The sequence below is a fragment of the Excalfactoria chinensis genome, chromosome 11 (genome assembly GCF_039878825.1).
Source record: "Excalfactoria chinensis isolate bCotChi1 chromosome 11, bCotChi1.hap2, whole genome shotgun sequence".
Lineage (NCBI taxonomy): Eukaryota > Metazoa > Chordata > Aves > Galliformes > Phasianidae > Excalfactoria > Excalfactoria chinensis.
This window is the reverse complement of record NC_092835.1, coordinates 5,750,213-5,894,391: the sequence shown is the minus strand read 5'-3', so window position 1 is coordinate 5,894,391 and position 144,179 is coordinate 5,750,213. Positions and strand designations below refer to the sequence as shown.

General features: G+C 38.2%; 2 protein-coding genes across 2 annotated transcripts; one reads left to right on the top strand and one right to left on the bottom strand.

Annotated features, from left to right (window-relative positions):
- Window positions 1–47,815: 47,815 nt before the first annotated feature.
- On the bottom strand, window positions 47,816–112,406 carry ADAMTS18 (ADAM metallopeptidase with thrombospondin type 1 motif 18). Its single transcript, XM_072346554.1, has 23 exons — window positions 112,305–112,406; window positions 112,059–112,143; window positions 109,908–110,224; window positions 86,323–86,605; window positions 83,963–84,162; window positions 83,129–83,212; window positions 82,108–82,267; window positions 81,551–81,656; window positions 78,672–78,809; window positions 77,249–77,402; window positions 76,707–76,802; window positions 76,133–76,281; window positions 71,126–71,298; window positions 69,614–69,744; window positions 69,321–69,444; window positions 67,854–68,098; window positions 59,853–59,991; window positions 58,684–58,810; window positions 54,401–54,605; window positions 52,135–52,326; window positions 51,557–51,769; window positions 50,498–50,645; window positions 47,816–47,931 (listed from the first exon to the last, which is right to left on the bottom strand). Exons 1-23 carry the CDS (start codon window positions 112,404–112,406, stop codon window positions 47,816–47,818), a joined length of 3,687 nt encoding a protein of 1,228 aa, XP_072202655.1.
- A 24,714-nt stretch (window positions 112,407–137,120) lies between these two features.
- Window positions 137,121–138,728, top strand: LOC140257500 (uncharacterized). The gene has a single exon (XM_072346840.1). It carries the CDS (start codon window positions 137,241–137,243, stop codon window positions 138,726–138,728), a length of 1,488 nt encoding a protein of 495 aa, XP_072202941.1. The 5' UTR covers window positions 137,121–137,240.
- The last annotated feature ends 5,451 nt before the right edge of the window (window positions 138,729–144,179 follow it).

Sequence of the window (144,179 nt, the reverse complement as noted above, 5' to 3'; positions counted from 1 at the left end):
AGAAAAATTTCATACAAGTGGTTTTCATTCAACACTTTTGACAGGATGTCTCATGAGATGCTCTTGTAAAAACTAAGCTGTCAAAGCATAAGAAGGAAGGTCCTCTTCTGTATTTAAAAAATGGTTAAAAGACAAGGGTAAGAATAAATAGAGAAGCTTTCCATTGAAGGGGGGTTACTAGCAGGCCTTGAGCTTCTGTTTGTACTAATCTACATGATCATAGATCCTGGAGAGGAGGTTCATGTTTAGTGGCAATAGGGAAATAACCAGAATATTCAGGTCAAAACTGAAAAGCTTGGGAGATGCAGATCATGGAAGTTCATAAAATCATGCATAATGCAAGGGAAAAGTTTTGCAGATTACTGTTTTGCAAGATTGGAAAACAGGAAAATAACTGGGTGATTATTTCAACAGAAAGAGGAAGTCCTTTTTCACAAGCTGTATAATTCATTTCTGGGACTCATTGCTGCATGGTTTTTAGAAATATAAAATTAGATGTAAATTAAGGGCAAACTTATTAATGGCCATTGAAAATACACTGAGTAAAAGTGACATCATCCGGCTTTGTTACAGAGACTGAACTGTTGAGCACAGAGAGGACACCATTTTGCTGCACAGTCTTGTTTTTTGTACTCTCTCCATATTCATCCTGAATGCAAGTGGACTAGGTGGACTTTACATTTAATCCAGTACAAAAGCTTTTAATGTCTGTGGAGGTGTGCAGCAGAGAATAACTTTTCATTGTTTTTTCTTGATTTGGATTTTTTCAATGTATCACACATCAGCCAGGTCTGTCAGTGTATGCTGATTAACTCCTGGTGAGCTAGGGAAGCAAATCAAACCTTTCTATTCACAAACGTGTACATATCTGCAGAAGAGACAAGCAGTCACAGATACGGATATCAATTTCATGGTAGTGCCCTTTATTCCACTTTCTGAGCTAATTATTATGATCTCATAGAATTGACAAAGAAAGATTGGATTTTAAAGAGCCACAAAACTAGTGCCCTAAAATCAATCACATGTGGAAAATAAAAAGTGCAGAATGGACTATTTCCTGATGTGTCTTCATCTCTGTCGATGAAAAAAAGATTGAGGCATTAGTGACTGAAAGTGTGCTGTTCTGTACATGATGTTTACCCCTTAGATCTTACATTTCTGTGGCAATATATGATCCTGTGATCTTATTTTTAAATGGTTTTCTGGAAATTGTATTTAGGGAGAATTAACTTTGATGATCATCCTCTGAGTTAGGGATTACAGTAAAGGGATTTTTTCTGTGGTTCAAAGATGATGCTGTATTTGCCACTGCAGTGATCTTGTTTTTGTCTACCTTCTGCAGTACTAGCCAACATTTACAGGTGAAGCAAACACATCCACTAACCCTGAGACCTTGAAATGTAAAGGCATTTGGGAGAGTTCCAGGGGCTAGGAGCAATGAAGCCAAATGCTCAAAAAATGGCTTAGGAATAGGAGATACTGGAAAAGGAAAGGACTCTGCCAACCTTGCTAATGACTAGATATTTAGCCTGAACTTAGAGATTTTCTGGTTAGGGTGTTATTGGTTTTTTTTTGTGTTTGTGTTTGGTTGGTTGGTTGGTTTTGGTTTTGTTTGACTGTGGATTTGTTGGTTTGTTGTTTTTTTTTTTGTTTTGTTTGTGTCTGATTTTATCAGTAATTTCCACGTATGGATTCCTGAATGTGCAGCTAATGTTATTGGCTTTGCCACACTCCTTTCTGACAGCCTTCTGTAGTAACATTTCCAACGTCCTTTGCAGAAGCAGGTTGTTTGGGGCAAAATCAGAAAGGTGTCTGCTGGAGGGCTGGTCGGAGAACTGCCCATATAATAACAACCTGGGCTGCAGATTCAATGCAGACGGTGTGGGCTGGCAGTAGCAAGGCTGCTCCCTGTTGTGTGGTTTGAAGCACGCACTACAGAAACAGGCTTGAAGGAGAGCAGGAGGCAAGGACAGCCCCCCACATCCTGTCCCATTCTCTAGGTGTATTTTCCTCCTTTCTTTTGTTACACAAAGTTTACCTCATTTTCTTCAGTTTAATTAAATCCTTTTCTTTGTGTAGCTGTCAAATTCTGTCTTTGTAGCTTCAAGAGAATGAAAATCACTGGCTAAAAAACCCTTTGTAGCTTCCAGTTGTAAATAGATCAGCTGATTGTGTTTGATTCCTCTCAGGTCTTGTGTTTGTTGCTGCCTTATGTAAGGTTGGCCACTGTGTGTTGAGGAGGTTCACACACTAAAATCCTAATTTCCCTTCTGATTATGATTGAACAAATATTAAGCATATCAGTGCTTCAAACAGAGCATTATCAGCCAAGCTCGGCCTGTTTTCATCAATCAGTTTAGCCACCTACTGCTTTGCAATTTCATCCTAATTCTGTGGAAAGGAGCTGTCATTGTTTGAAATCAAGTGACCCTCACTGTTGGTGAAGGTCATGTGGGGGCTGGTGCAGCAAAATGCATGTTAATGTCCGTTACAGTAGTGTTTGGGGGGGGTTTACTTGCCTCAAACCAGGAAACTGAACAAAATATTATACCATGAATAGTTCACAGAAAACAAAGGGGAGAAGAGATGACAAGATGAAATGGCAAGTCCGAAATCACTGGGCAATGACATTTCCAGGTTTCCTGACGTTCTGCCCTGAACCACCTGCTTCCCTATTCCTGCCAGTGATGTTATTAATGGTATTACGAGTGTGATTATTGTAATTATTTTTAGTCTGTGCTGCTGTGTGTGTGACGATATTTCATTTAGGGAAAAAAAAAAAAAAAAAAAAAAAAGTGAATTATTTAAACAGATATTTAATTGGGACTTATGGTGACATAGAAACTCTAACAATTATCTACAGTATGTGTGGATACATGCAGCCTTCAGCAGAAGAGAATGGGCCTATCCCCAAATTATTCCATCTGGCAGAGTCAGTACCTGCTGTAGTTCACACATGAATAGCATCAATTTGCATGTAAATAGAGGCCTACATGCTTCCGTGGAGCTAAAAGCTGTATTTCAACATTTCACAGTGGAATTAGGCAGTGGGCACATCACTACATGATGGTTCAACCTTGTAGTGACGTGCCAGCTAAAATCATTTTAAATGCTCTTCTCCATATTTCCCGGTAGGATTATTTATTGAAGTAGTGTGTAAGAGCTCAGAAGAATCCTCTATTGAAATGCTGCCAGCTCCCGGCTACGATTCTGACATTGATGTTGTCAACCGAGATTAAGCATTGGTCTTAATGAATGCTGACAGTCATGTTTCTTAGGTATGGTCCTCTACTTCCTTTCAGCAAAGAACCAAAATAGAAAGGCCAGACATGAAGAGAAAGATTTAGTAGCCGGGATGTTTACCTGCTACTTGTGTGGTTTTTACATTTCTGCTTCTTTCTCTGAGAGATGCAGCACTAGGAATTAATGTTTTCATATCAAGATTTAACAGCAAATGATCCTGTGAGTTTCAGATAAATGAAATGCATGGGCTGTGTTACTCCAGCAATGTTTACAGAGAAGCTGAGAAATTCTAAACTGAGTATGCAGAATGAAACCAGATCATCTTCCATTTTGTTGAATCACTATTTTCTTTTAGAGACTGGTTAATAACTGTTTCTTTCTTGCCCACATAAAGCCCTTATATTTATATTTTGACCCTTTTCTAATGTACAGAACTGTGCCAGCCCCAACATGATTTTGTTTGGCTCTTTTCAAGAGCATGTACTATTCTTGAATCCTAGTGATATTGAGGAATACAGGTGCTTACCTGAGATTCCATTTCAGTACCTGAACACTCATGTGTTTTCAAAGTCATCTGCTTTATTTAAATCTTTTTTTTGGAACATCCATAGTCTAGAAAGCTCCTTTGTCTATAATTGCTTTACTTTGTCATTGTACAAATGCTGCTGTGCTGCATAAGGAAGGTGACACTGTTAAATTCAATAACATCTCCTTCATGTGAAAATCCCCGTGAGCAAAACCTCGTGACCAACTTCTCTAGTTATTGAATATGAAAAAAAAGGCACGCGGGTAGTGACAGAGACTGTTCTTATGGATGCAGAGGGCTATAACTTATCCCAAGGGGAACTGTTTCTGTGCCAGAGGGGGCAGGCAGGGCCATTGCCCCAAATGCCAGCAATGAGGCAGTCATATCCTCCTAAGACAACAGGGCAGACAAAGAAGATAGCAGTCAGGAGCACATCTATTCGGCTTGACTGGCAGGTTGGGACTGAATGTGCAGAGGGATCAGTCTGCAAAAACTCATGCAGTGTTTCCACCTTTTCCTGCACTGAAAAACTTGAAGCACATGTGAGGCACCAAGGATGTGTTTCTTTTTGACGTTGAAGTGCCAGGTGTCAAATTTGAGCTATCTCTGTTTTTCCAGTGAATGCAAGAGACTCTATTTACTGGTGTTCTTCAGCCTCATGCCTCTCTTAGTGCACACACAGCTAAGAGAATGTCAGGTTGTTCCCTGAAAAAAAGTCTCTCTTAGGTGATGGAAAGTGTTGTTTTTTCAATTTCTTTCTTTCAATGTCTTTTCCCATCATTTTATGGCCAAACACATTAAGATTTTACAAATCCGATCTTTCTCATCTGACAGAGAGGCTTAGGGCACTTCATAAATCTATTGTTATATATTTTTTTTAAATATTTTTTAATGCAACCTTTTAAACACATTTTTAGATCACTACCTCTTCACAGGTAGGGTGTATATTTCTATACAGAAAATAAATCTCATCACCAAATGTAAGAAATAGGGAACAGAGGTCACGTCTTTGTGCTGAGTGTCCTACCATCTTCCATAGCTCTGAAGGCAAGATTTCCAGGACTGACCCTAACAAGCCAAAGCGGCATCAGCTTTTACCACTAGAGCATGCCCACCCTGCATAGAGAAGATTACATCTCTTGCAAAGTTAGCAGTATTTTTGGTAGCTTGAATATCAAAAGCAGCCTACTTGTACAATGGCTGCAACTGCAGTGCATGCGTTTGATGGCCACAGGCTGTAGTTGTTCCTGTCTTGCTGTTAGGTCCAGGTAAGTAGATTAAGATCACACAGAGCTTTATCTGAATAGTGTAACCAAGTATATAATTGACAGGTCTGGCACTGACCCTTCTTGGCATACCTTCAGAAATCAAGGATTTGAAAAGTACAGTAGCATGCTGGCAATTTGCTTGATAGTTTTCCAGCTCCCACTCTATTCTACTCCAAAGACCTCTTTAGTCTAAGGGAGTCTCAGCAGCACAGTCATGGCTCATTTCTAGCTAGATTGCACCAGTGGCACAGTGTACAGCGGGCTCTAACAGAACTGAGCCTCTTTACTGATGCAGTACAGTAGCCTTGGAGTCTTGTTATCTTCCACTGAAATTTAATCAGAATCTCAGTGTTTCTAGTCAACTTCTAGTGCCCAACAGTCAAAAGAAATAGAAAGAAGCAGCTTTAACTGCTGCTTTTTCTTGCTTTTAGATAGGGTGACTTCAGTAGTGTTGACTATTAGGAACCACTCAATTTCCTGTCAGTGGGAGAATAACCCCTTTTGAAAATTCCACTGTAATATTATGACCATACAATGAAACTGAACCTACGTGAAACAATGAAACAATTTATAAGAGTAAATGCAGTAGCAATGTGTTAGGACAAATATGACAGGGGAAAAAGATACTAAGAATTGTTTGGGAACAGCATAATTTTAGAAACTTCCTTTTCTAGGTCTCTTCAGAAATATTAAGCTTCATGTTTAGACATTCTTTCTAGTTATTTTGATCATTTTATTACTTTGATCCCACATCTACTCATATTCTGGTGGCCACAGAAACATAAACGCATAAACTTCCCTTGAATTTAAGAGGGAAGACTAGAACCCGCAGGGTGCTGCAGGCTGCGGAAAAGGGTAATGGTTTGTCTAAACTAAGTAGGCATAGTTTCAGCTTTGTATCTAACTTCACTGAAGCCTTAATGAATCATAGCTGAGATAACCGCCTACTTTCCACCATTATTGAATATAAATGCTGCTGATTGGTTCAGGTTCTGGCTTGAGGGATATACTGAGTCATGTGTAACTGCCTGTCCTTACTGATATCTTCACTGACTACAAACCCATGCCCCACAGCTACCAATTTTCACTTTCCTCTGCTAGTCTCATTGTGGCACTCCATAAAGGCATAAACACACTGGCAAAACCCAAAAATCTCCTGCCCTCCTAACCATTACTTCTCTAAGGAGATGAAAAAGGTGTTGTGTGTAGCCAAACAGATATTTATATCTGTCTGTATACCTTACCTGGAGTCTGTCAGAAATGAACCAGTAGAGCATATCAGGTTAAGAGTGGAGGGGGGCTGTCTTAAGCGCTGCTACCAAGGGGCAGTTATCTCTTGTACTAGTCCTGGTACACAAGTACATACTTGTGACTGGTATAGAATGCCATACATCTTTGGGGGCACCTTGAGAAACAAATACCCCACCTGCAAAGCTGCTACTGTTCCTGTTTACTGTCACTGCCAATTGCTTTCAGAAAATAAATAGATCAATAGAATATCCTTATCGACACTTATCTTACGAGAATGCTATCAGGTTTTCATATTAACAAGGCACCTTCAGATGCAGGACGATTATTGACAGCTCCTTAATATATATCTTGGAGGCAAGCTCCTGGTCCTTACTTTGCTTTGTTTAAATATACCATACTATTGCTGAGCCAGGCTATTTTCACAAAGAAATGAGTTGTATCTTTATAGCAAGTGCTGTTAAAGAGGATTATAAATAGACTTTAGACTACAGACTATAGCTTTGCTTTACAGTTGAAAAAAATATCAATCACCTGGCTGAGACTTAATCCTAACATCTCACCTTCCTAACAGATTTTAAAGGTCACAGATGTACAGAAATGTTCAGCTTAATCTTAAATGCATTGACTTGTCTGGCAGAAGCATTTTAGGATCTTTTCCTTTTTATTTTCTGCCAGCTATTTAAAATGTGAAAGAAGTGTCACTTATAACTAAAGAGTGGATCTTTAAGAGAAGGCAGAGAGTATCAGAGATCAGACTTGAATCTCAGAAAGGTCTCTGCAGCTCTGCTCTGCTTTTCAGTCAATCTGATTCGTAATGTTTGCAGATTGCACTAGTTCACCCCTACTCCCCCAAACGGGTTATCAGCAATCAGCTACATGCTGGGGACAGAGAACAACCTCAAATGAGCTCTAGCCTAAAAATAGCCATTTTCAAATTAAAATCTTGAATCAGAAGGGAGAATGGGTTGCAGCTGGGACATCTTTTATTTGCTTATGTCACCAATGGCAAACATCTACTAGAAAAACAAAAATCTCTCCCCCACCCTGGAGTTGTTGGGATTCAGCTTATTGAACACATTTTATTTTGCAGTGATATAGCAGAAATACACATTAAGCTGCAAGATGATTTCAGATGCCTGCCAGTGAAATAAATATAGGACCATTTTCAGTTTATATTTATCCAGACACTTAACTGCAGTTCATGTTCAAATTTACTCACAAAACCTAGGTAAAGAATATACCCATTCTAGCACCAGACGTTGATTCAGTTCTCCTCTGTAGGGATGTAGCTCTCCCTGCTGATAGGAAGGCCAAGGATAACATTCCTAAGTTCGATGTAGTGTTTTCAAAATGTTTCCACTGCGGCACACAAGATAAATCTGAGATCTTTTCATGTTCCTTCTCTTGTTCTTTTTGTCTTTTTCACTCCTCCTTCCAACCTTTAGTTCACTTTTTTAATTCCATCAAGTATCTCAACAATTTGTGAAAAGACCCAAAAGGGAACTACTTCACCTTTTGTAGATAGTGGTCCTCCTATTGACAGATTTCTTTCAGTAGTCATGAGGGAAGAAATATGTATCTCATAGAGTGAAGGTAGAATTCCTGGCAAGAGTTAAGGCCAGGGGTATATAGAAGTGCTACATCACAGCAACATAAGTTTATTTTCACATCATAGCAGGATTAAGTTCTAGCATTATGAAATGGAATGGAAGATGGTTTATTAGGCTTCATGCCTGGACTCATAAGCATTATAGGTTGGAAAGAAGCTGAATGCCTTCCTGAAAGGTGTGCTATAATTTAGCCACAACTTACGGGATCTAAAGGCTGCTTACATGGAAGGAAACAATAATTCTTTTGATAGCAGTATTTACTGTATGAAGCTCATAGTCATAGCTCCTTCTCTTTGATTTAAAATCCTGGCACTTCAGCTTGTGTTCTTCAGACTTTGGTGAGGTTGCATTAGTTTTCTTACCTGTAAGACTTGCTCAAATAAGACTTTAGGAAATGATATCTTGTGCTGCATTTATTTTAAAGACTCTGTAACTCTGCATGTAGCAAAGATTTATCTCACTGTCTTTATCCAGAATTTGCTCCCCCTACCCTATGTTATTTTAATGGTAACAGCATGTAATCGGTTGGAGTCTAAATGAAAATATTCAAAGCCAAAATATATCCCATTTAAAACCAAGTTATGGATTGTAAAGTAACAGCAGACAGATTTGTGGTGGTATTGGTCTGTCTATTTATCTAGGACTGTGGTAGAGTTCTCAAAATGCTGTTCAAAAGTAAGTCTTGTTCAGTATCAGAGGTGGGGTATCACCAGTGAAGTTATTTTTTACACATTATTATCCAAACACAACATCAATTAAACAATTGGGATGCAAAAAATGGTGAAATAATCATGTGGACATTGTCACGGATGGTCCATCTGCCTAACTGGAGAATTAACTCAAAACAAGCAGTAGTCTGGGGGTTGGATTAGTAGTTTGGGTTGGGTTTGGATTTGTGTTTTTATTGAGAAAATCCAGCTCCCTTGAAAGATAAAGCCAGACTGAGAGAGACACTCACTGAGCAAAACGGTGGCTGCTAAACAAAGAGCTCCCTGACTTAAAAAGATCTATATAAGAAATAGGAGATCAGCCCTGACATTGAGTAGATGCAGCCACGGAAGTCAGTAAGGAGACAAGGGCAATTAGTGCTGTTTCTACCATGCTTTACCAGAGGAGTATATACAGTACATACATAAACAAGTAGTTGCTTAGATCCCCTCATTTTCTGTAGTGGCCTCCTGGCTCTGCTAGTTCCTGGTACGCTTGTGGAATAAAAACGGATATAGCCTTGAGCTGCCATCAGTTGACATTACATTTGTAGAACTGGCATTTGCTTTGCAAAACAAAAACAACACTGCAATGCCCTTAGTTTCAAAATTACCCTTATAATCCTTCTAGCGTGCCTGGGTTGAACATGGAAGAAAAGCTCCTTTTCAGACTTATATTAAGTCTGTCTTATATTATTGTGTATTGATTTCCATAGCTGCTAATCTAGTAAGTGATAGGTCTATGCATTGGTTCAGGAAGGACTGATTCTGTCAATGAAAGGAGAAAAATACTTGGATTGAAGCTTAGTCTTCTGGTCATGGTGCAAGCTGTGTGGTTATTGTTTGCTGGTTATATAACATATAATTAACCAACCGTTCTGCAATAAGACATGATACTTTCTGCAAGAACAAAGCCTTTAAACCTTAGAGGAGAATCTAAGAACAAATAAAAACAACTTTTTTCTTGTAAATTTTAGCTGTGTTGTATAACCCTGACTGCACTGAAGTGCATAATTTAATACCCCTTTTCTCTGTTTTTCTTCTCAGCTGGAGTGGTAACTTTAACACAAACCCCTTTCTGTGAAATGCCCTGCCCCTAGAAGGGAGCAAGGTGAAAGATAAGGATGGTGTTTAAGGAATACATGTGTAACGGTGAATTTTTCTCCTTATCTGACAAGTTGGGCTTGCATATTTAGTGATTAGTAATGGACCACTCGTGGTGATCAACATTTCTAAAGCCTTCTTTTGAAGCCAATTTTAAACTCAAAAGTACCCAAGTTTTCAGTTCCATTCCTGGCCCAGAAACGTTTTGAGTAGTCCTTTAATAAACTTCTCAGATTCTTTAGACTCTGTTCCCCATTTGGAGATAATAGCACATCCAACAACAATAAGCTAGATGACTGCCTGAAACTTAGCTATGAGGGTCTTCAACAGATACAAGGCATGTGCTAACTGATTCACTTAACACAGCCAAATTCTAGACCCATGGCAGTGGATCTTAAGGCAGATTTTAACATTTTTGGTCTAATCCTAAGCATTTCACTTCTTTCCAATGAGTGTTGATAAAGGTGATATGGGAAGAAGAGAGGAGGTCGAAACTGGACAAGTCTCTGCAGGAGGTGAGAGGAGAGAGCCCTTTGCTGTGTAGTCCTGCATAGTTCTGGCTGCAAACTCGGAGTGCTAGAGGCCTGCAGCTCCTGCCAAGGGTAATGCATTGCAGTGGAGGAGAAGGAGAAATGGCTGGAAGATGTAGCTCCATTATTACACACATTAATATAGAAATGATGGTGGTGCCGAAGCAGATCCTTATGTAGGCTCTGACAGGAGTCAGCCTAAGATGCTGTATTTATTACAAGGGAAGGAATTCCTGTGCTTCAAGGAGCAGGTGCTCTGTTGATAACACTGTTTACTGAGTGCCATCTGAGTGTGCAGGACAGGTTTTCTAAATGTGAAAAGAGTGTGAAAAATGCTTAATAAACCAACCAGCTGAGTGGAAAGAACTACAAAATGTAAGACAGATTAGTTAACACTAACCTGTGCATTAGCTAGTGGAGTGATGCATGATTCTGTTAAAGTGATACAGATAATGGACATCTCTGTTGTAGCAAAGTGGCTTTTTGCAAATCCTGACGCAGCTGGAGTCAATATCAGAAGTCCTGCGGCCTGCAATAATTCTTGGATCATGCCTGAAAGACTAATGCTATCGAATCTCCTTTAACTTTGCATTACAATAGTGTCGTATTCTGTAGAGGAAGAGAATGATCTCATTTGCGCACTTAGAGAAATCACTAAAGTTAATTGGCCCATTAAACAATTAATTCAATAAGTGGGTGTTACACAATAGCATTCAGGTTATATAAGGTAAATTGTCTAATGCATAAACAGTGGTCCAAAATAAGTGTTCGTATACAAGGACTCCAAAAGAATGAGAAATGGCATTAAAAGTATACAGGTTTAGAGAGACCTCTAGTGTTCCTTAACAGAAGGAAATGTATTCTACAGTGCTGTTCTTCAAATAATCAGAAGTACTCAAGATACAAATCATCCATTCTATTAAATCTGATTTACCAATTCTATGGTCCTTTTAATGCAGTGTATAAAAAACATTATACATTTGCTAGTATATAAACATTAGCCTGAACTCATATTTCTGCAATACTGTATAAACAGAACAGATGATCTCAGGCTGTTTTATCAGAGCAATCCAAACTGAGTGTAGGGTGAGAGAGATTCAGTCAGATTTTTTCAGTAAGTTCTTCCATGCAGGATCTTAACAAGAATTATTAAGGCTTGTTTCTTTTAGCAAACCATCAGACCTTTTCTCTCACTAGATGTGGAGGTTTATTCAGTTCAAGTAATTGCAGTATTCTAATGATTATAACAAATGTTTCTCAAAGCATTTTATTTTTGAATAGTAAACCTGCATACTTTTGAGATAGCTAAAAGGCATGATCTTCATGCTGCCTTGAAATGGGGATGATTTTCTGTGTGCAATTTATCTCTGGGTATTATCTTCATAATAACTTGCATATGTTCCTATTATAATAGCCTGGGTGGAAGCTGTTAGGACCACCTTGCTCTGATGGACAATAATGAAATTCTTTGTGGTAATTTTCAGACTTACTCCTACAATGATCTTGTGTAAATTAAAGGTCTGATTTTAAGCAATCAGGTATGTACAAATTAGGTGTGTACAAATAGGGTCATTTTTGTGTATAGGAGCAAGTATTATTAAGATAATTGGCATGTTCATTCATGTTCAGAAGGCACAAGGGAAATCTACATGAGTCTTGAAAAGATACAATGACCTCCTAGCAAATTGCTTATCTTGTGTTTTCCTTATTACACTAAGCTGATGGGAAGAGAGGAGAGCAGGTCCAGCTGAAGGATGGGGACCCCTTAAGATAGCTTGCCTGCAGGCCCTGTGACAAATGTGCTCTGCAGGGCACTGCAGGGATGCTTTGAAACACAGAGCAGTATCTCCTGCTTAGAGCAGTGCATCAGCAGCAGTGCCCTGCTTGGTGTGTCTCCTTTGCTCCAGAGTTTCATCTGTGGATCTTCCCATGCAAAGAACTCTTCCATGTTTCTCTGGGCACTCAGTTGCTGAGAGCAGCTGGCTGTAAGAGATTAGGCCAGCTTCCCTACCTGTACAAACTGTATCTTGATAGCTTCATATTGCTGAGAGTGATAAGAAAATATATAACAAACCCCTTGTAAAATGGATAGAGGTGGAGAAGATGAAGAGTGTCTTAAAAGCAAACAGCTCTCCAGGATCCCTGTTAAGGCTGGGTGTTTGTTATCAGCTTCAGCAGTCTCTGCTAAAATTCACTTACTCCCACAGCTGAAGTTTCAGATTGATTACTCAAAACACCTTCAGGTCAACAGAGCATCTCTGTTGGTCATGTGCTGCAGTCTTCGGCAAATGCTTTGTTGGCCATCTGGGTTGATTATCCTCATGTTAGAATAGAGTCAGTTAATTCAATCTGAAGGTGAAAAATCCTCTTGTGCTCTAACTCTTTCCTGCCGTGACTACCCTAAGGATTTGTTTCTTATCCTTCAGAGATAACTACATTTAAATAAATCACTGAACAGGAATAAAACTTGCTTATGATGTAGTTCCAGGGGATTTTCTTAACCTACTAATGACTGAGTGCAAGTGTGTAGTAACTGAGAGAATAAGAGCTGTTCCACAGGGAGAGAATGCCATCCTTATCTTTCCAGTAGACAATAGGTGTGTCTTAAAAAATGAAGGTGATTTTGTTCATGTTTGTCCAACGTTGATGCTGCTAAACAAGGGATTGGTCATTGTCAAAGTTCAAAAACAATTGAAAACAAAGACAAAACAGGGAGATAAATTGATCTGTCCAAAATTAAGCTTAGTCCAGGTTGTTTATATTTCTAGGAATGATATTGTGTATTGGTTTGTTGTTTTAATCTTTCCTATTAAGAGTTATGGCTTTTGGTCTTTTTATCTACAGTCTGTAAGGAAGTGTTCAGAAGTGGGTGGTGGTATATGCACAAGAAGGCATGTGGCATTTCCAGCCAGGTGTATGTCATATGCCTCGGTGCCTCAAATAGCCTGCTGTATTTCCTATGGTCTTAAATATACTGGTTTTAGTACATAAGCAATCAATTGTGAGAGCTTAGAAATGTTTCAGAGAAGAACATGTTGAGGGCCTTTTCCCTCAGTCAAATGCTTCTGGTGGGTTAATAACTCCATCTACAGTTCATCACTGAAATAGTTTCAGAAGATCTGGAGCTATGAGCCTGAACTAGGTCCCTAATATGATAAAAGCCAGGTTTTACTTGCATTTTAAACAATGGACTAAGTAGAGAGACTATGTTAGTGTAATGGTAGAAGTGCAAAATTTGTTTTGTTGGAACTGCTTTTTTCCATGGCATGAAGTAGACATATAGTTGAGGCTGTTATCTAATTTCTTGTTTGGTGTTTGAGACTTCAGAACCTATGGGCAAATATCAAGGGAAAAGGTTCCTCCAAGTGGGGTAGTAGCTCCCCAATATCACACTCAGAATGGGCAGACCTCATCCCAAAGTCCACAGCAACTCTGGAGGGAAAACATAGAATGGGATGCAGACAGATACACAACTGCTTTTCCCATGCTTTCAGCTGGCTAGACAAGACAGTTTCTCTCTGGCCAGGTTTCCACTGGCTGTTGCCTGTCCTGGCCACAGGGCTCCCAGACCTGCCTGAGGCAGCCAGCTCAGGACGTGCAGGAGGGATTTGTCTGAACCCAATGTGCTGATACAATTCCAGCACTGTGATCTCGTAAAAGATAAAAAACAGTTTCTAGTAAAGGTCACAGAGATTCCTATCTTACATATAAACCAATTTTCACAGATTGTTCTTCTACATTTATCAGTGTTACTCTTGGCAGTAGGCCTAGGTGGCATTAAACAAACAAAAGTCTTTGCACATGAACCTGACAGGTAGTCTAAATTGAGTGTTCTCATGTAAGTGTGCTTACTTGTTTGTGACCTGCTTTGCCAAGTCCGAAATAGTTACATATCAAAAATTACTTAAGTATGTTAGTGTAAAATACCTAGGCAAACCTAATGGAAATGGAACTCCAAAAATAAGTTCAACTACTAAAAAACAATTGATATACCTGAGGTTATAAATTTTGCAGGCATCAGTTTCAGCATGTATGCCCACATGCGTGCAGATCTCTTAAATGAGCTATTTTTTCGGAGAGGTTTAATCTTTTTAGGTTTCCCTGCCTTCCTTGAGAGCTGTGGGAACTCTGTGCTCCTGAGATCATTATTATACTGCAATCTAAGTTGGCATTCTGGTGTATTAATTACTAAAGGGTCCTATGTAATTCTTTTCTTAGATTTATCAGTTAAATCAGCAATAAATACATTAACAAATTTATGTGGTAGCTGAGTTATGTAAAAAAAAAATTAAAAAAAAAATAAAAAATAAATCATTGTTAACAGCTTAAGGACAATAGAAATATGAAAACGGTTTTCTAAGCCCAAAAGAGAAATAGGAAATAGAAGTAGAAAATAGTGGTACTGATGTATTTCTTGATTGTTGTAGTTTTTAGCATGTCACTGATATGGATATTCCTTCTGCCACAGTAGATGTTGCTATAAACTAAATTGTAGACATGAAGGTGAGACCACTGCAAAAACTAGCAGCCAGTGTTTTTAATCTTTGCAGCAAGTGAATTCCCACTGGTGCACCATATTCTTCCTGTGTGGCTGTCATTCAACACTTTGCTGGCAACTCTGGCAAAATCTTACAACAAAATAACTGAACAAAAACGGTCTTTGAACTGTGCATTTAAGAAAATAACAATTTATTTTGCAGTTCTAAATGATAGTGATGGCTGAACTTTTTTTCCTGCATCAATTATTTCCTTGTTTTTTGCTCTTGAAATCTTTGGAAATTATGTTCTAGTGACATCTGTTAACACTGTTGAACTTAACATGTAATTAGTAAGGGGAAAAAAAAAGGAAAATAGAAAACAAAAGCCCATGCCAATCTAAATGTACTTGAAAGGTGCCAGATTGATGACTCTGGAGAATTGAGTCCTCTGTTTATCCTCTGAATTAGCAGAGGAAAATCAATGGCAGCATAAACTTGCTCATGTCGCTCTGAAATGTCTTGTGTTCACTCAGCTGTGAGAGTAGCCCAGGCTTCATATCGCCTGAAGTCTTTAGGATCCCAGTAGGAATCATATGAAGGATGTTGTCCTGTGGTGGAAGAACTATACTGAGAATGCTAAACTTCTATCAGATAAACTTCTGACCATCCATCCAAGGTCAAGCTTTGTAGCTCCAGCATAGATTACAAATGGTGATTTTGAATTAAAAGCTTTGTAGTCCATTCCCATTCTTTTAGCTATCTGATCCCCTGGTGTGTTTTATTTAATGCATAAGGTTCCACTGACATGACAGAGCCACAGGCATTACAATCTATCATGTCAAGACTTCGTACATTAGCAGTTCTTGTTAGCACACATTGGCACAATACACTGTAATAGTTCTGAATTATACTAATGATCCATGGATAATGGGTCACAAGGAGATTTTTGAACCGTACCTTTAAACCAATGCCACAGAGCTTTTAGGATGTGTCAAAGAGCATGGAGGCTTGGCACTATAACATGCTTTAATGCATCTTCAGAGCACCTTATCTTGTATGCTTTGCTTTAATTGAGATTAAATGGCTTTGAAGGACCTAACGCAATGTCAAGGACGATGCAATATCTCATATTCTCAGTGAAAGGTTTCAAATGTATTTCCTTAAAGCTGAGACAAATATTCCATACAAACACATTATACCAAACTGATGTTAAAGGTCTGATTCAAACTTAGAGGAGCCAATACAATTAGAATTAAAAGCATGGCATACTATTCCTGAGGCTGTGACTAGGATGGGGATGAGAGAATTGCATGGAATTTTGGGTTATGCCAAAGCAACAACTAACAAAATATTAATGGAAGCAACAATCTGGAAAGGAGACTAGTTTCATTTTTTTAGGCACATAGATTCTGCTGAATGTAACATCTAATTTGGGCCAGGGAAGACGGATGAGAATATTCTACTGGAGATGTATATTCTGAATACTTTGCATGATATCAGGGCAGGGACAGAGCTATCATGGAAGTTGAGTGCAGTTTATACTCGAGTCTTTAATACTCTCCTATAACTGTGATTTAAAAAAAAAAAAAAAAAAGAGAGAGATTCAGCCCCCATCCTCTTTTTTTCTAACTTCAGTTTCTTATGTAGTGATTTACTTAGTTGCAAACTTGTCCTCTCTGGCTTGTTTCGATAATGATAAAAAGGTGCTGCAGTATCTCAGAAGGAGGTGTTGTATTCCAGTAATGGTAAGTGTGGAGTTTCATGACCCTCCTGAGCTTACATTTGAGGACTCTCTAGAAAAACTGCCATCGTATCACAAGAATGTGAGGTGTAATACAGCCTTTTTTTTTGAATTATTCATCAGAAGAAGGGGAGAAAAAACAACAAAGTCGTAGGATTTCTCTTTTTATTTATACTTTTACTACTCTTCATATTTTTTAAGTGAAGGGAATACAATTCTCCCATCTTTTCCACAACCACAACTAAAAAAGAAAAGAAAATATGTATGCTTGAAAAGTTGGGATTTCTGGGAATACATTTCCCTCTTTTAACTTGCATTTTAACATAAGGTAAAACATTTTTTTGACAAGGTAAGTAGAGTAAACAAAGATCAGTGAGAAAGCAGAAATTATTGAAGTACTGGAAAAACTGCTGCAGGCTACTTTTTCACACATTGCTGCTCAAGTCAGGATTATGCTATGACAGTTCTAACTCTCCTGCTGACATCCTTATAGACTCTATTACATTATTTACTTCTTGTAAAATAACATTCTATTACAGCTCCTTCATGTCCTGCTGCTATCTAAGTTCAAGGGAAAGAAATTCTGCTCAACCATAATTCTTTGCTTCCAGCTCGTTAATATGGCTCTGAGGAGATCATTATTAAAAAGACTGATATGTGGCTTCTATTTCATGCCTCATTTTCTGCTGCAGTAACAACTGTATTTCTACAGTGTTGGTCCACACTTAAATCAACAATAATGCTGCATAAGATGCACTGGCCTGAGTCTTGGAGTATGAGATGAAGCATGCCCCACCCTGAGCTGAAGATGCAATGTCATTTTTATGTCAGTAAGGGGTAACGCTTTCAGACATTTCTCTTGCTCTTTCATTGCAAGGAAAAGTGAAGCCAGTCATGCAAGCAGATGTGATTTCAAAGGAAAAAGAATTGGCTCTCAGTAGACTTGCCGGGAACATCTGTGGATAAAGCAGGGTTAACAGCAGATAGGTTGCTTAAACACTCTGAAAACTGGCTTAGATCTCTGTCAATGTCAGGAGATAATCAAACACATATCACTGAGTCCCACATCACGAGGCTGTTGAAACTTGTTTCCTGCGAAGGCATACTTATTAGGGCCCAGAAAATTAATTTGCCTACTGTATTTGAATTCTCATGCCTTTCATCGTTGTAAGGCCAGTTAGCAGTTAGGTGTAGCACTGGCAAAATATTCCCACAGTATGGTAGAATGCTCCCAAAGCTCCAGCCTTTGAAAAGCGGTACTTTCATGACTGCCTGAAATCACCCCAGCAAGTCAATCATCAGCCCTGCTGCTTGCAGTGCAAATCTTGAAAGCAGAACTCAACACTTGAAGAACTGGCATCAAACCAAACAGCAGCGACCACATGCTTAGAGGTGGTCAGAGGACAGGGAACCCCTGGCATTACACACGCTGTTCTGAGCAGAGCGATTCAGCTGCTTTCAAAACCCGTTTGGATCATCCCTAATGAAATTTAAGTTGTGTTTTATCACTACTAATACAGACAACATAATAATTATCTAGTTAGCCAGTCATTGGGAATAGATACTTGAGTTTCCCAGTAAAAAGTGAATCATATATACTTTTTCTCAAGGTAAATAGTGAAGCAGCTAGGAAAGCAGCATTGAGCATAGCAGCATTTTGCCATGTACATGGTGGGTCTTGATAAGAGAGTGCTATTGGTCTCTGATGTTTGGCAGGGGTTAGATAGGAAGGTTGGGTGAAGTTTACCTCTTAGTCTGCACCAAAACTCCAAAGCCTGTCTCTGGTGTTTTCAGTTTGCTGCACAGCTTGAAGTTGTGGCAGTGAAATTGGGGATAAAGTTCTGTACATGACTTCGCGATATTACAAGATGGCAACTGCTAGCTCTGTCTGTAAAGGATGTAGCTAATTACATATCCCACTCATCATGAGAAGATTCTCTGATGATCTTTCACAGAGGGAGTGTGAGGGATGAACTGCAGGGTGGTTGCAGATTCTACTAGAGTAATCAAACAGGATAGGTACTTGCCGGCACTTGCCATTTCTTTCAGATATCAGGCTATTGATCAATCTGAAATAAATATTTTTATTCCTGGTATTCTGATTTTGGTGGCATCTGGGATAGATTCCCATTATCCTATTCACAACTTTCTTGGCAGGTTTCACTGTGGTGTCCCTGCATGGGTCACACAGATGCAAGCATAGCCCAGATTACTGACAAAGAAAGGCAGGTTACTTGTTAGTGCTGCAGATTTCACCTCCATCAGGTATGAAAAGTGATCCTCCTCTTCATCTTATTACTTTTCCAATCCCCTCCCACCCTAGTCTGACCTGCGCCTTCTGTAGAAGTGATGATTCTTCTCTGGGAAATATATTTTTGATGAATTTCAGTAAAAATACCAGGAGTATCTGACCAGCTGTTAAAGTAATTTAGTTCAAGTGCCTGTGGAATGTTTATAAGATCTAACATCATAGTTCAGCTTGCACTAGCAATCCAGTCTGTGAACCAGGGAGTCATTATACAATATCTGTTTGGGTTTGAGTTTTTTATATCTCCAATTACTGTTATCAAAATATGTTAAATGAACTGTGTTCTAGGAAAGCAGATGATTTCACTGTAGACTAGCTAATATCTGATTAAAAATGAAGCTACCTTCTATTTATTGCAAAGGCAAGCACATTCATCAGCATGCCTAATTAAAATTTAACAATTAATAAGCAGTGGCAAACCCCATACGAAGGTCAGTAGCAACCTAAGAAAACTTATCAAAAATGCAGGGGGATTTAGAGTTTTTAAAAAGTTCATTCTGTCCTTAATTAACAGATCTAATTACAGCTCTGCCATAGCAAAATGCAAAATGATCTCTTTAAAAGACAAGAAGTCAAAGGTTTAATAGCGGAGATAACCTTCCTCTTCAGTACATACTGACCCGAGTTTAGAAGAGAATTTTACGTAGCAGGCATCAACACTGTTGATGGGATGGCTTTGATAGAAATTAAATCTAAGCAATACATAGAAACCCCAAAACAACAAAGGGATTGAGAGGGAATAAAAACTCTCTGGTGTTCTGGGATTTGAACTAACACCAAGTCAAGACTTTGGATAATCTCCCTTCTTAGCGAGTTGTCAATGTATTTATTCTGTGACCTTTGATGGTTAATTTTGAATAACACTTTCTGTTCTATAGACTGCATGTGTTTAATTATCACCTCATTCAACCACAATGGTCGTGCAAAAATGAAGGATAATCTAGTACAGTGGAGATAAATACAATAGAGTAAATCACCTAAAATTCCTGAAGTTAACAGTCAGCATTTAGGAGATGAAGGGCAATATTCCAAGTTTCACTGAAGGCTTTGCTTATACATTACTTCTTCAAGAAGACTAAGAAAAAAATCAGTGTAATGTTCAGTTTTGGTGGAAGAGCCTGGAAATGAATAGAACAGGGTTCATCAGTAAGTGGATAAAATCTTCCTGCCTGATTTACGTGGGCAAGGGTCATTACATGTGGCTAATATAAAGTGCCCTAGAGAAAACTTAGACTGCTTAAAATTAATGATATATAGCTGAAATGAATTGTTGCTATTCATCGTTATGTTTGGATTAACTGAAACAACACCAGCATCAGAGGCAAGGCCTCCTCAGGGAAACCTGACCAATGTAAATATCTTCATTGTCCCCTTTTGTACCCTGCCAATGAATAAGTGAATGTAGGCCTATGGAACATAGATAACCTAATGGAGAAACAAATGAATGTCAGTAATTATTTTGGAGAAGCTCAAAACATAGGAGCCATATTTGTCTTATACTGGACACAAACTACCTCATAACAGTTATTTCAACCAAGAGGCTTATTACATGCTACACAAAAAACCAGAGTCTGTTCTGAGCAGTCCCCGTGAATGGTCTGATAGCTCTACAGTTACGCTATCATGACCTGAATTAATTTCATAGGGCATGATAATTTTCTTTGGGCTGTAGGAATTAAAAGATGAAGCCCACTTAGACTGATGAGCATTTAAGACTGATCTTTTATTCCTTTTCTTATGAAGAATGTAATCTGCTGCTTTTAAATTGCCTGGCTTGAACCAGCCAACCATTCATAATATGCCATACTAATGTAGCTACATGCTAGTTTGGTGCTATATATTTGAAAACAGAAACAGTGAGGCTTTGAAATCTAACAAGCATTTCATTTATTCAGAATAACAAGATTAACTTGTGCCCATGGCATGATCCCCATCTCACCTTTAAGGAGATCACAGTGATCAGTCAAATAAGAGTTTATCAGCTGTTCGGCCCTCCTCTACATCTTACCTCAGTAGAGGAGACAAAAATGAGTCCTGCTACATTAATTATCACATTCCTTTCTTTGGTAACACTCAATTAAATATATGAAGTTAGTATAGTTATTTGAGTTCTGCTGGTAGAAAGTGAAACACAAGAGGAAGGCACTGTTGCTGTTATTATTATTGAATTAGCAGGAAGTACAGTGCTATAAAAACTCTTCTATGCAGGCATGCACTTTCGAAGACCAATAAAAGTTCATTTCATTGGCAGCTCTGGGGCAGCACTGAGATAGCTCTCCAAAACTGCCCCACCAGTTAATGGTTTGTGAACAGGTTATATTCCCACATGTATAACATATTCATTACTTTCCCAAATACATTAACCTATCCACCCCCAATGACTGCGTAACAGACTTAGCCTTATTTGTCAATCTTCGATGTCAACTAGAGTCCTTCTAGCTTCATGATGGTCCATTGTTAATCCTGGGGGTCGTTCACTTCCTCCAACATTCCTTTTGTCCCAAAGATTGCTGTGGAATGCAAGAATAATCAAGAAGTATCACAAACAGATAAGGAAGGCAAAGGGGAACATCTTGATGCTGTCTGTCACATTTTAGTCATTGGGTTGTTTCTTTTGCCTTGTTAAAAGAGCCTTGCATCATGTCTCCCCATCTACAATACTGCATCACAATATCTAAAGACTACTTTGATGTTGCAAGCAAGCATTAACAGAATATTGTTGTGTAGTTATTTCTTCAAAGCTCTAGACTAATAGGATAAAATACTAGATTCTTATTTTCTTCAAATTCACAGAAGTTGTTCAGAAAAGTTCTCTAACCTTCAAGAAAGTTTTGAGGCAAGATCAGCAGATTAACGTGCTTTCCTCAAACCAGGTTATGATTCAGGGAAATCAAATCTCAGAGTGATTTGTGTCCCTCTTTTGCTATGGTTATAACTTTATAGAATCTTCGGATGTGCACTAGTTGTTCTTTACATTCAAGGGCTGTTAGAAAAGGATTTATATCTGAAGCTTAATGTGTGGATGTACTGCAGGTTGCCCAGTTTCCTAATACATCACAAGGCTAATTGTATTCAAGTATAAAGCTGAAGTGAGACGTTTCCCACAGAGGTCTTCCACTAAAGTCAAGGGGACTTCAGATCAGCAACAAAACGCCTGAAGATTTACTTCATAGTCCACAGCAGCTGCAGCCATCACAGTTATAAGCACTAGACTCCATAAAGAAATCTTTCAGGGCAAACACAGCATAGAAGCGCCCAGTATAGCTCTGTGTTAAGCATTTTATCAGCACAAGAGGAGAGTTCACTCACCCCAACAAAAGACAAAAGCAATGTGGAAATAAGCTCTGGCAATTAACTTCCTGTTCTTCTGAGCAGAACAGCAGGGCTAACTGATACTAATGAAACTGCCAGCACTGATCTCTGAGCAGAGGAATGGAACATAGTGCATAAGGTATCTTCATCTGTTGGCTCTGGGGCACAGCTGCCTTTGGGCTATAGAGTAGATGCACTCTAGAGTTACTATTAAGCCAGTCACAGTACTTTGTGTTAGGAAGATGGAACCTTTATTCATAATGTGAACTAGAGACAAAATAAGTATTTCTCATAGTCAGAACACAGAAGTGATTTAATTTGGGGTTTATTTATTTCATAATTTTTTGCATAAACAACATAGACTGGCAGGTAAGCTGCAGGAGAATGTGAGAAAACTGAGTTCAGAAAATCTAGTTACTGCTTGCAACTGCCTGAACAGAATTTTGTTCCTGTATTCCTTCTCTCCTTTGGGAGAAAAGTGAAGCTAGATATAGTGTCCCCTTCACACTCATTAGATCTGCTCCCTGTATGTGTTCTTCCTTTAAGATGAAGAAAAAACATCTCCAAGGTTGTCTTTTTCTTGTTCATCCTGTACAATCAGAGCTGTTGGGAAGGATTTTGGATGATTTTTTTGTCTTAAATTAACAATAGTTTTAACTAAGGTGCCACATCAGAAGAGCAGTAATGGAATGCATAGGCTAAGAACACAGCTGTGACTTTCAGGTTTTGCAAGGCTGTCAGCTAGAGAAAATATATCTTTACCTGTGAAGTGGGGAAATTTATTCCATAAGACTTGGAGAGAAAATAAATTTGGAACTTCACAATAATACTTATTCAGAGTCACTTCTCAGTGTATAACCACTTAACATTCTCACAATAGTAGGAATCTCATAAGCATCTCAATGCACCTTAAATTCTTGCCTCCATCAAGAGTCAGCAGCCAAGTTTATAAAAAGATCTGGCATCTTTTATTTTGCTGGAGAGATTCTTTTAATCAGTTCACAGTTTCCTGGTATATGGTCTAATTTTATGTAGCAAGAAAAAGATGAGCATATCTGCACTGACTTTGTAAGTTCAGAGATATTTTGCTTTGAAATTTACAAATAGATAGGATCCGTGACCAGAATTACAAATGTAGATAGGCATAACACATTTAGAATTGCATTTCTTTCCTTCTGAATTGTTTCTCCACACCTTGTCATTGCTTGTATAACATATCAACAAACCCAGGACAGACACAGTAACATAAATGCCATTATGCCATATTCACAGTAGAATGCAGGCTCTGGTTTTGTATTTACAAATATATATGCCAAGATTATTCGTATTTTAGAAGAAAACTGTACATGAGATAATACAGGAGAATAACAAGAAAAGTTCAGTCTTAGATGCTTTCCTACTGCTACACCTGGAGAACCTCCACTACATTCTATGGAGTTTGAATATGAATGTCTGTTCTTTGTGTTTCTAAGGTTAGAACACACGTGTGATGATTTCTTTATGTTTGGATTTTACTAATAGGAAGCAAGAGAGGAGCCAAGATGTAGATCTGTGTGTCTTACAGTAAAGACTGGGTTCAGCTGCTCCAAATTAATTTGCTTCCAGGTGGTACATGAGTGGCAATGAGTGCTTAAGCTCATTTAGGACCAGGACCTCACTCTACTTGCAAAACAAGCTTGGCACTAATTAGCTCTTTAAATCACTGCCAGGTGGGCATACAAAATGAACAAACGTTTATCTTCAGTGTAGTCATTTCCATATTATAGTGAAATGTTTCTGAGGATAGAAGGCATCTTAAGTATGTTGTACTTTGACTCTACCTACTCTGTAACTAAGCAGAGAACTTGTAACCCTGGCATTGCTCCTGGATTTCACAGTATTTGCTTTCAATTTCAACCAGCTAGGTGGTAAAATAGTTGGAAATAGTTGCAAGTATCAGAATTCACACTATGAGAAGACATTTAAATATTCAGAAATTCTTTCCCAAAGCAACAGTTGAAAATCACTGTAAGAATTTCCGTGCTCATCTTTGTGTTTGTCTCAAGAAGAAAAACAAATCCACAAAACCTTAAAAAATGGAATCTGTCTTTGACTTTATTTCCATGCCTAAATTTGATATACGTGTGTCTGAAAATCTAGCTTTTGTTAGTTAGCATCTGAATGTGTTTGCAAATTTAATGATATTGCGTTGTGGTGTCCAGCTTTTTTTAGTGGGATAGGAGAGCTTAATTATACAAATAACAAGCTTCTACAGATTGAAGCTGTACTCTGCTAATGCTGATGATGCTTTTCTGCTACAGTCCACTTTGGGTATCTGTAAGTTTTGGCAAATCTGAGTTGATGTTGTCTTAGATATGGAAGAGAAGACCACAGCTGTATGCGCTAGCTGTAATTCCCAAAGGACCTGAGATGTGCTATCTATTGATAACTATGTAATTCTCTTGGTCTAGTATGAAAGGCTCTGTTAATTGCTGCTCTGGTTTTATGATGGAAAACCTTTAGGTAAAAACACTGTTGAAGACATTTTTTTAGGAATTTGGAAGCATCATATTGTGAATTGAAGAGAGATATCCTCTTGTTCTTAAGTTTTAAGTTTTGACTGTTAATTATGCTTGTCTTTGTTACAAGCTTTAATTGTAGGCCTTGAAACTGTAGTTGACTTCACATATTCTTGGCTTGCTGACTTTGCTCTACCCTCTTAACAGAATAAATGATCTCATGTAATAACAGACCTGACAGATCTTCATAATTGATCATTATACTTCACAGATGAAGGGCATAGGAAGCAAATAGAAGAAAGTCGCGTAACTATTGTGAAATGCAAGTATTGATTATTTTAATAGCAGTACTGCTTGTCTCTGTAAGTGCCCACTTCAGCAATAAGAAATTATGGGGAAAAATAGAAGTGGGAAGTAAAAATTAGAATCAAGTTGTGGGGGGGTGAAGTATTACAGATAACTCAGTGAGAGCCTGCTAAGGCTTTTGCCTAAAGGTTCAGCCTTATGCAAAGACTTAACTGTATCAATAGATTATTTTTGAACTTTTGAAGGCTAAACAAGTGTAACCAAGGTAGGGGTAATACATCAGCTCTGCTGGCACTGAATACAAGCTAGTGGTGTTCAGGATCCCTTTAAATGATTGGAATGATTTACAGATGAGTGATTGGTGTAGATTGAGAGGTACTGTGGGTAATGGACAGAATGATGGGGGGGCTGCTTGTAGCTCTTACAGCAAGCTTGCAATCTAGCAAATTGTGCTTTCAGAGCCCAATGTCCTTGATAAACTAGAAATGGCAGGACTTATTAAAGTGCAGTCCAATCATTGTTATACCCTGATACCGGATGAGATAGGTGTCAAGTTCTGTTACTGCTGAAGTTTTCACAGCATCTGAACGATCTCATTTGAGGTGTGTGAGGAGACACACTGGCATAATATGTGCACACCTATTCCCAAACCTGCAAAACCACTGCAGGAACCCTTTAACCTACTCTTTCATCTTCTCTTATACATCAGTGTTGTCTCACAATCTGCTCCCACTGAGCACGCTGCAGTTGTCTAACGAATTTCACATTCAGATGGTTGACTCGCATTACACTCCACAGGGTCATATGAATGTTCTGAAACTGACAGCTGTGATTACAAGTTAGTTGGGAAAGAAGAGGACCCCTGGGCACAAATCTCTGATGTACCTGAAAATTTTTTTGGCAGCAGTGACTAAATCTATCCCAAGCCTACAAGGTCAATTTGCAGCTCAGTTACTATCCATATTTGTCTGCCTCACACATGAAAATTTTGTTATGACAGTGATAGGATCTCTAGGAAATACCTCAAGTAGTTTCTGTGAATAGCCTGTAATGCTTGTTCGCTTAAAACAATCTTCCAGAATATTTCATTCCCCTGATGATGATCTCTTCTATTATTGTTTAAAAAAAAAAAAAAAGAAAGAAAGTTCTTGGAGTAATACAATTCACCTTGGTTTCAAGTTTCAGTGGCCTATAGCTTGGTAAACCTTGGTCTCACCTCTGTCACAGAGTGCAAGCGTTGTTCTACTAAACAATGGAGAGAATTGCTTGTCTGATAGAAGGGACAAGAGTACAGTGTGATCTCATTAAGTTACCTGAATTTTATATGTTAGGTATGACATCTTACATCACCTAGGCACTTAGGATTTTCTCTCCATTCCTTATTTTTCCTGTTTCTGTTTGCTACCCCTTTTCTCCTTAATGCTTCCAGTTTCTGATGATTTTTCAGTCGGCATTTGTACTGAAATCTCATATATTTAATCACAGCGGCAGTGTGACAAAAATGCCTACAGCTACAAAAGGGAGGAATTGTTCGTGCATGTCTTGAAAATTTTAGAAGTAATAGTATTTTTTGGACCAAACGGAAGGGGCAAAAAGCTTGGCTGCTAAAACTGGTTTTAAAGCATATAGCATAAAGTGATACTTGAAAAGTTTTGAGCTTCATCTCTTGCCTGAGATCCACATGTTTCAGTCTGTAGACTCCCAAGCAGTGTATGGCATGTGTGATATAGGTACATGCCAGACATGGAGGAAGGTTTTTACTATGAATTTGTAATTTACTAAATAAAATGGTTGAGTCTTCTCAACTCCCGGGGCAGTTCACCTTTGAGCTGTTAAATACTACTAAAAATAAGAGATTCATTGCTCTGAAGTAGCTGTTTAATATTGAGGCAGTGCAACTGGTATTTTTCTCTGACCTTCTTCAAGAAGAAAATCATGTAAGGAATGTTTCACAGTGGCTGGGAGAAATGGTGGTATTTTTCTGGTAGGCTGTAATATGGGCACTGAATGATGCTGGGAGGAATAGCTTCCTCTAGGACAGCCTTACATGTGTTCTGTGAGTTGAAATATATCTAGGTAGTGTGAGAGTTCAAGAACTTCAGCATTCAAACACTGTCACTGCAATTAATTGCACCAAAGGCCTAATATACCATATGCTGAAGCCAACAGGAGTATTTTCATCAGCTGGAATGAGTTTTGGATCAGGTTCAACACAAAAGAGTTGCAAACTCTGCAGCTCCTACTGTCAGAGGAGCTCTCCACTATGTCAGCTAAAAGAAAACTCAATATTAGCTGAGTTCATATTGTCATCTGAGATGCTGAACACATAAACAATTCTATAAGCATAGAAGGTAGCATGCTAGATAGTGATAGGTGTAAAATGCATGTTATTATTTTCAGAAGTACAAACTCTGTGTACTGAATACATGCTGTGATATGCCTTACACAAAGTCAAATTAGTCTTTTTAGTCTAGTAGTTGATCATTAAGACCACACCTTAAAGTTACTCAACAGAGAACATTCCCTAAGACAGGAAACTAAAATACAGGGCATGGAAATGCAGGGTTTTTTTGACACCTATATGCAGTTCTTCCTTGTGACCTAAAGAAAAGTTGCTGTAGCTCTTTCGCCATCATTATTCAATTGCAAACATAGCAGTTAGACTTAAGTAGGGATCACAAAATGCTAACAGTCTTGTATTGTGAATGTATGCTCTTGCTGTTCACAACCTGGAATACTAGTCCTGTAAATTTTCACATTTATTTACGGCTTTCTAAGCACATTTCTAGAGGGAGATGTTACAGTCTCTGTCAGGGATACAAACAGTAAAATATTACTACATAGAAGGCATCTCTGAAGCTACAATATGATCCAATCAAACTGACACAACTGATAAAATTTGGTGCTACAAGTCTTGCAAAGTCTTTACAGCACCCTGAAATGCTTGAGTACAGCATGGTTCTGAAATCAGTATGATGTTTTTGCTATAAAAACATACTACATCAGTGCCAAAGAAGAATAGTGTCCTTCATCGCAGTGATTTAGTGCTCCATCCCAACCCCATTCTCATCAGGAACTGGCCACCAGAGACAGCTTGAAGTGTTTTGCTCCTTTTAAGTAAGAAATCTAAATTAGTTGAAGCTTCAAATAGAAATGTATATTTTCTTTTGCTACCAGAGAACTCTCTGTCCTTTGCATTGATAACACTGATTGATTCCAGATTTGCTAATCTTGCTGGAAATGGTTTTATTGTGCTTTCTCTGAGTCTATTAAATGGGGATGGAAAGTGGTAGTTACAGTAGATACAGTGTTATGCAGCTGGTGAGTCAATTCTTAAACTCCAGCATGTGGGAGGTGTATTGTTTGAAAGCATAGTGTAGGGCTGGATTACAAATGTATCTTTAACCATACTGTGTGCTTTGCTTATCTTACATGAGCCACTGCAAAAGTAATGCCTCCTATTTCATTTTGGTGGCTCATGATGTCTGAGGCAGATGTTGGTGGTATGGCAGTAAAGGCTGAACTTTCCCATCAGTATTCCATTACGCTTTTTTGCTGTGCTACAGATGGCAGCAGAGGGGCAGTCTGACAGAATGGCATCTGATGTGGAAGTGTTTGAAGCAAAGGCGCATCACTGAGTTCTTCCATGTAGAAAAGTTGGTTCCTATTGACATTCACCAAAACTTTTACTACATTATTTTCAGAGCACCTTATGTTTTTCTTGAAGACCTAACTTTATATTTATTAGGAAAGCATTTCTTCATTTGAGGAGAAAGTTTGGTCTCATATTATCACTGCCCACTTGATGACAGGAGAAAATATTAGCCATATTTGTTTTCAAGATATTTTTGATTATATGGTACATAGTATCGCGTATTTTAAGGCTAGAAGAGGTCAATCTTCTGATATGAATCTTGTCAAAGAATTCCACTGACTGCTGCAGCTAAACCCCAGAAACTTGTTCAAAAACTATCAAACTCTTTAACACTTTTTGTTGTTCTCTCCTCTTCCCCTAGGAGCAATGTAAATTTAAATGAAAAAAGCCGTACCATGCTTTGAAATAATTTGGTACATGTTGACTTCTAAGTGTCAAATGCCATTATTAGACCTAGTGGAAAAGATGAAAAAGACTGCATTTTTGCGTGGCATGGAATATGCTGTTCAGAACACAAGCTCAGAGCAAGTCTCCCACCCCAGCACATTTCCTACTGCTTTCCCATATTGCTGCAAGTGATACCAGAGAGCTAGACAAAAAGAAACAGATTTTAGTTTTTCAAAGCTGCATCTTTCCTTCTTTCATCTTTTCTCTGCTTATCTCTTGCTGTTGTTCAGACCCCCTCTAGGAGGAAGATTAAAGAACAATATGGAAAAACAAAGGGAAACAACAAGAGCATTTATTTTTAAAGAAGCCTTTCTCAAGAGCCTCTGCTCTCAAATTCTTACAGTCAGGTTTTAATTTTCTTGTTTGTTTTTGTGTTTAAACACATTCCACTCTGTCATAAACACTCCTTGTGCAATTTCTATTGTCAGGAAACGAAACTTGGGGCTTGAATTAATTGTACAAAGGTACAGCTACAAGGAGGAGCAGATGGCAGATAAAATAGTGGGTGAGATTTTTGTCTGTCTAGCCATCCGTTCATTTATTGTTCATTTCCATCTGTCTTTGCCTTGCTTCCAAGATTGCATTGTGTACTTTTCTAAGTGCTGTTAAGTGCCAGAGATTTGACTGAGTGCAACGTTATCTTACCTCAGCAAGAAGAAATAGTATTTGGTTATACTGAAATTATTCTTCAGGGTTTTTTTGAAAAATATATTTATTTGTGCCTTTTGTAAGGTTTGTTGTGTAGCCCTTCTTAACTGGAGCTATTTTACCTGCAATGTAGATCATGCTTCAGGGCTTTTCTTTCCTTCACTGCTCACATTGTATTATTATTGTCTGTAAGACTTACTCAGCAAAATACTTAAAAATACAATACAGAGGATTTAAGTAAAACTGCTAAAATGTCACAGAATCCACATATGATAATGATAGAAGTATCCAGTGAACTGAATGATGCGATGTTAACGATTCCAGGATGTAGAAAATGAGATGAGTACTTTAAGTTAGACAGCCAGAGCTAATGGCCAGGCACTGATGTCAGGACCTGTTGGGGGAAGGCCGTGGGAACTGACCCAGGTCAGATCTGCTACTGAGAAGTGGTGTATGATTTGAAGGAAAGATCAGGGGCTGGAGGTGAGGGTACTTAACTTCAGGTCATCAAAGCAAGATGGTAATTTTAAAGACTTAAAAATACAAATTCTGTCATCTTTGAACGCCTAGAGGTGGTTACTGCTCTGTTCTCACTGTGGTTCTCTTCTAACTGTGCGTTCAAACTTTTTCTGGTTTCTTGTCCTGAAATAATGATGGTGTGAGTTGACTGAAAAACTCCATAATGGTGCTGAAGATTTTAACAAATTTTCAGCCACAGCAGGGGAATGAATCCTTTCTCTTTGCTGTGATTCCAGGATCCATGTCCTCCCTCCTTTTACTTACATGCCTCCCAATTTCCTGTGTTAGCTGTGAAATACTTAAATGTTGCTGGACATTGAACATCACTGTAGAATCAACTCATCCTTGAAATGCCACACGACTCTATCAACAACTGCTGTGCTGTTATGAAAAGAAAGACATGCAAGTTATTTGTCAAATGCCTATTTTGTTATCAGCTTAAATACATTACTGTTTTCTTCATTATTACTTTTTTACTGAGAATATGCAGTAGACTTCAATGAAAACCATTTGGGTAAGAATTGTAGGATTAAGAAATGTAGGATTAGAATCTCTTTTCATAGGAAAATATCTTTTTTGTCTGTAAGCGGTTATTTCCTTGCACTACTACTGGAAGTTTCCCAAAACTCTATGCCTGAATTTCTGAAAGGAATAATCCCATCATGATGATTCCCACATGTTTTGTAAAGAGGAAAAATAGCTGTCTGTATTCGAGTTGTTCAAAAAAATATGCATTCAAAATATTTGCTATATATTTATAGTGGACACAGATACAACATATCTTGATGTTTTGTAAATAAGTGTTTTTTCAGTTTGATGGCCATTTTCATGTTTTGAGCCTTTTTGAGATACCATTCTGTTGAAATCTTAGCTGACATGTTTTGTTTCCTGCCTTTTTATGACATCTCAGTGGTTTGGGACCTGAATTCTAATACCTCTCCAAATCTGATTTATTTTGTTGTATTATTTTTGAAGTTGCACGGTCACCTCAAGGCTGCTAGGATGTTCAGAATGAAAAGAAGCGAAGGATGTTCAGTCTGTTTTATAAACCTGGCAGCACCATGACGTGAACTGTTCTCTTTGTGCTCTCATGGGAGATTCCTGGTCTGAGGAGTCTCCAATCTTTGTAAAAATACCACAGCCAGCTCCTTTGCCATGTTCCCTTAGAGAACGTGAGAACATATGAAAATTGTGCTTAAGTCCTCAGAATTCCTTCCTGACCATCTGCCTATGGGAGACATCATAGTATCATAGTATCGTGCGAGTTGGAAGGGACCTTAGAGATCATCGAGTCCAACTCCCGGGTTTCGAGCCCCCTGTGTAGCGAAGCGGCACTTCTACCCCTGCGCCACAGGGGGGGGATTCGAACCCAGGCAAATAGCTATTAGCTAATAGCTATGAATTCACTGACTATTTAGATGCCATGGTGATGTTACTGATTTTTCAGCATAGTCAGTCCCATCTGTAGAAACATGTTATACTCACATCAAGCTACGCAATAGCTAACTTCATCACCATTTTCCTTGGCACCTCTACATGTGCATACAGAGAGAACTGCAGTATCTAGGATATACTTACGAGACTCCTAAGGGTAGTACTAATTCCTTAACAGCTACCACAGTTCATTCCAGTGAAATACTGCTTGCATTTTGTGATGCTGTTTTCAAAGGAACATTTCTACTCTGACAAATAGACTAGATTTTCCTTGAAGTGTTTATGAAAGAGGAAGAGAGCTGTTACAGTGTCATTTAGGCTGTCTTTCCAACCCCACAGTATTTTGGCAATAAATACATGAATAGGAGAGAGATTAAGCTGTGAAACTGAATCATGATATCTCAACAGATGGTCATAAGAATCCTAAACATGAAGTGAGTGCATTGTGTGTTTAACATGACTCTGAAAAGATTTTCATTTTCATGTTTTACCTTAAAAGGAAATAGCTTTGTTTATCTAGAACTGTACTACATTGATTTTCAGTATCTCCATTGAACTCTATGGTAGATTATTAGTTATTCTGAGCCAGGAGGCGTGTAAAAAACAATGAAAGGGAATAGGCTTCTATTGAATTTATCAGAATAATTTTATGAATTGTATGTGAAAAGGGAGGTTGGAAATATAAGTATGTTCTACATCCTTGCTATGACAGGCTATGGAATATTTATTAGACATGGAGATGTAAAGCAGCAATAATCTTCCCCATGACCTCACTGTGACAAACTGGCTTCCTAATTCTTGCTGAGTGCTGATTATTACTTGGCTAACACTCTCAGCTGAAGATGAAGCATGTGCTAAACTGCAGGAATTCTTACAAGTAGGCTGAGCTATTTTCAGAAGTGCGATTTTAAGGACACTTTCTTGTTTCTGCTTGTGAGATTATTTGTTTCTTAAGCACACAAGTAGATCCACATGTGGAAAACCATCAGGCAAACAATATGAATGCAATTGCTCACTTAAGTATTCTATTTTGTGCTTTCAGTGAAGTAGACTTGTGAAGTGGGTTTAGAGAGCTTGGTGACATGCTATGAAAGGCTTTCTCCTTAAACACTTATCATATATACATTCAAAAAAAAACAGGTGTAAATAGTAAACTTGCTTCCATTTGTAGCAACTTGAATAGAATGCTACCAGCTAAGGTAGCTCAGAAAGAAGTGGATATAGCATGAAAGAGCAAAGTGAAGTAGTATTTTATTGCGTTTTGTCACTTGCAGGAAAGTTTTGAAATATATTTGTGTACTTCCTTATAGAAGGAAGGAAAGGTTCAGCTTCTGGTAGCAATTTTGCCACCTGCTTTTAGAACTTTGGAGAAGAGGCACAATGAAATGGCAGAATTAATGCTACTAGGCATAATTTTCCACTTAAATAAGCACTGTGCCACTCATTATATAAGATTTCTCCTATGTAAAAACATTATTTTACCACAATTTGAATTCAGATAAAATCACTTCTAGGCTGTGCTTTGGCAGTGGTAGACCTTAAGCAAAGGACAAACAGATCTTTTTGGACATACCTAGGCCATCTCCTCCCCAGGCCTATAACTGTAGCTTAGCCAACTGTTCTATTGTGCTGACAACAGTGTAACTAAAACTTTGTACTGTTTAGGTTTAATGTGGACATGTGATTTTAATCAGATATACTCATGCTGTTGTCTTCTTGTTCCATCCTCCAGGATGTGCTGTTCTCATTCTAGCACCAACTTCTAATCATTTCCTTTTATATTTACACAGCAGTGAGTGGTAGACATGAGCCCTCTGCAAGCACACTCTTCCCTTATTTTCAGAGACTCATAAGGGTAGTCTCTCTGCTATTTTGTTCCACAGATCTCTTGATATATAGATACAGGGACAAGAGAAAAAGTGAAAAGTGCTAAGGTTTTGCTGATGCTGAGCAGCAAGAATAGTGCAGTGCTGGGTATGACATGGGTTTTAGCGTTTCTACTACTAATGTCCATGAAGTATATATACAAAAGGCTGATCGTTTCATTATGATTTAAACACCTATAATTTGCTTTTAAAGTTTTTCCCACCTAAGAGTTTCTCTAAACAACCAATTCTATCATCTCACCATGCATTCTGCTTCTATGACACAACACTTCTGTTCCAAAATTAATGCCATCAGGGGGATCAGTGGTGAGAACTATCTCACAAGGACAGTGTAAAACATCAAGCTGTATGAGTGGGCATCTTTTAAGTACTAGATGAGCTGTGGGAAGTTTTTGCTTGTATAAAGTCTCAGACTGTCTGAATTTAAATCTCCCGAATCTGTGAGAACATAGTATTTTGGGTCAGAAAGAAATAAAAATATGAGATTTTTCTAATGCTACATGCACTCAAAAGCACAGAGTAACACTGACGAGAGAGAGAAGCTATCACCAAGCTTAGTAGAGTGTTTCTGCTTCCTCTGTTGTCTGAGCTCTGTGATATTATCAATATAAGCATACTGGTAATCCATGCAATGTTTTTTAAATTAGAAGGCATATCTTAGTTTCTCAAGTGGGTCAACATTTCTCCTGTTTTATAAAAATGTGATAACTTTGCCTCCAAGGTTGATTTCACTTGAATGGAAACTTTCAATTGGAACTTTACTACATGTAAGAATCTTCGGGCTGTCTGAAGAGCATCTTTTGCAGGTATACACTGTCTTGTTGATTGCAGCTCAGCTGACCTTGTCAAAACTCTCAAGCAAGTCTTAATAGTGAGATTTGTGTTCTTACGTATCTCATTTTCACAAGATAGCACAAACTTTTGCATAAAATATACTGGAAATCTAATAATATCCTTTCCTAGTAGCGTGGGTTATCCTGCCATCTCTCTGCCAGAGAGATGTTTGCTCTTAATAATTAAGGATTAAAGCTATGATGGAAGATCTTCAGTCTAGCCCTAGTATTATTTTCAAATCAAAGAAACAGGTGCAGCATTGTAGTGAATTGTATCTGAAGTTGGATATTTTTCTAGGGGCTGCAGGAAACTGATCTGCTTATGACTCAATCAAAGATTCTGCCTAGACATTTCAGTTAGCATGTGTCATGGTTTTTTTACAGCATGGCAGAGCAACAGTATTGAACAGGCTATTGAATGAATGAAAGTCCTAGAACAGAATTTCGGGCTATGCTATGTCTTGTAGGTTCAAAAGCTGTACACATTTTTTTGTTCTTACAGGCTTAAATTCTGTGATGTCTTATGGCTCTTGTCAGTGCCACAGAGGGTAATTCTAACCACAAGATTGTGTCAGAACAAAAGGTCACAAAGAGGGGAAAAAAAAGAAAAAGTAACATCATAATAAGTGTTCATGAGAGAGATGTTCTTCATATCAGATATCTATAAACATGCAGCACTCATCCATTTTGCAGGAGCAGAGGTCAAATACTTGCAAAAAGTGATCTCTAAACATGGTGGGAACACAGAATTAGAAAAAATGCTGAGGGAAATTCAAGTGCTCAGAAGGACCGTGTTTAGGGTTTGTTAATGAAAAGATGTTAGATACATAAGGTAGAAGTTGGTGCCGTACAGATATTACCTAAAGGAAGAATATAGAACTTTTACAGATGTAACAAAAAAGAAATATATTTTACGCTTTTATGAGTGTTAAGAAGTATTAGCTGCTATGTAGTCTGATAGAGATGAATTTTACACTTCATGTGAGCTGCATAAAAGCAAGAATGTGTTATATATGTAGATAGAAAACTCAGTACCATCATGGCTTCAAGACTAAAAGTGATTCTTAAGGTTCAAGTACTTTTGTAACTACACTGGTTCAGTGCTGCCTTAAAACAGTAGTAGGTAGCTAGTTCTTTGCCTATGTGTATAAATACTTAGGACCAGGAAAGGAGAAATCAACAAGAATGAACTACAGGACTTTGTAAGCTATGATTATTGTATCTATTGTACTGAAGCAGATGAAATAGTTGTATTATTTGTAAACATCAACTTATGTTCCAGTTGCTGGGCTGATGGAAAATCTGGTTGTGTCTGTGGGAGGACAAAGGGACTGCAAGTCACAGAACTATAGGATATCTGGACCCTTTGTCATCTTTGTGGCCCTCCTTTGGATGGTCTCTTATGTTTTTAAGTCTGCCTGAAATAAATACATGAACATTACTTCTTCTCCATAGATTTTGTGTGGAACCTTTGTGCAGATTCTACAGAGAAGCATGCCGTATGTGTGAGCTAGCTCTTCTTGAGGTATTAAAAAATATATATAAATATCAAATGACACAGCCCTACCTGTATGGGTAGTGTCAGAAGCAGAGGTCTGAGGGCTGGATGACAGTAAATTTCTAAGGAACAGGGTGGAAATTGGAACAGAAAAGCAGAAACCAGTATGGAAAGGAAATAAGACCTTGACTGCAGTGTGTGATTTCTAGGTGACTGCTGTGTGAGGAGGGCAGGAAGACTTTTGAGTGAGACCTAATTAAAATGATCTGGCCTTCATAAGGGAGATGTCTTTTTCTTTGCAATTATTGTGTGTGTGTTTCAAGGGTATTTAATTAGGCATGTAGAACTGGTGTTTCTGAGAAGGATTCAAAGCATGCTATTTTTAGTATATTATTATATTGTTGGATTTGTGGATTACAAACAAGTATGTAAGAACAAAGAAACTGTATTTTCCAGCTCCAGCAATTGTTTAAGACTTACACAATCTACAGCAATGGTAGTTCTCTGCATCTGATTTTTGAGAGATAGGAAGCGTCTAAGTAGAAACTATACGGCATCCCAAACAGATTGTAATCCACAGTGCTTGTTTCTTCCTTGACCTACTCACCTTCATACAGTTGTTTTGTGGCTTATTAATGTTAAACTTTGGAGAATGGAGATTTTTTTATTTTTTATTTTTAATAATAATTTCCATTAATGTCTTAATGTTTTATTTCATCTGAACTTTTCTTTTCAATGAACACAGTTATAATAGATACCATCTGGGAGCTTTCTCTTTGTAAGCGGTCTTCATAGCAAAAAGTAATTTAGCAAGCAGTGGTTAAAATGTAACCACTGGACTGATGAGGTGCAATCTCTGTCTGCTTTGCTATAATTCCACGCCTTCTTCATCTTTCTAACATGAGGATGAAATTGCATGTTGTGCCTTTGTGAGCATCCAGAGCACTAACAAAGATACGAAGCCATAAGTATGGAACTTTGTGGTGATCTCCCTGGAATAACTTTGCAAAGGCAAACTCAGAAATCATACCTGAATATTCTTCTGTGAACCTTTAGGGCTGTTTGTCAGGGGGCATTGGTTTTTTGTTTTTTGTTTTCTTTCATAGAGATGGAGTTTAGTATGTAGTATTAAGTATGTTGACAGCAATAAATGCAGATGCTATTCTTATGAATAGGAGCAATAGGTTCTCTTGTATCACTTAAGACTTTGTTATCTTCACAACTACATTCAAGTTTCAGTAGAAGTGTCTGCTAGAACACATATGCCAGTGATGCAGGCTCTGCAAATTCCCGGATACAAATCTAAGACCCTTTCCCTCTGGACTTTGACTTTTTTTTTCTTTTGTTATGTGGAGTAAAGCTTTTCTATCAGTAGATGTCTTCTGGTTTAGAATTGGAGGTATAACATATAATGAGATGAAAATACGCACGTACAGACACACATGCACACTTGTTCCTAAACACTTTTGAAATTCACTTAGCCTTGACATCTTTTTTTAATACTTGAGCTCCCACCCAAATATGAATTTATAGAATTGCTAGGTAATAAGGAATCTTCTCACAGCGGTTCGGTAATTCAAGAGCCTTTCTCTGCTCCTGCATTTACTGTAAGGATAAAAACCTATAAAGCTCAATGCTAATTTTAGTACTGTAACTGTAGAGTAACTCCAATCTCTCATAGTTCACTGAATTTTCTTCCAGCTCTTGATTCCTCACTAAGCTCACTAGGTGGCTGTCTAAGAACGCTTATTCTTTCACTTGCTGAAATACATTCTTTCACTGCCATGCCATTTTCTTATCTCACACTGGAGAGCACCCTCTCATCAGCCATGGCAGGTACCAGCTGCAAGGTCTGGACTTAAAGTACCCCTTCCCCACAAGTACTGGATATCAAATGTCTCTAATTAAATCTGCTTTCAGCCTCCAAGACCATGAGGAAATCTGAAGTGCAGAATTAAGTATTTATATGAACTAAGTCCAAGCCTTGCTTGAACAGCTTCCTTGCAACACCTCCCCAGTGCAACTTGAGATTATTTCTTTGTGTGCTATTGCTTGTTACCTGAGGAAAAAGACTAATGACCTCTTGCAGCAGCTTCTCTTCAGGTTCTTGTAGAAAGCAATGAGCTCTCTTGTGAGCCTCCTCCAGAATAAACTGGCTAGTCCCCCTGGCCACTCCTCAGAACTTTTGTTTTCTAGTACCTTCACTAATTTTGCTGCCTTTTGCACATGCCTGTGCAATTCATTATCCTTTTTGTTGTGATGGACTCAAAGCTGCAGTGTTCAAGGTGTGATTTTACCAGTGCCTGTGTAAAGGGGCAGTCACTTCCCTAGTCCTGCTGGCCTGCTTTCTTGGCCACCTGGGCACACTGCTGGCATGTGGTTAAGCTGCTGCTGACCAGCATCCCCAGGTCTCGTTCTGCTGGATAACTTTCCAGCCACTCTTTCCCAGGCCTGTACCACTGCATCCGCTATTACCTTATTGCCAGATGTCCTTACTATCAAATGTGGTTTGAGTTTGGCTTGTATGTGCTGATTTTGTATGGTTATGAATCCTTTAACTTATGGAAAATTACATCTGATTGAGTTGAAAATTGGACCCCAAGGCTCAGACTGAGCTGAACTTTGGACATGTATCTCTGTTTTCCAGTGTTTTTCATTGGAAATCCTGACTTATGAAGGAAAATATGCACAGATCTCTCTCTAGTCCATGTGTCATCCTATTGTCTTCAGTACTGCAGAATATAAAGCACAGAGTAAGACCACACAGGACTGCATCTCTCTAGAGCACATCTGAATCTTTCTTACATGGTCTGTGTTACTCTGTGTTACCCCAGAAAGATGACATATGGAATAAGCAGTATCTTGTCTTTGCCCCAGTGTAATTGCAGCAAAGCTGAATCAGCACGTGGCTGGGAATGATATTAATTGTGTATGTATGTGTAGGGAGACTAGTAGGGAATATTAATGTTATCTGTACTTGATCAGCTTTTTCCCATCATTGCATTTTCAACAGGATACTTACATTCCATGAAACAGTATTTTTTCTTTTAGTGTAGTCTTGTTGAAAACCTTAAATTTATCTGACGCTTTAACAATATTCAGTTGGAAAAACCAAAAGTAGATACTTCAGGCTGGGGTTGGGTCAACTCTATATCTTCCAGAAAATCTTCAGCTGTGAAATAGTTTGTTTCCTGTCATCAGAACACACAATGCTGATGTACAGCTCACTAGTGCCTTCTGGGAGTTATAATTTGCTTGTTCGCTGCCCAGCTCTCATATTTTTTGGCACCTTGCAAATAGATGATGCCTTTTCCACATGAAGATAAATGCATAGATTTAAGCCTTCATTTACTATAAATCTTAATTTGCATATTGCAAGTTTAGCTGAAATAATAACAAATTGCAGAAGTGTTTTTGCGTGGCCATCGGGAGAATAGAAAGCTAGCGTTCTTGGCTTAGTATTTGCAGGACGAACATGAAATGTTAAAATATGATGCTGGAGCTGATCAGACTATGTAGCCTACACCTGAGGGGAATTTTTCTCATGGAATTCATAAAACTGTCCTTATTTTCTCTTGATTAGATGTGACTGTTAAGATCTAAATAGAAAGCAGCAACTTATACATGAACAGCAGTGGGAGCCTTACTGTTCCAAAGCCATAACTTGTAATCAGCATAGTTCCCTGTCAGAGCAGATTATCCTAAGACACTTCACAACCAGCTCTGCTCCCACCTCCCCCATGGCTTCAAGGGGGGAGCTTTTAGAGTAGGAGAGAAGCAGTGAATAAGGGGATGCAATTGTCTGAGAGAGACAGAGCTATGTGCCAAAATGTCTGAAGGTTTTGAGACTGTATGTTTCTCACATTATTGGTACTTTATTTTTGATCAGCTGCCGTTTTCAAAAAGACAAATACACTGTTTTTCTCCCTCATATATATAGTTAGTATGCTACAGTAATACAGTTTGGAAGCTGAGGGGTAAACTTTGCTTTCAAAGAGTTCTTTGGTAGTTGCTGGCTGGGATCCATCCAGTCGGCACAAGGTTCAGAAGGTTAATGAGAAGATCAGGGAAGAGCACTAACAAAAGCCACCATCAATGAAGTACTCAGTCCTTGAGCAAAGTGTGATTGTGTCATCTAGGAAGCTTTCTTTACTTTGGTTATTTCCTGAATAAGAGCAGATAGCATATACAAAATAGTAATTTATTATTTTTTTTTTAAACTTAATTTAGTTCCTCATGTAAACAAAAAGAACTACCCTGGAAGACTTATACTATGTATGTTGTATATATTTAGATAGGAACAGTTGGGTGGCAGATCATAATATCTGCCTTGGTAGAGGAATCTGTATTCTGGCCTAAGAGCAAACTAAGTCATAATCTCTCAGCAGAACAGTACTTTACTGTCAGTAAGAGAACCACATTGCACTTGGTTTCATGCAGATGCGAGGTGCTAGCTGCAACCGCCCCAAATAAGAATGAGCAATTAACCAGCTAATTGAAGAGGGATACTTGCTACACGGAATTAGGGATGGATGGTCAAAGGGCTGAAGGCAATGACTTGTTTTTTCAAATCAGATCTGAAAACAACAGATGACTGTATCATAACTGTAGTGTCCAGGATGAACCAGAAGATTATCTGCTCTTTTGTTCTCCATTCCCTCTTCATTCCCCATTACAAGTAACAAGCTGCAAATAGACTGTCTACCACCTTATAACAGACAATGAAACATATTGAATACTCAAAACCTGGTAATCCACAGGAAAATTGTTGAAGAGGTTAAAATAAATGCAGTAATATTGGAATGTATCTGAAAATATCTGGATGTTCTTATGTGGGTGAGAAAAAATCCTCCTTGTTGTTCACAGATATAGCAATGGGTATAAAAGGAATGCACCCAACTGAGAACAAGAGAGTATCAGCATATCCTACACAATATCTTCTTTCTGCTTGTTGCCAGTCAGAAGATAAATTCCCTACTATTTTGTATTTTCAAGTTATGCTTCAGGATGGAAACCTGATTTTTGGCCCCCACTGAAATGTGAGTCAAAACTCAGTTCAGTGTGCTGCAAATACTGTGTAGCAAACATAAAGCTCTTTAGCCTTACATTTAGTGATCACAATAGGTCAAAACTCAGTACCAGTGTAATTTCAAACTGTACTTTATAGGTCTGGCATCAATCCTCACCTGTTAGGTAATTAGTTCTGTGAACTCACTTCTCGGCTGCTTAGCTCAGAGGAAGTTCTTTCACCACCACTCACAACCAATCTATAACACTGGTATGGGTGCAGGTTCTTTGGCTTAGCTCTGCCTTACAAATAGCAATGTGACTGGTGAAATCAAATAGGATTCTTAAAATATACAAACTCCAGTGTAGAATTACTGTACTAAGTAATAAATAAAATGACTAACGAATGTGCTAGGTGTTAAATGTGTCTTAATTATGTTCTTTATGTTAACTACCTGAGAGTTGTGCTGATATGCTCTTGAATCGATATGTCTGATATAGTATAAGTCTAGTCTAGCTAGAGGCTAGCAGACTGTTTATGACACTGAGCAAGCTGTATACCAGAAGCTTATAACCCGTTCATCATTTTTATTGTAAGTTGGCCCTGCTAGGCAGGGGGGTTGGAACTACATGATCCTTGAGGTCCCTTCCAACCCAGGTCATTCTGTGTGATTCTGTTAACTGACCACTAGACACAACAACAATTTGAGTTCAGAACGTGTAATATGGTAGATGTGTATCACAGTTGCCCATATATGATCTTAAGGTCTTACTCAATAGCTGAATACCTTCCAAATTAGATGTTACAGTTTGTTCATAAGCAATTTTGGTTTGTAACTAGTATTTTAGAAGTGGACACCAAAAACCTCAAAATTAAATTGTGGTAAATGGTACAGTTTGAAGAAGTATATACTACATTTAACTGGAGCTGTGTTTACAGCCTGTTACTGACTGCTGGTTGGCTTTTCCCCACACAACAGCAAAGGCAATAATCAGTAAACCATGCTAGTGGTGGGCAACATAGTATTTGAAATGTATTTTTACAGAGTCTCAGCTGATGAATTTTCTGCTGACAGGCAGTATCTGTGTCTAGAAATGAAGTGTTCTGGTCTGATTGAAATATTATCTATCAATGGAGAGTGGCTGTACAGTTAATTCTTTGAAAGCTGAACTTCTTTTAGTGGTCTTAGAAGTATAATATTTCATCCTTCACAAAATATGATTTGCATATTCAGTCTTCTTATTAAACTCTGACGTGTAAGTGATGAAATATCATTAACAGCATGGATAATCTAGAAGCACTTTCCTTTTTATGGGGTTTATCTATCTGGGGAAGAGAAGTGTGCTCTGGAGAGCACATTGCACTAGAATGCCTTTTCCTGCAGAACGGGTCATAACCGCATCCAGGAAAATTATTAATGGGAATCCCTCTTATCTTTCTTCCTGGAAGGAAAAATTATCTGTTTCTGTGCTCAAATGTCGCTTCTGCACGAGCCCTGCAGGAATCCTGGCTGCTACTACAGTTTCCTGCAGTGCCCAAGGAAAGGAGTCATGATGGTTGCCATCCCACAAGCACTATGAAAGTTGGTCAGAAAGATCATCATAGATAGGATTAAGTATTTTGTACGAGACCAACTCTTGAATCCTGTAGATGTCCTGAATATCTTCAGCTGTAATCTGAATAGAGTTGTGAGAGGGCCAGTATTCCCATGGAAACACAGGAGTGCAAGCAGGGGATTCCTGCCTTAGGGAGAAGGTCTTCAGACAAATCTGATGCAGATATTGCATACAATGATATAAGGAATGGAATTCTTCTGTATGCTTTTCTATGAATCTTGTTTACTTATTGTAGGTAAGAATTTCCTAAGTAAATATTCATATCATAAACCTTTTAATATGATTTTTGAATGAGCTTTTGTGTCAGTTCTCCAATGTTGTTACGAAAGGATTATTGAACATTATCACAACGGAACATAATAAACTAATGCTTGGCAGCACAACTCACCTAAAGGGGATATTAAGGGTCTGTCTGAAGTCGCTTTACCCAGTACTTAAGAAGGCTGAAATGTATGGTGACAATGGCTTGATTTAATGCTTGGAAAGTAAGCCCAAAACTGAGGGTTTAACTAAAGGTTCAGGCCTCTGTTGGCAGAGTTGGGAAATTCAATCATGAACAGTATCTGATTTAATATTTATTATTGAATAGAAACTACATAAAATATTAGTTTGGAGTATAGCTCTTACAACAGATTTTTATTTTATTTTTGTTTCCAGAGAGCACAAGAAAAATTGCTTTGGTGTTAAGACATTCAATTTTGAAGTCAGAAAATTGGGTTTCATCTTTAGTTCTGGTTCATTCAGACAGGGGACACTGAAAATGAGCCAGCAATTATTTCCTTTAACGCTATGAAATGTGTTGACTGTTAGGAGGTGGGGTTTTTGGCCAGATAGATCTAATTGCTCCTGTCCAGGGCAGAGACAATGACTTGCCATGGGCAATGCTGAAGACAGCAACCAGTATTCGTGCAGTCTGCAGTGCATGCCAGTCAATACAGCCCCATTATGTCTATCACTGCCTGTTCTCATGGGAAGCAAGTGCTTCTTGTAAGTTGCAAGATAAAGAACTCCAGAAATACATACATCAAAGAGCACATTTCAGCCAAACCAGGACCTGAATTCATTTAGAGGAAAAGAATAGCTTTGCTAATGGTGCGTGATGTGCAGGAAGTAGACAGGAAGGTCAGCTTGATTTGGCTTGTGTTCACATAAGATTGGCAAGGGAAAAATTTAGGGAATTTTTTTAGCAGCCATATCTATGTGTTTCAGAACACTTTCTGATGGCAAGATGACTTACTTTCTTGCCATAAACTCACATCTCTGCAGTCCTTGATAACTGCCAGTCTAACAAGTTGAATGATACATAAATATTGCTTTCCTCTTATAATAGTCACTTTCTTGGTTAGGACTATTATTCAACACTTTCCCTACTGGCTCTGCTTTCCTCTCAGTTCTTAGCAATGTTTAGTATTTGCTTTCAAAGTACAGTCAAGATAGTTCATCAACATTTTGCTTTCAAATCTCATTTGCAGTGTCCAGACAGACAGTGACCCATGAGCAGTACTTCTACTGATCACAATGAGCTTACTGTTAGCACATTCTTTCCCTGTTGTTTCTTGTTGTATATTGGGACAGCAAGCCCTTCATGACGTGCACAGGGTGTTGTACGCAATGGGGCCTCAGTGACTTGGTAGGGCTGGGACTCCTTTACAATAGAAATAATAATGGTAATTTATTTTATTGATGCATTTGAATAGAATTTACTGAAAAGTAAAGGAAATAAGGGTTATGGATCGTGTTACTATAAAACCACATACAGTGAAATATTCAGCTCTCTCCAACATTTCATGTCTTCTGGGCATCCGTGTAGTTGAGCTTGATTTACACAATCAAACCATTCATTAAATATCTGTTTGAGTTTTAGGCAGATGCATCCTTTACCTGAGTGATGAAATCTGAGTACAGGAAAGAGAGCTATTCCTTTGTGAAAAGACCCCATTCTGCTTTATAAAGTGAGCCTTGCAGCAATATACTTCTAGAAAACTGCCAAGCTTTGTATACCAAATACCGTTGTGACGGCTTAGCAGTAAAGCAGTTGTGGACTTGGGGTTGATCCAACCACACAATAGCACAAGTTTAAGCAATATTTCCTCTTTCAACATCCATCTACAGCTCTGTAATTCACTGACAAGCGTCAGTTCATTTTAATTCCAAAATTCTAGACTAGAACACAAAGCACTTTAGAATCTGAATTCTTCTGTGTGCTTAATTGATTCTATGATTCTAATAATTACTTAAATTGCTAGACCAAGTCACATTCAAGAGAGCACTTGCTGGGGGTCTTTCAGGAGCAGACTGACCTATTGTTTATTAGTATCTACTACATTATACTGTGAATCAGAAGTAAGCTTAGTATTTTCTATTAACAGTACACTATATAGCTTACTATTGTAGAAGACCTGAGTGCTAATGAGTGAGTGGACAAGTGGCAAATAAATATTAGAGAGCATATGTAAATATTTCAGCGAATAGATGTAGTCCCTATTAGTCAATACTGGGTAATGGCTGGGAAACTTCTTAGTTCCCATCTTCTCCAGGCAGGTAGGAGACACTGTTTTAAAAACAAAAAACAAACAAACACAACAACCCAATACTTTGTTGTGTAAGGCTTCTTGTAAACTACCTTGCAGATAAATACATGCAGGAAGGAAACATGCTGGTTCTATGACATACATGTTTGACATACATGCTTCTGCTATCTTTAACGAGTGAACGGTGGATGGATGGTGCTGTTTTGTGTTGCATATAGGTACACATCTGTATTTTTGTGTATTTTTGCTTCTGTGTTGCTATGAAAGTAAAACTATGAAATTATGTCCATTTTACCTTTTTGTGCCTGAAAGGGGCAGAGCCCAGACCAGCTGTTTCAGTGGCAGGGTAGCCATTATAATGAGAACTACCATCTACTCTTGAAAGACAGCTACAACATACTCACTTTGTTGAATAGTCAGTCATACATTCCACACTTACAAGTATAAAGGAAACTTCAAAAGTGGACAAGTTTCACATGACCTTACAACATATGCCTGACTTTGAGTCCCTGAAAGGAATGACCTCCCCACCATTCATCATAGTGGCTTGTTAACACTCAAATCCACTGTTTTGAGGGCTCCCTACCAATATTAACCCATACAAAACTGGAGTGGCAAGGGCAGGGTTAGACAGAGAATTCATACATAGCTGTGGTGGCTAAATTTCCACTGCCCCAAAGAACCCACTCCTCTGGGTGGGACAGCTTTAGTTGCTGTCCCTCCACAGAACAGTAGGTTCAGAGTCACCAGCATTAGACAAATTATTTAGTAGAAGAATAAAAGAAAATGTTTTAAGGATATTAAGGCACAATCAGCATAAACACAAACAAATGCAAACACCACTTATATTACTTGATATTTATTTATAACCTCCATATTTTATTCATGAATTTTACAATTCCAAATATAATGAAACAGTTGAAGTACTTTATTACAGAGCTTATAAAATAATTAAATAATACACTTATATTTTTTGCTTTTTTTTTTTTTTTACATCATATTTTGTGACACTGCCATTTTCTTTTCTCAGTTTTCACTTAAGGAAGTGAGCAAAGAAATATAAAGGAGAAGCTATGCATTAATAAATTAATTATTTTACATCAAATAATAAAAAAGACACAATTATTAAAAACAAAACAAAACAGAAAAAACCTTGTTGCTTTCCTAGAGAAAAGTTCATAATTATACAATGTCGAATATCAAGACAGAGCAATGTAGACTGAGATATGTTTCCAATCATAATTTCTTGAAGTATCCTATAATACATGTTTTTAATTTAAATTGTTGCGAAAGGAACTGATAATTTCAAGTGACCACTGTCTGGCATTAGTGCTGAGCTGGCTAATCTTATGCTGAATTGATACTTTAAAAAAAAAAAACAACACAAAACAGTAAAATGCAGCTACATTCATCAAAAGAAGTTGTGGGATTGGGTGGAATTAGATAAATATGTCCCTCATAGCCTCTCCCCAGAAAATTACAGTAGAACACAGCTCTGTCTCAGAACGGTTTTGGCAAATATATTGGGTTGAATTTTTTTAATTCAGGAACCTTTTAAGCTGTACCTTTTGATGTACAGTGTCACATAACATCTTGATACGGAACGATGACAAATATTGTTCACATTTTCCTGTTTGCTGGTGGATTCTGAACTAAATGTAAGTATTAAGAGAGTGTATAAAAATAGAAATTATTTTTATTTGGTTAGAGAAAATAGCCTGCTTAGTATTTGCAATTTTTTCTTGTATGAAAAAATAACTATTAACCTTATAGTTATTTATAACTATAGTTAAACCTGTATGAAAATATAACTATTTAGAAAAGTTTGGCATGAATTAATGGACTGTAATATTCCTGTTATTTCCTTTGGGCAACTGATGAAACAAAATTTGCAGAGATTTGAGATTAAAAGGAAGACATTCTTCAGTATCTTGGCATTTAAACAACCTAGCTTCTGAAAAAAATCTACTTTAATATATCAAGTTTAAATTTTAAATTTACATATCTTATGAGCTTAGCAAGTTGAAAACATAACATTGAGCTCAACAAATCTGAGTTCCTTGAGTTAGTTGAAATATGAAATTCTATTTTACTTGTAACACAGCAACGTTAAAAGTCCAAATATTCTAACGCTGAATATTTCTAGGAATACATTTCAAGTTACTAGTTAACCACCTCTGAGTTTCTACATGAAGCAGAAAATGAATTCTTCAAAACAATAAAAACATAAGCATGATGCAAAACTTGCTTTTCCAGCAGCAAGTACAATAGAGAAGCACCATATATCTTTGTAGTGCACTATTTACTTCTCATGGTCACACGTGTGACACTGGGCTCTCCAAACAGTCATTTGAAAGTCTTTCTGTGAAGATGGCAGTAAACAGCTTGCTTACCCTGGGAAGATGTTATCACAGAAGATAAAAAAAAAGGAAACACTTCTGATTGCGTGATCTGTCATGCTGCCTTGCTGTAACCTTATTCCTTGAGATCCCAATCTCTTTTGCTTTGCATTCTGGTAAATTAGCCACAAAAGGCATCCTTGCCTGATTTTCTTCCTCATAACGTGTGACAGTGCAAAGTGACACTTTTAAGGAAAGAACTGCCCCTCGAGTCTCAGTGTTCAAGTGATCTGTAGTACCCTGTACTTCAGTGAGGTCAGCAAATAAAAAAAAATAAACATTCATTCATTTTTCAACATATATCCAACAATTACTGTACCTCAGACATTCCCTTAGAAAAAAATGTCTCTTCCATCAGTGGTTTATGTGGCACCATGTCTTGACTCAAAGCAAAGTTAATTTCAACATAAATTGAGGAAGAAAATCTTGTCAGTGAAGGGTTCAGATAACGTGCTGCTATCAGTTCTTCTTTGTGCAAGATTTACAACACTGCTTGCCATAAAATTTGTGGTTACAGACACCGTGCTGGGGTACCAGATGACACCAGCTAAAGAAATCCACACAAGAAGGATCATCTGCAAGAAAGAAATCCAAGCAATGTTTCAGTATTTTTGAAAATCAGACAGTAGTTCCCCCAGCACCTTCCAAAGTGACTTATTTTCCTGCATTTAGCTCTTTAGGGAATGTACAGAATCACTCTTCTAACTTAAACACTCCAGTTAGGTGGCAGAGATCAGGCTTTTAGGACTTTGACAATGCCATAGCGCTGAAAACTTAACTAATGGGAATAGATACAAACTGACAACATCTTGTTCTGAAAAGCCCAGCTTCTAATTACAGAAATAAGTTAGAAAATATTTATCATTATGATCTCATTTCACCAACTTATGTGCAGCTCACATGGCCCAGTGACTTTAAAAACATTTCATAGTTACTCCTTTCTAGAGTTTTGGAGTGGATTCTTTTCTTTGGAAGAGCAGAGTGGGGGGTTCATATGCCTGATTTGTAAACAAATCTACAGTGTCTGGGAGAGCAGCAAGACATTTCAATGAGATTTAGCAAAATTTGTAGTTAAACTGAAATCTCCTGTGAAGAGAGAACAGAACTTCTGTTTTCATGATCAATGAAGGGACTTCACAAAGAGTTGCTGAAGAAAATCTTGCTAACATTATCTGCATTCTCAGATCAACCATTTGGTTTTGGGAATTATCTTGATCTCTGTGTATGAATTTTTTTTTATTGGTCACTGCTACACTTCTTAAACTTCCTTGTTTATGACAGCAATGGTGATACTTTTGTATCTTTATCCTCCTCAGATTTACTTGAATGAACATGAAAATGAAAAATACTGCCATTTTATTGCTCAATTTTTAAAAACATAATTCCCATCTGTAAATGCTAATGTTATGTAAAGAAAACACTGTCCTTGAACAAACAGTTTTATAGGAACTAGGAAGCTCAGTGTTGTACTTCATACTGCCTTAATCAAGTGTAAAGACGGAGCGGATCTCGTAGTTTAGCACCAGCTTTCACTTTGCTTCAACTACTGCCCACCACACAGAATGTGGCAGTAGGGAACAGACAGTGCCACCTTGCCAAAGGAGTCAACAGATGAAAAGCTGCACAGCTCCCAGTAAGGAAAGCTGTTCTGAGTTGGGATGAACACCAATTTTCAGAAATTAGGGATGACTGTTTTTGTTGTGGCTTGTTGTCATTTTGTGTTGTTGTTTTGTTTTGTTTTTTTTTAACTTGAAACGCATGGAGGAGGTAATGTTAATAAATCTTTATTCCCCCTTTTGAAGACCAGAATGCATTGCTAACATTACAGAGGTGTGGCCAAAAACTTTATTCTTGGGGCCTAATCCAAAGACTATTGGAATGAACACAAAGGCTCCCACTAGCTTCAGTGAATGCAGACCAGGCTGTCAGCTCCTTATTTCTGTTTACTCAAGTATTTACATGTTGTTTTAATTTTGATTCATTTCAAGCGGTTGGATTTGTTAGGAGTTATGGTGACCGTAACTGCATCTAACAGATGGAAGTGACCCAGCTTGTCTAGGAAAGTGTGCAAACTCTCCCTGAAACATTAATTTCTCGACTGTGATCACTGAGCTGGAGCTGCATGGCTGATAATGGAGACTGATTTGCTTCGATGTGATTCCAGCACAGCTGGTTCCTTCTCTTTTTGCTGGTTTAGACAGAAAGTTAGAGAGCAGTGAGGAGATAATTGATCTCTAGAGCCTGACGACCCAGTTATAACAAAGGTGAAAGGGCTCCTGCAGATGTGAGGCAAGAAAGAAACAGGCCAAGTCCAAAATTAGTAACAGACATTACTTCAGACATGAAATATAGCAGAGGGAGGCTGGGGTGAAAGAAGAGTGCTTGCTGTATCATGACAGAAGAGGACATAATACAGAAATTCTGAAGTACAGCTGAACTTCTTAGGAATGTTAATTACCATTTGAATAGCTAAGAATATTTAATTATAAAAATGGGAAAACTGCTCATGTATCTCTGTTAGGTATATTTTATCAGTGTATCTTAGTTTGGATTGAGGTCTGTTTGATACTCTGCGTGTCTTGAGTTACTACAGTGGGATGGTCTAACTCTTCAGACACCACTGGGTTCTACAGTGAATATCATGAATCAGTACAGATGAGAGGGGTTGCTGTCTAATGTCAAATTACAAGATGCAGGGCCAGAGGTTGACCGTTGCTCCCAACTCCATTTCTCCAGCCTGCTTTATAGGTGTTACTTTCAGCATCTTGTTTTAAAAGAAAATACTCATAAAAGAGTACCAGCATAGGACATTCACAAAAACAGAAACTGAAGGTACAGCTCAGAACCACACTGTGTTAACTTTTATATATATATATATGTATTTATATATTTCAAACTCATCTCTATTCTTAAAATCTCTCTCAGTTATACTCAAGTCTGCTGTAAGAGAGTTAACTCTGGGAAGAGAGATACTGTAGTGTTGAAAGTAACTGCAAAGCTTCAATTATGGGAAAAATTTGTGGAGGAACATGTCAAATATAAATCTTACGTGGGTGTAACGAAAAGGTGATTTTTGCTGGACATGGAGTCTATCTGTGTATAGCAATATAAACTGCTGCAGGATGTAGAGCTGAGTTTTACCTCTTTTTGAAGGGGCTGGGCAAAAGTTAGTATTGCAGGCTCTCAGGATTGCTGGTTTCTGATGGGGTAAGCACCCAGAGGCTGGTCTCCCTTGGCGTAGGCACTGTACACTCCGGGTTTGCACTCCCCCACCACATGTTACTGTACACTGTAGAGAACAACAAAAACATCTTATAGAGAATCCTTCAAAGCCCATGAAAGCCAAAGGAAAACACTCTGAAAGGTTTAGATGAGACTTTCAGAGAGAGGTCAGGATCAGATGTGTCAATGGTTGGCGATCCCTATCAGGACCAGATTTTCAAAGGTGTGTGCATCTGTTCTCCATTCTTGAACCCTTTCGAAAGTATGGTTATTTAAGGACTCGACTGAAAATTTGGTTCCTTACTTAGCCATGTAGACAAACTGAATGTTTTAGAAAACCCGCTCCTGATTGGCTGCATTGACTTCTTTTGAACTCTAAGCCTCTGGGCCCAATCCTGCTGTCGGAGCAGAGATAAAGCTCCCACTGGAAACGTAATTATGGCAGTGTCTGGGGAAAAACAGTATGCATTTGCAGGAAGATCTATGAAGTATTTTAGAATGAATAAGCCTTTTACTTGTATGTGTTTCGTGAAAAGTTGTCTTTAAGATAAATGTGATCATTTTCATCTGATTACAATTGTCAGGCATACATTGTTTCATGTAAATGTTATTAAATGAGTGTGTGGCTCATTGATATGTGACTCATAAAGTAGATAAGTTCCAGAAATACAGAAGCTTATTTGCAAGAATGTAGAAACAAATACAGACTGATCCTCAAATTAATCATAGCATTTAGGGAATTCCAGGCAATCTATGCAGATCCTCAAATACGCTGTGTGTATAGCTATGTAATAGTTCAATCACAGTGCAGTTAGAACACTGAAAAGGAAGTGTTGGGAAACAATAGTGGAATCAAGTTCCTCTGGAGCACAAATAACATTTTAGGGCAAACTTCTTGAATTTGAGGAAAAAGAAGTTAACTAAACCAAAATACATCATGGATAGGAAGAGAGGGACAAGAAGGCTTTCCATTCCTACCTGCTGCCAGGGTGAGGAATACCAGCCAGACACCATGTTATACAACGTTTGAGATGGACAGGGTCCATTGTTACAAGCTTCTTCCAGGTCTATATTTGGTTTCTTGATATTTCTACATCTTCTCTGAGGAAAGGTGATTAATTTCCCATGGATGCTTTTCTCTCCACATTTTAGTTCTCGCTTGCGTACAGCTGGGCCACAAGAGGCTGAGCACTGTAAAAGCAAAGCACACCTTTTAAATCTATAGAAACACATTCAAAGGAGGCTGGGCTATGCTCAAGACAACCTAAATTACATGAAACTACAAAAGCATTATAAAACCCCAAAGACCATGGTCCATATGTATAAACAGAAATATGAAGCTAAGTCACCGATAGTCCAAAAAAACAAAGACATCAGAATATATCTAACTACATCTGAACGCAAAGAACTGTGTTTTTATAGTGGTTTGCCCACAGCACCTGATTTTCAAATGTCAGGTCAGGTTTTCTTTTTTCTTTCCTGCGTTTGCGTGTGTGTCCCCAAGTCACCATTTTCAAAATGAGGGAAGGAAGACAGTGAGTCCCACTTTACTTTACCTCACTCCAGGAAGCAATCACCCACTGGAGCCGGTCATTTTTGGGGCAGCGTCCTAGCACACAGGTCTGCTGGGATTCAGGTTTATGGTCTTGGCTGCACATACTTTCAGGCAAGATTTTCAGCTTGGGAGAACCAGTACTTGTGCAGTAGACGTCCCGTTTCTTAATGCCTCTCCCACAAGTCTTGGAGCACTGTGATGGAAAGAAATATTCATTTGAGCTAGAAGAAATGTAAATTGACATTATTCATATTTTACAGCAGAACACAGAAACCATTGTTAATGTGTTCTGTAGCTGTCACTGTAATGCAAGTAAACTTGAAACTCCATAACAGCAACATCTATTTGTCAGTCTTACAGTGTTCTTCTGAGTGCTTTCTTTTCGTAAACTATGAACTCTTAACAGCCCCCATGTAGGACAAGCAATATCTTTTTTTTTTTCTGCTGATGAGGGAAGTTGGACTTGTGAGCAAAACTGTTTTTTCTCTAGACAGCATAGTTAAAAGCTACTTCTAACCTCCCATTTGAAAATCTCCAACAGCAAGATGTTCTCAGCTATTTGTTATCTTGTCCTCATGTTAGACCAGAGGGACAAGAAAGAGACAGAGAAAACTATCTAGGGAATCTATACATAACTCCTTCACGGGAATCTCACAAGAAGACAGAATCTGATATAGAAAATGGTTAAGATGCTTGACCAAAGTTAATTGCCAGGATTACAACGAAGCTTAGGACAAGTCACTAGTGAATAAATATGTATTGCTTGAACTGTGGTTCAGTTGAAAAGACATTCCATAGCTTTCACTGCCTCAGCCTGCAACAAAATGCACTAATGAGCCGTTTCTGATGAAATGAGGAAATAGCCCTGAAATAATGCTGTGGACTTTCTATCTCGCTGCATCCTCTTCTAAGTGTTTTTACAATAACTAACAGACACATTCCAGTGCAGAATACCACATTATCACTGTACAAATTAAACCATAAATGTTTTCTAAAGATTTCATGAAACAGGGTGCACTGAAATAGAACAGAATTACCTGTTTGCTGAAAATTTCTGGTTGTAATCTTATCCCCAAACAGATGGAAAAGCCTTTCATTTAAAATGATTCTCAGATTTGTGAAGAGAGACTGGGTAGTTTGCATTTTTGTCTTTTAACTCTTTTGAGCCTGTGAAATAGCAGCTTTCAGCAGACCCTTAAAATCTTTGTTAACTTGTTCAATAAGCCTGGTAAGGGCTTGTGGACTTTGTTCTTCCCTTTTAAACATCTAATTGTCATAGCTGTTTTTTACAGCCTTTTGCCATAGTAGTGTTTCCTTCACATACACTGGAAGACAAAGTTACTTGTCTGACCCAGTACATTACAGAGCATTCACAAGGAGAAGCAGTGTGTGCTTCTTAACCTGGAAAGCTTAGGTCAAGATGTTCTCGAACACCTAAGGAGTAAAAGTACCAAGAGGAGTACACAGGAGTAATAGAATTTTCAGTAAATTCAAATCCACCTTGGGTCTCACTAAATGAATATGGAAAAATCAAAATAATTCTTTCTTTTACAGGTTTACTGTCATCTGCCTCTTACATCTAAAGATTTCCCAACACTTGATTTATCCTTGCATTCACAGCTCATGCCAGCAGCAACAATAGTCACAGACAGAGCAGAGATGAGTTTTGTATAAGCATGTGTGTGCTTTTTAACTCAGACTGGTTTAATGTCAAGCTTTTCATAGGTTTGTGAAGCAGGGTGTGTACACACAGGAATCTGCCTAGGGGCCTTATGCTCCTCGTGGAGATTAACTGCAGCAGTGTTCTACTTGCTGAAGAAGAGTTACTCTAACAAATGCAAAAGTAGAGAAACAATTACTTTACGTGTAAATCACAGCTTTATCAATCCACAATTCAAAAATGCATGTGCATTAATAAGTCCAAATATTTCTTTATTCCTTGGCTGCCAAGAAAGGTTAATACTGCTGTAGGAACTGATCTCAGACAGGAGTTAATGGCTTTGAAGAATTCATCGAGTTATGAAACCAGAAAAAAATCTTCCATCTGTTTATATGCACCAGAAAGGACACCAGGTGTCCCCTTCTGGAAGCCCTCCTTTCTGACCACTTAAAAAGGCTTGTTGAAATATAGCTTACAAGTTATCATTACAAATGGAACTATTTGCACAATATTGATTCACAGTTTGCGCTGTTTCTTTCTGCATAGAATTTCTGGCATAGTTTTTATTATGTCAGCAATAGAAAACACAAGTTTTTCTCCAGATTACCTGAGACCATGGTCCAGGGCTCCATTCAGGTGGGCAGTCTTGGCTATTGCATATCTGCACTTGTGTAGGGGTGCTAACAGGACACAAGGAATGGGCCACTACCTCCTCTCTTTGGAAAGTCTTTTTCTGCACACACTGAATGAGACGACTCTGTTGCCCTCCTCCACAAGATTTGCTGCATGTACTCCATTCACCTGCTGACCAGCTTAATGGAGAAAATGTATATTAAAAACATAAGATGCCAATTAACTTTATAAAATCAACACACATGAGTCACCTACGAAATGCGAATTATTCAGGGATTCTGCTCAATCTACTCTACTGATGTACTGATATCAAAAAACCTTTGTTACTTAATCTTTCTTGAAGAGAACAGTTTGATTGGGATGGAATATAACTAATACAACTAGAAAATTAGCATTATTATTTACGGCTCACACATCTACCAGAACTAACTTGCCTATGAATCTAACCTGGAATCAGGAATTCCTTGGGGACCGAGAGAGACAGTGCCACTGAGGCTGGTGAAGTATTTAGAAAATCTAACAAATCACCATTCCTTTATAACTATGCCAGTATTTGAACTGAAAAAAAACTCCCTGAAAATGGAAAAGAAAAAATTCCCTAAAGACAGAGTGAATGATCACTTCTGTCACTTCAGCTGCTGAAGAAACATCCAAATAGACTAACAGAGAATGAAATAAAAGCGTGATGCATAGCCAGGTCTACAAGTAGATGAAATTGGCTCACTGGAAATTTCTGACCTTTGCTGTTATGTTGCTTTCCTTGTTACCTTTTCTTTCAAAAAAACACAAACTGGAAGAAGGTTCACCTAAGCTGAAATGAGGAAAAAGCTGGCATTGCAGGGAAGGAATGGGACCAACTTAGGTAGGCATGAACCTCCCAGTGCATTTGTCATCCCAACAAATGCTGGCACGGTAGTGTTCAGTGATATTAATGTCAAAACTTAGTTTGCCTCTATTTACAAAAAAGAATAGACTTGCTAAAATCAGCAGTCCTGTCAATAGCATTTGGAGGATTTAAATCTCCTCAGACTAACAAATTTGGCAGACAGAAGATGTGGGATCTAAATAAAACAGTAAGAATTTAACCAGCAAAAGCTGTTGGGCAAATGTACGCTCCAGTTGCAGGCAAGCTTCAGTTATGCATACTGTCACTAAAATTACACAAAGACTGAAGAAACACTGCCAATTGCTTAGGCTGAATTCAGTTTTGAAATGTCAATAGCTGCTTAGTATTTCTATTACTGAAGCACTGGGTGGGTCCCCAACCCTTGTGTAACTCTTCACAGACAAACATCCAAGCGTCTGTCCTTAAAAGCTTCCAATGTAAGATCATAAGGAACAACTAGATGGGAAAATGGGTAAAGAAAACAGAGGAAATTATGAATGATTAAATGATTACTTGAAATCTCTTATTGAAATATGCAGCACTGAATTTAAGCATTTTATAGATTTTTAATAATTTGTGTCCAGCATCCCATTTGCCTTTCTGATCACATCTGCCTGAAAATAAAACTAATTAAATTGTTTAAAAATATATAAAACTCCTATTCTGGTAAAATCCCTTCGGGAACAGAAGTGATCCCAACACTCAATCTAGTCACTTAAATAACTGTCAAAAGTAGTGAGAAATATAAAAAGGCCTAGTGTTAGGACAGAGAAATATTAATATTAAAGTCAGTAGTTACATATTTCCAGAACACATTATGTCTGATTTAGAAGTATGTGGACCACTTCAATACAAACATCTGGACAGAAGTTAATAGTTTTAATCCATTCAACAACTTTTAATTAGTTTCCCTTGATGCTTTTGACAGCCATGATTGGCAGAGCAATCCAAAGCAATCATTTTAAGAGTCTATTTGCACTAACTGTCCAGAAAGTTCCCTTCTTCGTAGAGGAGAGGGCAATAAACTTGCTTTAATGTCCTCTAGTAAACTTCCATTTTCCAGAATTATCTGGGCTGCGATCCAAGAGTATCTTTCATTAGCTCAAATAACATAAGTAATTATGAGCAGATTTGCCAGTTCTGAAATCCAACAACAGTGTGCAGTTGTGATGCCTGTGTTCTTACTGTAGGGATGGTAGTTTTGTTCTCCCTTGGTCTTTGTTCCTATGCAGTAATTATTCCACACTGACCTTTACAAGTCTGGAGTCTTCTCTTTCAAGTCACAAAACAGACACATCTGTTAGTCACTTTCTTTCCTGCCTATTATGCCCACCATATTTGTTTCTTCTTTATTTGCTATATTTATTGATTTTTTTAATGTTGTCGCACGTGGTTTTAAAAATAATAAGTGAGTTGAATTTTCTTTTCCTAGATGTGCAGATTTGTGAAGCTTGGGGTTTTTATAGTTTTTATTTCTGCACTCTTTTTCGGGATCAAGTTATTAATTGTATTGCGGTAATCTAAAACCATCAGAGCAAATTTAGCATGACAGTATCACACTGCATGTCAAAATGGACATTCAAGCATTTTCAGAGATACTTATACATGTGGATCTTCAAAAAATGCCATGATATCAGTTGAACAGAAATAGAAATTTTCCATTTGGAAATATGCAAAACTGATTTTCTGTATTTTCTGAGAGAGAAAATAGAGATGAAAAACATTTTGCTGAAGTTTTATAGCATAATAAAACTACATGAAAATGGAGGTGAGCATAAGATGGTGAAAAAGGATCCTGGGAACATCACAGAGACTATATTTCTGCCTACATGATTCGAAGTTTGTTGGTTAAAAATAATTCTGGCAGGAGATAAGTCACATGCAAACAGATTGTGTTTGGCTACAAAGATTATGTAAAATTAGTATTCAGAAATTCATGTGGCTAAAAGCAATCTAAAGAAACTGCTGAAGCAGGAACATGGGGCTCTGATGCGACGCGCTGCCATTACTTAAATCTTATCTCTATCCTTTTGTGGTTGTAATGTATAATTTACCATTTGGATTCTGTGCTCTCTGCTGTAATCTTTAAATTTTGCAGGAAATTCCAAACTATTACTGGACTATTTTTTAGAATGTTTAACATATTGCAAACTATGGATTTTGAAGCAAAAACAACGCTACCATGAAGCATATCTGTCTTTTTGCCTTGCCCCATCATCCGCTTCTTCACTAGGGCAGATAGGGAAAATTGACTAAATGTGTTATTTTTATCGAGTATGGGAGTGGGATTAACTGGTTTCGCACTTATTGCATTCATCAGTACATGGTAAAACCAGCAGATGACATGAGGACTAGAGCTCCTCACTTCTTCTGCCATCTGCTTCTTGTGCACTTAAACTGTGTTTTCAACAATTTTCCTATGCAACAATTAATTTTTTTCACCGTATTGCTGTAGAAAATCTCCTGTCCTGGAAGTCAAAAGGCCTTTTTCTGATCTTTAATATAAAATTAATATAATGCTCAAGTTGAAAAGTCAGGAGTCCAAATGTGAAAAATCAGAAGACAGACAGTCAGTGTACCCTTAAATCTCCCCATTTAAATTCTAAGCCACACGATACTGTGTTTAATTATATGAACACAACGTTTTTTTTTCCAAAGGACTCCTACCACAGCTACTATAAATCAGCGTGACTCCTTTGTTTTTAAAGGAGCTCTGTAGATTTATACCAGCTGGATTCTAAAGGCTTATCTATATGTCATTGTCTTCCTTTGAATCTCACCTTTCTTATGTGTTAGAAAATAAGGTTGTTAACATAAGAAATGTCTTCATATTTATTTCTGTGGGAGCAGGAGCATTGCTGACAATTTATTTGGCTAAGATAGTCCTCTTACAGGTATCAAAATACTGTATGAAGTATTTTGCCCAAAAGTCACTAATTGCACTTCACAAGATTCTTTTAGCCTAATCTAATATGTGGAATCTGAGTCAGAAGGCCAAGCTTCCACATGGGGAGTAGCACTTTACTCAGGAAATGGTCTTATTGATTCAAGGTGAGTAAAGGTGGCAGAATGGGCCCCTAAGTAACTTAGATTTACTCAGTGTCACATAGCTAACCCCAGCATGGTGACAGAGCTGCAAGCAATCCTCAGGAGGTCTTGCTTAGCAACATTAGAAATACTGCTTCTATTATTATCATTGGGCAGAAGCCTACACAACTAACTTTTTTAAACCATTACTGTTTTAAATTACAGAATAAAAACGGGTTCATCTAGCGGGCTGTACAGTTCTGTGTGCCTATCGCAGAGAACGTCCTTGCTAGCTAACTCAGTCATAAGGCACAATGAAAGGTAGAAAAATAAAGAGAACTTACTATGCTGGGCAAGGATTAGTGTTGCATAGTTTAGTTTCAGTTAAAGGCTTCATCCTTGGACCACAAAAAGAGGAATTAACTCGTGTGCGATGATCTTCCAAACAAATTGCTTTTGCTGTAATGTGTCCTATGGAAGTATTAAAATAAAGAAAAAAGTAGTAAGATAAATGTTTACTAAAGATTCAAAAGAAAAAGAAGTAGGAAAGAATTTTATGTGAACCAATCCAAGCTCATCCTTGGTACAATTCCCTTGACTTGAACTAAGTAAAACAGGACTTCATTTGGCAACAGATTTTTAATGCTAACTTCCTTAAACAGTCTGCTGGTATGTTGTGAAATCTTAACAACAAACCAACAAGATATTTCTGAATTTCACTTTTTTTTTTAATTTTTTTTTTTAGGAGCTCAGCATGGCATTTACTTGGGTCATCCAGTCCAAATCTTTGACATTATGACTGCATCATAGAATCTTATTTATATGACCCACTTACAATTTAAAGGCTACTCAAATTTTTGTTCTCTTTTTGTTGTTTTTTTTTTTTTTGTTCCTATCTGCCACTTTTCTGCTTTTATTACATCCTGGAATTACTTCCACTGACAGAACATCCAGGATTTAAATAGAATAAACAATTGTTCTAAGGAAGGCAAATACCTAGAGGAGTATGGTAATAAGAGGTCTTTAGATTATGCAGAATTTCAGAGTTAAAGTTTGCTGAATTCAAATATTTGTAATTAAGCAGTGAGAAGATCAGTGTAGAGCTGTCAATAAAATTCTTTATAGTATTTTAGTCTTCAATTACTCTCTACAGATAGATAAAATTTACTCATTATTTGTTATCTTTCTTTGTTCCCAGGTTACAACTACATCAAAGCACATATTTAATTCCCATGTTACTTCAACAGCAAGATATGTGCAGATTGACCTGAAGAAAAAAAGACTGCCACTGTAAGTGACATGAATTGAGACTGTCATGATTCTTTCTTTCTTCCACAGAGGAGCTATGAAGGTACTTCATCTATAAGTAGTCAGTCTAAAAAAAAAAGGGACCAGGTGTTCAGTGTATGTATTATTACACATGCTTGCAAAATTAAAGGCAGCTGAAATGTTTGAGATGAATGTATAAAGAAAAATGAAAATGAAGAGCATCAAATATTAGGAAGTTACCTACCCCCGCCACAGGTAGCTGAGCACTCTGACTGCACTGTCACCCAGGAGTGGCTGTGCTTTTTGATAGATGTCTTGTTCTCGTTCAGTTTGGAAAATGTGTATTCCCAAGCAATCCCAGGATTTCTGCCTTGTAGCAGGATCTACAGGTGGGAAATTGGAGTTTGGTTTCAAGAAAAACAAACAAACAAAACAACAATAGGGGGAGGGATGTTAAAAAAAAACATCCTGGGGGGATTCTGTGATTTGGAAGGAAGATTAACTAAACATAATACATATATAATGTATTTATACACACCATGAAATAATTTTCCAGATACCTATTCTTTGTTGTATTAAAATTCAACAAAGCAATTCCTAAACATCAAACCTGCAGGACATACAAGCAGAATGCAGAAATGGCCTGTCTGGCCTTTTAGTAATACACATATCAAAGGAGGAGGAACTTTTGTTCATACCTCGAGATCACACTTAATGCTGAGCTCTCGCCTGATCTAATAACTGTTATGAAGTTGCGGTATTTAAGTGGCCAAAATAAGAGTATAGCTTAAAACGTCTTGAGGATATCTTGAAGTATTAGGCTGTGAATATTTGTTTTCCAAAACTGTTCCTTACTTCCTGATAGCAGATGTAAGAAATAAAGCAAATGCATCCTAAATAACATAACTCAGAACACAGAAGAGGGAGGATGAGAAGATGTATATATATGTATATATATATATATATACACACATATATATATACAGCAACCAGCTTTATTTCTGTGAAGCAATACTATCCTGGTGCTTCAAGACAACAAATGGAAAGAGAGCAAATGATCCTTAGCATGTTGGAACAAGAGATGTTAGTATCTATCATTCAGGGAACAACCTCACTGTAATGTCAGGAACTTGCAGCCTCCAGCTGAGTGAGTGCCTCTGTGTAACTCCTGCACGTCATGCAGGCTGCTCTGTACATGTTTTAAGTCATTGGGCTACACTCTTTTCTTCTGCACTGGGAAGTAGATACATTTATAACAGGGAGCTGAAATCTTTAACTTCCTCTCCTCGTAGCCATGAGCCAAAGCTAGAGCTCCTTCCCACCCTTGAAACCACAGGAGGATATGTAAACAAAGTAGGAACTGCATCACGTTCAGGTTTCTTACGTCCTGTATCATCCCAGCTACAGTTTAAAAGGGCAAAAAACAAACTCTGGAAAAGTACTGGACACAAAATATTGTACAGCACAAAACCACGTAATTTAAAGTCCCTGGCACTCAGCTGAAAAATGTTGTACAATGCATAATGTTCAACCAAGTTTTCATCAGGAATGCAGTGCTATTGCAAGGTTACAATTTTGCCAAAGTAATGAGCATATAAAATTTTTCTATCGTATTTTCAAACATTCATTATAAAGCCCTCCTTTAACAACCCAATAACTGAAGTCTGCATATACAGCCAAGTTATCAGACCTACAAATTTGGAAAGACCTCCAGTGCTTGTTCTACTTAACTGGATACATTCCAGCATCTTTTCAGCCAACTGGCATTTGCTCCCAAATTTACAGCTGGCAAAAAACCTCCTTAAACATTTCCAGTTCCTCAATACTGTTTAATGTCTACCTTTAACACACCAACCACCTGACTTCAGACACAACACTCAGCAGCTCTGACCGCAGGGCGCAGAGTTATAAAATTTACAGCTTCTTGAGTTTGAAAACCACAGACTCTATGGCTGGAATCTGCCAGATCTACTCTGAAGAAAAAGAACTGTGGCTTTTGCTTAGGGCATAAAATGTTAAAACAATGGATAAATTGAATTCTCCTGAGTAAAGAACCTTTTCCTTTTGCTGCTAATTTTGATTTCAAAGCTAAACCAATAAGTTTTCAAAACTAGCTGTGCATCTGCCCCTTTCTTAAGACTCCATTTTTTTTCTTTCTTTTTCTTTTCCCTTTATTTTTTTCTTTACTGTGGCTATCCTATGCCCCCTGTGCAGTACTCCATTTTGCAGGGCAAAATTCTGAAGAGCCTGTCAATATGCCTTTTTATGATTGAGCCTTTGTGCTTTTAAGTTGTTATGAAGTTACTTGCAGTACATTGAGTTAAAACAGATTAAGTTACACAGGATAAACTCCTCTTTCTCCCATAATAATCTGTCTAATGTGCAGGAATATTTGCAAGCATCTGGCAGGCTAGCCAGATGTAAAAATGATGTAGTCCCTGTGAAGGACAAATGGGTAACTTACGGAGTCAAGCTGATCTTAAACAAAAAGCCAGATAAAGGAATAATTACTGTTTACCTGGATGTGCTTCCCATATGTACTAAAAGCAAATGTATTTTCATTTTTAACTCACTCTGCATGTGCATCATTTACAAAATGGGCATGAGCCCAGACTTTAAGCCCCAACATACATGGTATGCATCTCCAAATTGCATCTACATTTCCTGGGTCCCTCCCACATCTTGTAGGTCTTTGATAATTTCTTGAGGCGCATGTTAGAGCTGAACTGCCTCCAGTGAGCTACACATTACACTAAGGGCAGGCTAAGAAGCTTGTTGGTGCAGAAGACTAGTGTCTGGCTGTTATTTGGATTTTCAGAAAGACGCTTGTGAGACTGGAACTTTTATCCACTCTGAGTCTACATGCCATTTAATAAATGTATTAACATCCAACATATTAACCCAGCGTCTGATTTCTTTGATCAGTCAAGATTAATCTCACTGGCATTCATGAATTCAGCTTGTTTTCAGTAGTGTATGGTAGTATATGATGCTTGTGTAAAGCTGTTACAGTTAAAAAACAGGATCATTGCCTCAATGGGCAGTTACGTAGGATCCTTGATCATGGCTAACACCAGGAGCTTCAAAGGAAAGTGCAAGAACACCTGTAGAGAAAATCATCAGTAAAAGAAGAATTGCATCTATATTGGTTGCTTAAGCCAAACCTTAAAACAAAAGAGTTTTTATCCTTTCAGTATTTCTAAAGTCACTTTAAACAAAATCTTAACTAAAAGCTTATGACAAACTGTTGTTTTTCAGGAAAGTCCACTAAGGTCATTAAAAGGGGGTAAAAAATAATAAAGAGTATCCTTGAAAGGTCCTGCATGATCTCATTCCTACTTCAGCTGTTTCGAATTTATCTTATGTTGTTATTGTGTCTCCATTTTTTATTTTTTATTTTATTTTTTACTGTTCACATGCCAAACGCACAACCTTCAGGGACGCTGTCCAGCTAGTCTCTCCTCACTAAAGGAGAACCCTTTTATCCGTTGTATTGAATCAACATCTGTATCTTATAAGCACATCTTAGCTTTCTTTAACTTACTTTCTCTTTAGGGGAAATCAGTACAAATTTATCATCTAGTAGCTAATAATAAATGTAATGTTTTATAACTACAACTTGGCTTTCTCCCAGTGGCAGCTCTACCATCAGTAAAGTCTTTCCACCTGGCCTTCTTTCTCTTTTCTTTTTTTTTTTCCCTATTAACAAAGAAGAAGTGATTTACTGATTTTAATTATACATTTGCCTGCTTTGAAGATCCATTAGCCTTCCTGTGAATATCTGCCTCTTTGTAAAGCATCCTTTCCATTTGTTACTTACTGTTGTCAAAATAAACCACCTTTTTTCACTGGTATTTCACAATTCCTTGATCAGATATTTCACCAAGTCTGAGGTAAACGTCAATGAAGACACTGATTGTATCTCATCCTGAAAAATGTTACAGTGCTTTCTCAAATCAGATACAAGGTCATTCTTCATTCATTTACTGATAGAATGGACAAATAGATCACCAAACTATCGTGTTTTTAAGTTAGTCTGTACAATATTCTTGGGGTTGACCTAGTAGTTCAATTTCTTTTGCACTGTCAGAGTCCCTCAGTTCAAGTCAGTGGTGGAGGGTGACTGAATATTTCAGCAAATGGAAGTCACAAGTGACCTTCATACAAGACCTGTGCCAATGGAGCCCTCTGATGCCCATGTCCCCGATGCTCTGTTAGCATCTTATGGAAAGTAATTTCAGCATTTAGATGTGATGACTGTCAGCCCTCATTTCCTAATCTAGATGAATGAATGATGAATGTACTCTTTGCTCCTCCTCAGGTTAAGTATTTTTCAGTTAAGACAAAAACACTGCTGACATCTTTAAATTGGCAGGGGTGACCTTACATGACCAACAAATAAATAAGCTGTATATATTCAACTACTTAAAAAAATATCCAGTATGTTTCCATTTAAGATGAGACAGTTATGCTACAAAAACTGCATTTTAAAACCTGGTGTTGATTTCTGATGATTTAACTATCATGTTTCTACCACATTGATTTTTGCCTGAATTTGGACATTTGGGAACTGCCTTCTTAACCCCTCGATATTTCTCATTTAGTCTTTTACTGGTTTCTACAAACCCACAATTGCTAAAGTATCAATATTCCAAACAGCCATTTCAGAAAGATATACAAATTTTGAAGGGCACTGGTATACAATGCTTTGCTTTCCTTCCATAGAATCATATAGAATCATAGAATCACCAAGGTTGGAAAAGACTTAAAACATCATCCATCTGTGAGTTTACTTCTTCAACAATCCAGAAAGTGCTTTGATGAATTCTTAAAATCTCATTTAAATCTGCATTTACATTTCCAGAAGTTGCACTCAGGAAACACTCAATACCTACAATTTGAACTGTGAATTCAATTCAAAGGAGAACAAAAAATTCTCCTCCTCCTCAGAAAATATTTGGCCACTGAAGTTCGTATTTTCAGTCCCACAACCTAGTTTAATTACAGAATTGCTGCTCTTTGTCTTCTTTGGTCTGACTGGTTCCCATAATCATACACACATAACATATGTAAATATATATATATGTTTGTGTGCATTTGGGGTTGGGTTTCTTTGGTTTTGTTTTGTTTTGTTTTTGTGAAATTCCAGGACAGATAAAAAGTACTTTGTGATTTTTGTCTCTCATCCATTACCGAATAGGACTGCGAAGTCTGATTAGATGACACGTGTCAGCTTAGCTATTGGAAAACCTGACAGAAAAACACAGATGCACAGGAACATGCTGTACAATGAGACATAAATATGAAACACAGTATGACTGTAAGGCTGAACTATTACTTGTGGTATGCAAGACAATAGGGAATTTCAAGGTTTATACTTATTTAGGATTCATCCTTCTTTCTTACTACATGCTTCAGATGTCTCTTTCAAGAAAATATTTTGGAGAAAGACTTCATTTCAAAGGAAGTGATTGCCTTGAGCACAGATGTGATAGACCTGTCTGGACCCATGCTTGCAAAGCACTGCTCACATCCTGTCCTGTGAATGTTGCTCAGAGGACATGCATAACCTTAACTTTCTGAATGCAGCAGATTGATTTGCATCCAGAAATGCAGTTCAAAACCTGGGTTGCTTGGGTCACCACACAACTGTCTAGCAAAACTATGACTACAAAACTAAGCACAAGCTCTGCCGATCTGTCTTTCTGATCATGGTAGAACAGCAATAAATACATCTACACCAACTTGTACTTAGTGCCCACTTGAAAAATTCCGGTATTTACTCATGCAGTTTATTCAGTTTCTCAGTCCGTGCAGTGTCAGTTTTTACCAGGACTTCCACTGAATTCTAGAAAAAATCTAATCCAGAAAATAATTATTAAATTGGTGTTGAATATAACATAATTAAAAAGAGAAAAAAATACTTGAACCGCAGAAAAAAATTGAAGGCTGGACCCTGGAAAGTCTCATCTTACTGAAAATCAACTGGATAAAAAAAATTGCTGGTAGGATTTATTTTGTACGATTCTTTGAAAATTACAAATGAGATAAAAACCAATCTACAACACAGCATACTTAAATGTTCCATCATTCAGCCTTCTATCAGCATTTAGTATTTATTGGTAAGTGGGATTGGTTTTATTATTACTGTTGCCAATGGGTATTTAGCAATTTGTGTTTTCACATAGAAGTGTGTTCTGTAGTTTTCACTGGCATTTTTTGCTGCTTACTTATTTATAAAGCATAAATAATGGAGATCTCTGAACAAACAAGATTTTACATATTTTCCAGAATTCAGTTTGTTGTTTATTTAATTATTTAATGAAATCTTTATTACAGCTTATAGATATATTTAATTTGGAAATATATACATTTAACATTTCCAGTTGTTGGAATCCCTAGTTACCAAAGTCAGTGGTGTAGGTAATTCAATAAAAATACAAGGGAAGTTTAGATAAGCTTTTGTAGGAAGAATAGCCTCAAGTTAAATGCTAAATCTTAATAAAACTGTTTAGCATACTGCGATAGGATGAAAATAGAAGTGGTATTTGGCATTAAGCGTTTTTTCTTTAATCTTTATTCTGTGAAGTATTTGCATGATATGCAGCCAAGTAAGTCATCTACAGGAAATTTATTATTCATACTTTAGTTCTATAATAATACTGTTCAATTTACTTTGTATTATGACAAATAAGATTCCTGAGAGTTCAGATTAGCATTTCCTAACATTCATAAGTATGCTTGTTTCTTTGGTGTGAGGCTATTTTGGAAATGATTTGTGGACACAGAAGCATGTCTGTAACTTGTAGACCAAAATTCTTCTTTGGACTAAAATATTCTTACTAACTTATGCTTTAGAAAGGGATTGCTAATTGTGATAATTTGCTGATTTACACACCCTTTTCCTATGTCAAACTGTCCATCCTAAAGTGCTCTCACATATGTTCAAGGTCTGTGAGCTTCAAAGGAGCCTATATAGATGTTTAAGTACATTACTCAGTATGAATAATGGTAAGGCTCTTCAGTATTCAAAATAAAACTTTACTGAATAGCTGTGAAAGTTTAAATAATCCTTGAAGAATATATTAATATCACAGTCTATATTTGCTGTGTTTCTAAGTTTAAAGGAACAAAGCTGTGTAATGGAAACAGGATGCAGAGTTCTTGGTTAACCACTCCTGCTAAACTTGTTCAGAGAGCAGTGTTCACTTATGGTATTATGTGATGGGATGGAGAACCACCAACCACTGTCTCAGAGTGGGTACAGCCCTCATGCTCCCCAAGTACTCTTCAGAGAATGGGGTGTTTGTTAGTGAGCTGGACAGGGTATTACTGGAAGATGTGGGAAGGAACTGAATCTCTCCTGTGGAGTGCTTCATCCTTCTCCCATGGAAGGATTCATCAAAAGAGACATAACAGACAACCTAAAAACGCAGGGATTTGCTAGAGCCTTCCAACAAAGCAGGACTACTAATGTGGCGAACAATCCACTTATGCGATTCAGTCAGACATTGACCCTCAGACGTTCTGATACACTTTAACAGAAAATCTAGTAAGGCAACCTAATGTAGAGATGTTTCTCACAACAGAAGTACTTGTGGCTCATTTTCTGCGACACCATGTCAAACCATCTATGGACCAAATTTACTTTCTACTAAACATAGTCTCAATGCAGGACATCTGCCATACAGAGTAAGTGGGACAAAGTCAACTGGGAGATGAACATATATGAAATTCTTTATTCTGGATGCTATCACCAATAAAACTGAATCAACAGAAACTACCCAGGAGTCTAATTTGTGGTGCTCAGACCATCTGTGTCCCAAGGTAGATGAATAAAGGACTACACATGCCTGCAGTTTCTAAGGTATTATTTGAAACTGTTAGTTTTAACCTCTATGGCATAACTGAGATTTTTTATTTATTTGTTTTTTTATTTATTTTTTGCATTGCTAAATTTTATAGCACACCAACTGTGGGACGTGCATATAATGGAGAAATTATGCTGCACACTGTGTTCTGTGCACCTTTCTTTTCATGGAATTTGTGACAGTTTTGTAAACTTCAAACCTTGATGAACTGCTGAAAGGCCTTTCAATCTAGCATGACTACACAATTAAGTCTGAATACTATCATGACTCAACGCCATTCTTTAATCTCTCTGAGAGCTACAGCACAGAGCTAAAGCTGTCGTTACTAATTCTGTAATAGTCATCAAGGGAAGAATAAACAGAAGAAAGCTTACTTCAAAGACCAGAGTCTCATTAGTTGGCCCAGCTGCATATAGACTCTCTGGATGGTTAAAGGAGCGCTGATAATCAAAAACTGTTCCAGCAAAAGGAAACTTTCCTGGCCAGTCAATTGTCCAGTCTCCTGTTAGATAATACTTCTTACTGAGATTGCGCACTGCGAGATAGCTGGTCGAGATCTGCATTTCTTGGAGGTGTATGCTGCGTGCTCCTGCTGGAATGGTGACCACAGCATAGTAGTCTGAAATAAAAGAAGTAAAGCAACATTTTTGCCATTGTTGTATAGACAGAGAAGGCTTCTCCTTCTTGAGTTGATTTGAAAGATACTGAAGAAGGCTGTTCTGACCTACCAAAGCTACTCCATTACCACAAGAAGAAACCAGTTCTGATTTTAACCCCCCTATGCAGTCTGTAATCAGAGTAACTCTGAGGTATTTCAATTCCTGGAATTTTTGTGTCACCGAAGACAAGAAGCAGCAAGTTCACCTTAGAAAAATGCAGAACAGAATAATGATGGTTTCACTGTAAATGGTTTACCATGTGTTCCCTGTATTTCCCTATAGTAGGGAAGATCCTAGTTCAGTCATAGACAATCTTTTTGAGGTCAGAGGCACTGGGATACAGAGATCCCCCACAATGCCCCATATAACACTGTATAACACCCCGTTGTGACCCATTTGCACTCTTGAGCATTTAGAAACCTATTTCATTCTACAGTCAGTTGAGACAATGCTGACAGCCTCCAGCACTCACTGCACAGAGCTCATTTTGCAAAGCACAGTTAGAGTATTCTCCTAGCATGGTATTTCTATTTAACTATATCATAAATAATTTCCTGGTACATCTCCTGTAGTATTTGCATATCTTATGATCATCACTTAATGGATTTTCAAAAAACCCATGGGGGTAAAGAGATATTTATCATCTCCATTTTATGCCTGATAAAGTGAGGCACAGTGAGAGGATTTTATAGTAGACCTGTGACAGACCACTAAAGAAAAGTCTTCATCCTAATGGCTGGCTCATCTACTGAATCAACTGGATTGCTTTCAGTCAATTTAATTTGAAAATGGGCATGGAAATACTGTCCTGTTTGGCATTGTATGCTGTGCTTCGCTTTTTATGATACACATAATGGGAACTTCCATCGTCCCTTTCCAGTCAGAACTGTTGATACACTTGCACAAATCCTAAAATCTTTCTAAAAAGGAAATTCATACATAAAAGGAAAATGTTTTAAGAAACAAGAAGAATGCCTGCAGATTAACAAACCAAGACTTATGTTCATAGCTTTCTTGTTACCAAGAAACAGGAGAAATGTGAACTCTTCTCTCCCTCTCCCTGTGATTTTCAGTTCACATCTGGACTTTTAACCACTGCCCTAATGAGCAAGGAATCATATATATTACATGGGGATACAGCAGAGCAATGAGTTGATGATCATGTGGAACAGCTTTCCTTACCATTAGCTTTGTGCTGGATCAAGTATTGGCCTTTAAAGAACTTGCATGTTGAATTATCTCCTTTACAAACTCCACAAGCATCCAGTACAGCTTTGGAACCAAGTCCGTGATCACACCCTACTTGCTGCAACCAAAAGGCAGAAGTGAAGGACTCAGACACAAGAGATTTGAAGAAACAGCTGCATTTTCTATAAAGGAATCGATCCCCCTCTTATTAAGAGAGAGGGAGAGAGAGAGAGAGAGAGAGAAACAATAAAAGACATTGGGATTGTAAGAAACTAATATTATCTTACTTCACAAATTCCATCTATGCAAACATCATATTTATTAGGGGAACACAAGGTTCCATCCTTCACTTTGCTGGACATTGCAAAGAAGAAGTCAAAGTCTTCAGCTGTGCAGTACAATTTACATCTATCTTCCTCTGAGGAGAAAAAAAACAAAAACGAAGTATTAGAAAACCTGAGGCATACCTTGAAAACAAACAAAAAAGCAACACAAAGCACCCAGCTGCTTCTTCCTGCATCCTAGATGACATTTAGCAGCTACAAGGATTAATTGTATCATGAAATATAAGGATCCCAAGACAGGTGGAATTACAGCCAAATACAGTTTAAAACAGTGTGTGGGTTTAATGGTCCACACACACAGAGAATAAAGAGTTCAACACCAGTGTAAAGGCAGACAGACTCTATTACTTTAATGATGTGGCTGTGATTTCAGCTCTACTTGTCCTCAGTTTCAAAATTCATTTTTTATTAAGTGAAATTGGGAATCATAATAATTGTACTTAATGTTTATTAAAATTTTAAAAAGATAAGATTGCACGAGTGCTCATCTGGAAGCTAGCACTGGGAATAGCTTTTCTCCTAAGCAAGTCACGTTTCCTCTAAAAAGTCCAAGCCACTGTCAATCAAATTTCTTCTTGTTCACAAACAGTATACTGTACTTATAAAGGACTGATAAATTCTATGCTGGCCAGTACAGTGATGCTACTGTAATTGTTGACATAAAGCACAATTTTAATACAAATAAAGAAATATAGGATTTTCAGGAACATGAAATTAAATTTGAAACAGTATCTTTTTATTCTTTAATTCAGTTGGATTTTCAACTGTTCTTAGCACTCTACTTTATACAGAGTCAAAGCATCTGTGGCAGTTTTGAGAAAGAGGCCATGTTTTTGAGAGTATAGTGGAGAATCTGATGCAAAGTATTTACAGAATTAAGATGCATAAATAAAAGTAGCACAAAAGACAAGAGATTGCTATTGACACCTGAACTTTAAATAAAGATCTCTTAGTAAAAGACTACTTTAGAAGATGTATGTCAGTACATTACTTGTTTTTCTGATTCTTATGGGACTGTACCAGTAGAAAAGTGAGAAGTTTGGTTTATGGTTTGATTTTGAAATCTGAGAACATTCCATAGGAAAGAAGATCCTGGTAGTATTACCGTGGGAACTCATATTACCCATGCAGAAAAACTTAAGGAATTTTTGTTGTTGCCTATTATTTTGTTTTTTATACTAAAATATATGTCATATATAATTAAATAGCTAGGGAGTCATGCTAAGGACAAAGATTTATATTCTCAACCAAAATGAACTCTGCGTGTTCGTACAGATGGTATCACATAAGAGGACGGATTCAACTATGCTAGAAAGCAAACATACCTCAAATAAGCCAACCGAATTTCTGTTTGCTTACATCAGGGTGATATTTGCCTAAGGAATATGGATGAATTACAGCTGATAGCTTGCTTCCTGCAATTGCCTTTGTCCATCAAAGCTGTGGCATAATTACCTTCCACTTTAGTATATGGTTTCCATTTGTAGTACCATCCCCGGAAAGGTTTGCTGTTGTATTCTGCACACTGCTGGGCACGGAAGTCCAAACTACTTGCTGGACATGGCTGGTTATTGCAAAGTTCATAAATACGACTGGAACCTTGGCAGAATTTGCCACCATACTGTGGCCTTAAAAAGAAAGAAAAGAAAAAAAAAAAAAAATCATTGGCAACATCTACTTTTTATGTGATTGGCACATTACACACACATTAACAGAAAATGAGAGGACACACTGTTTTGGGGAATCAGTATTTCTTATACAAACCATTAATTTTCATAATTGCTAAAACCCAACAAAGCAGTTGCCATGAATTATCTTCTTGGATCACTGCAAACTCAGCAAGGATACAAACATCTAGAGGTGAACAGTTTTTTTACTAATTAAAATTTATAGGGCTGTTTGTATTGGCTGATTTCAGTCTTTTTATATAGCTATCCTTACTCTGCTGAAACACAAAAGAACACGTGCAAAAATTGCCTGTCACAATTGGAGTTAATAAAGGATAACACAAAACTGATCAAATGAGAACAAAATAATCACATTTGGTTGTTTTGATTTTATTTTATTTTTTGGTAAATCATTTCTTTAAAAGCTTGCTTTAAAACAGTGAAAGGAAGTAGGAAACTCTGCATAGATGCCTCCTGGAGGATACGGCTGATGTTTGTGGATAACTTCAAATGTATCATATCTGCTTCAACAAACCATAATTTCCCTTAATTTGGAGAGGATGAAAACAATGCACTCTGTTACTTTGCCTGTGTTTTGTGCTATCAGAATATGTGTGTGTGTACTTGTTACTACTTGATCTATGCACACAGCTGTAAGCCAATGTGAAAATGTAAGAACTGTGCTCTTTAAAGTGATTGAAGGGTTTCATAATCTGCTGAGAAATGTACTCACTCACTTTTTTATTCCCTCTGGATCTCCTAAGAATCCACTGATGTTATTTTTGCAGTTCCACTGCTCTCAGATATATATCTGCAAGCACTGAGCCAAGTCTTCAAAACCCCAAACTCTTAAGAACTTTGTGATACTATTCTATTTCTTGTATCAAGGAAAAAAGAAAAACAACAAAAACAACAATTCTGCACCTGCACACATCTATACTATGATTTTTAAAATGAGGGAACATACATATTTGGAAAATAAACTATGATCTGTCAGTGGTTGCCATGGCCATATTACAACACACACACATTAGGGAAAAAAATGAGAATAAGATATATGAGATAGTGAAAGTACTTAGTCAAATTATTAGTTATTTAATAATTATTAGTAGTTAAGATAATTTTAAATATAAATACAATTAAACACATATTTAAATATAAAATACTATATATAGATGATAGCTAAATGTATTGTTAATATTAAAGGGATAGGTGCAGCAAGTTTGATCAGGATTGCTTGTTTAAAGCCTTAAAAAGCACAGTATAACTGTAAATTATATCAAGTATCTCATGCAACTTCTGACTGTGGAGTAATATAGACACAGCCTGGTGCAACAAGAATAAGAAAATCCACGTGCATTTTATTTTTACACCATTTCTTTACTATAAATTTTAATTCTCATACATCTAATCCACTAACCAAGCTGGGGCTCGGTTCTCATGTTTTGAGTCAGCGTGGAATGTGCACAATATCTGAATTTTCCATAATTCTGGGCTAGAAAACAGTTTCACAAAGGAAGAGGGAAACACTTTTCTACTCCATTTAAAACTGAGTTGAAGCACCAGAGAAACATGCTGTGGAAGAAACACTTTAACTGACCTTTCTTGTAGTCATCTACTAACTATGCTGATACCAGATATTACAGCAGCGAAGGTCCTAGAAAGAGTCAGACTTTCTGTCCTAGGTGGTGGCAATTCATTTCTTGAAGGGCAGGAATGATGTGAAACATCCATGAAGTCAGGGAGTGTTTGTGTTGACTCTGCAACTGGGGGGAGCTTGCAGTTAAGTCAGCCAAGTGTTGGGTTCTTACTAAAGTCTCTACAGATTTTCTTTCCCACTTCAGCACATGTATGATTTTTTGACCTCTCTACCTCAGAGAACACATTTGCTTTAGTGTACAGAAAAAAAGCAACCTTATTCCAAGTAAATGCCACCAAATAAATAATATACTAGGATTATTTATGGCTAGATCATGATTTCTAGCCACAGGCTTGTATTTGAGGATGGTATAAAATTCCACCAAACTAGGGGAACACTGAAATAGGCATTCTGTTCTCCAACCCTGTCACAGCAGTATTTTGATCTTACAGTACATTCTCCTTACTGAAACTGCTGGCCAGAGAATCCCTTGAAATCCATTTCCACTTTTCTTTCTTACATCACGATGGCAGGAAGTGTTACGTAATACACAGGAATGATGAGGGCTATACAAGCAAATTTCAGAGAAAAGGCTATTATCTACACTGATAAAATCATGCTTCTCTTGGTTGGCTTATGCCAACAGGTTTTAGCTTCAAGATGTGACTTGGGTATTCATTTAAATCTCTCACTCTTCAGGTTCTCTCTCAGCAAACTATTAAATTATTTAACATATTTGTATCTTGGAAAAGTACCTTGATTGTAAAATGTGATCTGTGAAAACCAGATCCGTGAATTTTCACTGGGACAATTTAGAGAAACATAGTGATTTTAGCAAATCTTCCTAGCCTCGTGTTCTACAGATGACCTCCATATGTGTTTGCTATTACAAATTAATACAGAACTGAGGTGATAATTCAGAAGCTGTAGCTAGAGCTGATTGGGTAGAATCACAACGTCCATCTTGTAATTATCAAACAAAAGGAAACTGAATTGGTTGGATATCTTTTTCAGGAGGTGAATTTCACATACAAACACAGATAATGAGATTTTCATAAGCAGCAGCCTGGAGCTAAATTCCTCACCTGTCTTTAAGCTCTTAAGTAAGGTGTGTCACCATTGAAATCACTGGAAACCTAGAAATTTCCCTCAGTGTTCCTAAGTCAGTTGTTCAGAAAAAATGGAGTACTAATCTTAAAAAAACATGTTAAGAGTCCAGTCAGTTCTTCAGAGATCTACAGCCCCTGTCATAATCTCTTATACAAACACATATTATTTATTGGCATTCTCAGAATTTTGCTATCCAAAATCTTCCATCAGGCATTTGAACAAAACAAACATTAGCTCCTACACAAACCTGGATTAAGAAAACTGAAATAAATATCTTACGTATGAAATAATATATATATTGAAATGTATAAACATCTGAAATATATTTCAGAAGTTCAGAAAGAAAGGAATCATTATTCTTTGTTTATCTGTAGATTTAGAAGTGAACAATGAACAGTCAGTAGGCTATAAATCTTTCCATATGGTTTAACGTTGAAAATGGGTAGGATCATTTTTCTAATGATTCTACTTACATATGAAAGTTCTGTGATGTGAAATACAGTTACCTGAATATTCATTCACTGTTATACAGTGTTGTGTAGGTGGTTTTTATGCAGTCCCTTCATTTAGTCACTCTAACTCTGAGAGATTTGCAGTTTATTCTCTTTGCTCTGGATAAGCTGGAGTAACTGGTCTAATAAAACTAAATTTTGTAGAGATACAGTCCAGTTCTGACATCCAGTCTTACATCAGGTTTTACAGAAGTTAGAATAGATGGAAGATTCCGAATGCAGGTTTTAAATTCAAAATGCTACAACAAGACACATTTCAAAAAGAAGAGCTTTGGTGTTAACATCATTTGAAATCATTACTAGTTATTACAGTGAGCCAAACTGAAACATTCCAACTAATGTACTTTTCTCTGCCTCACAGGGAGAGCGACATCCATACATGCAAATTTAGCTGGAAAAACAAGGACTAAGGTAAGAAAAATATTTTGATATATATGACAAAATCAAGACTCTTCATTCTCGTGCTAGACACTTTTAAAAATGGAACTATCCAACTAGTTTTATGCATGAAAAACCACAGAGAAACAGAAAATGTTGAGAATGCTCTGTTATGGATGTGCATATGGAGTCAGTCCATATGGATGGACTGACTGAGGACTATTAAAGACTATTAAGGACTATTTTAACTAACTTACATTTTTGCATTTTCCTTTAACATAACATATGAAGCTTAGATATTACTGCTGTAGCACTCCATAATATGTATGAGGGTTCCTTACAGCCTCATATAAACCGTGCCATGTTTTCTTTCTTTTTTTAATTTATTTTATTACTGTAGCTTAAATGCTGTTTCTATTGTGTGCAATGACAAATTTGTATGAATATGCCTGTTAAAGTTTTGTATGGAATAGTGAAATCCTTTTTTTCTAGTAAGTTGCAGTAATCTGCGTACTTGGAAAAGATTTTGATCTGATAACATTTTATTTCTACCATGAAACAGTAGTGTACGGAATAGTAGTATTTATAGCAATAAGACATTCAGTAGAGGAACAAACCAGAAATGTTTTATGAGTTACCATACAATTCTATGGCTCAGCAACTTTATGACCTGTGAAACATAAAAGAATACAAAGAACATGGCAGACATACAAATTCATCTGTCTACAACCATTTTGATATCAACTTTAAACGACTTCAGTTTATTATACAAGATAGATGATCCCATCAGGAGTCATTTAATAGCTTATAAGAATTATTTCACTTACTCTTAAATTATTAGGTGTGAATGTGTCTGTGTGGCATTTCTCTACTGCAGCAGGTGTTTGATAAACTGCAGTGTCACACAATAAATTCAGAAAGTTGGGCTGTATAGATGTTCTGCTGTTCTAGAAGTCTTCAGTCAGCCACTACTTTCTACTAGCAGAACATAACGCCTGTCCTTCAGCTACTGACTAGTCATACATGGAAAAATAGGCCTGAGAAGCATTTCACACATATTATTTCTCTCAAGCAATTGACTATATTCTTTTTGCTTTCTTTTGTTTTAATAACATAAATAGTATAAAAACAATACCTTTTCATATCTATGTCTTACTTTGGATTGTTGCAGTGTCTTTCTTGATATGTGACCCCACTTCCACAAGTCCGACTACACTGTGACCACTCAGACCAGGCAGACCAGTGGCCGTTTACAGGCTTGGGTCCATGATCACCATATTTGACACACTGTCCTCTTCGACACCACTGCCAAAAGAATGCCCAAAAAGAATATCCCATCAGAGTTAGTGGTACCTAATAGGTGCAAAACAGGAGGAAAAAAGAAAAAAAGAAAAAACAAAACAAAAAAAAGGGACATTTAAAAGCTCGGGTGCGTTAGCCTAGTAAATGAAATGTTTCCAATTGAGATCTGTGAGATAATTCTAAGATTGACAAGAACTCTTGAGTAGGACAATGGTATAAATAGGCAATGCCCTAAAACTTGTCCAAGCTCTGAGTTTAAGATCTTTGAAGTACAAGTCTTCAAAGCTGTTCTTTTGGAGAATATATTTTTAGGTAATGTTACCTAAAAAATCCACATTAATTGATGGTCCTGGGCTGTCAGAACCCCAACATCTCCCACGTTATTTAAAAATTCTGCTAAAATGTTTCCCCTTTTGTCATTCACTTACCATATTTATACCACAAGCTGTTCCTTCTGCTGCTGGCATGAATTTTGTTTCACATCTGTGACCCACTTTATGGCACCAGAGAGATTTGCAAATATCCTGGAAAGAAGAAGAAAAAATACTAATCATTCATCACAATGTTGGGACAAAGTTCCTTTTCCTTTTTCTTATATAACTATAAATCCTTACCAGACCTCCAAGTTAATGCATAGTAGTAAAACAAGAAACTTCCTTCTTTTGCCACCTCCCACATCCTATGAAAGTTTTCATCAAAGCTGTATTGCCTGTTCATTTCCTTAAGCATAGGAAATAAGCATAAGTAGGCAAGGACTTGGGTCTTGTATATTCAACTGTACTCCTTACGACTCTTGGAAAGGAGAAATTTCCCTTTGAAACTCCTCTGGAATAGTGATATCCCTTAAAGGAGGCAAAAAGCCCTCAAAGCAAGTTGCCAAACAAGGTATGGTAGATAAACAGCCCTGGCCCCTGGAAACCTCGGTGTTATTTTTATGTATTTATAGTGTTACAAGAATCTCAATAGGTACCTTTACAAAGCTGAGGTTGCACACTTTTGCTCTCATTCCAAATTGCCATTTGCACTGTGTGTCAGCATCATACATCTGCCCTGGCAGTTTGTCAGGGTATTTATACTGTCCGGTTTGCTTAGGTTCATCAATCAGGCAGGCAGCTTGAGCTGTACTATAATGAGAATGTATAATAATAATGACTATGATCTTTATATCAAAACAATTTGTTACAGAACAGTAAAAACACATAGTATGGTATACAGTACTTTTAACAAGCTTTATAGTCAGGTACTGAAATAAGAGTATCTGGCTGCAAGAGCTAAAAGATCTTGACACATCTTGTTGGCAGCCTGACCTGCAAACTTTCATGGAGGCAGGAATTTCCAAGCTCTGGGACTGCTGTGACAAGAAAAAATTATGTCACTTTTTTACAGTTCTCTTTATTTGTATGCAACCAAGCACATGTTAATCTGTTCTGCTTCTTTCCTGAACTGGGTTTCCAAAATCAGAAAACAATGGAGACAACATAGACACTGGCTCATTTCAGCATTCGCTTAGTGTGGATTGACAAACAGAAGCCTGCTGCAGCTTGTGTGCTTTAGGTTGGCTGTATTCAGCAAATGCCAAAGGTACACTATGGTCTACTTTTTTTCCTTTATACATGCTTGAGAAACCATATATTTGGAAGGACTATGCTGGACTATACTGCACACTGGAGTACATGACTTTTGAATTTTTGAATATGCTGTATCAATGAGGAAGGAAAAATCACCAGAGCTCTTTTATCTTTCCTGTTTGCTGCTTTAAGATACTAAATTGGAATTCAAGGATTGGATCCACAGAACATGGGTGCTTGATTCTTACTTTAAGGAATTAACATCTAAAATGCCCTTATTGGATCTAGGTCTCAGTACCTGTTACATACTTCTGCATAATGATGTATAGCCTACCTATAAGACAAACTCAATAAAAGGCAAGTTTTACAGGAAAAGAGCACAGTTCTGATGACATCAAATATAAACTAAAATACAGCTTGCTTAAAAGCATCACTGAATAATGCTAATGCTCTGGAGAAATAAATAGCATCTTTCTCTCTTTTTCTTTTTACTCCAAGAGCGGTGCATGAAAGACTTAAACATAAAACAAACGTAGCTGCTGACAGGAATGCCTGGAAAGGAATGATATGCCAGTCATTAATGTAGGATATTCACAGAGGGTGAAATTCATTCTTTTGAAATGAGGCACGACAAAGGCACTTAAATACCATACTATCTATACGCCTCAATAGTCCACATGTGAGAGCTCAAATAATACACTGGTTTGAGTACATTTTAAAAGAGGTACATTTCACACTTAAGTAATTTTTATGTCTGTTCAAAAGTTCAAGCCCGGTTAGTACGATACATTCCCTGGCTCTGGCCCAGATATACATCTGACCTACCTGAGAAATTTGTTGAGATACTGCCTGCTGCATACAGACCAAGAAAACACTCCATTGTTTCCTGTGAGTGTGGGAGACATAATATTTCCCTCAGCTTTTCTACAAGGATTTCCTTCTCCATCATGAATCATACCAAAGCTGAAAAAGAGCCATACATATGAGTGAAAATGTTGATTAATCAGAAGCCAGATACAATTTGAGGCAGGAGAAACACATTACAGGCAACACTTCTATGACTGAAATCCATAAAGACTTGAAAACAGGCACAAATCACCACAATAATGACAGTTATTATGAAACAAGCTCCATTTAGTAGCAGTCAGATTTTACTGCCTTCAGTCTAATTAGAAAAATATAGTAATTTTTCAAGAAAGACCCATATTGGTGATGAATAGGAGCTCTGTAGTGTGATCCCATGACAAGGCAGTAGCATCTAATTACCAGTTGCAGACTGTATCAGAAGATTTGCATTTAACTATTTCTTATTTTTTCATGAAATCCTGATTGCTTGTTTTTTCATAAATTGCAAGTGAAAGTTAATAACATCTCTTTATGGTGCATCTAAAAAGTGTAAAATGAAAGCATTTCCCTGTGCTTTATAAAAATAACTGTTGCACTTGGCCACCTTGTTGGATATTCCATAACAAGTCAACTTATGGTATTTGAAGCTGCCTCTTGCTACCAATGATATTGCTCTTTGAAGGAACACTTAGGGGCAATAGAGTGGAAAAATCCACTTTATCACCTTCTTTAATAAGCATCTTTGCATTCTTAGTCAGATGAGGCAAATCAATGCCAAAATCAGGCTTATACTCTAGACATTCTGTGCTCACATCTCCAAAATACTAAGTACTTTATAGGAAAGAAAAAAAGGTCAGTCAACCAAAAAAAAACCTAACAAACTGCATTTGATGAGTTGTGCAGATAACTGTGGTATAGAAATTACTGCAGAGCAACTATTATTACTAGTTAAGGACAGCATGTAGGGCCAATTGAGTAAAACATACATAGTAAACAAAGAAGCTTTTAGTAGCATTAATAATAAGTAAGCAATAATAAAAGCCACACTGAAAATGATAAATGATGTGGAGGTTATGATCGTAATAAATGTAATTTTCAGGTTTTGTTTCACTACTTTATATTTACTCATTGTACAGGACAGCTGTGAATTTCAGTATGTATTGAATAGAAATTTCATAGCCTGTTACTTCAACATTGTAGTACATTGGCAACTTTATAAATGCAATGTGTGCATGTGCAGGGAATATCCAATTTACTGGGCTCAATCCTCTATTATAAATCATTGCAGGATCATCAGTTACTGAATGTGTTGCCATCAACTGTGGCTCCAAGCATGCTAAAATATATGGCCCATTCTACAAACGGATAAAAAAAAAGTCCCAACTGAGCTAATACTTTATAATCGTTTATAAGATACAAGCTTTGTTCACATGCATTGCTGCCAAAGAATCCAGTTTTAATATCCACTGACATAATGGGCTCTGAACTCCCAAAGAAAATATTAAACTTTCAGGTAAAGACACAAAGTACTTAAATGAAACCATAAAAAGTGTGTAACAAAGAGGTGTGTAACTTTCAAAGACACACAGAGAGAGAAATGAGAAAACTCCAAGAAATGTCCTGTATGCATCATCTTGTCAGAAGTACTTTTTACCATAGTATGAACCTTCATTATTTGCCACAGAACATCAGTTGCTCTCCAACACAAACACACAGCATAAGAGCACTCCTTAACCTGTTATATAAACATTGATCAGTAGACAGAGATCTTGAATGTTCAGAATTGCACTGAAGTACCTCACACCTTTAGATGATGAAAGTGAGTACTCTTCCCAAAGCTGCATTCTACATACTGTGTGATTGCTAGGATTTCTGGCAATAGTTTTGAGGACGTTTTTCTGCCACACATCTCTGTATCACAGAGACCAAGTTCTGTCACTTTACACATCACACTAGGTAGTCTCAGGAACATGAATATGAACACAGGATAATAAAGCTGGGTTGTATCTGGGGCAGATGTTTAGAATGTAAGATGCATATCATTAGACAAAGAATATAAAAGTTTATCAAAGGCCATGTAATGTAAGAATCAAAAGCAGTGGTGGAAAAGAGAAGAAAAATCAACACTGAAGATACTCCAAATGTAATCTCTCAAAGTCAGTAAGAAGAAAACAAATAAGAAGGAATTAGTTTACTGAAGGGGGTAATTCTTGAAAAATGAGCTATGGGCATGATTCTCTTCTTAATACTGATTGAAGGGCATTAAAAATCTACTGAGGTCAGTGAAATTGCATTAGTGTGGCAGGAGGTTCAAGCCCTATGCGTTTTACATATTTGGTCTGAATGCATTGGCTCTGTTCCCATGGACTTCACTAGTAGCTGGATTATTCTTTAATTCCTTGTTTCCCTTCAGATGTACAGAAACTTGTGAAAGGGTCACTCATGTAGACATTAGGTCATAGTATATACTGTAGAGCATATTTGTACAATGAAAACTAAATAGTCCTGATTCAGTCATGCAGAATCAGAAGGATTCATGCCTTGAGCAAACAGCAGAATACAGTAGCACTGCTTTTGAAAGATACTATGCACAGAAAAGCGACGGTATGTCCACACTTTCTCTAAGCCTTGATTTCAGCTTTGTTCCACATAGAGTAGTGATGCTACCATACTGCTAGTGGATAGCCAGAATTCACAGGATCACAAAATCCTCGGGGTTGGAAGGGACCTCTAGAGATCACCTAGTCCAAATCTCCTGTTAAAGCAAATTCCCTAGAGTACGTTACACAGGAAAGCATCCATTCGCATACAAATTTTGCTATAGAAGGAGCAGGTGAGACTCATGAAAAATAACTTACTTGTGTCCAGATTCATGAGCAATTGTAAAAGCCAGTCCAAGGCCCGTATCTTCATTAATGGTACAACTACGGTATTTGCTGCACATACCACTGATAGGTGCAAATCCTGAAGGAAGGAAACAGTAGAAAAGGTTGTTCCTCTGCAGAATGCTAAATACATGTATCAGCTGCACTGATCTTAATCTATTGTGGTGCATAAAGATGCAAAATGGGTTTCTTCTTCATTAGATTTATTATGGAAAAATTAAAGCAGACTTTTATTTCACGATAAATGAGATCCTGGATAAGAAGTTAATGCAAATCAAACCTAACTGTCCCAAATGTGCTTTATTGGTAAAGATTATTCTTTGCCCCTACATGTCTTTACTGTTCCCAAATAAGGGAGGAATCTCATTCAAAAAGGACGAGTAGTCACAATATAAAATATAAAATATATAAAATAGAAGAAGGCCAAAACAAATCAGATCAGAATGGCTGATAAACATTTTCAAATATTCCTTCCAGAGGTGATAATTCAGATAGTTTGCTGGTGATATCCAGAAGTTCTCATATCATACCTAAAGTATCGCAGGGCTCATTTTTCCAAGAGCAGATATCAAAACCTGTAAGCAGGATGGCATGGTCATGGCGCTTTCCATTCTTCCCAACCAGAGCAGACTGCCATTGACAAAAGCTATTCAGTGACTGGTCTGCATGGTGGTTAATCAGTAATCCACCCTGTAGGTATTTCAGAAACACAGAAATAAGCTGCTTCCATCAGTACTTGAGAAAGATGACTGAAGGAAAAAGAGATAGTTAGAAAAAAGGGACTTTCTTTTTGTATTTTTTCCTATATGAACTCATTATATGCATTCATATATATACTCATATATATGCATTCCTATGTTTACTGTTTGTGAGGACCAGCTGATGACTGAATATATTAGAATTATAGAATAAAACTGAAGCATTCCCCAGACACATAGATATTTTCAGACTCAACAGTTGGAATTACAGCATACAAATACACTTGATTCCCAATGAAGCTGAATACTGACACATTTTCAACCTTGTGATTAATATCTGTGATACTTCTCTGGAGGACAAATATTTTCCAGGTAGATGAATCCTTCACAGATTTCCTTTCATCAGAAAGGTTTTTTCTTTTTCTTTCAGGACCATTGCCAAAACAGTTGGTTCCATTCCCACTTCTGCTATATGCTGTCTACATTGTGGGAATTTTGACTCCTTCTGCCTTCTGATCATGACACTGGAGGGTTCTCTCTCTAGTTCCAAACCTTTCTATGCATTTAAATAATTCTTAATTAGATTTCTCTTTACAGCTCTGTCTAAGAAAATGCAGGAAATTGTTAAGATTTATCTTAAGTTTCTAAAGAAACTTTAAATGAAAATGAAGATTTAGTAAGGAAAAACAGAGGAATGTAGAAAACATGCTTTTTGAGGTTTCTGTTATTTCAGTTTTCTTCTTACATTTTATGTCATAACAAGCCTCTCACGTACATCACATGGGAATATCCAGTGCTCCCTGTGAAGAATATGGAACAAAACACACACCACAAAAATTCTGACACAACTTACAGGCTCTTGTTCCAAAAGGAGGAGGCTCACAACGATAATGTTTATGTCACTTCCAATTGTTCCATCTTTAAACAGACTAGAAACCTGCAATGATTATTGAAGAAGAAACATTAACTACATATATAAAAAATCTTTTTAAAGTAGACTAGACACATGTATTGAGTTATCACATTCAGCTTCAATTTTCAGTACATTAATGAAATTATATACCTTGTTCGATTAACCCAAACCCAGAATTATGCCCCAAACCACTCCACTTATTCAAAAAACTTGAAAACCTTCTATTGATTCCAATGGGCTTTGCTCTGTCCTTGCTTTGTTATATCAAGTGTAATCAATTTCAAGTTCTGCAGTACAAAACTATAGAACAAAGCCACAAAGGAAAACATATTGCTAGATAAATTATATTATTTTTTCTCAAAACAAATTGGTACTTTTTTTTTTTTTTTTTTTTTTTTAAGTTTCAAGGAATGACATCAAACTAAATAGGGCAGGACTTACCATACTAAATAGAAGCTTCTATTTCAGCATGTCTGACTCCTTCGTATGCAATATGCATTTTAGAATTTAACATTTTAAAATATTCTCCAAATATTTATGTTCTTTACACTACAGTAATGTTGTTGTAATGTTTCTGGAACTGTGATAATCTAAAAACCTATTTCTAAAAAGCTTTTTGACCTAAGTAATACACAAGAAGCGACCTGAAGAAGAGCTTGTGTAAGGTGTGCGTGCTCTTTTTGGTATCACCATTTGTCTAATGAAAGATACAAGTCTGATATGACAGTATTCCATGGGAATAACATAATATTCTTCAAGTACATCAGATCTTACCATATTCATAACTGTTAAAATATATGTTGTTACATTTTCCTTGCCATGTTTCTCCACCATTTTTTTATCTGCCACAACAAGAGTTTCAACATTTAGGCTTCCATTTTTCTGTATTTTTGCAGACGATCTCCTGAACCTAGCAGAAGTCCCATATTCATCTGAACGAATATATGTCTCTTCTGTGGGTGGCTTAGGTGCATCTAAAAGGAAATAAAACTCAGTTTGGGGAAGAGTTCAGATCATTTGTGAGCAGTTTTTATCAGATAAGGAAATAACAAAGATTTAGAGCCTTGGATTATTTTTACAGTATGTAATATATATGGGTAGGAAGCTCTTATATATTTATTAAGATCTGATTTCTTCTTCAGGGTAGGATGATTACAAGAAGAGAAATAAATAAGAAAACCACATGTATATATAGTGTAAAGTAAGTAAATAGTTAAATAATTGATAGAATAAATTGGTAGCATCTGTGGCAAGAAGAAAAAAAACAAACCAAACTAAACAAAAAAAAAAAAAAAATAAAAACTTTAACAGAATACCTACATTTGTCCTGTCCTGAGGTATTTGGGATGTGCTACTTACACAGCAGGGTTCATAACAAAGCTCCACAACAGATGTCCACTACCAGCACAGAAAGGAAACACACACCACAAAAGTAAGATTCTTGTATTCCTATTTACATGTCCTGCAGAGTAATCTACAAGCAGTAGAGTTTTGCTCCTGGAGAAGCTTCACTGCTGCTAATAGAACCTAAGCAGAAATATATTTCAAGAATGATCTACTGACTAAAGGCACTTCTGATGTAAAGCCACACAGATTGTGAGGAGGAGTTTGAAAGATGATTAACTTTTCTAGCCCTTACAAACTTCCAACTCAGGAAATTTTTAAATACAGTGAGTTGGTCAAGCTAGAAGTGGCAGGGTGCTCTTCCCTCCTGCTGTTCAGCAAGCTTTATTCATTCCTAGGTTAGGATAAATTAAACTTGAATACAGGCAGTGTTAATAGAAGAGAACTCACTTCTGTTCTGCTGTATACTCAGTGCTTGCACATTTGTTTATTGAAGCTAAAATTTTTTATTCCAGGTGGCCAAATTAGATATTCTCATTTAATACAGGAACCAGCACTGTGTAAAAGCTGAGCAGGACATGAATAATTCTGAATTTGGACAGACAGTTGTAGAAGATGGAATGAATAAGGTATAAGACCAGTGAACAATGCAAATAAAATAAAACACCACTAAGCACATGAGCTATTGTAGCAGCATTTCATTTGCTCTGAAGCAGTCAGCAGGAAAACCAGACAGGAGGGAAAGATCTCCTGCATGCAGTGAGGCAGCTTTGACCTACCTCAGATTGCACAAGTTTACAGTTTGAATCACAGACCTGTGCATCTGGCATCTAAAGCCTGGCTTTTGATACAGGGAACAGGGCTTCTAAAGAAGCAGTCAATTTCTAAAAAGCAGTTTTCAGTCTTCAAATAGGCCTTAGTCTCTGATATCCATCATTTCTACTAACTCCTTTCTCATTCCTTCCCTTCTATTTTTTTTTTCTCTGTATTCCCTTTATGGCTTTTGGAAAAGGAACTTGCTCGAGTAGGAAGTTGGAAGAATATAACTGGATTGACAATGTCTTCAATACTGTGAGCAATCCTAAATCCAAAAGACCCTTATTAAGAAACTCAAGTCAGAAGCAGATCGGCTTTCAGAAAGAATCAACCAAACACTCTAAGTACACATATAGAGTCCAAGGGGACTCTAAAATGCTTAGAAATCTGGGGGCCTAATGAAGGACTCGGAATAGACTTTGGCAGGATAATATGTTTTAAAATGCCTTTTAGGAAGTGGCTCCAAAATTTTATTTAAACCATTTACTTAGGAAGTTCTTTCTGAAGATCTCAGTTGCTGAAAAATTCATTATCACGTGGTGAGTTCTGAAAGACTTATTCTCCATCCTTCATAAATGAATGATTCAGAAGGCTTCTCCATCTTTAAGCCTAACTAATTCTATTTCCCCAAGCTAACGGGGAACAGTTCAGGGACTATCTGTGCAAAAGCAGCAACCTAAAACAGAACAGCTTACTGAAAACTATGTAAATGTAAAAAAAAAAAAAAAAAAAAAATGATCAGGCAAGGGATCTTTCAATCTAGATAAACTAAACAGTGATTCTGATTGCTTCATAAAGAAATTATGAAATCAGTTTAAAGGAATAATCACATTTCCCACATCCATTTTCCTTTATAGCCACACTAGTTTAAATTATTACATCTCCATCACAAAGCTGACTACAAACTGCAGGTAACACCATACAGTCTCTAAGAGCCACTGCCTCAAACAAGGAGAGAAAGTTTCCTTACATACATTTCTTGCGACGTCCACAAAAATGTTGCTTTTGAAACCTTCCATGGTGGTAACCATTCTCTTGCGCGTGATACTTGTGGTAAATGTGAGTTCTATGATGACCAAGAGAAAAGGATTTGGGATTGGACTCTACTGTGTACCGGTGCACCTTTTCTTCTGCTGTTCGTTTATATAAGACATGGGGATGATGTCCAGCAGGTGATGTGTAGTTGTGCTCCTGCGCTAGCTGCTGAGGTAATGGAGATATAAGGAATTCGATCTTCCGTGTCCTTATCAAACCTGACTAAAAAAAGCAGCACAAATTAGAGGAAGATTGTCAAGGTTCACAGCTGGAATATGCTAGCTCTCAAGGTGATCTTCCAAAGCCTCTCTACAGACTGAATTCCTCTAAATTGGATTTACTCCAGATTTAATCTAGATAGACTTCTCAATTACAATATACATTGTTTCACTTTGAAGATGCCCAAGTTTCATGTTAGGTAACACAGAGAACAAGAATGTTGTACCCTGCAGTATTAGCATAGCAGTTTCACACAGTGATAAATTAACTTTTTAGGCAATATTATTGGGTTTTTCTAAGTAGAAATCTAAGCATGTTATGGCACAGCAGTGCAAAAATAAAGCATATAAAAATTATACCTTCATTCAGTGATCAACTCCCAACAATTTAATCAACATAAAGCAGTTTACAATATTTGCCCTCATTAAAAACAAAAACAAAAACAAAACACCTGATCAGTGAAATCAAGTAAAATCAAGTAGTTTATCACGTTTTTTTGTGTGTGTGTGTGTTTTTTTTTGTTTTTTGTTTTTTGTTGCTGTTTTTTTGTTGTTGGTTTTGTTTTTTTTTTGTTTGTTTGTTTGTTTGTTTGTTTCTTTTTGGGGTTTTTTTTGGAGCCTAAAAGACAGAAGTATGGGAAATCTATGTTGTATTTTTCACATAGTGTCTACACATAAAAATCCACATGTGATGAAGTGTTTCCAGGATCAGGGCCAGAGAAATGTGGGTGGCACTGAGGAAGTATTTCCATGCAGCTCATTAATCAGTTATGATTTTATTTCATTTCTTGGTTTTGTAAAATGTGTAGTAATAAACACTCCTTTTTACCAAGTCAAAACCCAAGAAGTTTCATCAGGTAGTTCTATTACATTATATACGTAATACTAGATACAGATTTTTGTTTTGCACCAATGAAGCTCTACCACATGCCAACACTCTCCTGCCAAAAACTGACATCCCATGAGAACTACATATCACTAATGCTTCAGAAAAAATATGTGCAGACAAGCAAATGTCAATTACAAACCATCTTGCCCAACATCTCAAGTCCCAGCTCACAATTCCATCTCCTTTCTCAAAAGGAATTCTCTGAAGTGTGCACATTAGACAGGTATTGTCTAATTTCACTTCTGAAATTGATGCTTGTCTTTAGCCAAATTTCCTGCATCCAGAATGCTAAGGATATCCAAAAGAGAACAAATTTTAATGCCTAATACAAGCCCTGTATTTTTAAAGGATTTTTGAAATTTTCTGCACTTTCAGAACTGTATCCCATGGGGAAAAATCAACAAAAAGCAAGTGAAAATGAGAAGTTACATGTAAAATTTTCACGTCTTTAACTGTCTACTATGTCAGTGCTAAAACTGAGGTTAAGTGTATTCCAGATAAAAAGATATTTCAGAGACATAGAAGTTCTCCATAGACTATGGTCAGGTACTGTGCTTTCTGCAAGGAAATTAACTTCTGTTTTACCAACTCAATTGCATCTTCATCATGCTCCCCGGTATGGAGTCCTAATGATAGTACTCTCAAGATCATATTGTGTTCTTCATTTTGACAACATAATTGATGCCATACTATTAACTGGGATGGTCTGTTTGCCTCTTGAAAATTCATATGAAAATAAAAATAGATCATATTATGATTCACAATTTACCCCCTCTCCTTTCTTCAACACCAATTCATAATAATAATATTCATAAATAAATTGCCTGTGTTGATAAAAGAGAGGCAACACAGACAAGAATTTAGTTTGTCTGCTCAATGCAGTAAGTCAGCATATTTCAAATGTCAATTCTCATTTGGTAATGGTAAAGTACTTTTCTGTAGGAAAAAAGACTAATATTTTAATCCTCGTGATGCCATTATACAATTTAAAAGTGGTTCTGAGATGCAGTCTTTATCTTCTGAATGTTTGGGTAACTGTGCAGTACTATTTTTTTTTCTTCCTGCAGAAAAACAGAAATGTAGTAAATCTGTTTTTTATTTCCCCATTTTAAAGGTTTCCACATCTGAAATTGTTCCTGTAGGATTCATTTTGTAAATGAATCAAACCATATGGAACAAAGGGTTTTCTTCATTTTCCTACAAGAAACCATCCTTGATGTACACCAACTTGTACCAAATGTAGCCCAAATGTAATTTCTGTACTTAACAACATAAAGGCAGATTAAGAACTGTGAGATGGAAAAAAAGAAAAAAGAAAAAAGAAAAAAGAAAAAAAAAAAAAAAAGCCATCTGAATTCTGTCCCCTGTACTTGTTACATATTGCTGTACCACTTCATAGGCTGTAATCAACAGAGTGCCTTACAAACATAAGTAGTTCAGTAGATGAATAAATATTGTCAAAACTGTCGTGGAAATTTTAAGTATTAGGTTTTTATATTGCCAGCATAGCTTTAAGTATCTATGTGCTCCTCCTTGAATAAGAAGTCAGTGATAACTTTCCATTAACTCTGATGGGTTTGAGACCGAGCAAGAAGAGGAAGAGATAGGTCCAGCCCCCTTTTTTTTCTTCAGATTCTCTGGACTTAGGACACTGTGAGAGGAAGCAGTATGGCAACATCTAACATTTTTAACAAGTCTAGACAACACAGCATGAAATTGACTGGGGACTCTCTCTCTCCCACTGTGGCTATCCTTAGCAATAGCAGTGATTGTGAGAATATGGTGGGAAGAAAAACCCAAGAGACTGCTCAGTTGGAATCTGCTGTTCTCTTGTTCTTCCTTCATAATACACATTTGCTGTCCTTCTATAAGGCATATTCCACACCACTGGAAGTAAGCTGAAAGACATACAATTATCTGTGTAGGTAGCAAATAATTCAGAATCAATACACTGGAAGAACTTGCTGTTTGCAGAAAAGCTGAGAAAAGATGGGAAAGCAACATTCTTCTCACTCATTATGTGTTATGAAATGTTTGCTCAGCTTTAGGCTAAAGAAACTTTCAGACAAGAGTGCATCTTCATTAGATTTCTAAATAACAGAGGATTAACATCAAGTTAAGCACTTGTTCCATTTTCTTGATGCAGTTCAAAAGGAAGACAAATATCAAAGAGAAGTTTAGAGAAAGGAAACGATAACATTTCAGCTTCACATTATTTTAATATTGTTTTAGAATAAAAACTGAAGAATAAGGGGAATTATTTGAACCACTAAAATTTCAGCTTAGCTATTAGAAATAAGATAAATCTTCCACAGATCTCAAACTCACACAGAGTAGTTTTGATGGAAAAATGCAGAACAATGTATGTTAGAGTCTGTTCTCTTTCTGCCTTTTAGTAGAACTGCAAGTGGTTGCTTCCATTTGTTCTCTGTGTTCTTAGTCTTGGTGAACAGTGTCAAAGCTTACCAGACAGTAAATCTAATTCATTTGGAGGTTTCAGCGTCTCTAAGAACCAAAACCTTCATAAGAAATGCAATACTGACAGTGAGTGATACACTTTGCTGAGGAGCATTTTCAGAACTTTCTACATTCTGAGATATTAAGGAAATCCCTGCTCCCAACCAGAGGAGTCTCATGGCTATCAGTTCTCTATTTGCATATAAGACCCTTTTATTAGATGCTAATAACATGAAATGCAACAGCTTGGCTACACGCATAATGAAGTTACAAGAGTTTCATAATTAAGATGAAAAATCCAAGTAATGAGGTAAGAAGCATAAAGAAATGAAATGGAAAATTAAAATGTGAATAAATGAACTGCAATGTCTCTGCTTATCAAATCTACTCAATACTGACTGATGCAAAATTGAATTATGGTTCATATGACCAGGAATATCTCAACTAAACCAAGTGCTAAAAAAAAATGTGCACAAACTATCTAAGCAATATTACTCATTTCCAGAATGCTCTATTCAGTGTTATGAGTGTATAATAAAATTAAGCATTAAAAAACACTCCATCATAATGGGTGACCACTAAGACCACGGCCAAAGAAGTTAATGAATCCTATTCTGCTAGGTGGGTGTGCACGTAATCAAGATGAAAAATCTTTCAAAAAGGAAGAGTTAAATGCAGTTACACCCATTAAAATTGCTCCAGACATTCATGCAAAATTTTAAGAGATTTGACACAAGGCCAGTTGAAATTGGAATAAACCTTTAAACAGACATCAGTGGACATTGATCCAAGACTTCTGTTGTGTTATTTTCCAACTGTCCAGCTCTTAGAAAACACAAATCATCCATTCAAACATCTTAACGAGAGTTACAGCACGTATCAGAGGCACAAAGTACAGCTTTTACTTCCACTTAAATAAAAGTGTAAAAGAAGAACTTTCTTGAAATACACAGAACAAGAACAGATGACCTAAGAATGGTTTCTGGTTATTTAAAATTATTGGAGGTCCACAATCACAAGTTGCCTTTTACCTAGTATTCACATTATAGTATTTTTGGAACCATCTAATGTCACAGTATCCTGGAGTCTTTTCTCATCCTTTTTGTAGTGAAAACTCATGAAATCATCTTACCTGCAGTTTATTTTAATCAAAGCTAAAAATTCTTGTTTTCTCTCCTGAAGTGCTGCTAAGTTTCTGGTCATTTAGAATCACAAATGAAACATCTGAGACCTATCTCTGCCACCAACTGCTTCCCTTGCTGGAAGGACAGACTGCTCTCATTCACATGTACAACCTGCAGCAATTCTTTGCAAGACCATTTCACATTGTGTAATAATGAGCATCTCAGAAACAGAAAGAGGATATGATGGAAATCCACAGATCATTAAGCTATTCACATAACTTAGAACTACCAGCCAACAGTCATATATTGCCGCAGGGCCCAGACTTGCCTCCAAAACTGGGCAAACGTCTGTTTTCAAAAACCAACATACTGTACTGTGTGCCAGAAAAAGGGAGAGGTCCCCCAGAACACTTGTACTTCTGCTCAGACTTCACCAGGATGGTGGAGAGATGAGTCGTTTCCCTCAGTTTTTATAGGTGGATAATGGTGGTCTTTCATGAAGTACAGAGATGACCTGCATGTTTGAGATCCAGTTCTACACACGGTCCAAGGCAGCTGGTGGTAAGCCAACCCTGACTAGAAGCAAAATAGCTGCTGAGAAACTGGCTTTATGAACTCAAGCACAGCACAGTGTTTATGCATCTACATGGTATTTTGGAACAGAGATGGTACTTGGCCAGCAGTTTGGAGTACAGCAACAGTCCTTTCAGATCCACTTCAAATGCACACACAGACTTGACAGTCCCCTATGTATATAGCAGCAGCCTGATACAAAATTCTCTTAAGACAGGGGAAAGTTGCCTGTTGTTTATCATGGGTTTTGGGTCAAGCCTTGAAAAGGGGGTAGAGATACAATTTTCTCACACATATCACAGAATTTTTGTTTCTATAAAGCAAAATTATTCAACCAACAAGTGCAGAAGTTTGTTTGTTCAAAGCAATCACACATCATGTAATAAGTACAAATAATTATTTATTTAGAGAATGTGTAATGGAAGTAGACTTACCTCTTGGGATGGATTAAATTGGTAGCCTGAAAAACACGCAAGACTACAACCTTACTACAGTGATAAGCCAAATAATTTCCAAGAATTATAGCCAGCAGTATTGTACATAGTGACCTGGAATTAGAGATACTTGATATCACTAACTGAGTTTTTGAGAGATGGGTTATTGAGTACCTCTCAGGTTAGGGTCAAAATGTCAGTGCTCTGGAAACTATAACAAAAATGAGCAAATTAAGATGTAAAATCAGGTAGAAAAAATACAAGCTACATGTCAGGCAAAGCAGAATGAAGGAGTTGAATCGTAGCAAGTGTAGCAGAGGTGAAAGATATCTTTACCCTCGGGAAGCAGCACGAGCAAACAGCCAAACCAAAGGCAGTATATCATGGTAATTAGAGAAGTTGGTTCACTCTCTGCTATGACCTACAGCCTTCTGGGTTGTAGCTGCAGTGGGGACAGCAGCAGCTAACAGAGCTAAGGCATATTTTGACTTCGTATATTGCTTCTGCTCCTCTCAGAGCATGTGCCCATGTTGTTGAAGCACTGGGTGAATTAAAGAAGGTTCTGAGGTGCATCAATAGGGACATAATCCATGATTTTCCAGCAAAGAGTGAAAGGTCTAAGTACATTTACTACAGGCTGTTAAATGACTGACGTTTAGAGTGCTAAACATCCAGGAGCTCCTGTTAAACAGAACGCTGCCTCTAGACTGCAAGCATTTTCAGGGTGCATTTATACCAGTTTGGGAAAGAAAATGTTCTGGGAAACTAGTGAGAATGGACTCTCATGAGGTTTCCAATAATATACAGGCATTATTGAAGTCACAGATCCCATGAGTAAAACTTGGAGCATTTTCATTTTTGATCCTATCCCAAACCAGGCAGCACAAAGTCATGCGAACAAACTAAACAAAAGAGAATTTAAATTAACTAAACTTTTCCCTAGCTTTTATGTTTGCCAAACAAATTCATCCATTCTTCACAAAAGTATCAAGTCTGTACAAGGGCAGTTTCTAATGACTATCCCAGTCAGGCAAATACAAATGTAATATTTTATTGGTCTCAGTCCTTGGCTAATGAGAATAACCTCAGCAGACCTCTCCTGATTTTCACCAGATTGTGATATCTGGCTCTGTACCACAGCAAATGTTTAGGTTAAGTTAATGGACTTTAAACATACTAAAATATTTTTATCATCAAAGAAGCATTAGAATCACTGGTTGCCCACTTCAACTTAAGAATTGTACAGAAGATCACATGTTTCTTTAGGTTGTAAATGAGTCATAGAATAACTCAGTTAACTTTGCTTTCTAACATAATGTGGATTTCTTGCAATGCAAAATGTTAGGAATTCTTAACAATATAGCATTTTATTATCTACGGATCTGACAAAAGGAAAGTAAGAAGTTGAAACTGCAATCTGAGTTAGACATGAAAGACTCTGTATGGCTGCTCAAAAGATGTGCTATGCAGAACATTCAGCAATTACTAAAACAAGGTAACAAAATTGCATGTCTTTAATTATTCCCAAATGAACAGAGACAAAGTTATCTCTGAATAGTGCCTTTGTATTTTTGCAGTTGACTGAACTTGTTTAAAACATCTTTTTGCAATCCTCTGTCAACATATGGCAAATAAGGAAATCCTCTTATTTTTTCCTCCATTGAAAGTAATTGAACCACTCACGTTGGTATTTAGATGTATTAAATTGGTATTTATTGCAGGGTAATGAGATATTCTAGAACTAACACAAGTTTGATCGCTTTGCCAAATTAAGTACATGCTCTTAAGTACCTGAGTTTCCTCATTTCTTATGTTAAAATAAAACAAGACAAACAGCAAAAAAATAAAACAAAACAAAACAAAACAAAACAAAAACAAACACTTAAGCAGGCATCTTAAACAGACAGAAGAAAAATACTGATGTAGACTACAGCATTATGACACCATAGACAGACTGTTAAGATTTAAGTGCCAAAGGTTTGCCAAGCAGCACTCAAGATCACTTCATTAACAGTTCCATCAGAATGGGTACTGACTGAGTTTTTGGCTTGTCATAATGTTTCTGGAAAGCAATTAGCTAAAACCAACAACTTGAATTAAGGCTTGGTGGCTGTACAAGCAGTTGGGTACTGCCTGTTTAAGCAAATCCCTGCAACTGTAAGATAAAATCTAGATGTTTTATTAGTTATGACAGTTCTGAAATCCAACACAAAGTAAACAGGAAACAGCAGGATTGTTTTATGAATACACTTATGTTTCACTTTTCCTAAAAAGAGGCAGCCCATATTTGTCATGTGCTGTCTCACAGTTGATTAGTTAGTTACAGCACAGCAAGAGTAATAAACCAACTGACTTCAGAAGATAGCTTAGGTAGTCTCCTAAGCTAGCACGTAACAAAGGTCATTGCTGGATCAGGACTTAAAGGAATCCTTTGCACATGAGAGGAGCTCTACCTTTTAGAATTGATGCACAGAGGTACAGACCTCCTTGTTCTCTCACTCTGGGTGGCAGCACAAAATAAAAGCACTATTCACGTTCTACTCAAATCTCCGAAATGTGACTTCAAGATACCTAGATCATTAGCAAGAATTGTAGTGCTCTAAGGACTAGGTGCAATGAAAATGCACTGGAAAGACTCTCCTCCTTCATGTACAGCTGATCAGTTTTCTGTTGATGGGATTAATATGTATTAATATTATAGGGAAACTGCATGGTTTCTGAATGAATCTTCTGATCTTGCAACTGTGATCAAGGCAAAGCCAGTAACATTATTTAAATAATAATGACACTGGAAAAGGACTGCTTAAAGAAAAAATACAAATGATGATGATAGATAAGTAAAACCAGTGCTTGGAAATTCTTTTCCATAGGTACTTAGCATTAGCAGATGCTTGCTTGAGTGTTTCTGATCAGCAACATTCCTTCCTATCGGACATGCAACTCCAAACACTACAAGTCATAAATCAGGCCTTACAGGAAACAATACTGTAAATTGTGAGATTTTAAAACATACTAAACAATTTTTTTTTATTTTTTTTAGTGAAAACTCAGCTTTTCCTGTGATGTTAGGATTTTGGCAGCTATTCCTTTCAGGAGAACGTATGAACATATCCTGAGTGAGAGTGGCAGACAAGCCTGAAACACACCTTGTTGAAGCTGAAGCCAAGAGACACTGAACACACTCAGACAGCACACTGCTAGCTGACAGCAGACACTTCACTCTGCTCAGTGACTTACACTGTGCACACCAAAGATCCTCAGGGAATGCTCTAGACAGTGACAGTTTGCTACCCATGCCTACTTTTCCCCAGTGAAGATCTTCCAGATAAAAGCTTTGGCCTGGCAGAGCTGATGCAAATGCATTTGAGGGGGCAGAAGATCTGAGCCTGTCTGACCCGGGATAATTTGCATTCAAACAAAATAAATCCAGTTCAATTCCCATAGCAATTTTATTTTGCTATGAATAGCTCAGGCAGCTCCAAAAGCGAGGAGCTCGGGTTACATCTGATTGCCAGCTGTATTGCTTACTAAGAAGTTAGGTCAGTGGTTCCCAACCTTTTAATTTTCCTTGTTGGAGTATACATTGCTATGGATTAGTTACATGAGAGAGTGGTCACAAGGAACTCTGTAGGGAATAAAGTATCAGCTTTGCTGATATTCCACATACACAGACATACATATGTTGAAATATCTACGTGGGAAGGAGAAAGGGAGTGGAATAAAAGAGCTTAGGCCATTGAGGGAATGGAAAACAAGAAGCAAAGATGGCCCAAGGGTGAAAATGTCAAGCTGGCGCCTGCGTTATCTGGATTCAGCTCCCAGTTCTTCATCCTACAGCTTCTTTGTTCCTTATTTCTCAGTTTTAAAGGCAGGGCAGTATAATCTGTACTGTAAATGTTTGAAAAAATTGCAAAGACTCTCATTTGACCAGTCAGATTATTCTGTGCCCCTCACTATAGAAGCTCATGGCATTTCTCCTGCTGCAGCTCCAGCCTTCAGGGTGCTACTCAGCAGCTTGAGCACACAAACTCATAGTAACTAGGTACTTGCCACTTAGCAGGACTCTGCGCTGTTAAGTGCCCTGTCTGACGACGCACCACTCTGAACACCATCTGTCTCTCATCACATCACCGGGTAGCCTTCTTTTTGAAGTTTTGGAGGGAGTGGGAGTTTGTCTCTCTCTGCTGCTCGGGGTGTTATCTGGGCATCAGTTGGGGGGTGGTGAGCGACTGCTTTTGCATCACTTGTTATATACTTCATATATATATGAAGTCATAACTACTATCCTTTTCCTTCTCTTTATCTTAGTAAATAGTTTTATCTCAACCCACAAGTTCTACTTTGTTCTTTTCTGTTTTTCTTCCCCATCCCATTGGGAAAGGAGGAGTAAGTAAACGACTCTGTGGCACTTAGCCACTTGCCAGGTTAAATCACAACACATTTTCTTTCTAAGAAAAGACAGATCAGTAAAACTTCGAAGGCAGTTCATACTATTAACCTGAAATAGGACAGCAGCGTCCCACCAAATTAAAATTAGGCCTCACTGTTTTCTCAGTTTGTCACAACACAAGAAACCTGTACCAGGACAACCCCATGTATAAGTCAGACACACAGTAAGCCACATTCTTAGTCTCCAGGTCTTAGTTTAGAATGGACATTTGATTAAGAAGTGAGTTATTTGCTAATCTAAATGTAGTAACTGCCATCTACAGTCCATGTCATGAAATATGCCCATGTATTTCTGGGCACAGCTTACAACCTGCCTTCACATTGTATTGCCAAATATACCATGGGTCCAAAAATTTCATCCCTTAATTGTAGTCAAATGCAACAAGCTACCAAACAGTGGTGCCCACATATACTGCTTCATCCCTGTATTGATTCAGAATAGTGCACTCATTCACACTCCTCTCTCTCACAAATTTCACTACTTTTTTATTGTAAGGGAACAGTGCACCAAGGTGAGCATGCCACCTCTTTTGCTGGTTTAACTAGTGAAATTAGAAGCAGAAAACCTGGGCCCCCATTTAGAAAAGTATTTAATACTATTATAAATATAAGTTTGATGAGAAATTATTTTCAGTAAAATTTTCTATCAGCAGTAACCCTCGTAATAAAAGCAAGTTTGACCTTGTGCAAAATATGATATGATACAATGTCAAAACAGTCCTCCTAAAATTGACATAATAATGCTGCTTTAATTTTGGTCCAGATTTTCAGCATAAAGAGAGTTGAATCCACCCCTCCAATTTACACCTGTTGTCATCTGTAGTGGAAATGCTATGTCTTGGCCTGAAACAGCAATTGAGCACCTGGTGAAAAAGGAGGGCCAACCCAGGGGAGATCAGGTGTAAGCAATGCACCTAAGTGACTGGAAGGGGTGAGGCCAGGGTCCACACCTTCACAGACCAGGTTGGCAGTGGAGATGAGGGCATATTTTGCTGGAGATTCCTGCTTACCTGGAAGCTTCCAATGGTAAGCAGGAATTTTTTCCCCTTCATTTCTGTGTCTGCTGCATTTGGCCTTGTTCTTATTTGTTGTAGCTAAAGACTTTACCACCCTGCTATTATCATCCCATTATAGCATTACAACATCCTATTTGTTGATGGGGTCAGAGTGCAACAGAAAAGTCTAAGCCAGTATTTGGGCCATTGACATAATGTTTTGCAAGTATTCAGATCTGTATTCAACTGAGCCTTACTGACTAGGTCTGCAGAACTATAATGGTTATGAAAGGTTACACTGACTTTTCTATAAGTCTATGAATTATGTGATGCTTCAGTTGAGAGTTGAGATGAGTCTTAAAAGAAGTATGAAGGCTGCGTAGAAACGTTTGTGTTAACTAACAAAATTAGCTCCATCATGTACCTCTGAAAATCAGAGTTAAGATCAGAGAACAAAAGAGTATGAGGAGGGGGAAATAAAAACTTCTGTTTCTACAGAGACCTACAGAAACTGACTTAAAAAGAGAGGTCTTTGATTCCTGCCTTAGCAAGCACACAATTGTGATTTTCAAGTAAGTGAGTAGCATTCATGAAAGTGTTTGTACAGTAGAGTGTTTTCAATGTACTACTTCCTATTATAGTTTGTGGAGCTCCAGAGATCAAAGTAACCTTCTGAAGATCTTTGAGACGTCAAGAAATAGGGAAAATAAAATGGCAAAGGAAAGGTTGTACTTGAAAGTAACTTTTCATTCTGTGAGATACTATGTTAAATTGATCCATGAAACCTGGAAATCTATTGACACTGATGCTGCCACAACGGTGAGCACTGCTGGCCCTCTAGCTGGAGCAAAAATTGAGGGAAGTGAAGAGAGATAAAATCACATGGAGTGTCTTGACGACTTAACATGTTTCAAAGTTATAAAAGGATGGCTTAAAAAAAGTCAACAGAAGATTTAGCAGGCAAAATTTCCTAGGCAGCCTGACCTTCTTTCTGCAATGAATCTACTGAACAGTAGGTTAAACAAAGGTCAGGTTAAATACAGGTTAAGGAAAAAGCTCGAAGAAGAGGAATGTGCTGTCAGGTTTACAGAGGCTTTGGGACATCATGGAAGTGAGTGAGAGTTACAGATGCTTCAGTCTCATCTATCCTAGGGCTTGTGTGCACTCCCTGCTCCAGCCTGACACCACAGAACACAAGAGCCCCACTGAATGCTTGTGCAGGTGCTGACTTACCATTCTCACATTCTAACTTCTCAGCTGTATCCTGTCCCAAGCCTGTCTCTCATATTAGTGTACCCCTGACTTGTCCCCAAAATCATCTGGCTGCTGAGTGGTCTCTTGAGCTTTCCCTGGCTGTGGGGTCTCTGTGCTGCCTGCCAAGATACCAGTGACAGGAAGGTAGCCAAGTGCTATTCATGACTACATGTTTTCCTACACAAGACTTGTGTTTCTAGGAATTAAAGTGCAATTTTCACACTTCTCAGTGTGAATTTGCCTGGCTTTTGTGTCATGACTAAAGATGGGATTGTTCATGCAATCCATGTGGATCATCGGTCATTTACTCCACCTTTCCTTCTTTCCAGGTGGTAACATAAACAGAGGAAAAGCCAGAAAGACCTCTTGTTGTGAAACATTTCCTCTCTTCACAGCATGTTACACTATACACCTCTCCCACGAAATAACACCAGCCGTGTTAATGTCCTATAGAAGTAAATTAGTCACAAATAGCACCACAGGGAACTATTTTGAATGTATACCATATAATCAGGAAATGCCCACCCTCCTTATCTGCCAGGGAACCAGGAAACTGAAAGCTTTGTAATTTTAAACTGCCCATCAGTTGCTATGAATCAATCACACATCTCACTTTGGAAAGCTAGTGTACATAAGGAATGCTGTTAAGATAAGAGAGGGCTGAAACTACACTCCCACTCTTGTTGAAATAGTTTCAGCCCAAGATTTCATGCTTGATGACTCCTGTCCTGGGCTCCTCTTTGTGCACCTCCACTGTGATCCTCAAAGGGACTACAACAGGATACTGGACATATTTTTTTCAAACTATTTATGCTGTTATCAATCAATCCTAAATCTCTCTCAATATTTTTGCATTAGTAAATCAATTGCATAAGATACTTCATGAACTCACAATAAGTTCTTCCTTTAGCATATACTAGTACATAGTGATTGGAGTAATGCAAGAACAGTATGTCACAGTTTTTGCAGCTACTTTACATCCAGCCACTTGCTATAAAAACCAATCAGAGACGAATCTCTTCGACTCTTTCCTTAAAATTTGAGTCAATTCCCTGGAAGAAACATGAAGGAGTTCATTTAAATAGCTAGAACGTGTTATTGCTATTTAATGGCAGAGAAGGCAACAGCTCTAAAAAGCACTGCCCTGTGCAACTTTATGTAAATAATACACTAATATCTACTGAATTTCACTGTCTTTTGTAAAATCAAGATCATCAATTCAGTGCCTTTGTATAGATGTGTGTATGCATACATATTTTTTTTATTTTTTATTGGCTAGTGAAATGCAGAGTCAGACCCAGAAGGTGAAGTGCCACAGAGTCTAAATGCTACATTTGACTTCATCAGGACTTGATCATGATTACAGCAGGTAAGCTCTTTCCAGTTATTTACCTTTGAGTATGTTGCTGGTTTTCTGGGAAGCTGCTTGAATTCCTGCTTCGTTTCACTTCTGGCTGTTACTAAACAGTCCATAAGAAGAAGATAGGGTCAGTCTGCAGATTGGTTTCTTTGCCTTCCAGGTAGGCCATTTTCCTCTATCTTCTAACTCAGTGTAACCTGATTATACTGCTCCACCTTGGTCTACTTACAAGATGTGTTCGGGGACTGACAGTGGAAATTGACATGCTTTGCTTTCTTTACAAACCAGCATAACCTTTCTTCTGAAAAATATATTTCTAAACAAAACAGAAATTGTAATAATTTTACCAAAAAGGTACTGTGTGCCTCTTGAATCAAAGGCCAGAATGGAAGAAAAGGGAACCCTTTTAGGTCCAGTTTCGATCCAAAGAGGCACAGAACATATTATTCATTATAAACTTCAGATGAAGCCCCTAAAACAGCAGGTATCTGCCAATGACAGTGGAAGATACCATGCTGCAGGGATCAGAGCTGTTCACTTTTGTCTCAGCTTGCAAAGTTTCCTTTTTCCTCCCCCTTTGCTGAGGTTTTAGCTGCTAGAGGCAAGAAAACAATCTGATCATCAGTATGTGTTGTTGGAAATGCAAAATGTATCTGTACAGCCTTCAGCATGGTTTCTAGCATAAAGAGTAGCCAGCAACCAGAGAAAGAAACTGGGGACTGGAGATACTGTTGTGTTAGGCTGATGTCTAGTGTTTTTACAGACAGTTATTGTAAACAATGTAATGTAGAATGATCCTCTGTCAGATGAAGTAGCAAAAAAGGGCAAAAGTGACAGAAGCATTTTTTCATCCATATTATAATCATTCACAGCTCCATGGGGGGCTGCAGATAATTCAGGCTGGCCCTAGACCAAAGTTTGTACTTCAGCCTTTAATTTATACTTGCATCAACCAAAATAAATAGCAAAATCTTCTGTTAAGTGTTAACAGGAAATGAAACTGGGTAGCCACATATTTAGAAAGGCTTAATCTTTCTTCTCTCACAGCCATTATACCTACCCTATACCATTACCAGGTAATACTTCAATAGTGAAAATACTTCTTGAGGTTTAGTCTAGCCTGACTTTAAGAACTACTGTTTTGATTAATTCTTTCTAAAAAGAGTATGACAGAAGACAAGCCTACTCATGACAATTGTTTTTAAACATAGAATCATAGAATGCTCAGTCTTCTCACTGAAGTGCGCTGACTTGCAGAAAGAGAAAGCAAATTTGTTTAATTTTATTGTTTGAAAAAAATCTAATTATTTTGGTGTTATGTAAATTTTATATCTCATGGCAAAGTAACTGTTGAGCTGAAGAGTAATCCCTGTTTTGTTAGTTTGTGTACTCTGACACAGTTTATTGCATTACATTCTTAAATTAGTTGGAAGCCACACTGTGCAGCAGAGTGTAAAAACAGAAGTGAGAGCTCAAGCCAGGTCAAGCGTATTTTGTACAGGTCCGTTTAAAAAAAAATAAAATCTCATTCTATTAATATTAATAAAGATGTTGAGACACAAAAGTCCTTCACTTAGCATATTAGGCAGGCACAAGCTGTCAAGTGATCCCACTGTGAACAGCAAGAATCCAGTCCTCACAGCATAAAGCCGTGAGTGTGCTGTGTACATAGTAGTGCAGCTAGAAATGCTAATGCCACAGAAGAGTGAAAAGGCAATGCCCTATTGTCTCCATAAGTAAACATCACTTTATTGCTTCAGCTTCCTCTTCTACTAAATGTGTGTATGCTGGATCTTGCTATTCCATTAAGAATAACTTCAAGACCTGTTATCTTTGTCCCCATACTTTTTTATTTTATTACTCGGTGGCAGGGACTAGCTGGAAGCTACATATAAGATTCAGGAAAATGCTTATTATCAGACTGCAGAAGCTGTTTGTAGATTTCCCTAGCCTATGAACGCTGTAAGAAAGAAATTAACTTGAACGTTCCAGAAATTGCTTTGGACAACAATGGTTCCCACGGTACTAAGCTCCAACCATCAAGACTCATTCACTTGCATATGACCTGATTATTTGACATTTCTTCACCTCATTCTTAGTGACTTCCGAGCATGATAAACAATAAAAGGTTACTGATGTCAACCCATTATGAGTCTCTAACACACATTAAAGCTCGTACAGAAGCCTAATACATTTGTAAATTGTGTTGATCTGCAAGGCATTATGATTTCAGGTTTCTGTAAATGTTTACCTCTAAGCTTTAGTCAGTGCTCTGCTGTCTGAACCAAAGTAAAGTTCTGCTTCCATCAGCTATTTCACATAGCTGGTCGAATCACTGTCAGAGCAAATCAATAGGAAATTCCTTTCGCATACTGTAATTTATGGTAGACCTGCAGCAACAGAATTGGGATTAAAATGGGATAAGAAAAGGCAAGAAAGAACCAACATTTCTGCTCCCAGTGATGTGATCAAAAAGACAGAGGAAAACCTTGTTTGTAATACAACTGTACATTAAAGTTCAATTCAGATATCATTTAAAAGCTAGTCAGAGCCTTCCTAATGCAAAATGAGTGAGTTTTAGGAAAAAAAGATAATGAAGTCTGAGCTTTAGTTGATAGAACCTTGCTGTAGGTTTAGCTCTCATTGCAGGTAGCCAAGTTTAACCCCTCTTCTGTTAACTCACTGACAGAAGACCACTTAAGTCTGTCACGTAGACTTAACAACTTCTGTGTTTGACTGGGAGTCAGGTTAGAGGAAATACTTCTAACAAAGCTGTTCAATTCAGTGAGGCTGTTGCCAGATTGTCATTGGACACTGAGATTTCCAAAAAAAAGACAGGTATTTTCTAGAATCCCTGTGGAGAGTTATAAATCCATAAATGAAATCAGGCGAAGCTCTGAAATTATCTTATTGAACCAACTGGTAAACTGTTGGCATAGCAGCCAATTGCACAGCATGGCCCCAGCTTTTATTGTACCCCATCCAAGAACTGCAAATTTCAAATCACAGAAGGTGATAACAGACTTCAGGCCTCTGTCCTTCTCTCATCGCTGACAGTACAAGGGATGAAGGTCAAGTTCCCATTTCAATGCAAGCATGCAAATCACAAACCTGTCATACTTAGAACACCAGTTTGGCAGAGAGGCTAAGAGAAATCTTGGAGGAGAAAAAAAGAGAACTTACAAATAATTTTGATGCTATTGTTTGTTCAAATTAAGTGGGTTGTACAGCATGGCCAGGGCACAATCAGGATACCTCTCTGCTTTCCATTGCCTCCACTGCTATGTGCTGTGTACAGAACTTTGGGAGTGGGCTGCTTGAGCTGGACTTGAACTACAGTCTCACAGACTGTTAATTGTGTTTTGATTGAGTAAATGGCTTTAGATTCTGAGTCTGCAAACCTGGTATTTTCTTCAAACACTTTTTAAGTGGAGGAAGAAGGAAAAAAAAAAATAATAAAACAAAAAGCTGCTACTAGTTTTTAGAATCTGTCTTTAAGTAGAGAAAGATTTTTGGATGTTCAACAGTTCACTGCTGTGGAGAAAAGAGTATGTTGCATCTCAGCAGCAGAAATGGTATGATCCAAACAAAAATAGTGGCACTTAAAATAAAAATCCTCATTTACATCAAAGACATCCTGTTATGAGGAGGTCAAGTCTGTGCAGACAGGTCATCCTCTCTTGACCCCCGTGGAGGCATTTGACTACTTGTTTCTCTCTAACAGACTCACTCTCTAAGGGAAACTGTGGGAACTAAGAGTTGAGGAAAGACTTTGCTACAGAAAGAAAAATGCTCATGTTTCAAGGATAGATGAATTCTACTGATTCCTTTAGAAGTTACATCTCTACTTCTTAAGAAAGATAAACTGCCTATTTATCAGACAACTTTGTTTCTGGAACTGCTTTTAGAGTGCAAGCAATGGTATTCACTATAGGGTGGAGTTTGGTGTGAGATACACGAGAGAACGATTTCCATGCTCTTACTACCAGTTAACAATAATAGAGCTGGAAAAAACAACTGAGCACACTAGCTCCTGTGGGCAGCCTTGAGACCTGTTGCATGCTCGCAGCCCACTGTACTCAGGCAGATAGGGCCAACTGCTCTTAGACAGTGACACAGTATTTCCTCTATGTGTTCAAGGGCTACAGGTTTGGTTTTGGATTCTTGGTTTTACTATATAATTTGGGAAAAACACCCACTATTACCTGTCCAGCCCAGACAATTATGTGTCCAGCATTTAACTTCTTGAATTCAGTTTCTGACCCATGAGGAATCAGTTGGCTCACAATGCCTGGAATAACATAATCCTTGTCTTGCAGAGGAGTTTAATGTAAAGTTTATCAGACAGCTATAGAGAAGGGTAATCAATAATAACCTTATCATCATGTAATTCAATTCCTGTCAGAGGTCAATAGAAGGCTGAAGCCAGAAGTGTTATGTGTATATGTGTCCAGTATAATATAAAAATCTTGAATATGGCTTTTTCTCACTATTACTTCATTTTCCTTGAAATTGTTTTGCCCCTTTCTTTATTGTGTTAAGGGAAGACTAATGGCACAGTGTCCATCAAGACAGTGGACAAAATGATGACCTTGTGAAACATAGTTTGAATTTTGTAAGGGATGGAGATGTAATGGTGTGTGAATATAAAGAAAGCCAATTAACATATGTTCCAATGCTGTTCATTTTGTTCTCATGTAACAGAAAAAATATGGAACTTGTATATTGACTTGTGGAAGGCCTAAAAATAGCTTTGGGAAGGAGTCAAATTGTCATTTCTGTATTTGGTTTCTTTTCAAGGTCCTAATGGGCCAAATTTTGTCCTATTTTTACAGCTGTAGTTTTCTAAAGAACTCTCCTTGCAAACAGCAGTTGTTTTGTACTCTCACCAGCAGTCTGGCTCACTGATTTTGATGGGAGTTTGTCTGAAAAAGAACCTTGGGATTTGTCTCAACATACTTAATTGGACATCAAGTGTGAGCTCTAGGAATAAGAGACTGTTGTTAGCATGAACTTAAGTAATGCTAATACAGGGTGCAATTAAATGACTACAAAGAATGGGTACATGAGTTGCCTTGCCTGCCTGCCTCTTAGGTGGCCAGACTGCATTAAGAAGGTTTAATTTTGTGGCTTCTTTGATACTTTGAGCAAGTCCTGCCCTCAGACGTGCACACACAACTACCGTTGAATTAATACATCTCCTGTTTATCTCTCAGTAGTACATCTAACCCTTTCTCCAGTCGTAGACTTCTCTGACAGCTCAGTGAGTGTAACATGATTCATCCTTCCCTCCTCTTTCTCTTCCCTTGACTAGACACTAACAAACACAACAGAACTTGAGACAAGAGGCCCCTTATAATGAAAGATTCGATCACATCTTACCAAAAACAAAGGAGGGCACCAGCTAGTGCATGAAGCTGACTCCACTCTTCTAATTGCAGTACATAAATACAAGGGCCAAATAGCACATATTCTCCTCTAGCATAAGCAGGGGCAGTCTGTCAGGTCTCCACACTGGTGTGCTTGTTTAGGGTTGAATTTGGCCTAAACAATAAAACTGTGTACTTTACAAGACTTGAATTGTTCCAGCGAACTGATTATCCCTCTGACTGAGTAGATATGCATGTCTACTCAGCGGTGTAAAGCTAAGAGTATTCCTTTATGTTGTCTATATATTTTGTTTATGTGTTTGCCATATACTCTAATACCTGTCTCCTCCACCAAACAGCTGCAATGCTTCCACAGATGTTCCATAAAACCAACTCATTCATTATGATCAGTATTTTCTATGTTTTGTGCTCTGGACTATGCTATAAACTTCCTTGACTCTTTCAGTGAGGTCTTGTTCACAAGGGAACATGACTTCAGTTCCTAAAAGTACATTTTAAAATTATTTTTAAGAATGTCTCAAGAACATAAACTGACTGCTGACAACTCTGGAGTTTCTTTGTTCTCTGCCCAATTTACCATGTAAAGTGAGTTGTTTCCAGTCACACAAGAGACAGAACAGAGACCAAAAGCATATAAAAAGAGACAATCAAACCACAGAGAGTTGAGTAAAGCTTTTAGGGACAATGTCATCCTGAAGTGGGTTTAAAGATGATGAACGTGACACAAATATCTGTTTTTAATACAGGAGTGAGAATGTAATGCTTACAGAGATGGAGAATGCAGAAATGGCCATATTCAATATTTCCTAAAAATTTTTTTATCCTAACAGTGGCCTACACCATCTCCTTCAGAAAAGCCCTTCATTATGTGCATTTGGCATAGTCAGCATTCCAGTTATATAGCTAAAGGCAATTGCAAGTAATTTTATATTAGTGAACAATAGTGGGAATCATACATTTTACTTTGAATAAGTAAGAATTAAGTCAGGAGCTCAGAGAAAAAATATATATATATGTTTGGGCAGAATGAGCAGCTTGAATTGAAAGTGAGATGAAGTGGCAGGACCAAACCAGCAGCCAGGATGTATACACTGGGATAGCATGAAGAATTGAAGGAAACTCCCAAAAGTCATGCTTGGCTACCATAAGAATTTTATTAAAAGCAATTATGAACATCAGTGCAGAAAGGAGTTGAAGATTTTACACGATTTTCTATTTGGGCCACATTAAGATGATGCCAGAAGAACAAACTGCTTTTGTATTTACAAATGTAAATGAACTCACTGACCCAAAGTTAAAAGAGTTAAACAAACAGAAACAGCCCTGAGAGTAAGAATGTATTAGTGAAACAAATGAAAATGAAAAATAAAAATTATCATAGCTTCTTTAGAGGGAACAAATCTTCTCTACACACAGACCATCATACATATTTAAGGTATATAAAGTACCTCTTTTGAGCATTCTTTATAAACTGAGTGAACCTATGCAACGCAGGACATAAGCCTGAATTTTACTAACTGTGACACGCTTTATTACTAGGTAAGCATGATGCTGTTACTCAGTGTCTGATGGTGAAGGAGAAATGTAAAAGATCTAAACAAGATTCCTGCATATAAGTTAATTTCATCAAAAAATAAGAAATAAAAAAATAAAAACAAACATAACAGATGGTACAGCATATGCTGAATGAAGAAAAAAAGGCAGGAAAAAAAGAATTTTCCTGTTGACAATCAAAGTACCTAAATATTTGGATGACGAAAAGGCAAGAGATATTCCTCAAAGTAAATGTGTATGCATTATTCTAAAATGCTAAATTAATTTACACCAGAAAAAGAGCATGGGCCAAAGTTTGCCTTTTGACCCATCAAGAAAGTTATCTCAGTGGATGGAAACATTTGGTTTCCAATCAGCAATTCAGCATGAAAATGTGAGGCCTCGGTGTCAACTACATTATCAAAATGTTAGATACACACATATCTTAATAGATGATACTGAAGCAACAAATTCTTGCTCCTTTCCAGTGTTAAGTTAAGGTCATCCTGTCTAACAAACCATTTCATATAGACTCTCTCAAAAGTCCACTCTGCAGGCAATGGCAGATAACAGACAACTGAATGACTGAATACTCTAGGTCATCCAAAAAATTAGATCAAAGAGTCCCTGTAGTCTATTGAAATGCAATTGCTTCCAAATCACATTGTGGTGTTCCAGGCCTGAAAGAATGGGTCACTGCAATTTTATTGTAGGGAAGCTATTGCTAATGAAAGGAACAATGGAAAGATTAGTGCTACCAACCATATAGAAGAAACACCACTTTCGGTTTAATTGCAGTGAACAAAGCAAATAGGAAAGAAGGGCAACCAAGTGACAAAAGTAGTTGGTGCAAAGAGGATATAGAAGCTATTCACAAGGTTCTCTTGGTCAGGGCACAGCGTCCAGACTTAACATATGATTACTGAATTTGGATCACAGTAAAAAAGCGACGCGGTTGTCATTACAAACAGCTGACGACACATTTTTAAGGAAGTCTTGCAAACTGAAAGACTAAGAATTCTGTTGATAATTTTCCTGCTGGGCAATAGTTGCACAGAAATTAATAAAAGCATAGGGAGAAAGGAACAATTATACATTGTGATACTGACTCTGCAGGAGATTATTAAAAGTTATTTTAAACTCGTAAATGAAGTAAAACAATTTAAGGTGAACTATGTTAAATCTTGGAACTGATTAAAGAAGGAGACAGATTCTAATTGATGATAGCATAGATACTGAAAAGGTTCTGCCGTAATAAGTTTTTTGAAGCCACAATATTTATTCTCTTTTGATCGGTTTCTGGATCTTTTGTAAGTAAAGCTTACCAGTCATAACAACCTCTATGTCGAGACAGTGGTAAAAGATCCATTTCAGTCTCAGTTAAGATCACTACATTCTGTTCCTCTGTGACCCCAGGCAGACTTGAACCTTCCTTCTCCAGACAAGACACGACAAGCCCAGCTCCACTTAGCTCTTGATGCATGTTAGAAAATAAAACGTGACCAAACAGGGAGATCACCCAAACTCCAGCTGTTGCACAGAGGCAGAACGCTTCCCTTAGAGGAAATGGCAAACACTGCAATAAGTTAAAACAGCTTTTGTCTAAACAAAAATGATAAAACCTGTTAGATTTGAAAGTTAAGCTTCCATAGAAATTCCCAACTAAACACATCTGATAATGACAGTTCAGTACTACAAACATAAGAACAAAAAATGAAATAGAATTCATTCCAGCTCCTGGCATCTGCTTCAAAGCCACATTTGCAGCTGTCCAAATGAACTGGAAAACACTAATTCATCTAACTGCAGTGACCAACAGGTAAGTAGAGCATTCAAAACATTACCAGACTACTTCAACCAATTATCAGTATTCAACAGCTCTTCCCAGTGAGCCACCCTCTTCTCAAGTCGCTGATTACTATTTCAAAAGAAACACTGGACGTCTGAAGTGCCCCTCTTTTGGTCTCACCATGCAGTTTAATAGCCCTCATGATCAAGTACCTGTGCAAAAGAGATCTCTAGAGGGTGGCCCAACATATCCTTTGGACCTCTGAACCCTACAGCATAAAGATAGCTTCCTATAACCTAGCACTGTCGAATGTCACTGTTCTAATCTGCATCCATATGAAATCTGTGAAATGCAAGATCTTTTGCCCTGAAGCTAACAATAACTATTAATTCTGTAGTTAAGCATTCTGAATTACATCAGTAAAGACTCTTCTGGAGGAAAACAGCACTATCAAATACATCTTGAAAAAAAAACAACACCGTTTGTGCATAGTAATAATTTTTCATGAACTTGGACAACAGCCATCAATAGAAAATATGCAAGGACAGTATTTAACACATTCATAAGAGATCCACTCATCAAGGCTTATAAACCAGGGTAGGCTGGAACTTCCACAGGAAGCCAAGGGAAATTGGTTCATAACTGCTGCTGAGTTAGGAAATTCACCCTTCCTTAAAGTAGTTGACAAAACTAGGTATACGCTTTTTTTCTCATTAGCGTGTGGTTTGATTCTTTATTCACAGCAGTTCACAATAGCAGGAAGAACATTTATTTCAGAGGAAGCAAAACAGGTAGAAACTATCACCAACTATAACAAATGAAGACTTCCATGGGCTAATTACAAGGCCTACCAGTCTTCCGCTGTGCTGTCCTTAAAGATACCTTCCTTAAAAGTGTGATACAATTCATTGTAACTATACCTCTTCTGTTAAATGCAATAGCAACCAGTGGTATTAAGAAAATCACCAAATGGCATATGGTACATAAAGATCTTTGCCAAAACAACCATGGTTCCAAGTATGAAAATAGTTTGAGTACTGATTTGTTTGAAACACTTACCAAGCCTACACATGTAGATATTGCTACTGACGAGGTACTATCGTTCCTTATAAATCCCTGGTAGAAACATTGCTCAATTTCATGTTCCTGAGAATTTGAGACTCCATCTTTCCCAAGTACCTGGACAATAAAACTGTTGCTTAAAATGGTTGAAGGTTTAAGTTCTAAGTGAAGCTCCTGTCCAAATGCTGAAAATTTGTAGTGCAAGGAACTCCTTGAACTGTGAGTTGATCTCTTTTTCCTAGTACTGTGCAAAACATTGTGTGAAATGAACGATCCACTGGAATCCACTTTGACAGGTGTCACAAAGACATAATCTGTAACGATAAAGTTAGCTATCAGCTTTAGCATCCAGCAAATAAGGTGTCATTCTAGCACAGTAAGCAGCAGGCTTTTGTTATGGTATGAAGAATTCCCCCATTCAGGGAATAGCCTGAAAGCTCCACAGGCTATGTGTATATAGGCTTGGCTGCATGTATTCACCCTGTAAGTCACACAGCCTCTCAAACAGTGTTTGTTTCCTTTCTGCCCCACTGAGAGGTACAGACTAAGTAGCATAGCTGTGAACATTCCCACAATCACTCTTCTGAAGACATTTGTCATCACCAACAGATATGTAGATTTTCCCCTCCCCCTGTATTAATTGCTGTCAAATGTGAAGGCTGCTTTGGTTTGAGGGGTATTTTTTTTTTGTTCCCTAAGAATGCAGCAAATATTGTATCACTGTAGGAGAAAACCATGACTGGGACTTTGTAGAACTGTACCACTTGTTCAAATGGATTAAAGGATTAATTTATTAATGCCTTAACTGAGGGAGACCTCATCTCTTTGTAGTGACTTGATTAGACTGGGTTTCAAATTGTAACTGACCTTCAGAAGAAAGAGATTACATGCTACCTAATAACCTTTAGCCAGCCATTGCTAATTGCATGTCAAAGAAATTTATTGTTTTGGATAAAATACATGAAAAAAAATTACAAAACTTAACTGAGATCTACTAGCAGCAAACTATGAAAAGAAAAATCAGGGGCCCTGCTTCAGCCAGCTGCACAAGCAAGTGCCCAGCCTGAAGTCCATCACTACTGCTCTTGATCTGTCCATACAGGGACCCTGGAAGCAGGCTTTGAATTTTTGTCATGTGCTGAACTAGCACCTAATCCCAGTGCTGTAAGTATGCTGAATAAACTGCTTCCCAGTCCCACTGAACTGTTGGGTTGTATCTCTGTGCACCCTTAAAGATGCCTGTACATTTGACAGCTAGACAATCCATTCCTCTCCCTAAATTGAAATAACACCATTGCAAAAGAAGAAAAAAACCTTTCTTATCTTGTTAAAGGTGTTACAGAAACAATCAATCTCCTGGCCTGAGTAGATTTTATTGGGCACACACTAAGCTGAACACATAAGCAGTGATAAGCTGTTTCTTCTTAGTGGAAACAATACATCAAGAGCTTTTACTTTCCTGGAGTAGTGTTAATCAGCCTCAGAACTCAGGAGGCTAAGCAGGCTAGTGGCCAAAAACTGCAAGCAGCTGCTGGAGTGAGGGAATCCCCTGGTGAACAGGCATGGGTGCAAGAGGGTTTTCCTTCTGGCACCCTGGTGTGGTTCTCCATTGTACTTTATTTCCCCTCTCATCCAATCAAAAGCACATACTGCACTTCAACCTTCCCAAAGTCATCAGCATCTAAGTGCTAGTCTCTGCAGCCTGGGAACAAACAGCCCCTGGGCTCTCATTCACACAGCCTTTTCTCTCCAGGTTTGCTCTCCCTTAGCCTGCAGTGCTCTGCTTCTTCCGCTCTCCCACCCAAATCTTTTTACTACTTTTTGTCTCCTTGCTTCCATAACAAACACATGAGGTTTTGATGTTGTGGCTATGTACACATTCATCTTTCTAACTGCACATGTATATATGGATGTATTTACCATCTCATTTATTCATCCGCTTTGCCTGTAGACATCATTCCTTGTTGTCTTTGCACACAGGGCTGAACAAGTCAATCTGCCCTCAGTTAGCTGTTCTACAGAAGCCAACTCGCTTTCACTTTGTGCTCCCCAAATGCTTTAGCTTCTCCACTTTAAATGCTCATGCTACCAAGAAAAAAGCTCTACACAAATGTTCATATACATAGATACAGAAAGAGCAATACAAACCATGGTTTAATTCACTGCTACTGATGCTGTCACTGGTTAAACTTGCTGCATGAGACATGCAACAGAGGCAGCACAGCTGCAGGGTCTGCAAGAGAGAAAAAAAAAAAGAGAGAGAGAGAGAGAAAAGGAGTGTTGGGCGAGATTCACTTGACAAGGGAAGGCAGAAAGACAAGGCATCAGAAACTGTGCAGTAACCTGCTATGCAAGTACACTAGGCGATTGCAAAAGAAAGTGCTCTCGACCTGCCTTTACAGCGTTTCCAAGCCACAGGAAGGTCGGGAACTGCATGGAGCTGCAGCTGAGAATCGCGGCAGGTAAAGTCCAGACGACCAGCAGGAGACAGTCCATGTTCCGCCGTGCACCTGGCGTGCTACCTGCTCCCCGAAGCGCGCGGCGGCCGAGCCCGGATCCCCCGCATGGTCACCTGGGCTCTGCCCCGCAGCAGCTCCGGCGGCCGCCTCGCAGCGCCGCGCCCCCGCCGTGCGCGACGGCGGAGCCCATGGAGCGGCGCCCAGGTGAGCGCGCCCTCGCCGCCCGACGGCGCGCACGCTTTAAGCCTCCGCCGCCACCGCCGCCGCGGGGCAGCGCTGCCTCCGGCGCCGCGTCTCGGAGCGGTCGCCGCCCGGGGGGCGCCGCGGAGCGGAGCGGGCGGGACCAATAGGGAGGCGGCGGGGCCGAGCCGGGGCTGGGGATGGGGATGGGGCTGGGACCGAGGCTGGGCTGGGGGGTGCGAGGGGAGGCACCTGGGCGAGGGGGAGAAGGAGGCGGCTCCTCCAGCGTCCGGGAGAGAGGAAGGGCAGGACTGAAGGGAGAGCTGAGGTGCCGCACACCTGCGAGCGTGCAACTGGGGAAGAGAATGGAGTGCTGAGACGGAGGACTTCATCAAACGGACGAGTGGGTGACGATAAGGGAGAACGGAATTGGGAAAAAAGGAGAAGAGTCCAGTGTGAGCCATCCAGCGTTCAAAGTGCCATTCAATCGGAGAGAATAAGCTGTTATTTTCTATTATTTTCATGGGAAACAATCAATCAAAATCAAGGATTAGATTGCCTGTGGAGGAAACATATCTGTGATACTCAAGACCTGTTACTGAACATTGAACACTGAACACTGATGTCAGTAGGGGAGCTGGCTTTGTGCAGTGTCTTACAGGTACTGATCCAAAAGCCCCGGGCTTGACACATCCAGTCCACGCTTTTAGGTTACAGTTTCTTTTCTACCAAAAAAAAGCGTCAGTAAAGGATGAAATGTCTAAATAATCAGGAAGGAAACTTAAGTAGTGGAGTTAATGGGACAGACCCAGGTTGGCACACAATACAGAACCTGTTTCTGATGGTTTTGGCTGCAGGTAGAGAAGCGTCCCTCACCTCGGGATCTCCCTTTTGTGCTGGACTGTTTTCCTGTGTACATCTCAATGCAATCTCATTCAGAATCTCCCCCGTCCTGGTGTCACACCATGCAAACAGGCAGCGGCTGTGTCACCACCAGGTGCCTGGTGCTCCACTTGGCTCAGGATACAGCACAGCACGGGGCGGGGTGAACTGGGGGCCAGCTCCATCCACCTCCTTCCCCTGGGCTTCCTGGTGGCTGCTGTGGGGCAGTGCTTCACACTGAAATGCTTTCCCTTCCAAAGCATTGCTGTCCCTAAACCTTCAAAAACGTCACATGTGTGGAACTGCTCCTTCACCTCTGTCTCTTTCCCAGTGGATTTACACTATCACCTTGCTGAATACGTCATGATAAAGTTTCAAGACCTTTTTGTGACAGTGCAACTCTCACCTCTCACAGAGCGTATCCAAAAGGAATAGCTGGCTGCAAGTTCGTAGTGGTCACAAAACACGTAAAATGTGCTCTGCATAAGAGATAATAGGAGAAAAGAATAAAACCACAGGAGCTATAATTTTATTATCAGCCCGCAACACTGTGAACAGGCAGACATAACTGTTTTCAGTAAACTGCCTGGCTGGGAAGACTGACATTTAATTTGCTGGAAAGGGAAGGAAATACGTACAAACCTATAGCAATCGCAAGAATGGTTTAAAAAAGAAACAACAAAACTTCCATCACAAACCTAGCACTCCCTAGAAGGGAATCCTGCTCTTCATTTCTGTGGAGTTAAGACTTCACTCCAGGGATTTGTAGATTCTGAGAGTGATCAAAGAAGAAAAGGAAAAAAAGCAATACTATTTTGCATGACTATAAATGACATACGTCTAAATTTGAGTTGGCATTAGGCAGGGGACCCCAACCTTCTTTGGCCCGTAGGCAGCATCACTGATCAGTTAGCGTGCTCAGACAGCATCGTACTTTGCTCTCTGAGTCAATCATGGCCCCAGCAGTGATGGTCATAAACATCAGAGAACCCTGCAGACGGCTCCTTACCATGTGCAAACATCGTTACCATGCAAACCACAAGCAAATTAAAGCTCTGCGGTGTGGTAAACAGCCTTGTGTCAGAGGGTTGGCTTTCTCTCCCACTCCTGAGCACTCCCCACCTCAGACAACCACCTGGGATGTATTCCTTCATTACCATAACATGATCTGTTCATGGATTCTTCTCTCTTCTCACCAGGCCGCCATCTTGGACACTGCTAACACTTTTTCATGCTGATCCGTTTTGTCATATTTTTAGTGTACTTGTTTGTATCCACCTGCTGTAATTCTCTTCTGTCTACATGAGAAACTCTTCCATTACCAGCAAACATAAGGAAATGAAAAGTCCCAGTCCCTGATTATTTTTCTAGATACATTTGTAATAGAAATTAATCTGAATAATGTGTCTCATGTTTAAATCATATACGATTGACAGCTGGGAACAGAGTACTTCCAGTGAGAAAAAGCAGCAGTGAAGGCTTGTTGATATCAAGTACTTTAGTCACATTGTATTGACTGAGTAAGAATAGTAAAATCAGAGCAAAAACAGTTTTTTGCTACCTCTGTGTTCACTTTCTGCAACTCCATTCCTCCTTGACCATTTCTGCAACTATTTCTTACCAGGGAACATACTTATTGAGTTGTTCACAATACTTCCAGGTTAATCTTGATGCTCTCTCTGCACTGATCCTCATAAAGACGTTTCACTCTCAGCAGGCTTTGGTGCAGACTAATCACATGCTGGGTGAAACTCCTTGTGGAGAAGTCTTCATGAAAACATCCCTGGTGATGTTCAAGAGGCATCTGGATGAGGAGCTACAAGATATGGCTTAGTGGCTTGTAGTAGCAATGGTAATGGGAAGATGGTTGGACTAGATGATCTTGTAGGTCCTTTCCAATCTTATGATTCTATGATCCCATGATTCTATGATCCGTATGTCACCTAAACGCATTCGGCACCATGAGGTTAAATAAGAAGACAAATCTCTCCAGCTGGCACAAGTAGCCATTGCTCCTCTGCTTGGCTGGCACACAGAATGATGCAGTCCTTCCTGTTGTGACAATCCCCATGCAGAAGGGAGGCTGCACATGCAGATTTCATAGTCTCTCTGCTGCAGGGAGCATCTGAAGTATGAGTGGGTTACCACTGGGACATGACACATCCCAAAACACTGATGACCTGAAGACAATGGTTGCCTCCACCCTCCAGCTAGAACAGTTGCTCTTACCTTAGTTGCTCTTACCTCCACAAACCACATTTGTAAAGCACTAGACAGTATTGCAACTCCTGCTAACAGCAGAGCTACTCCTATACTGTTTCCTCTCCTCTCTCCCCGCATTTTAAAAGCTACTCTAATGAAAAGAAACAACAAATCCTTCTTTGTTTACTTCCGTGAAATTTGAAGCTGGCCACAGTGTTCTCAGGAATGGGAAATGCTAGAGTAGCGTATACCCAAAAGCACATGCAAAGCACACTTCAGCATTTCTAGCCAGGGCATAGCTTATAATATAAGCTACTGTAATGAAGTTGCTTTTGCACGATGGTTAATTGCATTCTTCAGTGACACATGGCATGGGCTATACAGCATCACTGGTTATTCTGTTTATAGGTGACCAAATTTCAGCTGACATGGAAACTGTATAAGTAGCAAAAATATCTACTGCTTGACTTGGTGTGGTTCCTCCATTAATTCATGTTCCTTAAGGGCCTGAAAGTTCACAGAATAAAATTCCACCATCTCTCCAGTTTCTGTATTAAATGCAGCTTTCTGCAGAAGCCTCAAAACATGGTGTGAGGACTGAAGTTATTTCCTCAAATGGTCTTTAAGCCCACAGTTTTCAGATTGCATCCTATAAATTCTGGCAAATTCCAAGCAATAAAGAGTAATCTCTGTGGAATAGGTTTTCACCACCATTTACAGTAATACTTTCTGTCAATAAGTCCCTAAGTTCATTTCACATAGCATTTTAATCACCGCCACTGGAAAAGGAGCTTGATCCAGCATTCCTCCTGCACCCTAACTCCCAATGAAATCAAAGAAACAATGTTTACATTTTTTTCCTCACCCAATTTGCACGTAGCACCGGGCTGTTACAGTCCCAAAGAAATGCTTTTGATTACAAATATTAAACACAATTTTCTGCTTACATGCATTTCTCTGTGTTGCACAGCATGTCCATCCTAATTTGATTAGTTCTACACATTTACTTGTGCTAGCTGGACATCCTACTTTCTGGCATGGAGCATGAAGTTCCAGCTATCCTGCTGACTTGCTCCTATTGTACTTGCTCCGTCCTGCCACACCAGAGATTTGGGCTCAGGAGCGGAACTAAATCCACCTCCACGCTGGATGCTTACGGCTGACATGCAGAAACTTCCCAGAGCAATGTTCTGCATTTCTCTTGCAGTCAGCGCTGTAGGCTAATGCTTAGATTTTAGACAAGATTAACTGACTTGCATTTCCAGTGTCACCAGCGATTTTTAGAAGGGGGAGGGGAGACCAAGGCAGCAAGAAAGACAAGGTAAAAACTCGGCAAATTGCACTTACCTGGCTCCAATCCAAATGTCAAAAGTTGCTGCCTTGGCATCCCAACACACTCTGTGGCTGAAAAGTGAACAGGGGGAAGCTGCAGTTCAGAACACGGGGGCTTTGTCACACACCCACACCAGAATTAAATGAAAATGTCCATCACTAATAGAAGAAAAATAAAAGCTGTCATTGTGGGTGGCCCGACTATGGATTTGCAAGCAGTACATTTTAGAAGCGTTTTCCTGGATAATTTCCAAGTGTAATTAAAGAACAGGTACCTCCAAACTCACAGAATTCTAATAAAAACAATTATGCAGTTTATAACGTTGTGCACGTGCCAACATTTCTATTTATACAATGGATCAAAAATGGCACGGGAGAAACCGTTCAGTCCAGCAGGTTCAAAGATACACTTTGAAAATGTGTTTTGTAAATATTGATTTGCTGTATACCTGGAAAGACATATAGCCTATGGAGTTGCAAAGATAAATTTAAAACTCCTGCAAATTACTTCTAAAACACTAGTATTTGTTTCAGACATACTCTGGCATAATGTGTGAGAAGGAAAGCCCAGCCTCTGTTACAGTCAGCCAGCATCTGCATCCCAGAAAGGGATAAACCAGGCCAAGAAAGAAAATTCATATGGAAGTTTCAACCTCTTTCTTCCATGATAGGAATGTATGAGGTTACTCAGCCCAAAACTAATGGCATTGGGATGAAATGGTACTTCATTCATTTCTTTTTGCATACAAAATGTAATTGTTTCATCTAATCATGGCTAGATGTTCTTCTAGCCTGCTCCTAGTAGCACTGCTTCTTCTCACCCAAGCTTGACATACTATCTCCCTCTTTAACTTAAGTTCTGTACTAGAAAGATAAATCCTCCTGATGTGGCTTGTTCCCTTATTTTAACAGCTATCATGTGAGCATCAGTTTGGGTTGCTAAGACCAGATCCAAGATGAAGTTTTTCCTGCTCATATCCAGTTAGTTTCAGAGCGGGACTCTGAGTCCTGGGTTGAAAATCTCCAGTGCACTCTGGGGACTTGATTTTCCAAAGTACTAAGAATTCAGAGCCCCATTTGAGATCAATAGGAGCTGAACCTGCTCAGCCTTTCTGATAATGATTCCCTGTACTTTTTTGAATAACGTGCCTTGAGAAGAATGTTGATGGAAAGATTTTGTCTCCCATCCTTTCTACATATGTTTCTTCTTTTATTTGGTACTAATTTCATGGGCCAAGCAAAGAAGAAAATTGGCTTCTCTCTCCTCTGAATTTCATTATTTGCAGATTTTTTTAATACAAGATAATGCTTCTTTGGCTGGCTCCTGGGATTCCTCTATTAAAAACTTCCCCCCACTTTTCACATCAATAAGCCTTTGTTACTTCAGCCTTCTTGCTGGGAACATAGACTGCAAAGAAGTTCACAAAGGTTTTCAGTCCCTTCCATGTAACAGTTACAGTGTACCTGCAAGTACTTTATTATAACATTTTCAATTGAGTATCAGCCCATTTCCTAAGAAAATTAGGTGCTTTTACTTCAGATTCCAAGTGTGTTCATCCTCCCTTTGCAGTTGTCTGTCCAGACCTCCCATCTTCATTTCTTGCTTACAGAAAATTGACCTCTTGGTGGGATTTAGCTACAGCTTGGCAATTGAGTAGGAAAATGTCTCCCACAGATATGGAGCTGTTTAATGTCTGCTTCTGTAAGGGCTTACAGCACCACGCAATACTCTACAAAGAAGGTGTTGTCTAAAAAATCTGCATAGATATTCTGTTTGCTGTGTATTGAAAGACTTCAATCTCTTTTACCATAACAAGAGCGGGATGTCTGTTAGACACTGGAAAGCTATATTATTTATTTATTTATTTTGGAAGACCAGATTTGAATTTCCTGTAGGCTATTTTGTACCACAATGGCAGCAAACAGTCACCTCACAGCTTTGTATAGAAGCATGAACTCTATTTTGCTTACTCTGTTGTCTTTCACCAGTAAAACAAGGCCTTTACTTCTTACCTTTCATTTTTCTGCAAAAAAGGATATTTTTTACCACTATCTTTCCTGCCAAAAGATGACAATAACCCATGAATTATGGTATGGGTATAACCCATGAAGAATATGCTAGTGGTAGTTGTATCGGATCCTGTGAGCTTGATGCTGAGCACACACAGAACAGAAAATTGGTCCCTATCCCAGGAGCTCAGCTTACAGTTTTTAATTTACCACAGCTTTCTTTGCATTCCTAATTTGCAAACAAAACTATTCCCTGACTGTGGTGTTGATTTCCAAAGGTAGCTCAGCATGTTTAGAAGTCAAACAGTTGTTTTACAAACTCAGTGTTATACTTGTTGCTGTGACAACATTTAATAATATCTTACTACATGTGCATACTGAGTGGAAAGTGTTTGATTTGACTATTTTCAATAGAGCCTGATGTTGGGAAGAAAAAGGAATGAAATCATTTTAGGCTGTATGCCTGTAACATTGAAATTAATAGACCCTCTTCAGCTAAAAGCAGTAATGATGGACTTGGACCCAGTGGTGGCAATTCTGAACTATTAAGACAAGCACTTTGGTGAGGAAGAATGTCAATCTAACTGGTATAGTTAAAGAAGAGATTTTTAAGCATATTACAATAAGAGAAATGTGGAACAGTATTCATGAAAATCCTAATGACTCAGGATAAAACCTGACTCAGAAGACCCTCACATGCCAGTCTATGTTATTTATGCCCATTTTTACTGAGAGGAGCCTAATAAGCAAAATCCTTTCTTTCCATTATGAAATACCAAATACCACAAAAGTGTTGTTGCTTTACTCTGTGTATGATCTTTTTAACATTAATTAAATTGATTTCATGCCCTGTTCAATCATTTCCCTTTAATGAGAGCAGAGTGATGAGGTTTGTTTTGTTTTTTATCTTGAATTGAAAAGAGATTTAAAGTCTTCTTCTTGGCAACTTGGCAATGCTGACAACAGCAACATTGTGCTAGAACTTCATAACCAGAAACTGAAACCGATTAGTCCATTTGAGAGTAACCTGATTATTTTTCACCCATGCTCTCCGGATAAGTTTGCTGAGTTGCATCCAGCAAGAAGAAAAGTGCTGATTTCAGCTCTGCCAGGCCAGCAAGCGTTGCCTGTGTCCTTGTGGTATGAAACTGCAGTCACACACTGCACGGTGTGTGGTGGGGCATTCATATAATCTTATAGAGGGATATGGAAGGCCTTGTGTGTCTCAGACATAGCCAAGCAAAGGCTATTTGCAGTCAGAAATCTACACAATACAGCATACAACTTGAGTTACCCTGGCCTATTTTCATGATTCAAAGCAAACTGGAAAGTAAAGAGAACAGAAATGTGATGCATATATATAAATTAGATTGACAAATTAACTTTCCTTTTTATGACCTACATTAATCTAAGTCGTAAGTACTTTTTTCAGGATCTTTTATGTCCTTTTGATTATATATCCATTCCTTCGCAATCACATTCTAAAGGTGTCAGGAGTAGCAACACCTAAATGTTGTTCTCATGAGTAAACATCACTATTTGCAGCTGCACTGCAAACTGAGAGAAATAGGCAGTTTATTAGATATCTCTTTTCCAAATACATATTTTTTTTCAAAAATCCTGCTTCATCACAGTATACAGACAATGCGATCTAAAAGCATATTGCTTTGGATGAGGTCCAGCCAGCTGGGATTCCTTTCCAAGGACCTGAAATAGAACCAAGGCAGGGCATACTGAGGTGAGCAGCTTCCAGATTTTACCTGCAAGCTCTGTAGGTGGCCTAAGGCCACTTGAATCTAATCCAAATCAGGCACCTGGCCCTAGCCTGGATGCCTGCCAGTTTCATAGCATATTCTAGCCCTGAATTGTTGTGTCTGGACTTATTTCATGGCTTATTGTTGTATGTCTTTTTAAACTAATTCCTCACTGAAAGACATTTGAAATTCAAAGCTTTCTTCAGTTTCCCACTTTATTCTGGAGCTGCAGACACTTGCTTTACTAGGTCCAGGGAAAACCTGCTCTAAGAACTCACTAAACGGAGCTTAACACTTTAGTAGTGTGAAGGCTGTTGTTCTTGGGAGGAAGAAAGGGGAGGAAGAAGGGGCAGGATGGGTGCTTGTGTGCTGGCTTACTTTGTTGATAAACAAGATGAGATACATCCTTTGTAAGTTTTCACCACAGAGTTTTTAGTGCCTGTACTGTTTAATTTCCAGACTACTTTTTTTTACAGGTGTGAACTGAGTGATCTCTTTGCAGTGATTAAAGCTGGGTTGTTTATTAACTAAATGTGTGGCTTGTATATGCTAGCCCTTGAATTATTGTAGGGCTTTTATTATGGCTCAGTCTTTCATATTTTAGGGAGATTTTTCTAATTTCTTCCTTATGTGCTTCCTAGAATCAAATCTAATGTGCAGCTTCATGACCATTGGACTTTTTCTTGGAGTACCATGTCAGACTTTCTCATGCTCCAAAACTCCTAATGGAGAAAAGAAATCCCCTAAAATCCAAATGTGAGCGTTTTAGTCAGTGTTTCCTCTACAGAGGAATAGAGTACTTAAAATACTTAAGGGAGAATTTAGTAGTGGATGATACATGTAAATATGTGAACTTTTCCCTTAGAGCCAAATGTTTTGCTTTTGATGTTGAAATATTTTAAGTGGAAAACACTGCAGGATTTCTCAGTGCTATGAGGGCAGCTAAAATGGTAATGTAGTCATCTTTCTTCTCCCTATCAGATCTGTCAAAATGGTTCGTATCTTAATGATTTTGTAAAACCAGCAAATCTAATCCTTACCAGACACCTGGACTTCATATTGCAGTGTTGCATATTCCTCATTATGCTGCTATCTGGTCATTTTAATACTTGATTATCACTATTACATTAAGCAGTCTACTTAGTTGAACTTTTAAATGAACAAAAAGGTGATAAAAAAAAAAAAAATCAGCAGAGCTCTGCAATCTTCTTTCCTAATTTTGGTAGCTTTACTCCCACAGAAAACATGTTGCTGTTTAAACAGCCCAGAAAAGAATTACCTGACCAGAATAAATAACTACTGCCTTAGGGCATGTTCCCTCTTGAATGTTGATTTGAAATTGCTGATCAAGTGTTAGATTAACTAAATTATTTACAACTCTCAATTAATAAATACCAAAGCAACTTTGCTAAGAAAACCACACAGAACATTAAACAAAGAGAATAATGGCCATGTCTGTAAAAATCACTTGGAATGGTTTGTCAGATACCAGGGCATTACACAGAGAAGAAGAGAATCATCTTCAGGGCTAAATCAAGGAGAGTCTGTTATTTCCCACCTAAAAGTCTATTAAATGACTCAGAAGGATTTAAGGACTGTTGGGCCTACAGGAAAATCACAAGTAACTTCAAAGTCAAGAGAACACTTAGCCTGAGATTTATGTGTTGTATCAGCAATAACGGAAAGCCCAGGAGAGACCAAGGGTTCAAGACACAAACCTATTACGTGTGTGTATAGAGTGTGGAATGTGGGAAGCTTAGGGCTACCATATTTCTGTCCACATTTTCCCAGACAAAATGAAATGCAGTGAAACTAATGTGTCTGGGATGCATCCTTGATTTATACACATGCACTAAGTCCAGAGTGAATTGAACTTACTGTGCTCACACAGATCACCTATTCAGTGCACTCGCATTAGATCCCATGCATCTCAAATGCTTGAGATCCATTGTTCATATAGCCTAGAGCAGATGCAACAACATGCAATAGATGTATCTGTGAATGACCTCGATCACCTCATCAGAATCCTCAGCAGACATCCCAATACCTCAGAAAGCATCTAGGTAGAAGAAAAGGTTAGATGCAGTTCTTGGTATATGGCATAAACACAAATTTCATCTGCTATGCTGACTGGTATCATTAGAAAAACATCTGAGGATATCACTCAGATTAGGTCAGAAATTTGAAATGGAGAGTTCCATTGTATTGCCCAGAGTGCTTTGTGAGAGAGATAAGAAAAACACATTACTTTCCACTCTTGTCTAAAGAGGGGCAGAAACAAATGTTGATGTTCAGGAGGCAGAGATACATCTTGAAATGTTAAAAATCCATATTTTTAAATATGGATAAAAAGCCATATTCTCTCCAGTCTAGTAGATGTGTTTGAACATATGCATTAAAAATCTTGACCTTAAATACAGATTTGATGGATTTTCATCACTTTTGGAAAGTGTATTGAAGCTTGAATGGGCTCTGAAGCCCCCAGATAAAGAAAGACTTGGCTTTACATTCAGCATAATTGAAATGTTTGGAACTCCAAAATGTATGTTAGATGGTTTTCAAGGCTCCTTCGAACTCAAGCCATTCTATACCCATGCATGCCTTGCCTTGAACTGTAAAACTGGAAAGTCAAATATTGAAGTAATTCTACTCTCCACAATATAGCACCATTATTTCGTATACTGGAGTACAAATGCATTTGGAATGCATAGTGCAGCGTGCTTCTATACTGTGGCTGACAGCAACTCAAAAAGCTATGTTGTCTGTAAACTAGCTTCTTTGAACCCTGTCTAATGTCATTGTACCATGACCCATGTTCTGCAGCTACTTAGTGACTGACAGTTAAGAAATACTTTAAGACAAAAGTCTGATTTTACTTGGCAATATACTACGATAATTATCAAGCCAGGATAACTCATGCAACTCCTATTCCTTTGGATTTTAAAAAAATAATAATAATATGGATACTTTTTCCCAAAATCTACTTCATTTCAGCAGAGAGACACTCAGTGTTCAACTCTAAGGTATTTGTCTAAGTAGCCTAACTCATAGCATGCCCACAAATATTTTCCAAAGCAGTATGAAAATAATACTCAGCAAGTTTTCTAAATTCCAAGGGCAGGACTCATGAAATCACAAACCCTAAACTACTTATGACTTTTGCACCCAGTCTCTCTGCATGCCCTAGCCTGAAAAGCTGACAGTGTGAAATGGACTTGCTACACACCTCTGAAGGATACGCTAGACCTAGTGTGTGCATAAAGGAATTCTGTTCTACACCACCATAACGTTTTATACCTTGACTTCTGCAGGTCAAGACAAATTCCTTCTGTCAGTAAACCTGAAATTCCATCCAGCAGATGTCAGAAGTGAGCCTTGCACACTCATTTTCATATTCCAGTGTTCCATAGTTCTTTCCTTGGCATTTCCTGAACTTAATTTACATATCAAATGCATATGACATAAAGACATTGAAACATAATTCAAGTTATATTTTGAAAAAATAATGAAAATTTCCATTCAAAGGGTGATTATGTGGGAGACTTTTTGTTGTTTTGGTTTTGTTTTTTTTTTTTATGAATTTCTGACTTCTGTCTTTTGACACTCAAGCTGATATGCTAATTAAAGCTTATTTCAGCTTATAGCTTCCGTTTTTTTTTAATGTTCTGTTTCCTTAGATCCGCTGCTATCATTGATAGCTGAGTTTTGTAGATTTTTTGTGCTGCCATGTAATTCTGAAACATGAACATTTTGTAAGACCAAGGCCTATATCACCAATTATAATCTCACCATCACTATGTCATGACAGGCTTTTCTTTACAATCTCTACATTTGTTGCTCTACTGAAACTAAAGCAAAAGTCTGTAAATGGCAAAAACCAAATACACTGCCTTTCTCATTTACAGAACCTTCCTAGAGAGAAAGTTTAGGGTCTCTATGCACATAAGTGACAATTGTTACAAAATTCCCTAGATCTCTAGATCTAGATGTATGGCAACAGTTGAGTCACAGCCTGAACCACTGATGGAGCACCTGGGAAAAGGACCCGGTCAGCCCTGTGAGCACAGGTGAAGACAGTTCAGCTGTGTGATTGGAAGGGCTGCAGCCTGGCTGCACCTCTCTTAGACCTCACTTAAGGGCTGACTGCCCCTGGGGAAGGAACTTTTTCTGGAGATCCCTCTTTGAGGCCTTCCTCTGTGAACCTGGATTCTTCTGATACAGGTGAGCAATCTTCTTCCATTCCTTTATATTACTTTTCCATTTTGCTGGTTCTTCTGCCATCACACCATTGTTGGGACCCCCTCCCCATTGTAGTGACTTGTCTAACTGCTACACTCATACCATTTCTCAGCAAAAGTAGTTGTAGTAAAACTGAGTATTGGTTTACCAAACAGTATTAATGAGACTTTACAGGCTCCTTGCTGTGTTGGTGGAAACTGGCATAGCTCCACTCAAGTAGTTTCCCTGTCACTTCTTGATAGGCAGGATTTCAGTAAGTTCACAGGGTGATAAATTAGCAGTGCTGGAACCATAAGCATTGTAGCAAATCTTGGCTAGGGAATACAAAGTAACTCAAGAAACATCTTAATGTCAGTCTAGATGTCCTATATTGTGTGGATTCCCAAATAAACTGTAAAACTCAGTCCAGCAGCCAGAACTTCCTGAAGAGATTGCTGCCTTTCTGTTAAAGGAGTGAGAAATGTGCTATCATAGTTTGGAACAGCTTGCATATGGAGAATTACTGCAGTGACTCATGGGAGGTCACTACAAAGGTACCTCAGTACATTTAGGAACAGCTTTCAGGAAGGTTTGTAAGTAGAAAGGAAGATAACTAACTCTCTGTGAGTAAGAATATTATCTATATACCTAGCACTTGTGCTATGGCATCCATATACACTTCTGTGTTTTCACAGGAAGATTTTGTTGGAAGGAAAAAGAACTGTTAGTGAGGATTTTCTTTTTTGAAGGCAGTGAAGGACTGGAGACTACTCCAGTGTGAACCCACCACAGCTTATCTGTTGCTCCTGGAGGAGAGTTCTGCAGAGAACATTCCAGGGGAGACCTGATCTTAGATGACATTCCAGAGGAGCATCCCTTCCACAGAAATGGCAAAGTGCTTTTCTGCCACAGTAAATCTATGTACGTAGGTTTAGATCTGGCAGTGGTCTCAAGATCAGCTACATGATTAATGTCTGTTGAAATCTTTAATTGGGACCAAGTCCACACGTACAGACCTGGGAGTCTTACGTGAGTATCCATGTTGGTGGTAGTTATTGTACAAAAGGAGAATTTGTTCAGTTATCTTGGCTTCAAAGAATTCTGGAGGTTGGCTTTTTGTTTTAAGAAAATCTCATTCTGAATTCTAATCTGTAATTAGCTGTTGTAACTCTGCAGGTTAAACTTATAATTTAAATTCAAGAGACTTTAAAACTGTCTGGACAAATTAGATACGTACTTAGAGTATTTGGCACTTCTCCAAGACAAACAGTATCTGTTATTATCAACAGTGCTAATGTTACCAGAATAGTTAGGAAGTTTTACAGATCAGCGTGACAAATTAAAAACTGGAAAAACAAAATCTCTGAAGGCAAGGAGTTTTTAGCACTCATTTAAATTTAATCTTCGTGGCTAGATTTGTTTCCACAAACATAGGTTTGTTGTAATTAGCTACTGAGACTGGAGCTTAATGAGTTTAATAAATATTTCAGGCTGTTAGGAGATGCAAGTGGCACTGTGATGACTGGAGATTTTCTTCAGTTCAGTGAAGTATAAATGAAGAGTAGAAATTAATAATTAAAAGAGAATTGCAGTGAATGAATCACACATTTCCTAAGGGCACTATCCAGCTCTTTGTGGAGTGGAAAAAGTCATTAGGATCAAGGCATGGACCATAAGCTTCTAAACACTTGTCCAGCAAAAGAACAGATCAGGCCGATGGAGGTACACATTAAGGAAACATAACAATTATGCATAGTGCCAGCAGAATATTTTTCCCTGAACAAGAGATTGAAGAGCGCAGCAGAGGTTCTGTCACTATTTTCAAAGCCATGTTCACTGCTAATGCTTGTGATTTTAACGTAGCGGCATGCTGCCCTGTGAAGAAATATGTCAGTATCAGGAGCTGCAAATTGAACTACAGGGTGTGTAGATCTTCAGACAACATCCCTCTTCTCATAGATTTTTGGATAGTAAAACATTTTTCATTTTCATTTGTTCCTTTGTCTTAGAATGTGTCTTTAAGGTCCTATAGGAAACCTTAATTTCCACAGTTTGGAATTTGTAACTTTGGGATCTAATTTAAGTATGTTTCACCTGTTTGGGAGTGCTATCCCTTACTTTGATTCCCAACAAATACTAATGTAATTATTTTAAAGTGGTGTGACAGTATCTTGTCGAATGACACTTGCAAGGCTTTTCCTTTTCTTCCTTTCTGGCTCCTGGAACTACAGTGTTAATTTAGCCTGACTCTCAGGTCAGAGAAAAGAGGTAAACAACCTGAATTTTCATTTCTACTGAGGGATTTTTCTCCATTCATTTCCATTTTATTCAGTGGTCCTACAAACTGAGCAGTGTCAAACTTGCTTTCCTGGTTTGACTCATGCCTCATTTCTTATGCAGAAAGAAAAGGGGATTTTTACATAGGTTCAGCATGTTCCAGATTATCTTTATTTTATGTAGTTCAGACAGGCGCTTCTCTTGGTTTAAATACTTTGCAAAGTACATATGTCTCAAGAAATAGATCTTCGTGTTAACCGTGAATACACCAACCACAAAAATCAGCTTATCTCAAGTTGTTCATGGAAACTAGAAATAGAATGAATGATGAAATTGGGAATCGGCTGTCATCACTTTGCAATACTTTCACCCCATATCTTCTCATAATTTCACGTGGTTATGTCACAGAACTCTTTAATGATTGTACGAGTTGTATGTTATGAGGTGGGGAGATTCAAAATTGCTAGGGAGAAAATGTTTCATTTTTTTCCCTCATGGATTTGTCTAGTTTGCCTTCTTATTAACAGAAGGTGAAGCAGTTGAAAGCTTCTAAACAGTGCATTTCAGTAATTACTTCCAAAGAATATGAACATGGTTGAAATAATATAGACTAATAAAAAAAATCAGAAGTGCAAATAATGAAAGCAAACCAGAAACATGTTGGACATTTTGCAAATAGATGTTCAAAAATCAAAGCTCACAGAAGTACATTCTCATGCACTCGAGTGGAAAAATGTGATCTCAAACCAAATGTTTATTTTTCAAACAAAGGAAGAAGTAACCAGTCCATTTTATTTCAATGTCTTCACTGTGGTCTAATTAATCAAATCAAAATGAGAAAAAAAAAAAGTAACAATTTGCCAAACACATAAAAGTCATGTCTGATGCTGAGGATTACACAAACTCCTCCAGACAGTCTGAATTATTTCTAAAGAACAGAATTTTAGGGTCTTATGAGCTTTCTGAACTTTTTCTCGTAAGTTACTTTCAGAAGGTAAAAAAAAAAATAAATTACCATCCATCATGTTACATGCTGAATTTAAAAGAGAATCTCAGTTCTTCATCACTTGAATTTCTGCATTTACTATATTAAAAAAAAAAAAAAAAAACAACCAAAAACTCTTATATAGGAAGGCTCCAACTATGAATAACTTCACTAAAATAGGTATGACTACAAAATGAGCACAGATGCAGGTGTTTGATACCTCATTTATAACATGCATTCCTGATGAACTCAAGCAAGTCATTTCTATTTGTCTCTTAAGTCGAAAGCAAATACCAATACTTTTATGAAATGCCTTCATTATAAGAATGCAGAGTTTAACAGATGCTTGTTTCTTGCCACGTTTCCAGCAGCTTGCCAGGGGCAGCCTTTGAGCCTGATGGCAATGTACTTAACATTATTTTACACTTATGGTGACAGATCTATCCAGTGACATTCTCTATTTTTATATTAACGCCATGTTAGAATTACACTCCTACATTGCACACATGTGACTCAGAGACATTCCTGAACAGGCTTCCTACAGCTGAAAACTAAATCTATCAGTCACCAAATATAAAACATCCCTGAAGCAAAAATGCTTCTCAATAAATAATGAAGCAAACATAAATCACTGTTATTTTGTAAAATGGCAGCTTATTCACTCTAACCAGAGAGTGAGAGAAACTATAAACGTAAGCATACTGGAAACACTGCATCAGAAAAACAATGAGGGTGTGCAAGTGAAATTTCTTGAACAGTGCAGCCACGTGTTCCCACTCAGAGCACCATGTGAACTGACTCCCTGGGAATTTTAAACATCTTCCTTGTGCCCATCTGCAGTATGTAGAGACAATTCAATCTATGTGTTTGCACATCCTATGTGTGGTCTCATCTCTGTTTCAGCTTCCTTCCTGGTTTTGGTGTTGTGAGTACCTTTTCTCTGTTAGGCTGAACTAACGCACTGACCATCTTGCAAGGCTCTTGCACTGGAACAAGCCTTGCATGCCCTTCTGCACCACAGCGGGCTTCAGCTGTTCCAAAAACTGGTGATAACAAGTGTCAGAGAAAATAATCTCGGTGTGCTGTGATTACTGCTATGTAACGGTAGCTGCTGTGTTTCAGTCAGAGAAGGGTATAAAATCTTTATCATTTTATTTGAGTTTTAGTCTCTACACACAATAGGTCACAGCTCTAAGCCTTCTTTGTGCTTTTCTAATAACCAAAATCAAATGGAAATTTGCATACTTATTGTCAAAAACAGTCCCAATCTTAAAACCAATTTAAACAAGAGCTGATAATCAGCTTAAAGGACAAAGCATGGCAAAGATACACAGGGGCATTTGTGGAATGAGCAGATGACTATCCCAAACAATACTATCTACTGAAAAATGAACTGTGTAGCTCTGAATGTGTAGAGTACTAATGAAGTTTTGCTATGGTACAGTGAAAATACATTTCTGATGGTATAGCTACTATCTGAAAGACTTTCCTAGACATGTCAGCACAATGATTTTTCCTAGTTATAGCATTACTGCTGTGTTGTAGTATCCCAGACTCTGAATTATTTGTATTTATGGTCTGTTTAGTAATAATTGTGGACACTGTCTTTTAGTGAATTGATCAGTTCTAGTATTTCCAACCTAGCACACAATCCTTTACTAACTATAATAACTAAGGCTGCCACAAAGTCCACTGTAAGATCACAATACTGCTGTGTGCATATATCCTGCAAGCAGTCCGTTCCCAAATAACAAACCACAGAGGAGTTTTTCTCCAAAGACTTGAACATTAGTTACAGCAAACAAATCAGTTTACTGACTTAAATAGTTAGTGGTTCATCTCAGCATGCTATGGCCTTAAAGGACATGAAGAACTGAATGGTTTCTTAAAATCAAAATCCTCTCTAAACTTCAAGAGATTTGCCTGGGCTAATTTGCAGCTTTATGGTTTTTATGCAAAGTTCTGAAAAATTCACTTTTGAGGAGGGAGGAAGAAAAACTGCTTTTGGACATTGACCTGGCTGGCTGACAAAGGCTGAAATCCACCTGCCCACAAAGGATTTTCAAAGAACATTGAAGGCAAGGGATGGTGTTGAGTGAATCTATAGTTGCAACATACAAGTATATAAAATACTTTATATATTCCACTCTACTTCTGAATTTCTTGCTCTAAAATAGAGTTGTTTTAAACTGGCATGGAAATACAAGCTCCTCAGCTGTTGTCAGAATTATGTCATTCCCAGGGTACATAAATGTATTAAATGATGATAACTAAAATGATTAGTAAACTCGAGGAGCCTACTGAAGTCAGTAGAAGACTTTCTTGTTCAGTTGTGCACTTGTTAGATCAGGCTTGCATACATTGCCTTGCTGTAACACAGTATTCTGATAACATCCAGAGAATCGAGTCTCCTTTGCTTCTGTGGTAGCAAAATAAGCCTTTCAAATTCTGCATAAAGAACCTGCTCTGGTCTGTAGTTGGAGGAGCACTCAGGATCATCTTGCTTTTGAGACATAAGGCTGACTGTGGTTTGGGATCGGTGTATCACATCATCCCTTAGAAAGGCTGAGCTTTCAACACCATCGCATTTTCACACTGTCCTTGAAGTTTGGCTGTGGAAGTTCAAAGTGGAATATTCACCTGTTTATGGCCTTAATATCAGTTATCATTATTGCTTTTGAACTAAAAATGTGAGCATTAGTCAATATGTTAATAGTCTTCTTTCTGTCAGGCACTGAAGCCTGTAAAGTCCCTATAGCTGAACCGAAAGAACTTTTCCTCTCCACAGAAAAGAGCAGTATGTTTCATAAAACAATTTATTTAAAGAACATCTGCTTGAGTTTTCAGAATGTTGCTGTAGGATACAGTTACATTAAACTGTAAGACAAAAATGTCTGGTTTTACTGTGTTCAGTATCTCAGTTATTAAGTCAATTTTATAGGACTACTTATGTAGGCTGAAAGTTTTCCTAATAAATCATTATAGGATACTTAGGCCTCTCTCTCAGTTTGTGGTCTTTGTTTGTTTTCCAGTAACCACAAAACATCTGAATTAAATTATCTGGCAAATTTGATTACTTGTATTCCAGAAGTTGTACATCCTTGAGATATGTGGATGTCATTGCTACATCAGCAATCTTGTTTTTTGACTGCATTTAAATCACTGAGTTTCCCTTTCATTGTGTTGCTATCACAGAGGTGTTAAATCATGTACAGCAATGTAGCATGGTTTCAACTTCTTCTAAAGCTGAATATATAAAGTAAAAAGAAATACTCATACGTGGATTGCATTGCATCCCATTTGACCCTGTTTAGCCATGACCCACTGCTCCTCCAGCTGAAGCAAAAAAGAAGTCTCACCTTGTATAATGATACAGACTGTGTGGTTTCATCAGGAATGGTTATGAAAAAAGGTTTGTGACAATACCTCTGTGACAATATTTTGTCCATTTCCACAAATTCTCTCATGAAACTAGAACAGTTACATTCATAAGTGCCTGAATGATCTGTCTGAATATGCCTCGCCTTAGGGTGACTTCATTTTATTGGACATTTTGAAACAACATTTTGAGGAGAACTCAACTTCTTACTTTTCAGTATTTAGATTCCTCCTATTAACTAACAGCCTACCTTTTCACTTTGATTTAAAATGATCTTCTCTTCATAATCTCAATATATTTACCATGTATTTACATTCCAGACAGCTATGTTTTGCTTGTTTGTTGCATCCATGGTGTAGATTAACTAGCACAGCAGGGATGGCAAATGCCTCAACATGGGACAGCAGATAGCAAGTAATCTACCTTAATTTACTAGAATTCTGATATCTTGACTTAGACATTACTTTTTCTGAGAAAGTTTAGAGAAAGAATCCCCTTTTATTTTTCTTTCTTTTGCTTTTTTGCTTGATAGTGAGATATAATGTATGCAAAAACTCTTAAATTTAAAACAAAAATCATCATTTAAAAACAGCTTAAGCCACCAGAGAACAAGCATAACCTATGAAATCTATTTGCTATATCCTGGGAGGTGTCTTTCTGTGTTATCTTAGGAATACAAAAGCTAAGTAAATTAGTTATTAAATTAAGAATAGTTTTGACACAATACAGTGCACTGGAATTTCATACAATAAGCTCCTGCAATTACTTGGGGTCAATAAATAATTACCTCAGCAGTCCCCCATGGCACACACATTGTCCCATCAGGCAAGAGAAGAATGCTCCATGCATTCCACAGTTCAAACTGGGCTTTTAAATGTTTAGATTTTTTTTGGGTGGGCGACAGGGACAAAGAAAAGGAAAATGAACAGTCTTTCAACAAAACAGTTTGATATGGCATAATAGGAGCAAAGAGCCTTTCTACTCTACTTTGCTCCCCTGGACCATACTGCCAGACAAATGGGCTTTCAGGCACTCTGTCACACTCCAAGCTACAATCCACGTTTCCTTGCTTTGGGCACCATCTGTAGTTCACGTATTCCTTCAGGACACCAAACATCCCAGGGAAAACAATGGCTAAAAACCAGTCACACGCAATGCGTAGCCCATTTTCACACAGCAGAAGCCTCAGTGGAAGAATCTAGACAACAAAAGCTTTAAACAAAAAATATTATCTCTAAGCAGAACTTATTTATCTGGTCCCCTAGAAAATTTTTCTTTCTGGCTTTGGATTTTTTTTTTTGGCAGTGGGTACTCTGCTTCCCTGTTGCTTGAGGTAAAGAAATCTACAACAATGTCTCTTTCTCCATTAAAATGTCCCTGCAAATGTCTAGAGATAAATTTACAGGATTTTTAAAAGCCTCAGTGGATGCAGAGCTGGAAAGCTGGTGTTGCTTTACTGCCACAGCAAGGATGTTACACAGCATTAGAAAACCTACTGAATCTTGGTTCAGAGTACACAGGGTGGTTCACTGCACCACAGCTTTGCCCTTGTGGATCTGCCTGTGCCAGGCCGAGGTGCAGGGGGAGGCTTTCTTCTGGTATGCTCAGTGTTTGCAGAAGCTTTGGCTACTTTCCCACATACATTTGACAGCTGTTTTATCTTACAGATCACTTGGTGCTTTCAGGATAAGGGAATGTTTCTACAGAGGAAGTTGGTGAAAGAAAGCAGCAGAACACCCTTCCTTAAAGTGTCCCCGTTTTCATGCAGTTCCAGAAGTAAATTGCTGTGTATTAAATATATTATTCACTATGTTCACATCCTGGGTTTCCCAAGCCTTTAGCAGTGCTCCACTCTGTGAGAAGCAGAATTCCTGCATTTTACATGCATTTTTTTTTGTTATTATTTAATGTTCGTAGTGTACAAATTGTAGAACCTGTGCCTGTAGCAAGTCTTCTGAAGGTCTGAGCTTTCGTGGGTCACAGTGGGATGTTATTGTAGCCTATTAAGTCTTTCCTTCAGAATAGGAACAGCGTGGAACTGCTTAAAAGTGGAGTTTTCAGAATAGCAGCAGAATGTAGCGTGACACCTCAGTAAATCTGGGCTACCAGGGAAGCAGCAGCAAGGAATGTGATTCTTCTTTTGCGATTCATGAGGACCTGGAGGTACTTGTTCTGAACCCTTTGCTACTTAAGCATGGCTCAATTCAAGGCTTGTCATAAGTTTCATTAGTTGTCTTGTTTGAAAGTATGATCAGGATCTTAGTTCCTTCATTTGGTCCTCTGAGGTGCTTTGCACTAGCTCTTTCCATTCAAAGATATCTCACAGAACAGTACAAGATAACCTGATCTCAGCAAGGGAGCTTGTACTTGACACAGGAGGGATGTACAGATGGGTGTATTTTTAACAACCAGGATATGTGCGCTTCTGCATTTCTCTTCCTATGGGTGCATGTTTTAAATCATGCTTTAGAAGACTTACCTCTTGCAGAAGAGACATAAACGAGAGTTAAGAGGATTAGAGGAAAAGGAGTAATAAAAATCTGTATTAAGTCTTGCTTCTGTTGTTGCTAAGAGAAGTGAATGTGCATAAGAAAGCAGTCTGCATGCAGTTTTATCTGTCTTCTCTCTGAAGCTGAGCTTCACTTTGTACTTCATTCTGAAAGAGCTGAAGAGGAGGAAAGACAAAGATCTGTTTTACTTTGTCATGTATTTGGTCTGGCTACAGCAATAATAGCCCCACAGAAGAAACTCAGTCCTCTGACTTGCTGCAGACATGGCTCTCTGTTTACATGTCCTACAGAACATTAGGGGGTTGCTTTGTTCGATTGTTACAGAGTTCACCACAGCCTAGTTCTGAAGCCCACCAACATCGGAATTTTTGTTTTTCAATTTGCACCAGGTTTTCCTGCAGCTCTTTGACTTGTATGGATTTGTATTTCGTTGTTTTCATTGGTCAGGAAAAGCACAAAAGGATTTCATAGGGAAACTTAAGAAGGTCTCAAGAATCTTTGGTTTCAAAGATATTAGTAGGACAGTTCTATTAAATTTTTGGGTGGCTCCAGGCTCAGAGCCCTCCTGTAGTAGGCACCCTATGGTACATTACTGGCTGTTTCCAGTGAACACGTAGGAGGTGATTTATTAAAGAAAATAGGACTGTAGAAAGAGATGCTGTCTTGTGATGACTAAAGGATCTTTAACCTGTTCAGTATCAGTATAATCTGGGGCTGAGCAATGTATTAACTAATTACAGCATGCTAGGTTTGATATGGGACAGGGGAGATCACTGTAACACATCTCTGAAATACACTTATCTCTCCATGAAGTATTTTGTTATATTTAAATTACAAGATCGTCAGTCAGGGATCTGTCTTTATTACAGATTTGCACAAGGGCCAGTGGAACTAGCTGCTACCTCTGGGGTGTTCTGCAGTGCAAATCAGTGATGGCAACTCTCCTAAAACCTGGACACAAAAGGACATTATGATTTGCAGAAATCAAACTCTATAACCCAGAGTTAGGTTATAAAGCAGGTATGTTTTTATTATGTCAGGTGCAAGGGGGATCTCTCCTCCTAACCTGCACACCCACAAGCAGAAGCGTTACATTTTTAAAAGCTGAGCTCATACATAATCAGCAGATTTCCAACAACTCATTTGCATATTCCATCCTTTTCCAAGAAATCATTTACATAATGTCCCTTCTCCTGGCACATGCATTGTAGCCTTCTCTGGTGGTCATTGGATGAAGGCTCGATGTCTTCCTCCCCATTTGGTGGTTGTTCTTGGATGAAGTCAGTAGTCTTCATCATTGTGTCCTTCCAACCTTTGTCCCTGCTTAGAGCGTTCCCCTTATCTTGCATGTCTCTGCAACTCCTTATCATGTTTGTTCCCCTTTCCATTGTTCTCTCATTGGTCCCTTCTCTGCTGATGGGAGATAACTTTCCATTTGAGATAGCTCATGGTGGTGCTTCCTTGGGCCAACAAAAGTTAAGCTAATCAAGTGCTTCTTTGGGCTAGCAAAAACTAAACTAAGCAAGCATTTTCTTGAGCTCGCAAAAGCTGAACTAAGCAATGCTTTTAATCTTCAAAGTCCTGCATGCTCTAACTCCTTACTGTAAGAGGCCATGCTTTTTACATTACTGTCTCAAAGTTTGCTGAAATGGACAAGTTCAGGCAAATCCTGGCCAAGGTTCCAGGACTGCCTTTGTCTGAAATACACAGGAACCAAGGTTCGAGAAATCCCTTTGTTTAGGAGATTGACAAGTCCGGGAGCTATGAAAGGGAGATAAGATACTGATCAATGGCCCTTAAGTGGTCTTTTTGTGTTGGCCTATCTCAAGGAAGGTGGCCATCTCTGAGGACTAATGGCCCTTAAGTGGTCTTAAGTGGTGTTGACCCATCTCAAGGAAGATTGACATCTCTGAGGAAATCACAAGACTCTGACCCGAGCTGTCCAGAAATGTCTGGAAGGCTGGAAAGAAGTATAAAAAGGGCACGGACAAACCACGGTTTGTGGGTTTCTAGGTATCTGACCTCAGATCCCTCCACCGTTGTCCTACTGCTGCCTACTATCTCTTCTGGGAGTGCTGCTCGACACTTTGCTTCGTGGGACCTCGCTGCCCGAGATTCTGCCTCCCAGGACCTCGCTACTCTGACCATCTTCTCTGCGTTTCATCGATCTGCGGCCTGCTACTTCGCTGCTGCTCTCCCCTACGCTTATTTTGCCCCGGACCAACGTTAACAACGTGCTCCAGGACGCTGCTGCTTCCAGGAGGTGACTATTCCCCGCTTTAACGTAATTCTTGCTCTTTTCTACCTTTTTCTATCGCCTACTTTCCCTTCCCCATCACCCTAATTTTGGCATTCACCGCTCTCCCTTCCCCATCCTCTCAATTGTCTATTATTTCTAATAAACTGGTCGGATCAACATTTGAATGTTCTTCTTCTTAATCTCACGCCGGGCATAACATATCTAAAGAACCTTTGCCTCACTCCTAAATTGGAGCGAGACATTTTTTATTGGCGTAGTCGGCAGGATACTCGTCGTGAGAGTGTTGTCCTTCCAGTTTCTCTAAAAACTTTTCTGTCTTTTACTCCTGGAGTTGCAAGGAGCGATTGTTTTGATAACTTAATTGGACGTGTGCACCTCTCCAGGAAGACCGCTCCACATTCTGAAACTTTCTTTCTTACGTGTATATCTCTCGGAGACGAATGAATTAATTTTGACTCTTTGCTTTTGTTATACACGTGTGTGCCTCCCCGGGAAGACTATTTTGCATTGTGGTGGTTTTTTAAGTATCTTGTGACGTACCTTTGGTTTTAAAGTTTTGTGTGTGCGCCTCTTGGGGAAGTGGTGTGTGCTTCTCCAAGAAGTTTATTGCTTTTGAGAAACTTAGAAGTTATTTCTAACTTTTGTTGCTTGAAGGTTGAAGTTTTTCGTTGTGGCTTGACAGGATAGCCAGGACCAATTGAGGTGTTTGCACCTTCTTTGGAAGTGTTGATTGAGTCGTTTGGTCTTTTGTGTAAAGGAGTGTTTTGAGCAGTTGTTGGTTTTGTTAAGTGTTTGCCTCTCTGAGGAGATAAGGAGTCTCCTCCTCCCTCAGTGTAGATTTCGTTGCCTGTAGATTTTGTTGTGAGTAAAATTACATTTGATATGGAAGGTGAAAATATGTTGTTTGATATCCTTGAAAAGCACGCGTCTCGGCCATCGTCATCAGGGATGGACTGGGCACGTGAAAATTGGTATAACTTGCAGGCTGTTTCTGACCGTATTTGTGTTTTACAACATGGGGCTCGTACCCGAGCCGGGAAAGGCAAATCATTTATTTGTGCAGTGCTCGGTGCTGCTTTAAAAGCAGCTGTGGAGTTCCGAGATCAGCAGTTTGAGGCGGAAAACCGGACTATACAGTCGTTACAAGAAACAGTTAAAACAACCCAGGAACTCGTGAAAGCCTTGCAAAACCAAATTGGAAATCTAGAAGTACAATTGGAAAGAGAGAGACATAATTCGGCCTTGTTACAAATGGCTTTTAAGGAAATTTTAACATATAAAGATACGGGTGACACTGATTTTCATGGTACACCACAAGAAAAACTGTATCCTCAGGAAGAACTAAAAGAAGCGAAAGAAAATTTTAATAAGTTTGAAACCCCAATAGCCCCTCTGCGCCCTCTAATAAAAACAGAATATACCTTTGATAATGGAGAGGATCTGGATCCTCAAATGAATGTTAAAGAAATTCCCTTTTCTGCCACTGAATTAGCTAAACTGAAAAAAGATTTTAGCCGCTCTCCAAGGGAATCAGAAACAGAATATGTATGGAGAGTCAGCTTAACTGGTGGAGACCAAATAATGTTAACCGAAAAGGAGGCTGAGGGTTATTGGGGGCCAGGAGTATTTTTGACTACTGGTAATAACCGTGCTCCCTGGTCCCTAACACAGAGGGCTGCTTATTGGGCTGGTGGTCTCAACCCTTTAGAAAGGGGAGACCCTCTTGCTATTAATGGGACGGTGGATCAATTGGTTGAAAGTGTTCAAAAGGCTGCCTGTCTGCAAATGATGTATGACAGGAAACTGCAGCCACGGCACGAATCCCCCATGATGATGCCTGTTGATCCTGAAAGGATGACTCCTTTAATTAGGGGGCTTCCAGAATCGCTGAAACCTATTGGTATACAGTTACAAGGTAAAATACAGGCCATGTCCCAGGGAGAGAGAGCTCGAGCTGCTTTAGAAGGAGCTAGTACTTCAGGCTCTTTACAGTCTGGTTTTAAGGTATGGACATGGGGGGAGGTTGCCCAAGAGTTGATTAATTATGAAAGGAAATTTGGGCCCGTGGCTTCTACCAGTAAATTTGAGCCAAAGGGAGTAAGGCTTGCAGCAGCCACCCTTGCTCCTAGGCCACCTAGCCCGAAACTTAATAGAATGGAAAAGGTTTCATTGCCAGTAAGAACAGGTAGGCGAAACATTGCTCACAAACGTAATAGACTGTGGACCCTGGGCCTGCAAAAGGGTATTCCTCGAGATCTAATGAATGGACTATCAACAGATAGGCTCGAGATGCTGGTGACCAGTTGGCCGACTAAACTTGAGACCCCAGTTCCTAGTGTCCCCCCCCACAGTTACAGAAGAGATACCTGAGAAATTGGGAAACTGATTCCTTCACCCTCCTCAAGTGAGCTAGGGGGGGGGGGGGGGGGGGGAAGGGTGGATGTTTGTTAGAAAGCTCACAACAAAAGGAGAAGATTCTCCATTTAACACCTTCTGTCCCAAGGCCTCACCACTCCTACCAGCTACCCCTGTGAGTCACAATACAGTTAAACTGATAAACTAGGGAAACACTGGCCAGCCTGTGTCAATTGACTCAGCTAACCTGAGGACAATTCCCCTAACATTAATGAAATACCTTAACAAGAATCCTTGGAAGGCTAAGGACACCCCTAAACAAGGAATGTAAAACATATTCTCACCGAATTGTTCCCTCGTTTTTTTTAATTGTATTAACAAAGCCCCAAAAGGGCAAGTTGTTGTCTTGTTTTATTTTTCAGAAGATTCCCGTGGGACACTGACTGAACAGAATGGCTTATAGCTGATTTTAACCATTTGTGTTTTGTGACAGAAAAAATTGAAGATGTGATCATGCTAGAAGCAATAATATTATGTTTTGGTTTGTTGTGGGTTGTGATTGATATCAGTCCTTGGATCTGTTAAAACTTCACAATTTGGTTCAGATTTTTGTTTTTTCAGATCATCCTGGCTTTCTGGTACTTCCTGCACAGTGGTATAATTCCTTCTGACCCCTTCTTTCACCCCTTTTGGTTAAACTGATTGTGATTTGCATGTAACTCCTCCATGGTGTTTCCAAATTATTAACGAATTGGGAAGTGAGCAATGGGACTCATCTAATATCTTTTAGATGTAGTCACAAAAGTAAAATTTATCATAAAACCCTTTGCACTGATGCTTTTCAGTAACACATCAGTTCAGGAGTTCCATCCAAAACACAGTTGTTGGAAAGTGTCTGAGTTTTGACAAGAGATGTGTATGTTTCTGGGATTACTTTTATGATTTGTGTTGTCGCAACTCTACTGTTTCTTCCATGTATGATACCATGTTTTGTTCAACTTATTCAACATGTTGTATCTTCTATGTATTTTGTAACCTCATCAAGTGATGAGAAAGTCGAGCACATCCGTGCAACATTTGTAACCAAGCAGGAAAAATCCTTTGTAATGATTGCATGAAACATTTTAATTCCCCTGCCCTCTCCTTTTTCCCTCATGCTTACTATCTTTCTCTCACCATCCTGGATCAGCAGTGGCCCATTTTTTAAGCAAACTTTGAGTCACGGGGTGGTGTAAGAGGCCATGCTTTTTACATTACTGTCTCAAAGTTTGCTGAAATGGACAAGTTCAGGCAAATCCTGGCCAAGGTTCCAGGACTGCCTTTGTCTGAAATACACAGGAACCAAGGTTCGAGAAATCCCTTTGTTTAGGAGATTGACAAGTCCGGGAGCTATGAAAGGGAGATAAGATACTGATCAATGGCCCTTAAGTGGTCTTTTTGTGTTGGCCTATCTCAAGGAAGGTGGCCATCTCTGAGGACTAATGGCCCTTAAGTGGTCTTAAGTGGTGTTGACCCATCTCAAGGAAGATTGACATCTCTGAGGAAATCACAAGACTCTGACCCGAGCTGTCCAGAAATGTCTGGAAGGCTGGAAAGAAGTATAAAAAGGGCACGGACAAACCACGGTTTGTGGGTTTCTAGGTATCTGACCTCAGATCCCTCCACCGTTGTCCTACTGCTGCCTACTATCTCTTCTGGGAGTGCTGCTCGACACTTTGCTTCGTGGGACCTCGCTGCCCGAGATTCTGCCTCCCAGGACCTCGCTACTCTGACCATCTTCTCTGCGTTTCATCGATCTGCGGCCTGCTACTTCGCTGCTGCTCTCCCCTACGCTTATTTTGCCCCGGACCAACGTTAACAACGTGCTCCAGGACGCTGCTGCTTCCAGGAGGTGACTATTCCCCGCTTTAACGTAATTCTTGCTCTTTTCTACCTTTTTCTATCGCCTACTTTCCCTTCCCCATCACCCTAATTTTGGCATTCACCGCTCTCCCTTCCCCATCCTCTCAATTGTCTATTATTTCTAATAAACTGGTCGGATCAACATTTGAATGTTCTTCTTCTTAATCTCACGCCGGGCATAACATATCTAAAGAACCTTTGCCTCACTCCTAAATTGGAGCGAGACACTTACTTCAATTATGTTTGTGAAGGAATGATTCAACAGCCAGGCTTGAAGTTTCCTCTGCACTTGCCCGTGCAGTCTTATTTTGGCATGCATGTCTTACGGTATGAACTCTTACTGCAATCTCATAGGCCTTGTAGAGGAACAGGCAATGCTCACTACTTGACCAAGTCCCTTCCTTCAATGCATAATCTCCTACATTCTCTACTGCACCTCATCTGTACTCATGCAGTGCCAAATACGCTGTCTTGCTTTGATTGCCTGCTTTGACTTTTAAAAGTAATTACATTATCCAGGTTAGAATAGATGACAATGCAACAAACATCTTGTCACATCTGCAAATCAGAAATATTAGCTTAGATATCTCAAGTTGGATACCCAGAAAATGAGGAACACAACCTTAACATCTCCCAAACCTTAGGTTAAATCACTTACTTGTATTAATTACATGAAGTGTCTGCCAGACCTTGAGAATCCAGTTCACTAGACAAGCACTGAATTGTCTTACTACTTGAATCCTCTGTTCCTGTTACTGGAGCCATGACACATCTCCTCAGAGATCTCTTTGAGTTGTCAATTATTAAGTAGCTTCTTCTCAGGGCTAAAAGCTTATTTTAGTCTGTGTAAAGTGAGAAGCTGAAGATAGGTGCTCATTAGATTCCTATCTGGGAGGAGAATTTGGCACTCATTTACTGCTTTGCCTCAGTTTTCAAAGGTAATACCTGTGTGATCCTGCCACATTCCTAGTCCAAACAGTTTGGGAAAACGTGGCCTTAGAGCATGTTCTGTCCCATACCTGTGGCAGGTCCAGATATAGCCTCAGTAATAAAATCAACTGCAGCACTCCAACATTGAATTCTCATAAACTGATGTGGCACAAAATGCATAGGAGTCCTCTTCAGTCCACCAGAGATTGATCTTTTCTATTTCTGCACAGCTTTAGGACGTCTCTTGGACCTTCAATTTCTTTGACCTGAATTTTAGCCTGCTATTTACCTACTTGTTTTACTCTCCCTTTCTGTTTCAGTCTGTATGTAATGATCACGTGGTGATGTTACTTAGAGATCCACAGAGTAATGCTCTCTTACCAACCTCCAAACGTAATCAGCAGTTTCCTTTTCACAGTGAGTGTACTATGCAAAAGAAGCTTGGTACCTACCCTGTCTGCTTTCAAGTCCCATCCTTGCAAACGTTTTCATTTGTTCAGCTACTCTTTTGCCCTTGAGCTCTATATTGTCCAAAGCTGTCAAGCCAACTGTGAGGAAGAGGAGAAAAGGACCCCAGTAACAGGCTAAATTGCCTATGCCTGCAAAAATAATACATATGGGCAAAAGAGTGCTTATGTTTTAAAGCTTATGATATTGAGACAAAGATTCACTCTCCCCTGAAGGACATGGAGATAAGAGTATCTTCCCCTGAAGTTTATGTATTAATTAAAGAGAAAATAGTGCTCCACTGGAGCAAATCCTTTGTGTTACTTCCTAATCATCAATTTACAGGAGCAGTTCCTAAAGCGAGACCACCCATGGATGGCTCTGAGATCATTAACAAGATATAAATCTTTTAATAAATCTCATAGGCATGGCATTTTAGGAAGACTGGTACCAATTTCTACACTATGTTAAAGCCTGCTGTGAAGTTAGGCTGGATGCCAGTGCTGGAAAAGAACAGCCTGAAGCTTGGCATGGCAAACTTCCAATGAGAAGATTTAGCCACTGCGTGGTCATATTGTGCTCTTCTGGGGCACTGCTCTGTGGATGTTATCAGAGGAAGAGGCCTGTATACTGTAGTGGAGTATTCGTGATGTGTAAATCCAAGTGTTTTCATGCTGTCAGCTGAAGCCTACTTAATACAGATTGTGTGCATGACATGTAAAATAACAGGGTGAGCATTTCCCTTCCCCATGTGCTACAGGCAAGTCCTTGCAGCAAGAAGTGGGAAAGAAAAATAACTCCCCTGTCAATTTCATTTGAATTTTTCATTAAAAATATGGTACAGTGTCTTCAAGGGCACATGCGTCTGTAGCAACAGCAAAGGAGAGAGAACTTGAGAAGGAACAGAATTATGCCCATGCTTTCCCTGCTTGCACAGCTTTAAGCGTGATGGGTGATCTCAGAGGTAGCTGAATGCAGTGCCTTTCTGACTGGAATGATAATGCCGACAGGGAGATAACAAATGAGATGGAGTATCCAAAATGCCTTTCATAGGGTGTGAGCAGTTGCCAGAAGAAGCAAATATATAAGATCTGCCTTTCTGCTGCTTTGTGTATGGAAATGCAGTGCTGGAGCAAGGTGATAGGTGTGCATATAATTCTCCTTGAGTGTGCCAGAGTAGGTAGAAAAGAAGCCAGGCGGAAGAATTATAGCAGTCTCCCTTATATTTTTGTGATTTAATTTGTAGTCAGCCTTTCTCTTTCAGTCAGTTATTTACAGTTGTGTTGTTTGTTGTATTTACTGTTTATACTAGGCCCATAGTTAATGCATTTTGCATGGAAAGTGTATCTTTCTGATGTCTTTTAGCAGCCTTTCTTTTCTCTGTTCTAAATTGCTTGGACCAGCTATCAGGTTTGAATAGTTAACATATAGTTAGTCTATTCTAAGAACACTAGCACAAGGCCTAGAACAGCCTATTGGGCTGTATTACAATCAAAAAAGACCTGAAACAACTTAAACAGGATGCTTTGTGTATTCCCACTCCAGCTGACTTAACTGTTTGTTAGGACAGAAGCACAGCATGTGGTCAGCCTCTTTATATGCCTCACATTGTCTTCCTTGAGACTGCTAACACTATGTTGCTGAGTACAAGGGTTCATTTGTTTATGCTCTCCCCCTCACCTCCGCCCTGGGAATATATATAATGGAAGAGAAGGACTTTGACCTATTTTTACGCTTCCCAGTATTCTGGCACCAGCCAACCTTCCACATGTAGCTGTTATGGTTACAAAAACACTGTTAGACCAGCACCTCAGCAAGTAAAAGAGGTAATGAAGTGCTGGTACTGTAAGACACGCAGTCCCCATGCAGATGACTCTGACGAGCCTAGCTGTAAAAGATGCTTTTTCTTAAGGAATATACGTTGAGCTCTCTTCAGTTCTCTGACTTTGGAACTTCAAAGTTTTGCCTGCTATGGTAGCTAGAAATTCAATCTATTACATTTTATTTATGCTTGTAACACTTTTTCTTTTAATGCTGATCAGAGATTTGTTCACAATGTTATAAATGGGTTTTGTTTTCAGGCAAACACAAAGTCAGTGGCTTAGTTCAAATACTGTAAGACTTAGTAATAGACGTGAGGCTTTAAAACAAGGCTTTTAAGTTTCAAAGGAACAAGACCCAGAAATC

What these genes read in the sequence shown, in the direction of transcription:
- ADAMTS18 (XM_072346554.1), bottom strand. Translation starts at nt 112,406, where the DNA reads ATGGACTGTCTCCTGCTGGTCGTCTGGACTTTACCTGCCGCGATTCTC. An exon ending in CAGCTTGTGGTATAAATATG is followed by an intron (nt 76,282 to 76,706) that starts GTAAGTGAATGA and finishes TTCTTTTGGCAG; the next exon opens with TGGTGTCGAAGAGGACAGTG. An exon ending in ATTCCTCACCCTGGCAGCAG is followed by an intron (nt 50,646 to 51,556) that starts GTAGGAATGGAA and finishes TGTTCTCTACAG; the next exon opens with TGTACAGTAACATGTGGTGG.
- LOC140257500 (XM_072346840.1), top strand. Translation starts at nt 137,241, where the DNA reads ATGGAAGGTGAAAATATGTTGTTTGATATCCTTGAAAAGCACGCGTCT.